At 42.4% G+C, this 129,596-nt stretch overlaps 5 protein-coding genes across 8 annotated transcripts; 1 reads left to right on the top strand and 4 right to left on the bottom strand.

The window, feature by feature from the left end:
* Positions 1 to 346: 346 nt before the first annotated feature.
* LOC121506607 (interferon regulatory factor 2-like) lies at positions 347 to 19,778 on the bottom strand (the record flags this gene model as incomplete). The annotated part of the gene is given in 6 exon segments (XM_041782412.1): positions 347 to 496; positions 2,229 to 2,275; positions 4,831 to 5,007; positions 6,203 to 6,302; positions 6,378 to 6,470; positions 19,454 to 19,778. Coding segments are annotated over 6 exon segments (618 nt in total), but the record flags the coding sequence as incomplete, so codon positions are not given.
* A 6,074-nt stretch (positions 19,779 to 25,852) lies between these two features.
* Positions 25,853 to 53,291, bottom strand: LOC121506610 (caspase-3-like). Of its 2 annotated transcripts, none has more exons than XM_041782418.1 (7): positions 53,209 to 53,291; positions 30,468 to 30,551; positions 28,981 to 29,147; positions 28,735 to 28,863; positions 27,944 to 28,119; positions 27,668 to 27,785; positions 25,853 to 26,088 (listed from the first exon to the last, which is right to left on the bottom strand). In XM_041782418.1, the coding sequence occupies exons 2-7, from the start codon at positions 30,542 to 30,544 to the stop codon at positions 25,853 to 25,855; spliced, it is 903 nt and encodes a 300-aa protein (XP_041638352.1). In that variant the 5' UTR covers positions 30,545 to 30,551; positions 53,209 to 53,291. The 2 variants fall into 2 exon arrangements, with proteins under 2 accessions (XP_041638352.1, XP_041638353.1); XM_041782419.1 differs by having other exon boundaries at positions 30,468 to 30,548; positions 53,209 to 53,275.
* Positions 53,292 to 56,109: 2,818 nt separating this feature from the next.
* Positions 56,110 to 74,708, bottom strand: cenpu (centromere protein U). 3 transcript variants are annotated; one of them, XM_041782417.1, is made up of 13 exons: positions 74,596 to 74,708; positions 69,809 to 69,854; positions 69,531 to 69,618; positions 63,463 to 63,664; positions 62,868 to 62,955; positions 61,762 to 61,845; positions 61,596 to 61,674; positions 60,249 to 60,375; positions 60,049 to 60,127; positions 59,757 to 59,804; positions 59,132 to 59,193; positions 57,215 to 57,371; positions 56,110 to 56,405 (listed from the first exon to the last, which is right to left on the bottom strand). In XM_041782417.1, the coding sequence occupies exons 1-13, from the start codon at positions 74,598 to 74,600 to the stop codon at positions 56,283 to 56,285; spliced, it is 1,188 nt and encodes a 395-aa protein (XP_041638351.1). In that variant the 5' UTR covers positions 74,601 to 74,708; the 3' UTR covers positions 56,110 to 56,282. The 3 variants fall into 3 exon arrangements, with proteins under 3 accessions (XP_041638351.1, XP_041638350.1, XP_041638349.1); XM_041782416.1 differs by having other exon boundaries at positions 61,762 to 61,848; positions 62,868 to 62,952; positions 74,596 to 74,707; XM_041782415.1 differs by having other exon boundaries at positions 61,762 to 61,848; positions 74,596 to 74,705.
* A 3,405-nt stretch (positions 74,709 to 78,113) lies between these two features.
* Positions 78,114 to 108,436, bottom strand: LOC121506608 (long-chain-fatty-acid--CoA ligase 1-like). Its single transcript, XM_041782413.1, has 21 exons — positions 108,307 to 108,436; positions 101,896 to 102,372; positions 100,954 to 101,068; positions 100,739 to 100,803; positions 100,444 to 100,545; positions 99,126 to 99,225; positions 92,358 to 92,533; positions 91,467 to 91,499; positions 91,310 to 91,361; positions 91,138 to 91,211; positions 84,510 to 84,587; positions 84,292 to 84,426; positions 84,075 to 84,209; positions 83,529 to 83,624; positions 83,361 to 83,433; positions 79,501 to 79,589; positions 79,310 to 79,426; positions 79,066 to 79,209; positions 78,852 to 78,956; positions 78,360 to 78,431; positions 78,114 to 78,254 (listed from the first exon to the last, which is right to left on the bottom strand). Exons 2-21 carry the CDS (start codon positions 102,088 to 102,090, stop codon positions 78,114 to 78,116), a joined length of 2,097 nt encoding a protein of 698 aa, XP_041638347.1. The 5' UTR covers positions 102,091 to 102,372; positions 108,307 to 108,436.
* LOC121506606 (autotransporter adhesin BpaC-like) lies at positions 104,908 to 107,023 on the top strand. Its single transcript, XM_041782411.1, has 2 exons — positions 104,908 to 104,952; positions 105,206 to 107,023. The coding sequence occupies exons 1-2, from the start codon at positions 104,908 to 104,910 to the stop codon at positions 107,021 to 107,023; spliced, it is 1,863 nt and encodes a 620-aa protein (XP_041638345.1).
* Positions 108,437 to 129,596: the final 21,160 nt, after the last annotated feature.

Genomic DNA, 129,596 nt, shown 5'->3' with positions numbered 1-129,596 from the left:
CCTGATTTCCTCTAACCTAACCGTTTACAGATAATAGAGGTAGCTCCTCGTTTAACAAACTCATCCTCCGTTTCATCGCCGCCTTCGGCCATGTTTGTTATGTTTCTGCACGGGAGTTATGAGTGCGGCGCAGTTGATGACGTATGTGTGCGCGACGATCGCAGACACATACGTCATCAACCGTAGTTTATCGTTATTATGGTTAAAGGACGTTTTCTCATCGTGGAAAGTTTTTTCGCGGTATATCCCAAACGATAGGATATCGCCCATTCCTAGTTATGAGATTACTGATCCACTCTCCCATCAGTTTGTTCAACCAACAAAAACTAACCCTGAAGATCTAAACCGAACCAAAACACTCCGAAGACAAAGATCAGTGGAGGATACCTGAGGCACTTCCTGTTACTGTTGGCTCCATGACTTCCTGTTTGATGGTTTCCTGTTTGGAGTAGTCGATAACTCCACCAGTGGAGGGAGTCCTGCCTGGAGAACCAGCCTGGGAGAGAAGGACACATTAATACTGACCTAGACCCGACCCCATAGAGGACTGAAGACCTGAGGACTCTCTATGAAGACATTAACATAGAGACTCTGAGTCCTAGACCCGACCCCCATAGAGGACTGAAGACCTGAGGACTCTCTATGAAGACATTAACATAGAGACTCTGAGTCCTAGACCCGACCCCATAGAGGACTGAAGACCTGAAGACTCTCTATGAAGACATTAACATAGAGACTCTGAGTCCTAGACCCGACCCCATAGAGGACTGAAGACCTGAGGACTCTCTATGAAGACATTAACATAGAGACTCTGAGTCCTAGACCCGACCCCATAGAGGACTGAAGACCTGAGGACTCTCTATGAAGACATTAACATAGAGACTCTGAGTCCTAGACCCGACCCCATAGAGGACTGAAGACCTGAGGACTCTCTATGAAGACATTAACATAGAGACTCTGAGTCCTAGACCCGACCCCATAGAGGACTGAAGACCTGAGGACTCTCTATGAAGACATTAACATAGAGACTCTGAGTCCTAGACCCGACCCCATAGAGGACTGAAGACCTGAGGACTCTCTATGAAGACATTAACATAGAGACTCTGAGTCCTAGACCCGACCCCATAGAGGACTAAAGACCTGAGGACTCTCTATGAAGACATTAACATAGAGACTCTGAGTCCTAGACCCGACCCCATAGAGGACTGAAGACCTGAGGACTCTCTATGAAGACATTAACATAGAGACTCTGAGTCCTAGACCCGACCCCATAGAGGACTAAAGACCTGAGGACTCTCTATGAAGACATTAACATAGAGACTCTGAGTCCTAGACCCGACCCCCATAGAGGACTGAAGACTCTCTGATGTAGTTAAAGCTTGTCTACGCAGCTAAAATAGTCACACTAATGTTTTTGACTGAAGCTCAAGGTTTTACATGATTGTAGACATGCTGCTCTCACTAACTTCATTATTAAAGGGTTGTTACGTGTATTTTACCTCCTGATTAAAGGGCTGTTACGTGTATTTTACCTCCTGATTAAAGGGCTGTTACGTGTATTTTACCTCCTGATTAAAGGGCTGTTACGTGTATTTCACCTCCTGATTAAAGGGCTGTTACGTGTATTTTACCTCCTGATTAAAGGGCTGTTACGTGTATTTTACCTCCTGATTAAAGGGCTGTTACGTGTATTTCACCTCCTGATTAAAGGGCTGTTACGTGTATTTTACCTCCTGATTAAAGGGCTGTTACGTGTATTTTACCTCCTGATTAAAGGGTTGTTACGTGTATTTTACCTCCTGATTAAAGGGTTGTTACGTGTATTTTACCTCCTGATTAAAGGGCTGTTACGTGTATTTTACCTCCTGATTAAAGGGCTGTTACGTGTATTTTACCTCCTGATTAAAGGGCTGTTACGTGTATTTTACCTCCTGATTAAAGGGCTGTTACGTGTATTTTACCTCCTGATTAAAGGGCTGTTACGTGTATTTTTACCTCCTGATTAAAGGGCTGTTACGTGTATTTTTACCTCCTAATTAAAAGGCTGTTACGTGTATTTTACCTCCTGATTAAAGGGTTGTTAGGTGTATTTTACCTCCTGATTAAAGGGCTGTTACGTGTATTTTACCTCCTGATTAAAGGGCTGTTACGTGTATTTTACCTCCTGATTAAAGGGCTGTTACGTGTATTTTACCTCCTGATTAAAGGGTTGTTAGGTGTATTTTTACCTCCTGGTTTCCCTTGGCCTTCCCCTCCTTGTCTGTCCTCTTCTTTCCTACATGGAATGAAAAACACAGATCCTTGAGGAATAGTTCCAGACTTAAGAGTATGTGAGTATGGATTTACTCCTGAGAGCATTCACATGGATGTGAGTCCTGGTCATTAGGTTTAGGTTTGAATCAGTTTCAGGATCCTGGTGTTTACATGCACAAATAGTAATTCCTGTAAAAGTGATTAAGACTAGTAACTCCAGTGTCTCATTGTTGTAGACTTCTGTTATGATGACCAGACGACCTGCAGCTTCTGTAAAATCTGAGGGAAATGAGAGCCCTGTGGGCGGAGCTCTATTAAACGCCAGTGTGGTGCTACAGACCGGAGAGAGCCACACTCAGATTAAACATGGGTTAGGACGTGCATCACTGCTGGGACAGGGTCTATTAATGCTTTCTTTACCTAAATATGAAATTCGAGTTTCTCTGATGCTCCAGACCTTCTCAGAGCTGCAGCCATCTTTGTTTTTCTGATTGGTCACCTGTGCAGGTATCATTAGCTGTGACTAAATAATTGAATATTACACATTTCACAACACATACTTTATATAAGGGATATATTTGCAAAAACAAAAAAAAAGAAGAAAATTTACATTGATGCCCGAGGGAGTGCGCGAACGCACGCGCTCGTGCCCAAACACAGCCTTTATTATTGACTCGATCATGTTCTGTCAGTGTGAAACAAACCCTACATGTTATTATGACATCCATTCACATAAACAACAAGGTGGACCATGCTCCCAAAATGTGCCAGACAGATAAAGTTTTACATTTATAATAACTGTAATTAAAATGACAGGATCAGTGACGGGATCAATGACGGGATCAATGACAGGATCAATGACAGGATCAATGACAGGATCAATGACAGGATCAGTGACGGGATCAATGACGGGATCAATGACAGGATCAATGACAGGATCAATGACATGATCAATGACGGGATCAATGACGGGATCAATGACGGGATCAATGACGGGATCAATGACGGGATCAATGACATGATCAATGACGGGATCAATGACGGGATCAATGACGGGATCAATGACGGGATCAATGACGGGATCAATGACAGGATCAATGACACGATCAATGACGGGATCAATGACGGGATCAATGACATGATCAATGACGGGATCAATGACGGGATCAATGACGGGATCAATGACATGATCAATGACACGATCAATGACGGGATCAGTGACGGGATCAATGACGGGATCAATGACGGGATCAATGACGGGATCAATGACAGGATCAATGACACGATCAATGACAGGATCAATGACAGGATCAATGACACGATCAATGACAGGATCAATGACACGATCAATGACAGGATCAATGACACGATCAATGACAGGATCAATGACATGATCAATGACACGATCAATGACAGGATCAATGACACGATTAATGACACGATCAATGACAGGATCAATGACACGATCAATGACAGGATCAATGACACGATCAATGACACGATCAATGACACGATCAATGACAGGATCAATGACATGATCAATGACACGATCAATGACACGATCAATGACAGGATCAATGACAGGATCAATGACAGGATCAATGACACGATCAATGACAGGATCAATGACACGATCAATGACACGATCAATGACACGATCAATGACAGGATCAATGACATGATCAATGACAGGATCAATGACACGATCAATGACACGATCAATGACAGGATCAATGACAGGATCCTCTGGTGCATGTGGTGCATCCGTGTCCCCCCTCCCCCTCCACCACCACACCCCTCAGGAGGGATTCCCCAGTGATCCCCGCCAGCTTGTCGTCTGTGGGGGTGAGCTCTGTGCCCTTTCCCCCTCCTGTCACACAGACACTCTTTCTATGAGAGCGATGCGCCTTTTCGCCTCCACTTTTATGTCGGATCATTTCTTTTTACTTCAGCCACAGTCCGACCCTCTGAGGAACGTTATTTACAGCATCAGCCACACGCTTCCACTCTTTAGCCTTTCTGGCGTTAGTGATGCCCAAACTGTGGCCACCCAATAAGACTCTGCGTGTGTCCACCTCTCCTATTAATATCGCGACCTCACATTGAGTGGAATTTCTTTTTTTCGTTCGTTTTCCGTCTTGGTCCATCGTGAAACGGATATCATTGAATATTCATCAAGGGCGTTCACCTGACCTTCTATAGGCACCATATGGGCGGGGCAAAGTGTTCCCTCACGTGCAACAACTTTAGAGTTGATAGTGATTTATAAATGGAAACAGGCGTAGGACGTGCGTGCGCACTCTGTTAAAAATCTGAAAGTTTTTGTGCACACGCATTTCCTGTGTTTCCGGCGTACGCCAGCTGTAGTGATCTTTCCTACGCACAGTTTTATAAACGAGGCTGCTGGTGAGGGCTTTAAACTTTTGTTTTAAACTGTGATATGATGCTGTCATGCCCAAACACTGATCAGGATTCTCAACCCCCGATCAGACCTGTTAAGTCCGTGTTAGAACCACGTAGTGGATCAGGTCAGGTGTTGAGGTTCTGACCACACGTCTGAGGATCGGCTGCACTCACCTTTCTTCATGCTCCTCTCTGAGGACGAGAGCATCTTATACACCCTGAAGGCATTGGTTCCCTTTTTGATGCTCTTGTCCTTCACCTCCTCGATATCTGGGAGGCTGTTCATGGCACAGCGGAAGTTCGCCTTCCATGTCTTTGGATCTGGGCGGTCTGCGCCAGGCTGGTATTTACCTACAGAGACAAACCCCAGAGTCTCAGCACAGGAACATCAGATATACATCACAGCATCAGAAACACTGTCGAGACTTAGACCTCAGCACTGACACCTGATAACAGTATCTGAACATCCCTACTACAGACTCTGATACCTGATAACAGTATCTGAACATCCCTACTACAGACACTGATACCTGATAACAGTATCTGAACATCCCTACTACAGACTCTGATACCTGATAACAGTATCTGAACATCCCTACTACAGACTCTGACACCTGATAACAGTACCTGAACATCCCTACTACAGACTCTGATACCTGATAACAGTATCTGAACATCCCTACTACAGTCACTGATACCTGATTACAGTATCTGAACATCCCTACTACAGACACTGATACCTGATTACAGTATCTGAACATCCCTACTACAGTCACTGATACCTGATAACAGTATCTGAACATCCCTACTACAGTCACTGATACCTGATAACAGTATCTGAACATCCCTACTACAGTCACTGATACCTGATAACAGTATCTGAACATCCCTACTACAGTCACTGATACCTGATAACAGTATCTGAACATCCCTACTACAGACACTGATACCTGATAACAGTATCTGAACATCCCAACTACAGTCACTGATACCTGATAACAGTACTGAACATCCCTACTACAGACTCTGATACCTGATAACAGTATCTGAACATCCCTACTACAGACTCTGATACCTGATAACAGTATCTGAACATCCCTACTACAGACTCTGATACCTGATAACAGTATCTGAACATCCCTACTACAGACTCTGATACCTGATAACAGTATCTGAACATCCCTACTACAGTCACTGATACCTGATAACAGTATCTGAACATCCCTACTACAGACACTGATACCTGATAACAGTATCTGAACATCCCTACTACAGACACTGATACCTGATAACAGTACTGAACATCCCTACTACAGACTCTGATACCTGATAACAGTATCTGAACATCCCTACTACAGACTCTGATACCTGATAACAGTATCTGAACATCCCTACTACAGACACTGATACCTGATAACAGTACTGAACATCCCTACTACAGACTCTGATACCTGATAACAGTATCTGAACATCCCTACTACAGACTCTGATACCTGATAACAGTACTGAACATCCCTACTACAGACTCTGTCTGTTCCTGTCTTACCAGTGTGGATGGCCCATCTCATGAACAGCGGAGCGTCCTTCTCCAGGTCCCAGCCGTGACGAGCAGCATGCATCCATGGGATCTGAAAGATCCTCTTCTCCTGCAGACACCAACATCTGTCAGCTCTGAACCATTAAAATTTGCAAGGGTGTATGTGGGAGTCTTAAACTCTTACTTTGTTGACCCATTTAAGGCCTGGGATTTGACACGAGTTGATCTGCTCCTCCAGCCATGGCCGCATCCTCATCCGTTCCACCGGCATCGTGTCCTGTGAGACACGTTGTTGGTGAGAAAGACCAGGGTCAAACTTGGAGAGACTCCTCACAGTCTGAGTCTCTCAACAGCAGCCTGCTAACAGGTTTTACATTTGATTAGAACAGATGATAAACTCACGATGGCAAAAATCAGAATCCCAATTACTTTGACTATTACGTCATGAAAATTAAACTGATTTGTTTTACAGCATGTAAATAACTGCATCACATTTACTGAAGTCACTCATCACCCTAACCCTCAGAAATAGCTCAAACCTACTTGTTTCTGCAAACAGCATTTAATGATGAGTGAATGTTTCAAGATGCTGACCAATCAGAGAGCAGGAAGCCTGCTAAGTTCTCCTGAGAATGGGCATATGTGGGCTGAATACTGGTTGGTTTGCAGTCATCTATCTCATGATACTGTTGTCTGGTATGTTAACAGTTCACTTTTTTAGCTGATATTTTACTTTAATGCATCTCTAATATAAACAGTCTCATCTTTGCCTCATATCTCATTTATAAATAAATCTATAACTTAATATGGATGTAGAAACTAGGGGTGGGCCCACGATATGATATTATCGTGATACTTGAGCGTAATATGCGATCTTAGACATTTTACAGTAGAGGAAGTATTGTGATACCATATATTGTGATATATTGTGGTCTATACCATTTTTCCAACTGTTAGCTGCTTCAGCGTTAGTCTTGCCCTCATGTCTGTCGTATTTCTGCGGTATCTTATTTGCTCGTAGCACTTCATGCTAACCTCATGTGTCATGTCCGTCTCATTCCTGCCCTGCTTGTATTCCTAATGTCCTTCCTCTGGTGCCGCCATGTTTGTTACTAACTTCCTCCTGCTCTCTGATCGTCACCTCTGCCGACCTCACTGGACAAACAACTGATTTTATTTTCCACTATCATAGACTTCAGGTCATATTAGCAATCAATTAGAAAAAATCAATACTTGGTGGAGGAGACGATACGATATATCACCAGACAAAATATGGCGACAGTATGCTGTATCGATGTTTTCTCCCACCCCCAGTAGAAATATTTATAAAGTATGTTATAAACTAGGGATGCACCAAAAATTCGGCCACAAAAGTGCATTTTTGGCCGAAAGACTTTTATCTCCGAAACAACAAGGCCGAAACACGACGCTGTGATGACGCAAGCAAAAACCGTGGCCAGCACGCGCTTGGATCAGCGGTTCTCAAATAGGGGTACACGTATGTGAAGGCACTCCAGGGGGTACGCAAGATTTTAAAATACATGCCGACTATTGAAGAAAAATAGCGCCTTTCTTTGCACGTCAGGAGAGACACGTGTGTATTACATTCTCAAATCACATTCGTGCTGCGAACGCCTGCGGTGTTTTCTCTGTCCTCTGACAAACACTGATGTTTATTGAAGCGGGAGATAAAAGGAGGTGTGTCCCTCTCTGTCCTTCACTCCTGTGTAACGCGGCACTCTTACACACAGCCAGGCTGTCAGTGCCTTTGGGTTTCACGGTTTCATTCACTGCCAGCCACGTTTGTAAGAGGAGGGACTGACTTTTCATTCATTCCATGTCAAATATGATCAATCAGAGTTATAATATCGCACAGCTGAGGCTGGCGGTGGGAGGAGTTAACTCTCCACAGACTGGCTCACCTGTTTGTGTTCCAGACTGGTCAGAGGAGTCATTTAGCTGGTTGATCTGGAGCTTTTATCAGCCGTATGTCTGAGGTCAGAGGAGACTGTGGTGGTAAATATTTCACTAAAGTCCCGTTAGTTTAGAAACAGCTCCAGCTGTGTGAGTTTCATGGTGGTGGTGGCGATTAATAAGGCAGACAGAGGAACAAAAACGTCCTCCTCTCCAACACCACCTGATGTTTGATACCTCCTCATATCTGTCTGTAGTCAGTTCTTGTGTTTTTGCCTCTTTTTTAGCCTGGTAGAGAGGGAGACAGGCAGCAGGAAGGCCCACATGTCTACATGAGCGCAAATGCGCTACTTAAATATCAGCAGCAATGTCGCGCTGCCAAATGCTGTTGCAGGTGAGGAAGCTTGCTTTGACTCGCTACAGATCAAATGTAAATATTTTGTGTGAATAATTTGTATGAAAAAATTGTGTATAGAGTGTAAGGACCTTAAGTTTATAAACTGGAGTTAATATTTTGTAGGCTCTTAAATGTAATGACCCTAAACCCCCTGAGTCTCCCCCATGGCAGGATGGTTTGACCCACACTGGAGCATGCCTGTTAATCACTGCATTCACAACCTCTCCATTCATAAAAATGTTTAGGATTTATTTTTGTGAAGAAATGCTGATCTATAACTAAGTTCATGATTTCAGTCTGAGGAGAGAGAAGTCATTTTTATAATTAGTTTATTATTTACAGGTTTTTAGTCCTTTCTAACTCAGTTTTTAAAGAAGATGTGCCATGACTTTAGTCATGCATTTTTAACATTTAAAATGTATGAAAAAAAATCTAATATTTGTAATTTGAAAGTGTTTATCAGTGACAAAGTCTGATAAATCAGAGGCTGCCTCAGCTCTTTAATGTCTTTCTTTTTGGCCAAAAAGCTTTGAGCTGTTCAGGGGGTTCATGACTGACAAAAGGCTGAGAACCACTGATTTAATGTAGACATGATTATGGTCAAGTTAAACATTTTATTTTGTATTTTATATTGTGTATTGTTGGAATGAGGTGCTTAATAAATATTTACATAATTCTGTAATTGATTTATTCTTTGAAGCATTAATGTTAATTTTTGCAATTGCAATTGATTTTAGTGAGGTTAGTACGCAGTCATAGCCATAAATGCAATGGCACTAATAACTGGCATAATAATTTCTTTCGGTGTTTCGGTTTTCGGCCCTGGTTTCCTCATTTTCGGTTTTCAGTTTCGGCCAAGAATTTTCATTTCGGTGCATCTCTATTATAAACTGGACACGTTCCCCAGCTGAGGGTCTGACGACTCTTTCTAAAGAGGTTCTTTGTATTAAAGTATTGCTCAGACTAGAAATGTGAATCAGAACTAAGGGGGTGTTCTCTGAGACTCAAGCTGATCTTTAAACTGACCCGTCCTGGACCAGGGCAGTTGGGAGGATGGATTTGGTCCTGGGCTGCAGAGATAAGAGTCTTTCTAGAAACGCTGTCGTTTAATAATGAATCATGTCCCACAGCCGCCGTGTGGTGTCCTCTGACCCAGTACCCGGGTTAATCCATGTAGGGATCAAACAGGACAGAGGTCGAGAGAGGAGGAAAAGGAAGGAGTTAAAGAACACAGTTTGTTCATTTAAAGGCAGAGAGAGCAATGTTCACCCACCCCACCCGTCTGATTTAAGAGCTGTCTGTGATATGATAAAAGTCTGCTGGACTGACACTCCCTGCTCACGCTGCAGCGAGCCAGCACGCCGCCTCCTGACTCCAGAACGAGCTCCCCAACAGGTCAAATGGGGTGACACGACGGCGGTACGTTTCCTCCTTCAGGGGCCACGGGGTCGGCGCTTCAGCCGTTTAGTCTGAGGACTACAGAGCAACATGACTCTGTCTCTATCAGGGCTGTCAGGAGACTCCTTTCTTTAATCAGGATTAACCTCACAACTTTCATGGTTGACTCTTGATTAATCACAGATTAATCACACCATATTTATCTGTTCTTAATGCGCCATACAGGAAAATCTCTCAAGATTTAAGTCCCCTTATCAACACCAGCAGACAAAAACGCTTTCCTTCTGTAAACAACCTAAAACAACAGACATGTTCAAAAATCCTCCATTAATCTCAAAGATCCTGAACGCTCCAAAAACCTGCTGAGAGTATAACCTGGTAAACTGAAGCCCAACAAGGACGGCAGATGGACCACACCACAGTGAAGAGTCTAACCTTCTAGAAGTTTCTTCCTCTGAGGTTCTCAGCAGCTGAACAGCAGATCCTCACACACAGAGAACATGGACGGTTTAAATGTCCTAGGATCCTTCCTGGACCACTCAGGGTTTCTCTGATAATACTGGCTCTCACAGGACGTTAACGAGCGCAGCCATTGGATGAGAATGATTTCCAGAAGATCCTCATCCTCCACGCTGTCTGAGCCTCTCCGTTGTAAACAACCCAGCATGGCCGGCCTTTGGCTAGGGGGCCGGCTCTCTGCAGCGGCGGTGTGCTCGGCTTTACTCGACTCTATGAACTCTGGGTAACTGAGTTCATGTCCACAGTAAGAGCAGATAACTAGGGCTGACAGCTTTAATTCGATTGGTCGATTAATTGGTCGAAAAGCTTTAGTTCGACCAAGATCACCCTGGTTGGCGAATCACCCCGCCGCCCCAAGACGTTGGTCTGGGGGCAAAAGCCTGTGAGCAGCTGACAGAGAGAGACGTGTTGCTGCGGACAGGAGCAACGCAGCTCTAGGAATTACAGGGAGAGAAGCACACAACGCTAGCAGAGCGGGATATTTTCTGATATTTTACAGTAACGCTCAGAAACAACACATCAACTCGTCACAAAGATGCAGGCTGTTTGTACTGAAGTGGCACTGCTGAGTGTCTCTGCTCTGCCCTCCCTCACTGCATCAGTTCCCACGACAGTTTAATTCACCTGTCAGAAAATAGGCTGCGTGGTATCATCTCTTTTTATAATCTCTTAAAGTGTTCACGTTAGCGTCAGCTTCTCTTACAGACACACAGAAAGGAGAGGCGACAAAAGGCCATGTCTGCTGGTCTTAAGTCCCGACGAGCGAACTTTTTTCCCCTCACCTCCGTAAATAAACGCTGCATGCTGCCTGCTTTATGCTCATAAATAACACAGCGCGGGCTGGATCAGGTGATCCTGTTAATAGTTACCCTTATAAATGGATGAAAACCATGATCTGAGGTTATTTTGTAGGCTGTATGAGTTTGAAGAGTTACCGCGCCGGGATCACGGAGATCAGAGGCAGGTGGGCGCCGATTGTCTCTCCATTAATTACATTATAGTCAGACTGAAAAGATACATTAATGCTTCAAAAGGCTTGTTACGTTCGTTTAGGGATCATTTAGAGTACCAGGCAGGTGCAGTGAGGAGCCTGGATGGACTGAATTAGTCCCCAAAGAGGTAATGATTTTTAATTAATGATTTTTTTTTTGCCTGAACAATTAATCGATTAATTAATTAATTGCCTGGGTGTGATTTTGGTCGGCCAAGTTTTTCTTTGGTTGACTACAGCCCTACAAATAACTTCAGTCTGATCTGAAAGCTGGACTTAACATGCACAAGTCTCTGTCCTTTATCCATCTCTGCTCGCTTCACCACAGCACGGCTTCCTGATCTCACAAACTACGGGATGGGTCGAGGGCCAATCATGTGTGCATTAAGCATGCCACGAAAAAATAGTGGTGTTAGGGCTGAACGATTCGAGAAAATAATCGAATTACAACCCCCCCCAATTATTCGATTTAATTCGCAATTATTCTAAGGTAAATCTTGTGTATTTTTCGACAAATTCAAGCGATGAATAATTCCATAAATAAGACCGTGTGTACTGAAAACAATGAAATTATTTCCAAATCACTGAATCCATAGAAGCATGAATCTGAAAATAGGGTGCAACAAGGTTTAGTCTATAAAGGAGGAGGCTGGGGTGGAGGAGGTGAAGCTGGTTTAACTTTAGTTTAAGATAGTTTAGTTTAGTTGTTGATAGAGTCAGCTAGTGTCAGATTAACCCGGTTTAACTTTAGTTTAAGATAGTTTAGTTTAGTTGTTGATAGAGTCAGCTAGTGTCAGATTAACCCGAGTTAACTTTAGTTTAAGATAGTTTAGTTTAGTTGTTGATCGAGTCAGCTAGTGTCAGATTAACGCGAGTTAACTTTAGTTTAAGATAGTTTAGTTTAGTTGTTGATAGAGTCAGCTAATGTCAGATTAACCCAAGTTAACTTTAGTTTAAGATAGTTTAGTTTAGTTGTTGATAGAGTCAGCTAGTGTCAGATTAATCCAGTTTAACTTTAGTTTAGGATAGTTTAGTTTAGTTGTTGATCGAGTCAGCTAGTGTCAGATTAACCCGAGTTAACTTTAGTTTAAGATAGTTTAGTTTAGTTGTTGATAGAGTCAGTGTCAGATTAACCCGGTTTAAATTTAGTTTAAGATAGTTTAGTTTAGTTGTTGATAGAGTCAGCTAGTGTAAGATTAACCCGGGTTAACTTAAGCTTAAGATAGTTTAGTTTAGTTGTAGATAGAGTCAGCTAGTGTCAGATTAACCTGGGTTAACTTTAGTTTAAGATAGTTTAGTTTAGTTGTTGATAGAGTCAGCTAGTGTCAGATTAACCCAGTTTAACCTTAGTTCAAGATAGTTTAGTTTAGTTGTTGATCGAGTCAGCTAGTGTCAGATTAACCTGGGTTAACTTTAGTTTAAGATAGTTTAGTTTAGTTGTTGATCGAGTCAGCTAGTGTCAGATTAACCAGGGTTAACTTTAGTTTAAGATAGTTTAGTTTAGTTGTTGATAGAGTCAGCTAGTGTCAGATTAACCTGGGTTAACTTAAGTTTAAGATAGTTTAGTTTAGTTGTTGATAGAGTCAGCTAGTGTCAGATTAACCCAGTTTAACCTTAGTTCAAGATAGTTTAGTTTAGTTGTTGATAGAGTCAGCTAGTGTCAGATTAACCCGAGTTAACTTTAGTTTAAGATAGTTTAGTTTAGTTGTTGATAGAGTCAGCTAGTGTCAGATTAACCCGGTTTAACTTTAGTTTAAGATAGTTTAGTTTAGTTGTAGATAGAGTCAGCTAGTGTCAGATTAACCCGGGTTAACTTTAGTTTAAGATAGTTTAGTTTAGTTGTAGATAGAGTCAGCTAGTGTCAGATTAACCTGGGTTAACTTTAGTTTAAGATAGTTTAGTTTAGTTGTTGATAGAGTCAGTGTCAGATTAACCCGGTTTAACTTTAGTTTAAGATAGTTTAGTTTAGTTGTTGATAGAGTCAGTGTCAGATTAACCCGGGTTAACTTTAGTTTAAGATAGTTTAGTTTAGCTGTTGATCGAGTCAGCTAGTGTCAGATTAACCTGGGTTAACTTTAGTTTAAGATAGTTTAGTTTAGATGTAGATAGAGTCAGCTAGTGTCAGATTAACCCGGTTTAACTTTAGTTTAAGATAGTTTAGTTTAGTTGTTGATAGAGTCAGCTAGTGTCAGATTAACCCAATTTAACCTTAGTTCAAGATAGTTTAGTTTAGTTGTTGATCGAGTCAGCTAGTGTCAGATTAACCTGGGTTAACTTTAGTTTAAGATAGTTAAGTTTAGTTGTTGATCGAGTCCGCTAGTGTCAGATTAACCCGGGTTAACTTTAGTTTAAGATAGTTTAATTTAGTTGTTGATCGAGTCAGCTAGTGTCAGATTAACCTGGGTTAACTTAAATTTAAGATAGTTTAGTTTAGTTGTTGATAGAGTCAGCTAGTGTCAGATTAACCCAGTTTAACCTTAGTTCAAGATAGTTTAGTTTAGTTGTTGATCGAGTCAGCTAGTGTCAGATTAACCCGAGTTAACTTTAGTTTAAGATAGTTTAGTTTAGATGTAGACAGAGTCAGCTAGTGTCAGATTAACCCGGTTTAACTTTAGTTTAAGATAGTTTAGTTTAGTTGTTGATAGAGTCAGCTAGTGTCAGATTAACCCAATTTAACCTTAGTTCAAGATAGTTTAGTTTAGTTGTTGATCGAGTCAGCTAGTGTCAGATTAACCTGGGTTAACTTTAGTTTAAGATAGTTAAGTTTAGTTGTTGATCGAGTCCGCTAGTGTCAGATTAACCCGGGTTAACTTTAGTTTAAGATAGTTTAATTTAGTTGTTGATCGAGTCAGCTAGTGTCAGATTAACCTGGGTTAACTTAAGTTTAAGATAGTTTAGTTTAGTTGTTGATAGAGTCAGCTAGTGTCAGATTAACCCAGTTTAACCTTAGTTCAAGATAGTTTAGTTTAGTTGTTGATCGAGTCAGCTAGTGTCAGATTAACCTGGGTTAACTTTAGTTTAAGATAGTTTAGTTAAGTTGTAGATAGAGTCAGCTAGTGTCAGATTAACCCGGGTTAACTTTAGTTTAAGATAGTTTAGTTTAGTTGTAGATAGAGTCCGCTAGTGTCAGATTAACCCGGGTTAACTTTAGTTTAAGATAGTTTAGTTTAGTTGTTGATCGAGTCAGCTAGTGTCAGATTAACCCGGGTTAACTTTAGTTTAAGATAGTTTAGTTTAGTTGTAGATAGAGTCAGCTAGTGTCAGATTAACCCGGGTTAACTTTAGTTTAAGATAGTTTAGTTTAGTTGTAGATAGAGTCAGCTAGTGTCAGATTAACCTGGGTTAACTTTAGTTTAAGATAGTTTAGTTTAGTTGTAGATAGAGTCAGCTAGTGTCAGATTTACCCGGGTTAACTTTAGTTCAAGATAGTTTAGTTTAGTTGTTGATAGAGTCAGTGTCAGATTAACCCGGTTTAACTTTAGTTTAAGATAGTTTAGTTTAGTTGTTGATAGAGTCAGCTAGTGTCAAATTAACTGTGTTAACTTTAGTTTAAGATAGTTTAGTTTAGTTGTTGATAGAGTCAGCTAGTGTCAGATTAACCCGGTTTAACTTTAGTTTAAGATAGTTTAGTTAAGTTGTTGATAGAGTCAGTGTCAGATTAACCTGGGTTAACTTTAGTTTAAGAAAGTTTAATTTAGTTGTTGACAGAGTCAGTGTCAGATTAACCTGGGTTAACTTTAGTTTAAGATAGTTTAGTTTAGTTGTAGATAGAGTCAGCTAGTGTCAGATTAACCTGGGTTAACTTTAGTTTAAGATAGTTTAGTTTAGTTGTTGATAGAGTCAGTGTCAGATTAACCCGGTTTAACTTTAGTTTAAGATAGTTTAGTTTAGTTGTTGATAGAGTCAGTGTCAGATTAACCCGGGTTAACTTTAGTTTAAGATAGTTTAGTTTAGTTGTAGATAGAGTCAGCTAGTGTCAGATTAACCTGGGTTAACTTTAGTTTAAGATAGTTTAGTTTAGTTGTAGATAGAGTCAGCTAGTGTCAGATTAACCTGGGTTAACTTTAGTTTAAGATAGTTTAGTTTAGTTGTAGATAGAGTCAGCTAGTGTCAGATTAACCCGGGTTAACTTTAGTTCAAGATAGTTTAGTTTAGTTGTTGATAGAGTCAGTGTCAGATTAACCTGGGTTAACTTTAGTTTAAGATAGTTTAGTTTAGTTGTTGATCGAGTCAGCTAGTGTCAGATTAACCAGGGTTAACTTTAGTTTAAGATAGTTTAGTTTAGTTGTTGATAGAGTCAGCTAGTGTCAAATTAACTGTGTTAACTTAAGCTTAAGATAGTTTAGTTTAGTTGTTGATCGAGTCAGCTAGTGTCAGATTAACCCGGGTTAACTTTAGTTTAAGATAGTTTAGTTTAGTTGTTGATCGAGTCAGCTAGTGTCAGATTAACCCGGGTTAACTTTAGTTTAAGATAGTTTAGTTTAGTTGTTGATAGAGTCAGCTAGTGTCAGATTAACCTGGGTTAACTTTAGTTTAAGATAGTTTAGTTTAGTTGTTGATAGAGTCAGTGTCAGATTAACCCGGGTTAACTTTAGTTTAAGATAGTTTAGTTTAGTTGTTGATAGAGTCAGTGTCAGATTAACCCGGGTTAACTTTAGTTTAAGATAGTTTAGTTTAGTTGTAGATAGAGTCAGCTAGTGTCAGATTAACCTGGGTTAACTTTAGTTTAAGATAGTTTAGTTTAGTTGTAGATAGAGTCAGCTAGTGTCAGATTAACCTGGGTTAACTTTAGTTTAAGATAGTTTAGTTTAGTTGTAGATAGAGTCAGCTAGTGTCAGATTAACCCGGGTTAACTTTAGTTCAAGATAGTTTAGTTTAGTTGTTGATAGAGTCAGTGTCAGATTAACCCGGTTTAACTTTAGTTTAAGATAGTTTAGTTTAGTTGTTGATAGAGTCAGCTAGTGTCAAATTAACTGTGTTAACTTTAGTTTAAGATAGTTTAGTTTAGTTGTTGATCGAGTCAGCTAGTGTCAGATTAACCCGGTTTAACTTTAGTTTAAGATAGTTTAGTTTAGTTGTTGATCGAGTCAGTGTCAGATTAACCTGGGTTAACTTTAGTTTAAGAAAGTTTAATTTAGTTGTTGACAGAGTCAGTGTCAGATTAACCTGGGTTAACTTTAGTTTAAGATAGTTTAGTTTAGTTGTAGATAGAGTCAGCTAGTGTCAGATTAACCTGGGTTAACTTTAGTTTAAGATAGTTTAGTTTAGTTGTTGATAGAGTCAGTGTCAGATTAACCCGGTTTAACTTTAGTTTAAGATAGTTTAGTTTAGTTGTTGATAGAGTCAGTGTCAGATTAACCCGGGTTAACTTTAGTTTAAGATAGTTAAGTTTAGTTTTTGATCGAGTCCGCTAGTGTCAGATTAACCCGGGTTAACTTTAGTTTAAGATAGTTTAATTTAGTTGTTGATAGAGTCAGTGTCAGATTAACCCGGTTTAACTTTAGTTTAAGATAGTTTAGTTTAGTTGTAGATAGAGTCAGCTAGTGTCAGATTAACCCGGGTTAACTTTAGTTCAAGATAGTTTAGTTTAGTTGTTGATAGAGTCAGTGTCAGATTAACCCGGTTTAACTTTAGTTTAAGATAGTTTAGTTTAGTTGTTGATAGAGTCAGTGTCAGATTAACCCGGGTTAACTTTAGTTTAAGATAGTTTAGTTTAGTTGTAGATAGAGTCAGCTAGTGTCAGATTAACCTGGGTTAACTTTAGTTTAAGATAGTTTAGTTTAGTTGTAGATAGAGTCAGCTAGTGTCAGATTAACCTGGGTTAACTTTAGTTTAAGATAGTTTAGTTTAGTTGTAGATAGAGTCAGCTAGTGTCAGATTAACCCGGGTTAACTTTAGTTCAAGATAGTTTAGTTTAGTTGTAGATAGAGTCCGCTAGTGTCAGATTAACCCGGGTTAACTTTAGTTTAAGATAGTTTAATTTAGTTGTTGATAGAGTCAGCTAGTGTCAGATTAACCTGGGTTAACTTAAGTTTAAGATAGTTTAGTTTAGTTGTTGATAGAGTCAGTGTCAGATTAACCCGGGTTAACTTTAGTTTAAGATAGTTTAGTTTAGTTGTAGATAGAGTCAGCTAGTGTCAGATTAACCTGGGTTAACTTTAGTTTAAGATAGTTTAGTTTAGTTGTTGATAGAGTCAGTGTCAGATTAACCCGGTTTAACTTTAGTTTAAGATAGTTTAGTTTAGTTGTAGATAGAGTCAGCTAGTGTCAGATTAACCCGGGTTAACTTTAGTTCAAGATAGTTTAGTTTAGTTGTAGATAGAGTCCGCTAGTGTCAGATTAACCCGGGTTAACTTTAGTTTAAGATAGTTTAATTTAGTTGTTGATAGAGTCAGCAGTGTCAGATTAACCGGTTTAACTTTAGTTTAAGATAGTTTAGTTTAGTTGTTGATAGAGTCAGCTAGTGTCAGATTAACCCAGTTTAACCTTAGTTCAAGATAGTTTAGTTTAGTTGTTGATCGAGTCAGCTAGTGTCAGATTAACCTGGGTTAACTTTAGTTTAAGATAGTTTAGTTTAGTTGTTGATAGAGTCAGTGTCAGATTAACCCGGTTTAACTTTAGTTTAAGATAGTTTAGTTTAGTTGTTGATAGAGTCAGTGTCAGATTAACCCGGGTTAACTTTAGTTTAAGATAGTTAAGTTTAGTTTTTGATCGAGTCCGCTAGTGTCAGATTAACCCGGGTTAACTTTAGTTTAAGATAGTTTAATTTAGTTGTTGATAGAGTCAGTGTCAGATTAACCCGGTTTAACTTTAGTTTAAGATAGTTTAGTTTAGTTGTAGATAGAGTCAGCTAGTGTCAGATTAACCGGGTTAACTTTAGTTTCAAGATAGTTTAGTTTAGTTGTTGATGAGTCAGAGTTAGTGTCAGATTAACCCGGGTTAACTTTAGTTTAAGATAGTTTAGTTTAGTTGTAGATAGAGTCAGCTAGTGTCAGATTAACCTGGGTTAACTTTAGTTTAAGATAGTTTAGTTAAGTTGTAGATAGAGTCAGCTAGTGTCAGATTAAACCGGGTTAACTTTAGTTTAAGATAGTTTAGTTTAGTTGTAGATAGAGTCAGCTAGTGTCAGATTAACCTGGGTTAACTTTAGTTTAAGATAGTTTAGTTAAGTTGTAGATAGAGTCAGCTAGTGTCAGATTAAACCGGGTTAACTTTAGTTTAAGATAGTTTAGTTTAGTTGTAGATAGAGTCCGCTAGTGTCAGATTAACCCGGGTTAACTTTAGTTTAAGATAGTTTAGTTTAGTTGTTGATCGAGTCAGCTAGTGTCAGATTAACCCGGGTTAACTTTAGTTTAAGATAGTTTAGTTTAGTTGTAGATAGAGTCAGCTAGTGTCAGATTAACCTGGGTTAACTTTAGTTTAAGATAGTTTAGTTTAGTTGTTGATAGAGTCAGTGTCAGATTAACCCGGTTTAACTTTAGTTTAAGATAGTTTAGTTTAGTTGTTGATAGAGTCAGTGTCAGATTAACCCGGGTTAACTTTAGTTTAAGATAGTTTAGTTTAGTTGTAGATAGAGTCAGCTAGTGTCAGATTAACCTGGGTTAACTTTAGTTTAAGATAGTTTAGTTGTAGATAGAGTCAGCTAGTGTCAGATTAACCCGGGTTAACTTTAGTTTAAGATAGTTTAGTTTAGTTGTTGATAGAGTCAGTGTCAGATTAACCCGGGTTAACTTTAGTTTAAGATAGTTTAGTTTAGTTGTAGATAGAGTCAGCTAGTGTCAGATTAACCTGGGTTAACTTTAGTTTAAGATAGTTTAGTTGTAGATAGAGTCAGCTAGTGTCAGATTAACCCGGGTTAACTTTAGTTTAAGATAGTTTAGTTTAGTTGTAGATAGAGTCAGCTAGCGTCAGATTAACCCGGGTTAACTTTAGTCTTGAACTAGTTAAATCTAGCTCAGTAGTTGAAGTCACTCCTCCACAACCCCACCGAGTGAAAAGTGAAAATAATCCCTACAGTCGTCGTAAATCCACTTTCACTTACTCCTCGGTCTGTAGTTCTGGGGGGCTGAGAGTCTGTAGTCCTGGCCGTCATGTCGTCCCGGAGTCAACAGCGTTAAATGCGGAAATCAACCGTTACCTGTTAGTCCGGATCCTGGAGCTCCTCAGTCCGACCGTCACATCAACAGAAGCGGCCTCAGTCTTGTCCGATGACCGTGTTTAAAGATTTAGGAGGAAAAAGGAAAGTGAATCCGTCTTTTTTTCTGTTTCTGGGTCCAGACCGAAAGAGAAACAACGACTGGTCGGGAAGTGGGGGCTCGCGCTGGAAATCCCCCTCCTGATCTCGCGCTCTCGCTCCGGCTCGGGCTCGAGCGGCGTCGCGGAAGTTTCTACTGGCCGCGTGCGCGCTCCCGCGGAGGAAAGACGTCATGAGGAGGTCTCACTCTGACTAATTTTTTGGAGCGCGCGCACACACACACACACCCACACCCCTACACACATACACACACCCCCACACCCCCCCCCCCCCCCACACACACACACACAAAACAAACAAACAAAAAAAAAACAAAAAACAAAAAACACAACAACAGTATAACAACGACAACAACAGCATATTATAATTATTATTAGTAGCAGTAGTAGTAGATTTATCATAATAATAACAACAATAATAATACAATATTAATAATAATCATAAGTTCTTTCTCCAACTGTTTTTGATGGCACAAAAAATCCACGACAACCAACAACAACATAATAATAATAATAATAACAATTATAAATGATAATAATAATGATAATAATTTCTCAATCCAACTTGTTTGGGAGCATGTAAAAACCCACAACAGCAGCATAACAATAAGAACAACCATAATAATGATCGTATTTAAAGATGGCTCCACAGTGACTTATTTACTTTAATTCTATAATGATTTACAAAGTAATCCAAAAATGGGAAGTTAATGAAAACAAAACTATCTTTTTTTAAATTGCATGTTTTATCTTTCATATCTCAAAACATGCCCCAGTTTATTTTTTTACTCGGTCTTTTTCTTAACACTTAAAAACATGTACATTTAAAAAGAGCAGAATGAATGGTGTTTCTTTATTCTGGAGTTTTCTACCATTTTTAAATGAATGAATGAATTATTCTCTGCAGCCTAACATGGAACAAATTCACATATCTGCACCATTTCTGGTAAGCTTTTAAAACCCTGCTGTGGTATTTTGTCCTGTTATAATTATTTCAGGGGGGCTCTGGTCCTCCTGAGGAGGCTCTAGAACCGCCTGTGGTTGGATTGTTTCTGTCTAGAGGAACACACTGACAGTGTTTAATGAAGAGATTCACATTAACCTGGTACCTGAGCGTCTGTGGACTGTATTTTTAGTTTCTCCCTCCTATCTGGGATCAGGACCTGAGAAGTTCAGCTCAACTTTGCCTCGAACAGGAAGTAGTTTTTAGATGATAACGGTCCCGTTTCTGCAGAAAATACAACCCTGGACAGGTTTTTGAGTGCATCTTTGGCTGTCAGCCAGTTTGTTAAAAGTATTCTATAAAAAGTTCCTCTTTTAATATTCTTAAATGTTTCAGTGGGACTTCCATAAAGCTGGACCCTTCCAGCTATTTCTTTCCCAAAGATCCATGTAAAGGCCAGAAATACTTCATCTTATTCCCCATAAATCTATTAACAAATTCCCAAAAACTGCAACTGCATTCCTCAAAATTTTATGAAAACGATGAAGATTTACCTCAAACATCCATAAGAACATTCCCGAAACTCCCATTAGAAAAATTCACAGAACCCCCAAATTCCCATCAAAATGCCAAAAATTTAAATCCTCCCCAAAACTGCAGAGTAGCTCTCCAAAATCTGCAAACATTCCTCCATTTTTTTAGCAAATTCCCCCAAATATCCAAACCAAATTTTCACAGCACATTCTCACAACATTTTAGCAAACTAACTTTAACAGACAATCGGCACAATTATCCCTAAAACTCTAACAGGATAAATCTGACCACGCCGTAGGAAAGTCCTCTCACCTGCATGAAGGGTCTGAGGAGGAAATCAGCAGTGAAGTTTGGACAGCTCAGTAGTAACCAGAAAAACAGATGAATCGACTCCTGTTAGAGAATAGACGATCTTTGAGGCCGATTTCATTTTCACTTCCTCCACCAGCCCCAGCCCCCCCCCCCCCAAACTCCCCCTTCTGCTCGGTTTTAGCTGGAAACGAAACCAGAAACTCAAACAGAGAAACTGAAGAGGACAGGGCTGGTCTGAGTTCACCCCAGAGAACCTTTGGACTCCTTTAGACTCCCTAGACTTCTTAGACTCCCTTAGACTCCCTCAGACCCCCTTAGACCCCCTTAGACTCCCTCAGACCCCCTCAGACCCTCAGAACCAGAGCAGTCCTCTAAGATGCTGGTGCAGGGCTCAGATAAAGGGCCTTTCTGCTGTCTGAACGTGACCTCCATCCTCCTCCACCTCTCATTTATCAGGATAGCTGCCTTTAAACTTCATCACACTAAGAGCTCTCACTCTGACAGAAATTCTCTGATCTAAATCTTTGGTTTTTCATCCTTAAACTAAATCAGCAGCGTAGATTTTGAATCAGTGCAGAGATGGTGAAGATCTACTGTGAACCAATGACCGCCCTCTCTGCTGATGTTTACTGTTTTCATATTTTCCTCTCCATCATCAGATTTCTGATATTTTTCCTCCTCTGATTTGATTTATGTCTGAGCTGTGACTAAAGGTCTTTAAACCTGCCTCAGACCCTGACCCTGACTCTGACCCTGAGTCTGCGTCCTCAGAGGTGAGGAGTTCTCCTGGGGGGTGTGTCAGTAAAGTCTGGACTCTCATTGGTCCTACAGGTCCTACATTGGTTCCTCTAACAGTGACTAGAGCAGGTGAACACCAAGAACTCAGGAACGTCCATCCCTGGAAGCTGAATACTGATGCTGGTCCTTCTCCATGGTCTACATGGTTGGACTTTCATCAAAGCCTGGGGTCTCAGGTGGTCCTGAAAAACCTTCATCTAAAGGTCTAAGCAGCCCTCGACTCAAGAGAACTGGGAAACCCTGTAGCTGACAAGACAGGCAAAACCAAGGCCTAGGGCTAGCATCAGGGCTAGCATCAGGGCTAACATCAGGGCTAACATCAGGGCTAGCATCAGGGCTAACATCAGGGCTAGCATCAGGGCTAGCATCAGGGCTAGCATCAGGGCTAACATCAGGGCTAACATCAGGGCTAACATCAGGGCTAGCATCAGGGCTAACATCAGGGCTAGCATCAGGGCTAACATCAGGGCTAACATCAGGGCTAGCATCAGGGCTAACATCAGGGCTAGCATCAGGGCTAACATCAGGGCTAACATCAGGGCTAGCATCAGGGCTAACATCAGGGCTAGCATCAGGGCTAACATCAGGGCTAGCATCAGGGCTAACATCAGGGCTAACATCAGGGCTAACATCAGGGCTAGCATCAGGGCTAGCATCAGGGCTAGCATCAGGGCTAACATCAGGGCTAACATCAGGCTAACATCAGGCAGCATCAGGCTAACATCAGGCTAGCATCAGGCTAGCATCAGGCCAACATCAGGGCTGGCATCAGGCTAACATCAGGCCAGCATCAGGCTAACATCAGGCTAACATCAGGCCAGCATCAGGCTAACATCAGGCTAGCATCAGGCTAGCATCAGGCTAGCATCAGGCCAACATCAGGGCTAACATCAGGGCTAGCATCAGGGCTAACATCAGGGCTAGCATCAGGGCTAGCATCAGGGCTAGCATCAGGGCTAACATCAGGGCTAACATCAGGGCTAACATCAGGGCTAGCATCAGGGCTAACATCAGGGCTAGCATCAGGGCTAGCATCAGGGCTAGCATCAGGGCAAGGAGCCCAGCTGAGCTCTAATGTGGCCCCAGCTGAGCTCTAATGTGGCCCCAGCTGAGCTCTAATGTGGCCCCAGCTGAACTCTAATGTGGCCCCAGCTGAGCTCTAATGTGGCCCCAGCTGAGCTCTAATGTGGCCCCAGCTGAACTCTAATGTGGCCCCAGCTGAACTCTAATGTGGCCCCAGACTGTAGTCCTGGACTAAAAGCCTGTGTTGTGAAGGGCCTGGTGTGAAGTGTAAGGGTTAAATTTAGTCAGAGTGTATTTCCTGGAAGTTTATCTGGAGCTGCTGATTCATCCATGGCCCTCATGATAACACTGAACTAGCCTCTGGCGCCCTCTACTGGTTAAATGTGGTACTACTGCTGAAGCTCACAGGGGTCTTCCAGACCAGCAGGGCTCCATGCCATCCCGTTCCTGAACCTAATTTTGAACCGGCCAGCGCTCTCAAACCATAATAGAAGAAAAAGCCTGTCAGTAAGTTGATAATACTAATAATTATACTACTACTACTATTATTAATAACAATGATAATAATAATAGTGATAATTATAATGATAAAAAATAAAATAATGAATTAATAATAACTTTTATTTGTATTTCACTTTTAAAAACAAGGATTTACAAAGAGCTGAGATGAGCAGAAGCACAAAGCAGCAGAACCCGAGAAAAAGAACCCAGGAATCTCACAAACATCAGTAAAGGAATCATGATCCAGAAATGTGGACCTTGTGGTAATGTCTGCTCATTTATCTCTCAGTGCTTGGTCTGAGCTCCTTTCTCATGAATTCTTGCGTCTCTGCTCGTGTTAAAAGGAGATCAGGATCTCCAAGAGTAAAGACCCCCGACCTTACCTTTGGACCGAACAGACACCTTTCAGGTTCTTTACAGCTCCTGTATCACATTCAGACGCTCCTCTCAACAGTGAACACAGTTACTGCTCATCACATTCTCCTCGTGTCCTGCAGGCTACAGAAAAAAACTCTAAAAAAATTCAATCATGATGACTCAGGTGTTAACTGCATTAACGTCTATGCTGATTGGTCAGACAGGAGGTTCCCTCTGAGACGCTCAGATCTGCTTCAACGTCTCCAGAGAAGACCTGATGTCAGAACCCTGACCCTGCTCAGTAGGACATAAACCCTGACCCTGCTCTGTAGGACATAAACCCTGACCCTGCTCAGTAGGACATAAACCCTGACCCTGCTCTGTAGGACATAAACCCTGACCCTGCTCTGTAGGACATAAACCCTGACCCTGCTCTGTAGGACATAAACCCTGACCCTGCTCAGTAGGACATAAACCCTGACCCTGCTCAGTAGGACATAAACCCTGACCCTGCTCAGTAGGACATAAACCCTGACCCTGCTCAGTAGGACATAAACCCTGACCCTGCTCTGTAGGACATAAACCCTGACCCTGCTCAGTAGGACATAAACCCTGACCCTGCTCAGTAGGACATAAACCCTGACCCTGCTCTGTAGGACATAAACCCTGACCCTGCTCTGTAGGACATAAACCCTGACCCTGCTCTGTAGGACATAAACCCTGACCCTGCTCAGTAGTACATAAACCCTGACCCTGCTCTGTAGGACATAAACCCTGACCCTGCTCAGTAGGACATAAACCCTGACCCTGCTCTGTAGGACATAAACCCTGACCCTGCTCTGTAGGACATAAACCCTGACCCTGCTCTGTAGGACATAAACCCTGACCCTGCTCTGTAGGACATAAACCCTGACCCTGCTCTGTAGGACATAAACCCTGACCCTGCTCAGTAGGACATAAACCCTGACCCTGCTCTGTAGGACATAAACCCTGACCCTGCTCAGTAGGACATAAACCCTGACCCTGCTCAGTAGGACATAAACCCTGACCCTGCTCAGTAGGACATAAACCCTGACCCTGCTCTGTAGGACATAAACCCTGACCCTGCTCTGTAGGACATAAACCCTGACCCTGCTCAGTAGGACATAAACCCTGACCCTGCTCTGTAGGACATAAACCCTGACCCTAGGAGATAACAGCCTGAACTTCACTGCTGTGGGTCTCTTTGCAGGGCTGACCACCATCCATCATCCATCCATCCATCACTCATCCATCCATCGATCATCCATCATCCATCCATCCATCCCTCCATCACTCATCCATCATCCGTCCATCTATCCCTCCATCATCCATCCATCATCCATCCATCATTGTAATCTCTGGAGCATCCACACAGGTGAATCACATTTCCTCTACCAGCATGTTTGGGACTCAGTGAGAGAAAGGTCTAAAGAGGCCCGACCCCCCTCTAATTCATTATCTTTCACTAGTAGTACCAGCAGCTTCACTGCACAAAGCATGCTGGGATACTTGCAGGAGGAGCTGGGAGCCTGTCAGCATAGATGTTAATGCAGGGGTCTAAACAGGGTCAGAAGTTTCTTTTTAATGCTGACAGTGCATTAGGCTCTGCCTGTGGTCTCCTTTAACATCCTGTTGGACCTGGTTCCTGTTTTAGACCGAGCCCTCTGATTAAAACCTTTAAGGGTCAGACTCTCAGCGTTAATATTTGACAGGAAAGAAGAAGTCTTTGGTCAGCATGGAGACGATGCAGGGGATCTGTTTCTTCCCACTGAATCCAGGAAGGTTGGAGGCAGACTCAAAGTTTGTGGCCACCCTGCGGTTGACTCTGGTCATGATCTGCATCAGCTCCAGCTCCCCACTGTATCGCTGCAACATCTCACACAGCGCCTGCATGAACCAGGAGCCGTTGGTGGTGTTTCTCCAGGAGTAGTACCCTGAAAGGAACCAGACATGGTTAGATTCTGGATTAATCCAGGGGAAAAAGTCCAACACCTGGTTCAGATCGTGGACCTCATCAAGGATCAGCCTGGACCCTCATCATGGACCAGTCTGGACCCTCATCATGGACCAGCCTGGACCCTCATCATAGACCAGCATGTACTCTCATCATGGACCAGCTTGTACCCTCATCAAGGACCGACCTGTACCCTCAATCATAGACCAGCCTGGACCTTCATCATGGACCAGCCTGTACCCTCAATCATAGACCAGCCTGGACCATCATCATAGACCAGCCTGGACCCTCATCATGGACCAGCCTGGACCCCCATCATGGACCAGGCTAGACCCCCATTATGGACCAGCCTGGACACCCATCATAGACCAGCCTGAACCCTCATAACAGACCAGCCTGGACCCTCATCATAGAACAGCCTGAATCCTCATCATAGACCAGCCTGGACCCTCATCATAGACCAGCCTGAATCCTCATCATAGACCAGCCTGGACCCTCATCATGGACCAGCCTGAATCCTCATCATAGACCAGCCTGGACCCTCATCATAGAACAGCCTGGACCCTCATCATAGACCAGCCTGGACCCTCAATCATAGACCAGCCTGCACCATCATCATAGACCAGCCTGGACCCTCATCATAGACCAGCCTGAATCCTCATCATAGACCAGCCTGGACCCTCATCATAGAACAGCCTGGACCCTCATCATAGAACAGCCTGGACCCTCATCATAGACCAGCCTGAATCCTCATCATAGACCAGCCTGGACCCTCAATCATAGACCAGCCTGCACCATCATCATAGACCAGCCTGAATCCTCATCATAGACCAGCCTGGACCCTCATCATAGAACAGCCTGGACCCTCATCATAGAACAGCCTGGACCCTCATCATAGAACAGCCTGGACCCCCATCATAGAACAGCCTGGACCCTCATCATAGACCAGCCGTACCGCTCTCTGCTGAAGTATCCATGATGGTTCGAGTTCTCCTCCAAAAATTATCCAAAACCTCTTAGATCTTAGACCTGACAGAAGGGATCTTAGACCTGACAGAAGGGATCTTAGACCTGACAGAAGGGATCTTAGACCTGACAGAAGGGATCTTAGGCCTGACAGAAGGGATCTTAGACCTGACAGAAGGGATCTTAGACCTGACAGAACTGATCTTAGACCTGACAGAACTGATCTTAGACCTGACAGAAGGGATCTTAGACCTGACAGAAGGGATCTTAGAGCTAACAGAACTGATCTTAGACCTGACAGAACTGATATTAGACCTGACAGAACTGAAGAAGAGTCGGGGTTTCCTTTCCTCTTCAGTTCCACACATTTTTCTAGAACTTGCCAACTGTGTTCTACTATTGTAGGGAATGGAGGAATGAAGGCCCCAACATCCCCAGCTTCACCAACAGTCCATCCTTGTGTTTTAAGCTGACGTTGTCTTTTGAAGCTTGTAAAACTCTAACCAGACTCCTCACTGGTCTAAGTTAGTTAAAAAAAAAGGCTGAAGTCGTAGACCCCTTTTCCAGACCAGTGGACCTCCACCCTGACTTACCTGGAGCAGTTGAATAAGCGTAAAGGAAATCCGCCTCCACAGGAATCCTCTCTATTTGCTCTGCTCTGCTGTCGGTCTCAACCATAGCCCCACCGTCCAGATCTGAGCCCCGACACGCCTAAAAGAGACCAGACCCAGACCCAGAGCTGTATTAGCTTGGAGACTCTACGGGGCTTCAGGTCTGAGCCCCTACATGTGTAAAGGAGCACTGAAGTGCTAATTCAGGATGAACAGGTGTGTTAGAATTATCATGTGTACCTGCTGAGGGACACTGACCTGGATGAAGAACAGCTTGGGTTTCCCCACCAGAGTGCTGCAGCGATCTCCTTTGAAGTATCTGGTGAAGTTTTCTATCTTTTCAAATCCGTCAGTGCCGTATATCCCCCCTTCTTCTCCGTGACTGAGCAGCACACAGGCGAATGAGGCGCTCTGGCTGTGGTCCTCCTGGGATACTGGACACACCAAAGAGAGAGATGGAACCATGGTTACTGGTCCACATGCTCCAGTCTGACAGCTGAGCCCACTGGGAACAGTGGTAACCAGTGGTCCGTCCTGTAAATGAGTCCCCCATCCCTGACTCAAAGACTGAAGACCCCCAACAACACTCAGCCTAAACAGCTCTAAAATGGATCCAGGTCTGGATCTTCTGCAGATTCAGGGCCTTCAGGAGATTTGTGAACATCATATCCGGTCTAAACTACTTCCTGTTGACAGCTTAAATGATCCGGTCCGACTGATCCCAAAGAGGAGAGAAACTAAGAATGTATTCAGACTAAAGCTCAGCTCTCAGGAGGATAAAAAGTAGGTAAAATAACAGAAACTCTCATTTCTGCTGAATAAGCAGGTAGAAGACTGATGTAGTCCTGCATGTGTAGACCTCAGTCTGACCTAGACCAGCTCACCTGGAGGAACCAACGTCAGACAGGGGCAGACCTGATCCTGGCCTCTCAATATAAACTGAGACAGGAACAGTAGTCCAGGACAGACCCTAAACCCTGACTGTAGCTTTTCTTTGCTGTGCATGCAAACGTATTGAGCGTTACCATAGAAACAGTAAAGTGTATTACCTTGGAACATCAGCTGATGTATCTGGTCCACGGTCTGATCGTTGGTAAACCTTATCTTATAGCCCAGACCAGAGAAGATCTTTATGGCGTTGGCCCCGTCCACATCTGTCCCGTTACGAGTGTTCATATCTGGAGAGGGAACACGGAGAGGTCATGGTAGGGAAATGCTTCTAGCTGAGTCAGCAGATCTGTGCTGGACCTGGTGTGAAAATCAGGCTGGGGTTCTTATTGAACGGGAGTGTGTACTTGTAGAGCGGTGGAAGTTCTTGTTGTTGATGATCAGACAGGTTCCCAGGCTGGGGTAGTCCATGTTGTAGCGGTAGGGGTCTGAGTCTGCAGTCTTAGTGCTGCTGAGGGGCAGAGAGTCTATCTCCTCTGAAGTCTTGGTTCCGTCTGCAGACCCTCCATCCGCTCTGAAAATAGCCACAGGAAAGCAGACTCTGTAAGGACAGGAACCATGTCGCTGAGACTCTGAGAGCTGGGTTAGTCTTCACTCCAGACGACTGTAAAAACGGTCTGAGGACCAGGACAGGAAGCATGGCGGTATTAGGACATGGGTTTGTAGTGGTTCTCAACCCTGCCCCATCAAACCCTGGAGAGAACACCTCTGAGCTAGTTTAATGGTTCCTGTATCTACAGTGAACCTGGGTCATTGTCAGGGTCAGAAAACTGCTTCAGACCAGATCGAACATTCTGATCAGAGCACACAGAGATGGTTTAACTCTCACAGCCAGCATTTATGCTCAGTTTAAAGAGTTCCTTTAAAATCCTAACACAGTTGTCCCTAAAACTGCTGTAAAAATAAAGAGCTGAGACAAAGATTCTACACATTTTTAAAAAAGGAATATTTCCTGGCAAAGTTGAGCTTTGTTCATTCAACACAGCCAAAACTCTTTAAATAAAAAAACTGAAGGGGACAAAATGTGAGGACGCTAGATGATTCTCACTGTCAGCACAGTCTGATCATAGTTATGTTTGTTTTTTCAATAAATGCATTATCCTCTGTTCATTTTATCCTGCTTATTTACTAAAATACCAGCTGATCTTTACATACTAATAACTAATTTATTTAAAGGTTTTAGTTTAATAGGATAAATATTAAAGAGAAAGTTAGAAAATCACAAAATTCAGAGATAATATATTTAAAAATACTTTAAGTTCAAATAATTTATATTATGATAAACTGTTATTTCTGAATACCAGTGTTAGTCTGAAAACTTTACCCTCATCTTTGATTAAATAAATTAAATCTAAATAAATTTCAGTGTGTCTGACAGAGTGACAATAATCAGGATATGATCATCAGAAGTCAGAATTTAGAGAGAAAAATGTTGAATGAAAAGTCTTTTCACGTCTGCTGGTTAGACGTCAGCCATGTAAATCTCCTCTTTACTGAGGTAAAACAGAAGAACAAAGTTCTGAGCCTGTTTGTCCCTCTCCTCTAGAACCAGTGGTTTTTATCGGTCCTGTTCTCGTTCACATATCTGATGGAATACAGGCAGAAATAAAGGCTGACAGCCAAACCTGGCATCAGGAACAAACGGCTGATGGGACTATCAATAAATCACTCTAGGGTCCAGATTTCACCTCTATGGGGAATGATTTCTACAATAAGGCTAAAAGGATCCTCACCTTGAGTATCTCTGCTCTGAATGAGGGGTCTGTTAAAGCCTGAGCAGCTCCGACCTCTGAGAGTATTGATCAACCCTCAGGCACAAACAGGAAACACTAACCTCTTTGAAAAGAACTTCAGGGCATCCACGGTGTCTCCACTGCCCTGAACGTCAGCGCCACCATCAGGCTGGGCCATGTTTCTACTGGTATGAGAGAGAAAGAAGAAAACAGAGCTGACAGCTGAGGAGAGCATGATCTCAGAAAACTCTAGATTTATCCACTTAAGGGGCTTAGAGCAGGGCTGGACAGCATCTCTGATCCATCAGACAATATTTCACTGATCAATAAAGCTCTGATGATGATGCTCAGAAGTGGTTGACAGGAGGAACCATTACAGCACAGGATTACTGATCACGAGAAAACCAATAAAACATGTCCAGGCAGGACCAGCAAAGATCATTCTAGTGATTGTATTCAGAATTATTAATGACTACAAATAAGCAAGAGATTAACTGTTGTATTGAACTAGTCCTTAACTGTTCTAGTGAACTAGTCCTTAACTGTTGTAGTGAACTAGTCCTTTAACTGTTGTAGTGAACTAGTCCTTTAACTGTTGTAGTGAACTAGTCCTTAACTCTTGTAGTGAACTAGTCCTTAACTGTTGTAGTGAACTAGTCCTTAACTGTTGTAGTGAACTAGTCCTTAACTGTTGTAGTGAACAAGTCCTTAACTGTTGTAGTGAACTAGTTTTTAACTGTTGTAGTGAACTAGTCCTTTAACTGTTGTAGTGAACTAGTCCTTAACTGTTGTAGTGAACTAGTCCTTAACTGTTGTAGTGAACTAGTCCTTAACTGTTGTAGTGAACTAGTCCTTTAACTGTTGTAGTGAACTAGTCCTTAACTGTTGTAGTGAACTAGTCCTTTAACTGTTGTAGTGAACTAGTCCTTAACTGTTGTAGTGAACTAGTCTTTAACTTTTGTAGTGAACTAGTCCTTAACTGTTGTAGTGAACTAGTCCTTTAACTGTTGTAGTGAACTAGTCTTTAACTGTTGTAGTGAACTAGTCCCCTTACTGTTGTAGTGAACTAGTCCTTAACTGTTGTAGTGAACTAGTCTTTAACTGTTGTAGTGAACTAGTCCTTAACTGTTGTAGTGAACTAGTCCTTAACTGTTGTAGTGAACTAGTCCTTAACTGTTGTAGTGAACTAGTCCTTTACAGTTGTAGTGAACTAGTCCTTAACTGTTGTAGTGAACTAGTCTTTAACTGTTGTAGTGAACTAGTCCTTTAACTGTTGTAGTGAACTAGTCTTTAACTGTTGTAGTGAACTAGTCCTTTAACTGTTGTAGTGAACTAGTCTTTAACTGTTGTAGTGAACTAGTCCTTTACAGTTGTAGTGAACTAGTCCTTAACTGTTGTAGTGAACTAGTCTTTAACTGTTGTAGTGAACTAGTCCTTTAACTGTTGTAGTGAACTAGTCCTTTAACTGTTGTAGTGAACTAGTCCTTAACTGTTGTATTGAACAAGTCCTTAACTGTTGTATTGAACAAGTCCTTAACTGTTGTATTGAACAAGTCCTTAACTGTTGTAGTGAACTAGTCTTTAACTGTTGTAGTGAACTAGTCCTTAACTGTTGTAGTGAACTAGTCCTTAACTGTTGTATTGAACAAGTCCTTAACTGTTGTAGTGAACTAGTCTTTAACTGTTGTAGTGAACTAGTCCTTAACTGTTGTAGTGAACTAGTCCTTAACTGTTGTAGTGAACTAGTCTTTAACTGTTGTAGTGAACTAGTCCTTAACTGTTGTATTGAACTAGTCCTTAACTGTTGTAGTGAACTAGTCCTTAACTGTTGTATTGAACAAGTCCTTAACTGTTGTATTGAACAAGTCCTTAACTGTTGTAGTGAACTAGTCTTTAACTGTTGTAGTGAACTAGTCCTTAACTGTTGTAGTGAACTAGTCCTTAACTGTTGTAGTGAACTAGTCTTTAACTGTTGTAGTGAACTAGTCCTTTAACTGTTGTAGTGAAATAGTCCTTAACTGTTGTAGTGAACTAGTCTTTAACTGTTGTAGTGAACTAGTCCTTAACTGTTGTAGTGAACTAGTCCTTTAACTGTTGTAGTGAACTAGTCCTTAACTGTTGTAGTGAACTAGTCCTTTACAGTTGTAGTGAACTAGTCCTTAACTGTTGTAGTGAACTAGTCTTTAACTGTTGTAGTGAACTAGTCCTTTAACTGTTGTAGTGAACTAGTCCTTAACTGTTGTAGTGAACTAGTCCTTAACTGTTGTAGTGAACTAGTCCTTTAACTGTTGTAGTGAACTAGTCTTTAACTGTTGTAGTGAACTAGTCCCCTTACTGTTGTAGTGAACTAGTCCTCTAACTGTTGTAGTGAACTAGTCCTTAACTGTTGTAGTGAACTAGTCCTTTAACTGTTGTAGTGAACTAGTCCTTTAACTGTTGTAGTGAACTAGTCCTGAACTGTTGTAGTGAACTAGTCCTTTAACTGTTGTAGTGAACTAGTCCTTAACTGTTGTAGTGAACTAGTCCTTAACTGTTGTAGTGAACTAGTCTTTAACTGTTGTAGTGAACTAGTCCTTTAACTGTTGTAGTGAACTAGACCTTAACTGTTGTAGTGAACTAGTCCTTTAACTGTTGTAGTGAACTAGTCTTTAACTGTTGTAGTGAACTAGTCCTTTAACTGTTGTAGTGAACTAGTCTTTAACTGTTGTAGTGAACTAGTCCTCTAACTGCTGTAGTGAACTAGTCCTTTAACTGTTGTAGTGAACTAGTCCTTTAACTGTTGTAGTGAACTAGACCTTAACTGTTGTAGTGAACTAGTCCTTTAACTGTTGTAGTGAACTAGACCTTAACTGTTGTAGTGAACTAGTCTTTAACTGTTGTAGTGAACTAGTCCTTTAACTGTTGTAGTGAACTAGACCTTAACTGTTGTAGTGAACTAGTCCTTAACTGTTGTAGTGAACTAGTCTTTAACTGTTGTAGTGAACTAGTCCTCTAACTGCTGTAGTGAACTAGTCCTTTAACTGTTGTAGTGAACTAGTCTTTAACTGTTGTAGTGAACTAGTCCTTTAACTGTTGTAGTGAACTAGTCCTTTAACTGTTGTAGTGAACTAGTCCTTAACTGTTGTAGTGAACTAGTCCTCTAACTGTTGTAGTGAACTAGTCCTTAACTGTTGTAGTGAACTAGTCCTCTAACTGTTGTAGTGAACTAGTCCTTTAACTGTTGTAGTGAACTAGTCCTTAACTGTTGTAGTGAACTAGTCCTCTAACTGTTGTAGTGAACTAGTCCTTAACTGTTGTAGTGAACTAGTCCTTAACTGTTGTAGTGAACTAGTCCTTAACTGTTGTAGTGAACTAGTCCTTAACTGTTGTAGTGAACTAGTCCTTAACTGTTGTAGTGAACTAGTCCTCTAACTGTTGTAGTGAACTAGTCCTTAACTGCTGTAGTGAACTAGTCCTTAACTGTTGTAGTGAACTAGTCCTTTAACTGTTGTAGTGAACTAGTCCTTAACTGTTGTAGTGAACTAGTCCTCTAACTGTTGTAGTGAACTAGTCCTTAACTGTTGTAGTGAACTAGTCCTTTAACTGTTGTAGTGAACTAGTCCTTAACTGCTGTAGTGAACTAGTCCTTAACTGCTGTAGTGAACTAGTCCTTAACTGTTGTAGTGAACTAGTCCTTAACTGTTGTAGTGAACTAGTCCTTAACTGTTGTAGTGAACTAGTCCTTCAACTGTTGTAGTGAACTAGTCCTTAACTGTTGTAGTGAACTAGTCCTTTAACTGTTGTAGTGAACTAGTCCTTAACTGTTGTAGTGAACTAGTCCTCTAACTGTTGTAGTGAACTAGTCCTTAACTGTTGTAGTGAACTAGTCCTTAACTGTTGTAGTGAACTAGTCCTTTAACTGTTGTAGTGAACTAGTCCTTAACTGTTGTAGTGAACTAGTCCTCTAACTGTTGTAGTGAACTAGTCCTTAACTGTTGTAGTGAACTAGTCCTCTAACTGTTGTAGTGAACTAGTCCCTGTTGTAGTGAACTAGTCCTTAACTGTTGTAGTGAACTAGTCCTCTAACTGTTGTAGTGAACTAGTCCTTAACTGCTGTAGTGAACTAGTCCTTAACTGTTGTAGTGAACTAGTCCTTTAACTGTTGTAGTGAACTAGTCCTTAACTGTTGTAGTGAACTAGTCCTCTAACTGTTGTAGTGAACTAGTCCTTAACTGTTGTAGTGAACTAGTCCTTTAACTGTTGTAGTGAACTAGTCCTTAACTGCTGTAGTGAACTAGTCCTTAACTGTTGTAGTGAACTAGTCCTCTAACTGTTGTAGTGAACTAGTCCTTAACTGTTGTAGTGAACTAGTCCTTTAACTGTTGTAGTGAACTAGTCCTTAACTGTTGTAGTGAACTAGTCCTCTAACTGTTGTAGTGAACTAGTCCTTAACTGTTGTAGTGAACTAGTCCTTTAACTGTTGTAGTGAACTAGTCCTTAACTGCTGTAGTGAACTAGTCCTTAACTGCTGTAGTGAACTAGTCCTTAACTGTTGTAGTGAACTAGTCCTCTAACTGTTGTAGTGAACTAGTCCTTAACTGTTGTAGTGAACTAGTCCTTTAACTGTTGTAGTGAACTAGTCCTTAACTGTTGTAGTGAACTAGTCCTTTAACTGTTGTAGTGAACTAGTCCTTTAACTGTTGTAGTGAACTAGTCCTCTAACTGTTGTAGTGAACTAGTCCTTAACTGTTGTAGTGAACTAGTCCTCTAACTGTTGTAGTGAACTAGTCCTTAACTGCTGTAGTGAACTAGTCCTTAACTGTTGTAGTGAACTAGTCCTCTAACTGTTGTAGTGAACTAGTCCTTAACTGTTGTAGTGAACTAGTCCTTAACTGTTGTAGTGAACTAGTCCTTAACTGTTGTAGTGAACTAGTCCTTAACTGTTGTAGTGAACTAGTCCTCTAACTGTTGTAGTGAACTAGTCCTTAACTGCTGTAGTGAACTAGTCCTTAACTGTTGTAGTGAACTAGTCCTTTAACTGTTGTAGTGAACTAGTCCTTAACTGTTGTAGTGAACTAGTCCTCTAACTGTTGTAGTGAACTAGTCCTTAACTGTTGTAGTGAACTAGTCCTTTAACTGTTGTAGTGAACTAGTCCTTAACTGCTGTAGTGAACTAGTCCTTAACTGCTGTAGTGAACTAGTCCTTAACTGTTGTAGTGAACTAGTCCTCTAACTGTTGTAGTGAACTAGTCCTTAACTGTTGTAGTGAACTAGTCCTTTAACTGTTGTAGTGAACTAGTCCTTAACTGTTGTAGTGAACTAGTCCTCTAACTGTTGTAGTGAACTAGTCGTTAACTGTTGTAGTGAACTAGTCCTTTAACTGTTGTAGTGAACTAGTCCTTTAACTGTTGTAGTGAACTAGTCCTTTAACTGTTGTAGTGAACTAGTCCTTAACTGTTGTATTGAACAAGTCCTTAACTGTTGTATTGAACAAGTCCTTAACTGTTGTAGTGAACTAGTCCTCTAACTGCTGTAGTGAACTAGTCCTTTAACTGTTGTAGTGAACTAGTCCTTAACTGTTGTAGTGAACTAGTCCTTTAACTGCTGTAGTGAACTAGTCCTTTAACTTTTGTAGTGAACTAGTCCTTAACTGTTGTAGTGAACTAGTCCTCTAACTGTTGTAGTGAACTAGTCCTCTAACTGTTGTTGTGAACTAGTCCTTAACTGTTGTAGTGAACTAGTCCTTTAACTGTTGTAGTGAACTAGTCCTCTAACTGTTGTAGTGAACTAGTCCTTTAACTGTTGTAGTGAACTAGTCCTTAACTGTTGTAGTGAAGTAGTCCTCTAACTGCTGTAGTGAACTAGTCCTTTAACTGCTGTAGTGAACTAGTCCTTAACTGTTGTAGTGAACTAGTCCTTAACTGTTGTAGTGAACTAGTCCTCTAACTGTCGTAGTGAACTAGTCCTTTAACTGTTGTAGTGAACTAGTCCTTAACTGTTGTAGTGAACTAGTCCTCATCTGTTGTAGTGAACTAGTCCTCTAACTGCTGTAGTGAACTAGTCCTCTAACTTTTGTAGTGAACTAGTCCTTAACTGTTGTAGTGAACTAGTCCTCTAACTGTTGTAGTGAACTAGTCCTCTAACTGTTGTAGTGAACTAGTCCTTAACTGTTGTAGTGAACTAGTCCTTTAACTGTTGTAGTGAACTAGTCCTTTAACTGTTGTAGTGAACTAGTCCTTTAACTGTTGTAGTGAACTAGTCTTTAACTTTTGTAGTGAACTAGTCCTTGACTGTTGTAGTGAACTAGTCCTTTAACTGTTGTAGTGAACTAGTCCTTAACTGTTGTAGTGAACTAGTCCTTTAACTGTTGTAGTGAACTAGTCCTTTAACTGTTGTAGTGAACTAGTCCTTAACTGTTGTAGTGAACTAGTCCTTTAACTGTTGTAGTGAACTAGTCCTTAACTGTTGTAGTGAACTAGTCCTTTAACTGTTGTAGTGAACTAGTCCTTAACTGTTGTAGTGAACTAGTCTTTAACTTTTGTAGTGAACTAGTCCTTAACTGTTGTAGTGAACTAGTCCTTTAACTGTTGTAGTGAACTAGTCTTTAACTGTTGTAGTGAACTAGTCCCCTTACTGTTGTAGTGAACTAGTCCTTAACTGTTGTAGTGAACTAGTCTTTAACTGTTGTAGTGAACTAGTCCTTAACTGTTGTAGTGAACTAGTCCTTAACTGTTGTAGTGAACTAGTCTTTAACTGTTGTAGTGAACTAGTCCTTTACAGTTGTAGTGAACTAGTCCTTAACTGTTGTAGTGAACTAGTCTTTAACTGTTGTAGTGAACTAGTCCTTTAACTGTTGTAGTGAACTAGTCTTTAACTGTTGTAGTGAACTAGTCCTTTAACTGTTGTAGTGAACTAGTCTTTAACTGTTGTAGTGAACTAGTCCTTTACAGTTGTAGTGAACTAGTCCTTAACTGTTGTAGTGAACTAGTCTTTAACTGTTGTAGTGAACTAGTCCTTTAACTGTTGTAGTGAACTAGTCCTTAACTGTTGTAGTGAACTAGTCCTTAACTGTTGTAGTGAACTAGTCCTTTAACTGTTGTAGTGAACTAGTCTTTAACTGTTGTAGTGAACTAGTCCCCTTACTGTTGTAGTGAACTAGTCCTCTAACTGTTGTAGTGAACTAGTCCTTAACTGTTGTAGTGAACTAGTCCTTTAACTGTTGTAGTGAACTAGTCCTTTAACTGTTGTAGTGAACTAGTCCTGAACTGTTGTAGTGAACTAGTCCTTTAACTGTTGTAGTGAACTAGTCCTTAACTGTTGTAGTGAACTAGTCCTTAACTGTTGTAGTGAACTAGTCTTTAACTGTTGTAGTGAACTAGTCCTTTAACTGTTGTAGTGAACTAGACCTTAACTGTTGTAGTGAACTAGTCCTTTAACTGTTGTAGTGAACTAGTCCTCTAACTGTTGTAGTGAACTAGTCCTTTAACTGTTGTAGTGAACTAGTCCTTAACTGTTGTAGTGAACTAGTCCTTTAACTGTTGTAGTGAACTAGACCTTAACTGTTGTAGTGAACTAGTCCTTTAACTGTTGTAGTGAACTAGTCTTTAACTGTTGTAGTGAACTAGTCCTCTAACTGCTGTAGTGAACTAGTCCTTTAACTGTTGTAGTGAACTAGTCCTTTAACTGTTGTAGTGAACTAGACCTTAACTGTTGTAGTGAACTAGTCCTTTAACTGTTGTAGTGAACTAGACCTTAACTGTTGTAATGAACTAGTCTTTAACTGTTGTAGTGAACTAGTCCTTTAACTGTTGTAGTGAACTAGACCTTAACTGTTGTAGTGAACTAGTCCTTTAACTGTTGTAGTGAACTAGTCTTTAACTGTTGTAGTGAACTAGTCCTCTAACTGCTGTAGTGAACTAGTCCTTTAACTGTTGTAGTGAACTAGTCTTTAACTGTTGTAGTGAACTAGTCCTTTAACTGTTGTAGTGAACTAGTCCTTTAACTGTTGTAGTGAACTAGTCCTTAACTGTTGTAGTGAACTAGTCCTCTAACTGTTGTAGTGAACTAGTCCTTAACTGTTGTAGTGAACTAGTCCTCTAACTGTTGTAGTGAACTAGTCCTTTAACTGTTGTAGTGAACTAGTCCTTAACTGTTGTAGTGAACTAGTCCTCTAACTGTTGTAGTGAACTAGTCCTTAACTGTTGTAGTGAACTAGTCCTTAACTGTTGTAGTGAACTAGTCCTTAACTGTTGTAGTGAACTAGTCCTTAACTGTTGTAGTGAACTAGTCCTTAACTGTTGTAGTGAACTAGTCCTCTAACTGTTGTAGTGAACTAGTCCTTAACTGTAGTGAACTAGTCCTTAACTGTTGTAGTGAACTAGTCCTTTAACTGTTGTAGTGAACTAGTCTCTAACTGTTGTAGTGAACTAGTCCTCTAAATGTTGTAGTGAAATAGTCATTAACTGTTGTAGTGAACTAGTCCTTTAACTGTTGTAGTGAACTAGTCCTTAACTGCTGTAGTGAACTAGTCCTTAACTGCTGTAGTGAACTAGTCCTTAACTGTTGTAGTGAACTAGTCCTCTAACTGTTGTAGTGAACTAGTCCTTAACTGTTGTAGTGAACTAGTCCTTTAACTGTTGTAGTGAACTAGTCCTTAACTGTTGTAGTGAACTAGTCCTTTAACTGTTGTAGTGAACTAGTCCTTAACTGTTGTAGTGAACTAGTCCTCTAACTGTTGTAGTGAACTAGTCCTTAACTGTTGTAGTGAACTAGTCCTCTAACTGTTGTAGTGAACTAGTCCTTTAACTGTTGTAGTGAACTAGTCCTTAACTGTTGTAGTGAACTAGTCCTGTAAGTGTTTTTGTGAACTAGTCCTTAACTGTTGTAGTGAACTAGTCCTTAACTGTTGTAGTGAACTAGTCCTTAACTGTTGTAGTGAACTAGTCCTTAACTGTTGTAGTGAACTAGTCCTCTAACTGTTGTAGTGAACTAGTCCTTAACTGCTGTAGTGAACTAGTCCTTAACTGCTGTAGTGAACTAGTCCTTTAACTGTTGTAGTGAACTAGTCCTTTAACTGTTGTAGTGAACTAGTCCTTAACTGTTGTAGTGAACTAGTCCTCTAACTGTTGTAGTGAACTAGTCCTTAACTGTTGTAGTGAACTAGTCCTTTAACTGTTGTAGTGAACTAGTCCTTAACTGCTGTAGTGAACTAGTCCTTAACTGCTGTAGTGAACTAGTCCTTAACTGTTGTAGTGAACTAGTCCTCTAACTGTTGTAGTGAACTAGTCCTTAACTGTTGTAGTGAACTAGTCCTTTAACTGTTGTAGTGAACTAGTCCTTAACTGTTGTAGTGAACTAGTCCTCTAACTGTTGTAGTGAACTAGTCCTTAACTGTTGTAGTGAACTAGTCCTTAACTGTTGTAGTGAACTAGTCCTTAACTGTTGTAGTGAACTAGTCCTTAACTGTTGTAGTGAACTAGTCCTTAACTGTTGTAGTGAACTAGTCCTCTAACTGTTGTAGTGAACTAGTCCTTAACTGCTGTAGTGAACTAGTCCTTAACTGTTGTAGTGAACTAGTCCTTTAACTGTTGTAGTGAACTAGTCCTTAACTGTTGTAGTGAACTAGTCCTCTAACTGTTGTAGTGAACTAGTCCTTAACTGTTGTAGTGAACTAGTCCTTTAACTGTTGTAGTGAACTAGTCCTTAACTGTTGTAGTGAACTAGTCCTTAACTGCTGTAGTGAACTAGTCCTTAACTGTTGTAGTGAACTAGTCCTCTAACTGTTGTAGTGAACTAGTCCTTAACTGTTGTAGTGAACTAGTCCTTTAACTGTTGTAGTGAACTAGTCCTTAACTGTTGTAGTGAACTAGTCCTTTAACTGTTGTAGTGAACTAGTCCTTAACTGTTGTAGTGAACTAGTCCTCTAACTGTTGTAGTGAACTAGTCCTTAACTGTTGTAGTGAACTAGTCCTCTAACTGTTGTAGTGAACTAGTCCTTTAACTGTTGTAGTGAACTAGTCCTTAACTGTTGTAGTGAACTAGTCCTCTAACTGTTGTAGTGAACTAGTCCTTAACTGTTGTAGTGAACTAGTCCTTAACTGTTGTAGTGAACTAGTCCTTAACTGTTGTAGTGAACTAGTCCTTAACTGTTGTAGTGAACTAGTCCTCTAACTGTTGTAGTGAACTAGTCCTTAACTGCTGTAGTGAACTAGTCCTTAACTGTTGTAGTGAACTAGTCCTTTAACTGTTGTAGTGAACTAGTCCTTAACTGTTGTAGTGAACTAGTCCTCTAACTGTTGTAGTGAACTAGTCCTTAACTGTTGTAGTGAACTAGTCCTTTAACTGTTGTAGTGAACTAGTCCTTAACTGCTGTAGTGAACTAGTCCTTAACTGCTGTAGTGAACTAGTCCTTAACTGTTGTAGTGAACTAGTCCTCTAACTGTTGTAGTGAACTAGTCCTTAACTGTTGTAGTGAACTAGTCCTTAACTGTTGTAGTGAACTAGTCCTTAACTGTTGTAGTGAACTAGTCCTCTAACTGTTGTAGTGAACTAGTCCTTAACTGTTGTAGTGAACTAGTCCTTTAACTGTTGTAGTGAACTAGTCCTTTAACTGTTGTAGTGAACTAGTCCTTAACTGTTGTAGTGAACTAGTCCTTAACTGTTGTATTGAACAAGTCCTTAACTGTTGTATTGAACAAGTCCTTAACTGTTGTAGTGAACTAGTCCTCTAACTGCTGTAGTGAACTAGTCCTTTAACTGTTGTAGTGAACTAGTCCTTAACTGTTGTAGTGAACTAGTCCTTTAACTGCTGTAGTGAACTAGTCCTTTAACTTTTGTAGTGAACTAGTCCTTAACTGTTGTAGTGAACTAGTCCTCTAACTGTTGTAGTGAACTAGTCCTCTAACTGTTGTAGTGAACTAGTCCTCTAACTGTTGTTGTGAACTAGTCCTTAACTGTTGTAGTGAACTAGTCCTTTAACTGTTGTAGTGAACTAGTCCTCTAACTGTTGTAGTGAACTAGTCCTCTAACTGTTGTAGTGAACTAGTCCTCTAACTGTTGTAGTGAACTAGTCCTCTAACTGTTGTTGTGAACTAGTCCTTAACTGTTGTAGTGAACTAGTCCTTTAACTGTTGTAGTGAACTAGTCCTTAACTGTTGTAGTGAACTAGTCCTTAACTGTTGTAGTGAACTAGTCCTCTAACTGCTGTAGTGAACTAGTCCTTTAACTGTTGTAGTGAACTAGTCCTTAACTGTTGTAGTGAACTAGTCCTCTAACTGCTGTAGTGAACTAGTCCTTTAACTGTTGTAGTGAACTAGTCCTTAACTGTTGTAGTGAACTAGTCCTTAACTGTTGTAGTGAACTAGTCCTCTAACTGTTGTAGTGAACTAGTCCTTTAACTGTTGTAGTGAACTAGTCCTTTAACTGTTGTAGTGAACTAGTCCTTAACTGTTGTAGTGAACTAGTCCTCTAACTGCTGTAGTGAACTAGTCCTTTAACTGTTGTAGTGAACTAGTCCTTAACTGTTGTAGTGAACTAGTCCTCTAACTGCTGTAGTGAACTAGTCCTTTAACTGTTGTAGTGAACTAGTCCTCATCTGTTGTAGTGAACTAGTCCTTAACTGTTGTAGTGAACTAGTCCTCTAACTGTTGTAGTGAACTAGTCCTTTAACTGTTGTAGTGAACTAGTCCTTAACTGTTGTAGTGAACTAGTCCTCATCTGTTGTAGTGAACTAGTCCTCTAACTGCTGTAGTGAACTAGTCCTTTAACTTTTGTAGTGAACTAGTCCTTAACTGTTGTAGTGAACTAGTCCTCTAACTGTTGTAGTGAACTAGTCCTCTAACTGTTGTAGTGAACTAGTCCTCTAACTGTTGTTGTGAACTAGTCCTTAACTGTTGTAGTGAACTAGTCCTTTAACTGTTGTAGTGAACTAGTCCTCTAACTGTTGTAGTGAACTAGTCCTCTAACTGTTGTTGTGAACTAGTCCTCTAACTGTTGTAGTGAACTAGTCCTTTAACTGTTGTAGTGAAGTAGTCCTCTAACTGTTGTTGTGAACTAGTCCTTAACTGTTGTAGTGAACTAGTCCTCTAACTGTTGTAGTGAACTAGTCCTCTAACTGTTGTTGTGAACTAGTCCTTAACTGTTGTAGTGAACTAGTCCTCTAACTGTTGTAGTGAACTAGTCCTCTAACTGTTGTTGTGAACTAGTCCTCTAACTGTTGTAGTGAACTAGTCCTCTAACTGTTGTAGTGAACTAGTCCTTTAACTGTTGTAGTGAACTAGTCCTCTAACTGTTGTAGTGAACTAGTCCTCTAACTGTTGTAGTGAACTAGTCCTCTAACTGTTGTTGTGAACTAGTCCTTAACTGTTGTAGTGAACTAGTCCTTTAACTGTTGTAGTGAACTAGTCCTTAACTGTTGTAGTGAACTAGTCCTTAACTGTTGTAGTGAACTAGTCCTTAACTGTTGTAGTGAACTAGTCCTTAACTGTTGTAGTGAACTAGTCCTTTAACTTTTGTAGTGAACTAGTCCTTTAACTGTTGTAGTGAACTAGTCCTCTAACTGTTGTAGTGAACTAGTCCTTAACTGTTGTAGTGAACTAGTCCTTAACTGTTGTAGTGAACTAGTCCTCTAACTGCTGTAGTGAACTAGTCCTTTAACTGTTGTAGTGAACTAGTCCTTAACTGTTGTAGTGAACTAGTCCTCTAACTGCTGTAGTGAACTAGTCCTTTAAATGTTGTAGTGAACTAGTCCTTAACTGTTGTAGTGAACTAGTCCTTAACTGTTGTAGTGAACTAGTCCTCTAACTGTTGTAGTGAACTAGTCCTTTAACTGTTGTAGTGAACTAGTCCTTTAACTGTTGTAGTGAACTAGTCCTTAACTGTTGTAGTGAACTAGTCCTCTAACTGCTGTAGTGAACTAGTCCTTTAACTGTTGTAGTGAACTAGTCCTTAACTGTTGTAGTGAACTAGTCCTCTAAGTGCTGTAGTGAACTAGTCCTTTAACTGTTGTAGTGAACTAGTCCTTAACTGTTGTAGTGAACTAGTCCTTAACTGTTGTAGTGAACTAGTCCTTAACTGTTGTAGTGAACTTGTCCTCTAACTGTTGTAGTGAACTAGTCCTTAACTGTTGTAGTGAACTAGTCCTTTACAGTTGTAGTGAACTAGTCCTTAACTGTTGTAGTGAACTAGTCTTTAACTGTTGTAGTGAACTAGTCCTTTAACTGTTGTAGTGAACTAGTCCTTAACTGTTGTAGTGAACTAGTCCTTAACTGTTGTAGTGAACTAGTCCTTTAACTGTTGTAGTGAACTAGTCTTTAACTGTTGTAGTGAACTAGTCCCCTTACTGTTGTAGTGAACTAGTCCTCTAACTGTTGTAGTGAACTAGTCCTTAACTGTTGTAGTGAACTAGTCCTTTAACTGTTGTAGTGAACTAGTCCTTTAACTGTTGTAGTGAACTAGTCCTGAACTGTTGTAGTGAACTAGTCCTTTAACTGTTGTAGTGAACTAGTCCTTAACTGTTGTAGTGAACTAGTCCTTAACTGTTGTAGTGAACTAGTCTTTAACTGTTGTAGTGAACTAGTCCTTTAACTGTTGTAGTGAACTAGACCTTAACTGTTGTAGTGAACTAGTCCTTTAACTGTTGTAGTGAACTAGTCTTTAACTGTTGTAGTGAACTAGTCCTTTAACTGTTGTAGTGAACTAGTCCTTAACTGTTGTAGTGAACTAGTCCTTTAACTGTTGTAGTGAACTAGACCTTAACTGTTGTAGTGAACTAGTCCTTTAACTGTTGTAGTGAACTAGTCTTTAACTGTTGTAGTGAACTAGTCCTCTAACTGCTGTAGTGAACTAGTCCTTTAACTGTTGTAGTGAACTAGTCCTTTAACTGTTGTAGTGAACTAGACCTTAACTGTTGTAGTGAACTAGTCCTTTAACTGTTGTAGTGAACTAGACCTTAACTGTTGTAGTGAATTAGTCCTTAACTGTTGTAGTGAACTAGTCCTTTAACTGTTGTAGTGAACTAGACCTTAACTGTTGTAGTGAACTAGTCCTTTAACTGTTGTAGTGAACTAGTCTTTAACTGTTGTAGTGAACTAGTCCTCTAACTGCTGTAGTGAACTAGTCCTTTAACTGTTGTAGTGAACTAGTCTTTAACTGTTGTAGTGAACTAGTCCTTTAACTGTTGTAGTGAACTAGTCCTTTAACTGTTGTAGTGAACTAGTCCTTAACTGTTGTAGTGAACTAGTCCTCTAACTGTTGTAGTGAACTAGTCCTTAACTGTTGTAGTGAACTAGTCCTCTAACTGTTGTAGTGAACTAGTCCTTTAACTGTTGTAGTGAACTAGTCCTTAACTGTTGTAGTGAACTAGTCCTCTAACTGTTGTAGTGAACTAGTCCTTAACTGTTGTAGTGAACTAGTCCTTAACTGTTGTAGTGAACTAGTCCTTAACTGTTGTAGTGAACTAGTCCTTAACTGTTGTAGTGAACTAGTCCTCTAACTGTTGTAGTGAACTAGTCCTTAACTGCTGTAGTGAACTAGTCCTTAACTGTTGTAGTGAACTAGTCCTTTAACTGTTGTAGTGAACTAGTCCTTAACTGTTGTAGTGAACTAGTCCTCTAACTGTTGTAGTGAACTAGTCCTTAACTGTTGTAGTGAACTAGTCCTTTAACTGTTGTAGTGAACTAGTCCTTAACTGCTGTAGTGAACTAGTCCTTAACTGCTGTAGTGAACTAGTCCTTAACTGTTGTAGTGAACTAGTCCTCTAACTGTTGTAGTGAACTAGTCCTTAACTGTTGTAGTGAACTAGTCCTTTAACTGTTGTAGTGAACTAGTCCTTAACTGTTGTAGTGAACTAGTCCTTTAACTGTTGTAGTGAACTAGTCCTTAACTGTTGTAGTGAACTAGTCCTCTAACTGTTGTAGTGAACTAGTCCTTAACTGTTGTAGTGAACTAGTCCTCTAACTGTTGTAGTGAACTAGTCCTTTAACTGTTGTAGTGAACTAGTCCTTAACTGTTGTAGTGAACTAGTCCTCTAACTGTTGTAGTGAACTAGTCCTTAACTGTTGTAGTGAACTAGTCCTTAACTGTTGTAGTGAACTAGTCCTTAACTGTTGTAGTGAACTAGTCCTTAACTGTTGTAGTGAACTAGTCCTCTAACTGTTGTAGTGAACTAGTCCTTAACTGCTGTAGTGAACTAGTCCTTAACTGCTGTAGTGAACTAGTCCTTTAACTGTTGTAGTGAACTAGTCCTTTAACTGTTGTAGTGAACTAGTCCTTAACTGTTGTAGTGAACTAGTCCTCTAACTGTTGTAGTGAACTAGTCCTTAACTGTTGTAGTGAACTAGTCCTTTAACTGTTGTAGTGAACTAGTCCTTAACTGCTGTAGTGAACTAGTCCTTAACTGCTGTAGTGAACTAGTCCTTAACTGTTGTAGTGAACTAGTCCTCTAACTGTTGTAGTGAACTAGTCCTTAACTGTTGTAGTGAACTAGTCCTTTAACTGTTGTAGTGAACTAGTCCTTAACTGTTGTAGTGAACTAGTCCTCTAACTGTTGTAGTGAACTAGTCCTTAACTGTTGTAGTGAACTAGTCCTTAACTGTTGTAGTGAACTAGTCCTTAACTGTTGTAGTGAACTAGTCCTTAACTGTTGTAGTGAACTAGTCCTCTAACTGTTGTAGTGAACTAGTCCTTAACTGCTGTAGTGAACTAGTCCTTAACTGTTGTAGTGAACTAGTCCTTTAACTGTTGTAGTGAACTAGTCCTGTTGTAGTGAACTAGTCCTCTAACTGTTGTAGTGAACTAGTCCTAACTGTTGTAGTGAACTAGTCCTTTAACTGTTGTAGTGAACTAGTCCTTAACTGCTGTAGTGAACTAGTCCTTAACTGTAGTGAACTAGTCTTTAACTGTTGTAGTGAACTAGTCCTCTAACTGTTGTAGTGAACTAGTCCTTAACTGTTGTAGTGAACTAGTCCTTTAACTGTTGTAGTGAACTAGTCCTTAACTGTTGTAGTGAACTAGTCCTTTAACTGTTGTAGTGAACTAGTCCTTAACTGTTGTAGTGAACTAGTCCTCTAACTGTTGTAGTGAACTAGTCCTTAACTGTTGTAGTGAACTAGTCCTCTAACTGTTGTAGTGAACTAGTCCTTTAACTGTTGTAGTGAACTAGTCCTTAACTGTTGTAGTGAACTAGTCCTCTAACTGTTGTAGTGAACTAGTCCTTAACTGTTGTAGTGAACTAGTCCTTAACTGTTGTAGTGAACTAGTCCTTAACTGTTGTAGTGAACTAGTCCTTAACTGTTGTAGTGAACTAGTCCTCTAACTGTTGTAGTGAACTAGTCCTTAACTGCTGTAGTGAACTAGTCCTTAACTGTTGTAGTGAACTAGTCCTTTAACTGTTGTAGTGAACTAGTCCTTAACTGTTGTAGTGAACTAGTCCTCTAACTGTTGTAGTGAACTAGTCCTTAACTGTTGTAGTGAACTAGTCCTTTAACTGTTGTAGTGAACTAGTCCTTAACTGCTGTAGTGAACTAGTCCTTAACTGCTGTAGTGAACTAGTCCTTAACTGTTGTAGTGAACTAGTCCTCTAACTGTTGTAGTGAACTAGTCCTTAACTGTTGTAGTGAACTAGTCCTTAACTGTTGTAGTGAACTAGTCCTTAACTGTTGTAGTGAACTAGTCCTCTAACTGTTGTAGTGAACTAGTCCTTAACTGTTGTAGTGAACTAGTCCTTTAACTGTTGTAGTGAACTAGTCCTTTAACTGTTGTAGTGAACTAGTCCTTAACTGTTGTAGTGAACTAGTCCTGTAACTGTTGTAGTGAAATAGTCCTTAACTGTTGTATTTAACTAGTCCTTAACTGTTTTAGTGAACTATTCCTCTAACTGCTGTAGTGAACTAGTCCTTTAACTGTTGTAGTGAACTAGTCCTTAACTGTTGTAGTGAACTAGTCCTTTAACTGCTGTAGTGAACTAGTCCTTTAACTTTTGTAGTGAACTAGTCCTTAACTGTTGTAGTGAACTAGTCCTCTAACTGTTGTAGTGAACTAGTCCTTTAAATGTTGTAGTGAACTAGTCCTCTAACTGTTGTTGTGAACTAGTCCTTAACTGTTGTAGTGAACTAGTCCTTTAACTGTTGTAGTGAACTAGTCCTCTAACTGTTGTAGTGAACTAGTCCTCTAACTGTTGTAGTGAACTAGTCCTCTAACTGTTGTAGTGAACTTGTCCTCTAACTGTTGTAGTGAACTAGTCCTTAACTGTTGTAGTGAACTAGTCCTTTAACTGTTGTAGTGAACTAGTCCTTAACTGTTGTAGTGAACTAGTCCTTAACTGTTGTAGTGAACTAGTCCTCTAACTGCTGTAGTGAACTAGTCCTTTAACTGTTGTAGTGAACTAGTCCTTAACTGTTGTAGTGAACTAGTCCTCTAACTGTTGTAGTGAACTAGTCCTTTAACTGTTGTAGTGAACTAGTCCTTAACTGTTGTAGTGAACTAGTCCTTAACTGTTGTAGTGAACTAGTCCTCTAACTGTTGTAGTGAACTAGTCCTTTAACTGTTGTAGTGAACTAGTCCTTTAACTGTTGTAGTGAACTAGTCCTTAACTGTTGTAGTGAACTAGTCCTCTAACTGCTGTAGTGAACTAGTCCTTTAACTGTTGTAGTGAACTAGTCCTTAACTGTTGTAGTGAACTAGTCCTCTAACTGCTGTAGTGAACTAGTCCTTTAACTGTTGTAGTGAACTAGTCCTCATCTGTTGTAGTGAACTAGTCCTTAACTGTTGTAGTGAACTAGTCCTCTAACTGTTGTAGTGAACTAGTCCTTTAACTGTTGTAGTGAACTAGTCCTTAACTGTTGTAGTGAACTAGTCCTCATCTGTTGTAGTGAACTAGTCCTCTAACTGCTGTAGTGAACTAGTCCTTTAACTTTTGTAGTGAACTAGTCCTTAACTGTTGTAGTGAACTAGTCCTCTAACTGTTGTCGTGAACTAGTCCTCTAACTGTTGTAGTGAACTAGTCCTCTACCTGTTGTAGTTAACTAGGCCTTAACTGTTGTAGTGAACTAGTCCTTTAACTGTTGTAGTGAACTAGTCCTCTAACTGTTGTAGTGAACTAGTCCTCTAACTGTTGTAGAGAACTAGACCTATAACTGTTGTATTGAACTAGTCATTTAACTGTTGTAGTGAAGTAGACCTGTAACTGTTTTTGTGAACTAGTCCTTAACTGTTGTAGTGAACTAGTCCTCTAACTGTTGTAGTGAACTAGTCCTCTAACTGTTGTTGTGAACTAGTCCTTAACTGTTGTAGTGAACTAGTCCTCTAACTGTTGTAGTGAACTAGTCCTCTAACTGTTGTAGTGAACTAGTCCTCTAACTGTTGTAGTGAACTAGTCCTCTAACTGTTGTAGTGAACTAGTCCTTTAACTGTTGTAGTGAACTAGTCCTCTAACTGTTGTAGTGAACTAGTCCTCTAACTGTTGTAGTGAACTAGTCCTCTAACTGTTGTTGTGAACTAGTCCTTAACTGTTGTAGTGAACTAGTCCTTTAACTGTTGTAGTGAACTAGTCCTTAACTGTTGTAGTGAACTAGTCCTTAACTGTTGTAGTGAACTAGTCCTTAACTGTTGTAGTGAACTAGTCCTTAACTGTTGTAGTGAACTAGTCCTTTACCTTTTGTAGTGAACTATTCCTTTAACTGTTGTAGTGAACTAGTCCTCTAACTGTTGTCGTGCACTAGACGTTAACGGTTGTAGTGAACTAGTCCCTGGTGTAGTGAACTAGTCCTCTAACTGCTGTAGTGAACTAGTCCTTTAACTGTTGTAGTGAACTAGTCCTTAACTGTTGTAGTGAACTAGTCCTCTAACTGCTGTAGTGAACTAGTCCTTTAAATGTTGTAGTGAACTAGTCCTTAACTGTTGTAGTGAACTAGTCCTTAACTGTTGTAGTGAACTAGTCCTCTAACTGTTGTAGTGAACTAGTCCTTTAACTGTTGTAGTGAACTAGTCCTTTAACTGTTGTAGTGAACTAGTCCTTAACTGTTGTAGTGAACTAGTCCTCTAACTGCTGTAGTGAACTAGTCCTTTAACTGTTGTAGTGAACTAGTCCTTAACTGTTGTAGTGAACTAGTCCTCTAAGTGCTGTAGTGAACTAGTCATTTAACTGTTGTAGTGAACTAGTCCTTAACTGTTGTAGTGAACTAGTCCTTAACTGTTGTAGTGAACTAGTCCTTAACTGTTGTAGTGAACTTGTCCTCTAACTGTTGTAGTGAACTAGTCCTTTAACTGTTGTAGTGAACTAGTCCTTAACTGTTGTAGTGAACTAGTCCTTAACTGTTGTAGTGAACTAGTCCTCTAACTGTTGTAGTGAACTAGTCCTTTAACTGTTGTAGTGAACTAGTCCTCTAACTGTTGTAGTGAACTAGTCCTCATCTGTTGTAGTGAACTAGTCCTTATCTGTTGTAGTGAACTAGTCCTTATCTGTTGTAGTGAACTAGTACTTAACTGCTGGAGTAAACTAGACTTTAACTGAGCTGTAGTATAATCACCTACCTGTCCAGGTGAGACTGACTCACTGTGAGGTGACTCATTAGGGGATTTCTTTCCTCTGTAGTTCAGGTGAACTGCTCCTATCATAGTTCTATTGTTCATCAATGAAAACTTTAAATCTAAACCAAAGAAATCCAGAAATTCACAATCATGATTTCAGACATTAGTCCAGGTGGAGGAGGATGTTTGGGGGGAGTGTTACTGAAATATACCTTCATATTTGATCTTCTTGTCCCATGGGATTCATGTTTCATTTTATAATTATTCCTGTTTAGTTCATTCTTAACTGTATTATTGAGGTCAGTGTCAAAGGTGAAGGTGTGTTTATAGCCATCAGGACTCATATTGAAACTGATAGACACAGAGGAGCATGGAGTCTTTGGTAACCACTGTGTAGTCATGAATGTTTAACATAGTCAGGGTTATAATAACAATGTTTAACATAGTCAGGGTTATAATAACAATGTTTAACATAGTCAGGGTTATAATAACAATGTTTAACATAGTCAGGGTTATAATAACAATGTTTAACATAGTCAGGGTTATAATAGTAATGTTTAACATAGTCAGGGTTATAATAGTAATGTTTAACATAGTCAGGGTTATAATAATAATGTTTAACATAGTCAGGGTTATAATAATAATGTTTAACATAGTCAGGGTTATAATAGTAATGTTTAACATAGTCAGGGTTATAATAGTAATGTTTAACATAGTCAGGGTTATAATAATAATGTTTAACATAGTCAGGGTTATAATAGTAATGTTTAACATAGTCAGGGTTATAATAATAATGTTTAACATAGTCAGGGTTATAATAATAATGTTTAACATAGTCAGGGTTATAATAACAATGTTTAACATAGTCAGGGTTATAATAGTAATGTTTAACATAGTCAGGGTTATAATAACAATGTTTAACATAGTCAGGGTTATAATAGTAATGTTTAACATAGTCAGGGTTATAATAGTAATGTTTAACATAGTCAGGGTTATAATAATAATGTTTAACATAGTCAGGGTTATAATAACAATGTTTAACATAGTCAGGGTTATAATAGTAATGTTTAACATAGTCAGGGTTATAATAATAATGTTTAACATAGTCAGGGTTATAATAATAATGTTTAACATAGTCAGGGTTATAATAGTAATGTTTAACATAGTCAGGGTTATAATAATAATGTTTAACATAGTCAGGGTTATAATAATAATGTTTAACATAGTCAGGGTTATAATAATAATGTTTAACATAGTCAGGGTTATAATAATAATGTTAAACATAGTCAGGGTTATAATAATAATGTTTAACATAGTCAGGGTTATAATAACAATGTTTAACATAGTCAGGGTTATAATAATAATGTTTAACATAGTCAGGGTTATAATAACAATGTTTAACATAGTCAGGGTTATAATAATAATGTTTAACATAGTCAGGGTTATAATAGTAATGTTTAACATAGTCAGGGTTATAATAATAATGTTTAACATAGTCAGGGTTATAATAACAATGTTTAACATAGTCAGGGTTATAATAATAATGTTAAACATAGTCAGGGTTATAATAGTAATGTTTAACATAGTCAGGGTTATAATAGTAATGTTTAACATAGTCAGGGTTATAATAATAATGTTTAACATAGTCAGGGTTATAATAGTAATGTTTAACATAGTCAGGGTTATAATAACAATGTTTAACATAGTCAGGGTTATAATAACAATGTTTAACATAGTCAGGGTTATAATAACAATGTTTAACATAGTCAGGGTTATAATAGTAATGTTTAACATAGTCAGGGTTATAATAATAATGTTAAACATAGTCAGGGTTATAATAGTAATGTTTAACATAGTCAGGGTTATAATAATAATGTTTAACATAGTCAGGGTTATAATAGTAATGTTTAACATAGTCAGGGTTATAATAATAATGTTAAACATAGTCAGGGTTATAATAGTAATGTTTAACATAGTCAGGGTTATAATAGTAATGTTTAACATAGTCAGGGTTATAATAATAATGTTTAACATAGTCAGGGTTATAATAATAATGTTTAACATAGTCAGGGTTATAATAATAATGTTTAACATAGTCAGGGTTATAATAGTAATGTTTAACATAGTCAGGGTTATAATAGTAATGTTTAACATAGTCAGGGTTATAAGAATAAAGTTAAACATAGTCAGGGTTATAATAGTAATGTTTAACATAGTCAGGGTTATAATAGTAATGTTAATCATAGTCAGGGTTATAATAGTAATGTTTAACATAGTCAGGGTTATAATAGTAATGTTTAACATAGTCAGGGTTATAATAATAATGTTAAACATAGTCAGGGTTATAATAGTAATGTTTAACATAGTCAGGGTTATAATAGTAATGTTTAACATAGTCAGGGTTATAATAGTAATGTTAAACATAGTCAGGGTTATAATAGTAATGTTAAACATAGTCAGGGTTATAATAGTAATGTTTAACATAGTCAGGGTTATAATAATAATGTTAAACATAGTCAGGGTTATAATAGTAATGTTTAACATAGTCAGGGTTATAATAGTAATGTTTAACATAGTCAGGGTTATAATAGTAATGTTAAACATAGTCAGGGTTATAATAGTAATGTTTAACATAGTCAGGGTTATAATAATAATGTTTAACATAGTCAGGGTTATAATAGTAATGTTTAACATAGTCAGGGTTATAATAATAATGTTAAACATAGTCAGGGTTATAATAGTAATGTTTAACATAGTCAGGGTTATAATAGTAATGTTTAACATAGTCAGGGTTATAATAGTAATGTTTAACATAGTCAGGGTTATAATAATAATGTTTAACATAGTCAGGGTTATAATAGTAATGTTTAACATAGTCAGGGTTATAATAGTAATGTTTAACATAGTCAGGGTTATAATAGTAATGTTTAACATAGTCAGGGTTATAATAGTAATGTTTAACAGGTTCAATATTTAATCTCTAACGGTGATTTGGCTAAATGTGGTTTAAACAGATTCTCATATCAGTCAGTTTACCGACATTCATTTAAACCTGTTATACTGTCACTTTAAATCCCTCAGGTAAGATATTAGGCCAGTAAAACTCATAAATGATTTAATAAAAAAAGAAATGAAGAATTTAAACAGGTTTAGTTCGTCCGCTAACTTTAGCTTGGTAATTCACAGACGCCCATTAACAGCTTTAACGTTCACAGACACCTGAAAACTCGTTATTCCGGTTAAATCACTAAAATGAAGTCGTGCTAATCCTCCCAACAGAGTCAGATTTCCTCCAGCCACCGTTCCTAATGACTGAATAAACATGTAAAATAAACGTACCTTTTTTATACAGACGTTGGTGGATAAATCCTTAGTTAGCAGGTCTCTTCCTTCTTCACTTCTCTACATAACGACGTAGTTATGTTGTACAGCCTGGAGACTCTTAGCCAATCAGGACCGCTGCTTGCTTTTGGGCGGGAACACGGCAACACGTCAGCACTCAAAACTGGGAGAAACCGTGAGATCCATAGGGCCGATCCCACGGCGAGTCAATACATGTTTAAGAGTGACGGGAAATTCGGCTCTTTTTAGTGATCCGGATCATTTGGCACCTAGAAGAGTCGGATCTTTGACCTCCCTAACGGCTCTTCATTTAGGTACAACTTAGGCTTTACCTGCGACATTTAGCTTTTCTGGCTTATTATTGATCTCTGTGCTGCTGTCTTACTCCAGTTATACTTAATTATTTCAATTACCAAAAATATGTTTCATAATGTCCTGACAGTAAATCGTGGGTCAGCTGAGATCTCCTCACTGGCTGGGCTGTATGACCCACCTAATTAACAATGGTAATAATAATAATTACTATCATTACTATCATTCTAAGAAGAAGAAGAAGAAGAACATAAAATGGCCCTCAAACAGGATAGAGATCTAATCGTTCACCTAAAAGAGTCGACTCTTTGTACCGGCTCGTTCTTATAGACCACATCAGCAGTTCACAGTACTGGATCAGAGTTACAGGGTAGAGGCTCAGCTAAACCTTAACAGTTAAAGACGGACCTTTAGTGATTCCACGCTGAGATTATTGTTCATCCATTCTAGAAATGTTTGCTCATAAACGGTAAAAGTTATTTTTAGATTTATTCTAAATAAAGTCCTCTATTGTTGAGCTTTTCCAATCAGTCGTTACAATCCTGACATAAGGCATGAGAGGAATTACTGTTAGAAAATTAAGCACCTACTATGGTTACTGGTTAATTACTATAAATGCATTAATGTGGACATGCATGTTAAATATTAACATATTTTTACAAACTAAGGTATGAGGTTTTAAATTTTCTTCCATGTTTCTCTGTCCTCCAAGGCTGGCCACACTTTAGATGATTCTTTAATCTTAAAGAGTTTTAAAAACGTGGCCGACCACAGACAGAAGGACAGTTTCCATCTAATAATCCTCTGAGAGCACACACCGGCCCAGGGAGACCACAGACCTGCTGAGGACCTCACTGAAACCTGCGTGATCAAACATGACAAACAAACATGGAGGACCCCTGAAATCCTCTGCTGGAGTGTTACAGCTGCAGAAAAATACAAATAAGGAGAACCACGAGGGTGAAGCCCGGCTGAGATGTAGGTAGCGTTCATGTTTGTAAAAGTCAGAACATCTGGTTGGTGACATGACCCACGCTGCTCTCTCATTGGTTGTTCAGGCTTTACACCACTAGCTCGTGTCTCTCTTATAGAGCACATGAAGGTAAATTTCGTTACAGTAAATGGAAACTAAAGGAGGATTACACAGCTCTGGACAGTTTCACAAGAACCCTTACAGCAATAGTTCTCAACCTTTTCAGCCTGTGAAAATAAAGGCACCAGAAACCGGGGACCCCCAAAATAAAGGCACCAGAGACCGGGGACCCCCAAAACAAAGGCACCAGAGACCGGGGACCCCCAAAATAAAGGCACCAGAGACCGGGGACCCCCAAAACAAAGGCACCAGAGACCGGGGACCCCCAAAACAAAGGCACCAGAGACCGGGGACTCCCAAAATAAAGGCACCAGAGACCGGGGACCCCCAAAATAAAGGCAGCAGAGACCGGGGACCCCCAAAACAAAGGCACCAGAGACCGGGGACTCCCAAAATAAAGGCACCAGAGACCGGGGACCCCCAAAACAAAGGCACCAGAGACCAGGGACCCCCAAAATAAAGGCACCAGAAACCGGGGACCCCCAAAATAAAGGCACCAGAGACCGGGGACCCCCAAAACAAAGGCACCAGAGACCGGGGACCCCCAAAACAAAGGCACCAGAGACCGGGGACCCCCAAAACAAAGGCACCAGAGACCGGGGACCCCCAAAACAAAGGCACCAGAGACCGGGGACCCCCAAAATAAAGGCACCAGAGACCGGGGACCCCCAAAACAAAGGCACCAGAGACTGGGGACCCCCAAAATAAAGGCACCAGAGACCTGTTCTATTGTAAAGTTAAGCTGTGAAAACCGTATTTTATATTTAACCTGAATATCCACTCTTATCAAAGAAACAAATCTTTTTAAATCATTTATGTAGAATATAGCCTTCTTGAAAAAAAAGGGTTGAAAAAAAGGAGGTGAAATTGGCTCTTTAAAGTAGCAGAAACAGGTTAGAAGTGGCAAAAATGATAAAAGAACAGCAAAAAATTAACGAAAAAGGCAAAAATGGGCAGAAAATGGTGGTAAAAGGGAATTAAAAAGTGGCTATAAAGGCTTTAAATTGGCAAAAAGAAAGGTGGAAATCTGGTGAAATGGGAATAAAAATTAATATAAATTGGCAAAATAGTGCTGACTGAGAAGAAATAAATAGGCACATATTTACAGAAATTGGTCAAACTGGCATATCAGATAGTGAAATGTGGTTAAAATGGGAAATTGGGCATAAAAAGTGGTAAAATGGGTTTAATAGTGGCAATAATGGGTCAACATTAGGCTTATGTGGCAAGAGTTGGTTTAAAAGTGGCACAAATAACTGTTAAATGGCAAAAATGTGTTAAAATTTGTGGGAAAAATGATGAAAACTGGTTAAGATTTGGCAAAATTGGTCTAAAGTGATAACAGAGGAATTTCAAAGATATTGTTAGTTTTTTAGGGAATCTGGAGACCCCTCTGAGTGTCTCCCTACCCCCAAGGGGGTCCCAACCCCAAGGTTGAGAACCACTGCCTTAAATGACTTCATTCATCCCTCCCATCTAAAATACACCAACACTTCTATATTTAACATTTATTACACAGTTTTATATCTACAGTACTTAGGAATGATCCAGAATCAACAGAACACGTAGAGAACACGCTCTGAAACCATATCATCTGAGACTTTCTGCTCTGAGGCCGTGGGTCTGAGCTCTGAACAGCGCTGTGAGAGAGTGAGTCAGTGGAGCATCATTCTTGAGGCTCCTTCTCCCGTCTTTTTCCCTGTGGATTATTTTTGTCTTTACACTGATGTTCTGCTGCTTTTACGAGTTTTTTCTCCAACTGTAGGGCCGGCACGCTGGACGTCCCGTACTGGAGAGGAGAGGGAGAGGAGGGAGTTTGTTATCATGAGAGTTTTTACTCCACCAACACAGACATGAATACAGCTCTCAGAGTCTTCAGACCCCTCTCCCTTTTTCAGTTTCATGTTCCTTCCTGATGCTACACTCTTTAAAATTCATTTTCATTCTCATTCATCTCAACTCAGCACCCATCATGGCCTCCAGAATTCTCACATGAAGAAGTCTGGACCAACCAGGACTCCTCTAAAGCTGGTCACCATCGGAGGAGAGGGACCTTAGAGAGGAGACCAAGAACCTGATGGTCCCTCTGACTGAGCTCCAGAGATCCTGGAGGAGATGGGACAAAGTTCTAGGAGAACCATCACTGCAGCCTCCACTGATCTGGAGGAGAGGAGAGATGAAGACTCTCCTCAGAGAGAAACAGGAAACCCTGACTGGATTCTGACCTGATATCATTGTCAGCTGTGAGGCCTTCTATAGAGAGGGGCGGGGCTTTAGAATCATGGCCAATCAGGTTAATTTAGTACAGGTGGACTCCAGTCAAGGTGTAGAAATATCTCAGCAGAGACCAGAGACATGGAGGAACCTGAGCTACATTTACTAAAGACTCTGAATCCTGATGTCAGGGTGAGATTTAAGCTTTTATTTGAATATCTTTGCAAAAGTTTCTAAAATTCTGTTTTCTCTTCGTCATGATGGTACTGAGTGTAGATGAATCAGAATAAAAATCAATTTAAAGGACTGTAGCATCAGGATGAAACATAAATATCATGAACTGAAGAGAGCTGAGACATACAAAGTTACAGCATCTTTGCGTACCGTCTCTTTCTTCCTGGGGTGCTTGTGTCTGTAGTCCAGGTATCGCTGGTTTAGATCTCTGAGGTCACAGAGAAAGGCCTGACCTTGTCTGAGATCTGCCAGTCTGAGCTGGAGTTCATCTGTCTCCTTCTGATGCAGAAACAACTGTCTCTCTGCCCTGAGCAAACACACAGGAGGATGTTACAGGGTCAGAGTGGATGTAACAGAGGGTCAAAGTGGATGTTACAGAGGGTCAAAGTGGATGTTACAGAGGATCAGAGTGGATGTTACAGAGGGTCAGAGTGGATGTTACAGAGGGTCAAATTGGATGTTACAGCAGAGTCAGAGTGGATGTTACAGAGGATCAGAGTGGATGTTACAGAGGGTCAAATTGGATGTTACAGAGGGTCAAATTGGATGTTACAGCAGAGTCAGAGTGGATGTTACAGAGGATCAGAGTGGATGTTACAGAGGATCAGAGTGGATGTTACAGAGGATCAGAGTGGATGTTACAGCAGTATCAGAGTGGATGTTACAGCAGTGTCAGAGTGGATGTTAAAAGAAGGTCAGAGTGGATGTTACAGAGGGTCAAAGTGGATGTTACAACAGGGTCAGAGTGGATGTTACAGAGGGTCAAAGTGGATGTTACAGCAGGGTCAGAGCCGATGTTAAAAGAAGGTCAGAATGGATGTTACATAGGGTCAGAGTGGATGTTACATAGGGTCAGAGTGGATGTTACAGAGGGTCCAAGTGGATGTTACAGAGGGTCAAAGTGGATGTTACAGCAGGGTCAGAGTGGATGTTACAGAGGGTCAGAGTGGATGTTACAGAGGGTCAGAGTGGATGTTACAGAGGGTCAGAGTGGATGTTACAGAGGATCAGTGTGGATGTTAAAAGAAGGTCAGAGTGGATGTTAGAGAGGATCAGAGTGGATGTTACAGCAGTGTCAGAGTGGATGTTAAAAGAAGTTCAGAGTGGATGTTACAGAGGATCAGTGTGGATGTTAAAAGAAGGTCAGAGTGGATGTTACAGAGGGTCAGAGTGGATGTTACAGCAGGGTCAGAGTGGATGTTACAGAGGGTCAGAGTGGATGTTACAGAGGGTCAGAGTGGATGTTACAAAGGATCAGAGTGGATGTTACAGCAGTGTCAGAGTGGATGTTACAGAGGGTCAGAGTGGATGTTACAGAGGGTCAAAGTGGATGTTACAGAGGGTCAGAGTGGATGTTACAGAGGGTCAGAGTGGATGTTACAGAGGGTCCAAGTGGATGTTACAGAGGGTCAGTGTAGATGTTACAGCAGGGTCAGAGTGGATGTTACAGAGGGTCAGAGTGGATGTTACAGAGGGTCAGAGTTGATGTTACAGAGGGTCAGAGTGGATGTTACAGAGGGTCAGAGTTGATGTTACAGAGGGTCAGAGTGGATGTTACAGAGGGTCAGAGTGGATGCTACAGAGTTGTTACTACCTTGACATCACACTACATATGTCACCTTTTAAGCTATATTTTTAGGGTTTAATTTCTCTATTTATGCCATTGTGAATTCAAAAATTTTATATTTATATTCCAGTTTATCACACATTATTTATTTCAGATAAACAAACAATAAACAGCGTGCCTGGCAGGTCAGTTCTACTGTTATTGTCCCGGGCTTGCATGGGTCAGTGAAAACACAGAGAGGACTTTCATGTTCTTTTTTATTACATTTAAAAAAGTCCTTGAATATTTTATTCCAACCAACATACCGTGATGCCACCACAGTAAAACTATAAAATTCTGATCAATAAAACCTTGATAAAAATTCTAAACTCTGATGACTGTTAAATATGAAGGTCAAGGAATGATCTTAGTCAAAATGAAAATAGAATTAACTCACACTAACCAAAAACAGTCAAAGAAGACTGAGGAGTTAAAATAACTAACAGACCATGAAGACTCACCTCATCATCTCATGTTTGGCGTCCAACAGTCTCTGCATCTTTTTACGGATCATAGAACCAACCTGATAGCAGAGAAGGAGAGATTTAAATGCAGACAGTATGGTTTATTATTATTATTATTATCATTATTATGAGCTTTAAATGCAATATGGTTTAATAATAATCATCACTCATCATTCTGGGGACTTTCTGCTTTTAACTGATCAGGTAAGGGGAGAGAGAGTAAGGACTGGGATCAGGACTTCATCCTCTGTAAACCAACTGAGCCAAACCAGATCCTCAATCTGACTGTTTTCAGTCTCTGGTTCTTCACAGGTCTGGACCTCCCACAAACTCTCATCATAACTCTAAAATCTTATCTTTAAGTCATGACTAAATGTTTTGCTGAAAGTGGGGCGGTTTGGACGGATGGAGCAAGCGTGACAGAACAAAGATCCTTCAAAATAAAAGCATGCTATTAACTGTTTGCCACATTTTTGAGGCACCACTGAAAATGGCTTTGTGACCCACTTTTGGGACCTGAGCCACCATTTGAGAACCTCTCCCTGATGGCAGACGTGAGTCTGGACGAGCTGTCAGCTTTAGAAGGTCAGTAAAATTCATCAGGATGGGCCGGGACAGTTACCTGGACGTTTCCTCTCTTCAGTCCTCGGAGCTCTTTCTGAGCAGAGATCTGAAATAGAGCAGAGAACACGGCAGTAGTCTGATGTTACACTCATGTTTACTTTGACCACAGGGCTCCTGTCTACATACTAATATGTGACACTAACTCCGGTGTAGCACTAGAGAGCCAAACCGTTATAGTCTGCTGAGTCTGACCTCAGGCCTGTTGAGGGGCCTGACAGATCTGTAGAGTCTAGTCTAGTCTAAAGGTCAGGTTTTATCTCTGTATCAGAATGAAGGAGGTGAACTCTGACCTTTTCCATGAGCTGATGTTTAACATTGGTGGAGAATGAATCGATGGACTGTTTGACAGCTTTAGACTCCACAGACTCTCTGAAAAATAAACACAAGGAACCCTCTGAGAAAGATCACTGTTAAAAAACTAAAAGTGGACTGAGGGCAGGCTTAGATAAGGTCCAGACATGGAGGAACACCTGGAGACGGGTTATTTTACCTGTACTGCTCACAGAAATCACTGAAGGCGTCCAACACAACCTCCAGCTCCGTTCCTCTCTGACCTCCTCGGTTCTTCCTCCTCCGTTTGTCCGTGTCAGCCTCGTCTGATTCACCAGAGGAGCGTCCTTCAGGGAAAGTCACGGTTTTAGTCCTCAGAGGACAGGTGCTTCTCTAAAAGTCTAAATATCATGGAAAGATGACTTTATCCTGTGACAGAATTCAAACTCTGACTTGTTCTAGAAATAACTAAAGAGTAACTAAAGCCCAGAGCTTCAGCTGAGGGATCGTCTAGCCTGGAATTTAAGAAGATGTCTTCAGACTGTCTGGGACGGGGCTGGGAGGGAGGGAGGGGGATAAGACGAGCCCACATCGCTCCACTTCCTGTCTAATTCTGATTAATCATCAGATCCTGATCTTAACAAAGTTCCTCGGACGTCCTCCCTCTAATCGTGACTCCTGATCCACTCTGACAATGATCTCCACCTCTCATCCCCCGCTCTGGCTACAGGATGAAGGTCCTGGACTCTGAGACCAGCTCTTCTATCTGTCCTTTCTGGACTGTTTCAGGAGGGTCATGTGGAGCAGCAGACTCTCTCAGAGCCCACAGTTCTCGTCTTGTCTACATTTGTTAGTTTTACTCTTGATATCTACACCTGTTTGAGATTTGTTGCTGCCTTTAAATTCAAAACGAGCTCATATTTTTTATGAAATGGTAAAATGTCTGAGTTCCTACCTCTGATTCATTGTTCATGCTCTGTTGTGAATAAAATATTGGTTTGATAATTACTGACTTCTGTTTTTATTTACAGTTTACACCACGTCCCACCTTTTTTGGAACTGGGGTTGTGCTCTTTATGAATTTTATATGTTAAAAATTCCCAGGACTGAAAAAACAGCCTGAAGATTTAATTTAGGGTCGCCTTTTTCCTCACAGAACTGGTGTGACAGTTTAACTGGTGTTGGATTAAATGATGACTCAGCCAAACATTGACCACACACTTCCTGGTTCTAAGACTACCCGTGCTGAGGGGAACATCACAGCTGCTCTGAAAGACTCTGTGGATTCCTACACGTGCATTTAGGCTGATGAATGTTAGAAAGGACCAGGAGGAGACTCCTCAGCTTTCTGATCATAGAGGCTGGTGGATTATTAACGGTCTCAGGGACTCCACAAACTCTGGTACTGGCGCAGGATTACAGCCAGGGAGCACAAAGACACTTCTAAAGATATTTCTTATAGGCTGGACTCTCATGTTAGGGTTTTTGGAGGGTTTGGGTCGGTCCCACAAGATTCTCAGGTTTAAAGGCTGGTCTCCAGGGATCATGAGCCTGTTTCTGCTCTTACCTGATGCAGACACTCTCCTAGATGAAGACTTCCTGGTTCCTCCTAAACCAGAGCCCCTGGTCTTCTTAGGACTTGGTTCCTGGATAAATGACGGAGAAAAGAGACGAGAAGGTTACAGCGTGAGCCTCTATGATGTGGGCTCTAGACTCTTGGAGAGACTTCATACCCAGCTGGTGCCTTCATCAGCCACCTCCTCATCAGATGACAGGACAGGCCTCTGTGGTCCTAAGACGGGATCCACGTCAGAGTCCTCCTTAAACAAAATAAAGGAGCATTCAGTAATGAGGTTGAATCAGTGGCTCTAAACAGATGGGTCAGGACTCAGAAGTCCTGGAGCTGAACTCAGTGGGTCACAGACTCAGGCCTGAAAAGTCTGAAACTCTTAAAGCATGCCTGTTCTGTCCTCTTGTTCTTGTTCTGTCCTCTTGTTCTTGTTCTGTCCTCTTGTTCTTGTTCTGTTCTCTTGTGTTTGTTCTGTCCTCTTGTGTTTGTTCTGTCCTCTTGTGTTTGTTCTGTCCTCTTGTGTTTGTTCTGTCCTCTTGTGTTTGTTCTGTCCTCTTGTTCTTGTTCTGTCCTCTTGTGTTTGTTCTGTCCTCTTGTGTTTGTTCTGTCCTCTTGTGTTTGTTCTGTCCTCTTGTTCTTGTTCTGTCCTCTTGTGTTTGTTCTGTCCTCTTGTGTTTGTTCTGTCCTCTTGTTCTTGTTCTGTCCTCTTGTTCTTGTTCTGTCCTCTTGTGTTTGTTCTGTCCTCTTGTGTTTGTTCTGTCCTCTTGTGTTTGTTCTGTCCTCTTGTGTTTGTTCTGTCCTCTTGTGTTTGTTCTGTCCTCTTGTGTTTGTTCTGTCCTCTTGTTCTTGTTCTGTCCTCTTGTGTTTGTTCTGTCCTCTTGTGTTTGTTCTGTCCTCTTGTGTTTGTTCTGTCCTCTTGTGTTTGTTCTGTCCTCTTGTTCTTGTTCTGTCCTCTTGTTCTTGTTCTGTCCTCTTGTTCTTGTTCTGTCCTCTTGTGTTTGTTCTGTCCTCTTGTTCTTGTTCTGTCCTCTTGTTCTTGTTCTGTCCTCTTGTGTTCGTTCTGTCCTCTTGTTCTTGTTCTGTCCTCTTTACATTGTACAGATTCTCCCTGAAGAGTTGAAGTTGGATCCTGAGGCAGGACTTAGACTGAATCATAGCCATATAAACAGCTATAAACCAGTATTTACAGAGACCTGCCTTCAGACATCCTCACTGAGACTCACTCTGGTTGGATAATCTTCATTCTTACTACACTAATATTCTTGTTACCTGTGGCTCAGGGGCTCTGGACTTCTCTTGTCCTGGCTGACGCTCTGTCTTCTGGCTCTGTTTCACCTGCTGGTTGTTAATTTTCCTTCTGGTACAGAGAGAGAGTGAATGTGTGAAGATGAGAGGAACCATTTAATACATCATTGCACAAACACATAAAGACCAGGACAGACTTGCTGTAATGGTACTCCTGTATCACCGCGTCCTTAGACTTCACCCACACTGACCTTATAAGGGCTGCAGAAACTACAGGTGCATGTGAAATTTGAATATTGTGGAAAAGTTCATTTAGTTTCTGAACCCACAAAGTGAAACATTCTAGATTCTTTACACCTGCAGAGAAATATATTAGAGCCTTTGACTCTGGACCTGATGACTGAATAACACTGTAGTAACAACGTAACAACAACACTAGATCAATCTTAGAATAACGTAACACCATCAATGAGTACCCACATTCATTGATTATTATCTGTGGAGTGAGTCCTCTCTAAGGACTAGAATAAAGATACAGCGTAGTTTTCCTCTACAGGCCACTGTCATCTGACATTCTTAGTGGAAGAGTAAACGGAGGAAACAGCATCTGTGGTCTTACCTCGCTGTGACTTTCCTTCCACTGCTTCTCCTCCTCTTCTTCTTTGTCATCTCTTCTTCCTCCCCGTCTCTCTCCGTCTCCTTCCTCTTTCCTTTGTCCAGAGTTTTGGACGTCTTTAGGACATCTTTTCTCCCAGCTGTCTCCTTCTGCTCCTCTGTGACTCCTAATTCCTCTTCAACAGCGGTGCTGTGCAGAGGGCTTCCTACACAACAGGATTTATGTGTCTCTGTTAAATCACAGCTTCATAAAGAACAGCAACAGTCCATAAAACATCCAACATTTCACCTGGAGACACTAATCGGATTGACACCGAGAGCTATGAGCGTTAAAATCCCCTCACCACCTAAAACACATCAGCAGTGATTGATGTATGACCTCCATGCAACATTTTAATAGTTTTCTGATAACCTCCGACCTGACAGAGCTTTGGTTTCACTGCAGGATGTTGTTATTACAGCAGATTTATTCAGTAAACATGAGAAATCACATTTAAGCCAGTTTAATTTCCAGACTCATACAGCTGAAGTGAGCCAGAGGAAAGCTGCTGTTGAACTGAAACTCTGATGTAATAGACCAAGAACTGATAGATCCACTCTGAAGGTCAGAGACCACATGGATCCACTCTGAAGGTCAGAGACCACATGGATCCACTCTGAAGGTCAGAGACCACATGGATCCACTCTGAAGGTCAGAGACCACATGGATCCACTCTGGAGGTGAGACACCACATGGATCCACTCTGGAGGTCAGGCACCACATGGATCCACTCTGAAGGTCAGAGACCACATGGATCCACCCTGCAGGTCAGAGACCACATGGATACACTCTGCAGGTCAGAGACCACATGGATACACTCTGCAGGTCAGAGACCACATGGATACACTCTGTGGTCTCTGCAGGTCAGAGACCACATGGATCAACTCTGCAGGTCAGAGACCACATGGATCCACTCTGCAGGTCAGAGACCACATGGATCCACTCTGAAGGTCAGGCACCACATGGATCCACCCTGGAGGTCAGAGACCACATGGATACACTCTGCAGGTCAGAGACCACATGGATCCACTCTGCAGGTCAGAGACCACATGGATCCACTCTGAAGGTCAGGCACCACATGGATCCACCCTGGAGGTCAGAGACCACATGGATACACTCTGCAGGTCAGAGACCACATGGATCAACTCTGGAGGTCAGAGACCACATGGATCCACTCTGCAGGTCAGAGACCACATGGATACACTCTGGAGGTGAGACACCACATGGATCCACTCTGGAGGTCAGGCACCACATGGATCCACCCTGGAGGTCAGAGACCACATGGATCCACTCTGCAGGTCAGAGACCACATGGATACACTCTGCAGGTCAGAGACCACATGGATACACTCTGCAGGTCAGAGACCACATGGATCCACTCTGCAGGTCAGAGACCACATGGATACACTCTGTGGTCTCTGCAGGTCAGAGACCACATGGATCCACTTTGGAGGTCAGAGACCACATAGATCCACTCTGGAGGTGAGACACCACATGGATCCACTCTGGAGGTCAGAGACCACATAGATCCACTCTGCAGGTCAGAGACCACATGGATCCACTCTGCAGGTCAGAGACCACATGGATCCACTCTGCAGGTCAGAGACCACATGGATACACTCTGTGGTCTCTGCAGGTCAGAGACCACATGGATCAACTCTGCAGGTCAGAGACCACATGGATACACTCTGCAGGTCAGAGACCACATGGATACACTCTGTGGTCTCTGCAGGTCAGAGACCACATGGATCAACTCTGCAGGTCAGAGACCACATGGATACACTCTGCAGGTCAGAGACCACATGGATCACTCTGCCCACATGGATACACTCTGCAGGTCAGAGACCACATGGATCCACTCTGCAGGTCAGAGACCACATGGATCCACTCTGAAGGTCAGGCACCACATGGATCCACCCTGGAGGTCAGAGACCACATGGATACACTCTGCAGGTCAGAGACCACATGGATCAACTCTGGAGGTCAGAGACCACATGGATCCACTCTGCAGGTCAGAGACCACATGGATACACTCTGGAGGTGAGACACCACATGGATCCACTCTGGAGGTCAGGCACCACATGGATCCACCCTGGAGGTCAGAGACCACATGGATCCACTCTGCAGGTCAGAGACCACATGGATACACTCTGCAGGTCAGAGACCACATGGATACACTCTGCAGGTCAGAGACCACATGGATCCACTCTGCAGGTCAGAGACCACATGGATACACTCTGTGGTCTCTGCAGGTCAGAGACCACATGGATCCACTTTGGAGGTCAGAGACCACATAGATCCACTCTGGAGGTGAGACACCACATGGATCCACTCTGGAGGTCAGAGACCACATAGATCCACTCTGCAGGTCAGAGACCACATGGATCCACTCTGCAGGTCAGAGACCACATGGATCCACTCTGCAGGTCAGAGACCACATGGATACACTCTGTGGTCTCTGCAGGTCAGAGACCACATGGATCAACTCTGCAGGTCAGAGACCACATGGATACACTCTGCAGGTCAGAGACCACATGGATACACTCTGTGGTCTCTGCAGGTCAGAGACCACATGGATCAACTCTGCAGGTCAGAGACCACATGGATCCACTCTGCAGGTCAGAGACCACATGGATCCACTCTGCAGGTCAGAGACCACATGGATCCACTCTGCAGGTCAGAGACCACATGGATCCACTCTGCAGGTCAGAGACCACATGGATACACTCTGGAGGTGAGACACCACATGGATCCACTCTGGAGGTCAGAGACCACATGGATACACTCTGCAGGTCAGAGACCACATGGATACACTCTGCAGGTCAGAGACCACATGGATACACTCTGCAGGTCAGAGACCACATGGATACACTCTGCAGGTCAGAGACCACATGGATACACTCTGTGGTCTCTGCAGGTCAGAGACCACATGGATCAACTCTGCAGGTCAGAGACCACATGGATCCACTCTGAAGGTCAGAGACCACATGGATCCACTCTGCAGGTCAGAGACCACATGGATCCACTCTGAAGGTCAGAGACCACATGGATCCACTCTGCAGGTCAGAGACCACATGGATCCACTCTGCAGGTCAGAGACCACATGGATCCACTCTGGAGGTCAGAGACCACATGGATACACTCTGAAGGTCAGGCACCACATGGATCCACCCTGGAGGTCAGAGACCACATGGATCCACTCTGCAGGTCAGAGACCACATGGATCCACTTTGGAGGTCAGAGACCACATAGATCCACTCTGGAGGTCAGACACCACATGGATCCACTCTGGAGGTCAGACACCACATGGATCCACTCTGAAGGTCAGAGACCACATGGATCCACTCTGCAGGTCAGAGACCACATGGATCCACTCTGCAGGTCAGAGACCACATGGATCCACTCTGCAGGTCAGAGACCACATGGATCCACTTTGGAGGTCAGAGACCACATGGATACACTCTGTGGTCTCTGCAGGTCAGAGACCACATGGATCCACTCTGAAGGTCAGAGACCACATGGATCCACTCTGAAGGTCAGAGACCACATGGATCCACTCTGCAGGTCAGAGACCACATGGATCCACTCTGCAGGTCAGAGACCACATGGATACACTCTGTGGTCTCTGCAAGTCAGAGACCACATGGATCAACTCTGCAGGTCAGAGACCACATGGATACACTCTGCAGGTCAGAGACCACATGGATCAACTCTGCAGGTCAGAGACCACATGGATCCACTCTGCAGGTCAGAGACCACATGGATCCACTCTGCAGGTCAGAGACCACATGGATACACTCTGCAGGTCAGAGACCACATGGACCCACTCTGCAGGTCAGAGACCACATGGATCCACTCTGCAGGTCAGAGACCACATGGATCCACTCTGCAGGTCAGAGACCACATGGATACACTCTGGAGGTCAGGCACCACATGGATCCACCCTGGAGGTCAGAGACCACATTGATCCACTCTGCAGGTCAGAGATCACATGGATCCACCCTGGAGGTCAGAGACCACATGGATCCACTCTGGAGGTCAGAGACCACATGGATACACTCTGGAGGTCAGAGACCACATGGATCCACTCTGGAGGTGAGACACCACATGGATCCACTCTGGAGGTCAGAGACCACATGGATCCACCCTGGAGGTCAGAGACCACATGGATCCACTCTGGAGGTCAGAGACCACATGGATCCACTCTGGAGGTCAGAGACCACATGGATCCACTCTGAAGGTCAGGCACCACATGGATCCACCCTGGAGGTCAGAGACCACATGGATCCACTCTGCAGGTCAGAGACCACATGGATCCACTTTGGAGGTCAGAGACCACATGGATCCACTCTGGAGGTGAGACACCACATGGATCCACTCTGGAGGTCAGAGACCACATAGATCCACCCTGGAGGTGAGAGACCACACGGATCCACTCTGGAGGTCAGAGACCACATGGATCCACTCTGGAGGTCAGAGACCACATGGATCCACTCTGCAGATTTAGACACCGCATGGATCCACTCTGGAGGTCAGAGACCACATAGATCCACCCTGGAGGTGAGAGACCACATTGTTCCACTCTGGAGGTCAGAGACCACATGGATCCACTCTGGAGGTCAGAGACCACATGGATCCACTCTGCAGATTTAGACACCGCATGGATCCACTCTGGAGGTCAGAGACCACATGGATCCACCCTGGAGGTGAGAGACCACATTGTTCCACTCTCAAGGTCAGAGACCACATGGATCCACTTTGGAGGTCAGAGACCACACGGATCCACTCTGGAGGTCAGAGACCACATGGATCCACTCTGGAGGTCAGAGACCACATGGATCCACTCTGCAGGTCAGAGACCACATGGATACACTCTGCAGGTCAGAGACCACATGGATACACTCTGGAGGTGAGACACCACATGGATCCACTCTGGAGGTCAGAGACCACATGGATCCACCCTGGAGGTCAGAGACCACATGGATCCACTCTGGAGGTCAGAGACCACATGGATCCACTCTGGAGGTCAGAGACCACATGGATCCACTCTGAAGGTCAGGCACCACATGGATCCACCCTGGAGGTCAGAGACCACATGGATCCACTCTGCAGGTCAGAGACCACATGGATCCACTTTGGAGGTCAGAGACCACATAGATCCACTCTGGAGGTGAGACACCACATGGATCCACTCTGGAGGTCAGAGACCACATAGATCCACCCTGGAGGTGAGAGACCACATTGTTCCACTCTGGAGGTCAGAGACCACATGGATCCACTCTGGAGGTCAGAGACCACATGGATCCACTCTGCAGATTTAGACACCGCATGGATCCACTCTGGAGGTCAGAGACCACATAGATCCACCCTGGAGGTGAGAGACCACATTGTTCCACTCTGGAGGTCAGAGACCACATGGATCCACTCTGGAGGTCAGAGACCACATGGATCCACTCTGCAGATTTAGACACCGCATGGATCCACTCTGGAGGTCAGAGACCACATGGATCCACCCTGGAGGTGAGAGACCACATTGTTCCACTCTCAAGGTCAGAGACCACATGGATCCACTTTGGAGGTCAGAGACCACACGGATCCACTCTGGAGGTCAGAGACCACATGGATCCACTCTGGAGGTCAGAGACCACATGGATCCACTCTGCAGGTCAGAGACCACATGGATCCACTCTGGAGGTCAGAGACCACATGGATCCACTCTGGAGGTCAGAGACCACATGGATCCACTCTGCAGGTCAGAGACCACATGGATCCACTCTGGAGGTCAGAGACCACATGGATCCACTCTGGAGGTCAGACACCACATGGAGAAATAAACCTGGCCTGAGATGATGGAGAACTTCCCCTTATGGAGGTATTTAACATCCGAGACCATGAACACATGAGGAACAGACGACAGACAATCATGAGTCCATTATTCATGTTACCAATTCTCCCTATTCAAGACTTCAGAACAGCGGTCCAGGACTCATCCTGGCTGCTGCTTCCACTCCTCAGTCTAAAATGAAGACTTACCAAAGTTCCTCTGCAGATCCTCCATGAAGCTGGCTCTCTCTATGGCAGACAGGTTGGGAGACTCCATATGGTCCACAGCTGAACCTTTCTGAGTTCAGGAATGAACAACAGGAAATACCACTTTGCTTAAGAACAACACATTAAAGGTACAGTTAGAACATTTAAAAACCACCTAGCTGGTTCTAGAAGGACCTCTAGGGACCACTTCTCTCCAGACATTAACTCCATTATAAGCAAATGAGGGATTAGAATAAGACTGGGACTGCAGATGGACTCACCTGATCCTGGTCTTTAACAGCTCTGGTGTTTCTGCCCTTTTTGGCCCTGCAAACACACGAGACACTATCAATATCATTATTGACCTCACCATGACCTTACATGCTGTAAACTTGTTTATCTCTGCTGTAAACATATTTATCTCTGCTGTAAACTTGTTTATCTCTGCTGTAAACTTGTTTAACTCTGCTGTAAACTTGTTTATCTTTGCTGTAAACTTGTTTATCTTTGCTGTTAACTTGTTTATCCCTGCTGTAAACTTGTTTATACCTGCTGTAAACTTGTTTATACCTGCTGTAAACTTGTTTATACCTGCTGTAAACTTCTTTATCTCTGCTGTTAACTTGTTTATCTTTGCTGTAAACTTGTTTATCCCTGCTGTAAACTTGTTTATCTCTGCTGTAAACTTGTTTATCTCTTCTGTAAACTTGTTTATCTCTGCTGTAAACTTCTTTATCTCTGCTGTTAACTTGTTTATCTTTGCTGTAAACTTGTTTATCCCTGCTGTAAACTTGTTTATCTCTGCTGTAAACATGTTTATCTTTGCTGTAAACTTGTTTATCTCTGCTGTAAACTTGTTTATCTCTGCTGTAAACATGTTTATCTTTGCTGTAAACATATTTATCTCTGCTGTAAACTTGTTTATCTCTGCTGTAAACTTGTTTATCTTTGCTGTAAACTTGTTTATCTCTGTTGAAAACTTGTTTATCTCTGCTGTAAACTTGTTTATCTCTTCTGTAAACATGTTTATCTCTGCTGTAAACTTGTTTATCTCTGCTGTAAACATGTTTATCTCTGCTGTAAACATATTTATCTCTGCTGTAAACTTGTTTATCTCTGCTGTAAACATGTTTATCTTTGCTGTAAACTTGTTAATCCCTGTTGTAAACTTGTTTATCATTACTGTATACGTTTATCTCCGCTGTAAACATGTTTATCTCTGCTGTAAACATGTTTATCTTTGCTGTAAACTTGTTTATCAGTGCTGTAAACATGTTTATCTCTGCTGTAAACTTGTCTATCTCTACTGAAAACATGTTTATCTCTACTATAAACATGTTTATCTCTACTGTAAACTTGTTATCTCTACTGAAAACATGTTTATCTCTACTATAAACATGTTTATCTCTACTGTAAACTTGTTATCTCTACTGAAAACGTGTTTATCTCTACTGTAAACTTGTTAATCCCTGTTGTAAACATGTTTATCATTACTGTACACATTTATCCCTGCTGTAAACATGTTTATCTTTGCTGTAAACATGTTTATCTCTGCTGTAAAAATGTTTATCTCTGCTGTAAACTTGTTTATCTTTGCTGTAAACTTGTTTATCTCTGCTGTAAACTTGTTTATCTTTGCTGTAAACATATTTATCTTTGCTGTAAACTTGTTTATCTCTGCTGTAAACTTGTTTATCTTTGCTGTAAACTTGTTTATCTCTGCTGTAAACTTGTTTATCTTTGCTGTAAACATATTTATCTCTGCTGTAAACTTGTTTATCTCTGCTGTAAACATGTTTATCTTTGCTGTAAACTTGTTTATCTCTGCTGTAAACATGTTTATCTCTGCTGTAAACACGTTTATCTCTGCTGTAAACTTGTTTATCTCTGCTGTTAACTTGTTTATCTTTGCTGTAAACTTGTTTATCCCTGCTGTAAACTTGTTTATCTCTGCTGTAAACTTGTTTATCTCTGCTGTAAACTTGTTTATCTTTGCTGTAAACATGTTTATCTTTGCTGTAAACTTGTTTATCCCTGCTGTAAACCTGTTTATCTCTGCTGTAAACTTGTTTATCTCTGCTGTAAACATGTTTATCTTTGCTGTAAACTTGTTTATCTCTGCTGTAAACTTGTTTATCTCTGCTGTAAACATGTTTATCTTTGCTGTAAACATATATATCTCTGCTGTAAACTTGTTTATCTCTGCTGTAAACATGTTCATCTCTGCTGTAAACTTGTTAATCCCTGTTGTAAACTTGTTTATCCCTGCTGTAAACTTGTTTATCCCTGCTGTAAACTTGTTTATCTCTGCTATAAACATGTTTATCTTTGCTGTAAACTTCTTTATCTCTGCTGTAAACTTGTTTATCCCTGTTGTAAACTTGTTTATCTCTGCTGTAAACTTGTTTATCTCTTCTGTAAACATGTTTATCTCTGCTGTAAACATGTTTATCTTTGCTGTAAACATATTTATCTCTGCTGTAAACTTGTTTATCTCTGCTGTAAACATGTTTATCTTTGCTGTAAACTTGTTAATCCCTGTTGTAAACTTGTTTATCATTACTGTACACGTTTATCTCTGCTGTAAACATGTTTATCTCTGCTGTAAACATGTTTATCTTTCCTGTAAACTTGTTTATCTCTGCTGTAAACATGTTTATCTTTGCTGTAAACTTGTTTATCTCTGCTGTAAACATGTTTATCTCTGCTGTAAACTTGTTTATCTCTACTGAAAACATGTTTATCTCTACTATAAACATGTTTATCTCTACTGTAAACTTGTTAATCCCTGTTGTAAACATGTTTATCATTACTGTACACGTTTATCTCTGCTGAAAACATGTTTATCTTTGCTGTAAACTTGTTTATCTCTGCTGTAAACTTGTTTATCTCTGCTGTAAACATGTTTATCTCTGCTGTAAACTTGTTTATCTCTGCTGTAAACTTGTTTATCTCTGCTGTAAACTTGTTTATCTCTGCCTAAACATGTTTATCTTTGCTGTAAACACGTTTATCTCTGCTGTAAACTTGTTTATCTCTGCTGTAAACACGTTTATCTCTGCTGTAAACTTGTTTATCTCTGCTGTAAACTTGTTTATCTCTGCTGTAAACATGTTCCTCTCTGCTGTAAACTTGTTTATCTCTGCTGTAAACACGTTTATCTCTGCTGTAAACTTGTTTATCTCTGCTGTAAACATGTTCATCTCTGCTGTAAACTTGTTTATCTCTGCTGTAAACTTGTTTATCTCTGCTGTAAACACGTTTATCTCTGCTGTAAACTTGTTTATCTCTGCTGTAAACTTGTTTATCTCTGCTGTAAACTTGTTTATCTCTGCTGTAAACACGTTTATCTCTGCTGTAAACTTGTTCCTCTCTGCTGTAAACTTGTTTATCTCTGCTGTAAACACGTTTATCTCTGCTGTAAACTTTTTTATCTCTGCTGTAAACATGTTCATCTCTGCTGTTAACATGTTTATCTCTGCTGTAAACTTGTTTATCTCTGCTGTAAACTTGTTTATCTCTGCTGTAAACTTGTTTATCTCTGCTGTAAACATGTTCATCTCTGCTGTAAACTTGTTTATCTCTGCTGTAAACACGTTTATCTCTGCTGTAAACTTATCTCTGCTGTAAACATGTTTATCTCTGCTGTAAACTTGTTTATCTCTGCTGTAAACACGTTTATCTCTGCTGTAAACTTGTTTATCTCTGCTGTAAACACGTTTATCTCTGCTGTAAACTTGTTTATCTCTGCTGTAAACTTGTTTATCTCTGCTGTAAACATGTTCCTCTCTGCTGTAAACTTGTTTATCTCTGCTGTAAACACGTTTATCTCTGCTGTAAACTTGTTTATCTCTGCTGTAAACACGTTTATCTCTGCTGTAAACTTGTTTATCTCTGCTGTAAACTTGTTCATCTCTGCTGTAAACTTGTTTATCTCTGCTGTAAACTTGTTTATCTCTGCTGTAAACACGTTTATCTCTGCTGTAAACTTGTTTATCTCTGCTGTTAACATGTTTATCTCTGCTGTAAACTTGTTTATCTCTGCTGTAAACACGTTTATCTCTGCTGTAAACTTGTTTATCTCTGCTGTAAACTTGTTCATCTCTGCTGTAAACTTGTTTATCTCTGCTGTAAACACGTTTATCTCTGCTGTAAACTTGTTTATCTCTGCTGTAAACTTGTTCATCTCTGCTGTAAACTTGTTTATCTCTGCTGTAAACACGTTTATCTCTGCTGTAAACTTGTTCATCTCTGCTGTAAACTTGTTTATCTCTGCTGTAAACACGTTTATCTCTGCTGTAAACTTGTTTATCTCTGCTGTAAACTTGTTTATCTCTGCTGTAAACACGTTTATCTCTGCTGTAAACTTGTTTATCTCTGCTGTTAACATGTTTATCTCTGCTGTAAACTTGTTTATCTCTGCTGTAAACACGTTTATCTCTGCTGTAAACTTGTTTATCTCTGCTGTAAACTTGTTCATCTCTGCTGTAAACTTGTTTATCTCTGCTGTAAACACGTTTATCTCTGCTGTAAACTTGTTTATCTCTGCTGTAAACATGTTTATCTGTATTGTAAACTTGGTAAAGTCCACTGAGACCCAGGTGCTGCCATGCAGTAATAGAGGTTTATAGAAACTTTTTTAAACAATAACTCACCTGTAATATCAAAGGATAATATTATTTTCCATGCTGACATGAATATTTTAATGACCGATTAGATGGACATAAGCTGATGGCTTGAATGAACAGTCCTGGTTATGTTCAATAAAACATCTCTTGATGTTAAAGAGTGCTGACATAATCTATGATGCCTAAATGTGAAACTGTCAGAGAATATCCAGCTCATAGCCACGGATAATAAGAATGTGCTTTAACATGTTTTATGTTAACTTCTTCTTATTTCAGACTGTTGAACAGGATCAGATCTCTGCTCCATGACCCTGATGTTTACTTCTGTCTTTTTTTAAATCCTTCTTTAAAACTAAAGCTCAGTTCACTAAGACAGCCGGTAAATCATCATTATAAATACATAAACACCCGGTAAATTAACGTAAATCTGCGTTTCTCACCTCATTCTGAAGACTCTCCGTGAACAAGGTTTAACGACAACTGAAACTAGAGTTCCCGCACAACGCCTCAAGTTCCGGACTGAACCACTGCAGACAAGCGGGGGTGGACGGCGGACGTTAATCCACAGCAGAGACTTCAGACCCTAGAGGTAGTTTGATTCTTAAATTAAAGAACAATATTTAAGACTTTATATTAATCTGCTGAATAAGAGTGTCTCTCACTGACAGTAAATATATGAGCTGAACATTTTCTAAGAGTCTAAACCCCCCGAAGTAATGCACTTCCTTTACCGACCTACGGCGACTGGGAGGGTTCATTTGATCCCGGATTTCAAAAAAGGAGAATTAAAACGTAAATTGAAGACAACTTTTCACAATATTAGGTACACCTAAAGATTCAGAGTATAGACATTTTCTATTTTATATCTGCAGAGGTTTTAATGGTGAAATAGAGAATAAACGTCATTAATAATTACCTTCACTAAAATTACTATCAAAAATGTAATCTTTCATTTTACTGTGCTGTTATTTTCTGAGTACATCATCATAATCAGCCATATTTCTTTACTGATGTTTATTATTCTGTTTACACAAACAGGAAATGAGCAGGCTTTTATTTTGAAGGATTTTAATGAAAATCTTAAAATAAATCTGAGAAACAAAAACAATCATTTCAAGACCAGCGTCTAAAGAAGAGTCATTAATGTCAAACTCTTCTTCACTGCTAAACTAAAACCATTTATGATCCATAAATCTCTTCCCTTCATAAATAAATTAAAACATATTTCGTACTTCCTGAAGAAGGTGGTCACCTGCAGACGGATTTGTTTAGAGCAGAGGTTCTCAGCCGGACCCTCTAGACCCACCTGAGGACTTAAAAACCTCTTCACAGCTCAGATTAAAGAGTTAAAGTCTGATCCGACAGAGACAGGACAAAACAGGGGCAAGCATGCACGCCTTTCATTCTACTTCCTTTTCCCAAAATAGTTGGGACATTCCGGTTGTTTCCTGAGCAATAAGCTTCTTTTCTCGGGTCCTGACCCGGCCCTGGAGAACCCCTGCTCTAGACCGTCCTGGGTCCCAGAGTCCTCAGCTGCACACTGGAATTATAAAGTCAATCACATCTCAGTTCATCTCTACGGCTGATCACCTTCATTGATCGAGCTCAGCTCTTCCTCCATTTTACTTAAAGGTCAAAGGTCAGCGCTGATAGAGGTATTGTGATTCCTGAGTAATACGACGTTGATATTCCCTTTAAATAATCTTCATAGATCATTTTAAAATCATTAAGATCAACAACAAACAGATTCTTACAGTACAGAGAAAACGCCAAACCAAAACATTAGAGATCATTTACGAGGACCCAGACCTGGACCCTCAGAGGTCTCTGTCACAGACAGGACCGTGGTTTTATTCAGAATCTATAACTCCATCCCCATGATCCTGCCGGCTCCTCGCATCTTCAGGCCATCAGGTTAACAGCTCTGTATTCATTCTAAAAAACAGTTCTTGTTTCAGTTTTAGCTGAGATGGAGGCGGGGTTTCTTCTCCATGGTCACCAGCAGAAGAGCAGAACTTAACCACGGTTTAGTCTGCTACTCAGAGAGAGAAACAGAGGACGAGTTCACGTCTGCTCCCCTCTCTCTGCTCTCACAGTCGCTCCGTGGTGGAGGATGCAGGTGCCACCAAGTCTGAACCAGGTACCATGTTTCCCCTCGTGGTGGGCCATGAGCCTCTTCAACCACACCCTCTTCTGCTTCTGATCATGCAGAAGAAAACTGTCCAGTATTTAAACCCTGATTAAACCAAATACAGCCTGTTCTTCATGATTTAACACCAGAGCTCTAAATCTGACCACCTGAAGATACGCAGACCCCAGGACTCCTCTGGTACCGGTCCTGAGGACTCAGCAGGATGATGGTCCTTCTGATCCCAGAGGACTTCATCTGTTCCCTTCATGTGGTTTAAACCCATCTTCATCCCTTTAGCTTCTCTCCTCTCCTTTCCTCCTCCTCTCCTCTCTCCTCCCCTCTCCTCTCCTCTCTCCTCTCCTCTCCTCTCCCTCTCTCCTCCCCTCTCCTCTCCTCTCCTCTCCTCTCCTCTCCTCTCTCCTCTCCTCTCCTCTCCTCTCCTCTCCTCTCTCCTCCCCTCTCCTCCCCTCTCTCCTCTCCTCTCCCTCTCTCCTCTCCTCTCCTCTCCTCTCCTCTCCTCTCTCCTCCTCTCTCCTCCTCTCCTCTCCTCTCCTCTCCTCTCACCTCTCCTCCTCTCTCCTCCCCTCTCCTCCCCTCTCCCCGCCTCTCCTCGCCTCTCCTCTCCTCTCTCCTCCCCCCCTCTCCTCTCCTCGCCTCTCCTCTCCCTCTCTCCTTTCCTCTCCTCTCTCCTCTCCTCTCCTCTCCTCTCCACCCCCCCCTCCCCTCTCCTCTCCTCTCCTCTCCTCCTCCCTCTCTCCTCTCCTCTCCTCTCCTCCTCCCTCTCTCCTCTCCTCTCCTCTCCTCTCCTCCTCTCCTCTCCTCTCTCCTCTCCTCTCTCCTCTCCTCTCCTCTCTCCTCCTCTCCTCTCCTCCCCTCTCCTCTCCTCTCTCCTTTCTCCTCTCCTCTCCTCTCCCTCTCTCTCCTCCCCTCTCTTCTCCTCTCTCTTCCTCTCTCCTCCTCTCTCCTCCCCTCTCCTCCCCTCTCTCCTCCTCTCTCTTCCTCTCCTCTCCTCTCCTCCTCTCCTCTTCTCTCCTCTCCTCTCTCCTCTCCTCCCCTCTCTCCCCTCTCTCCCCTCCTCCTCTCCTCTCTCCTCCTCTCCTCTCCTCTTTCCTCTCCTCTCCTCCTCTCCTCTTCTCTCCTCTCCTCTCTCTCCTCCTCTCCTCTCCTCCTCCCTCTCTCCTCTCCTCTCTCCTCTCCTCTCCTCTCCTCTCTCCTCTCCTCTCCTCTCCTCTCCTCTCCTCTCCTCTCCTCTCTCCTCTCTCCTCTCCTCGCCTCGCCTCTCCCTCTCTCTCCTCCTCTCTCTCCTCTCCCTCTCTCTCCTCTCCTCTCCTCATCTCTCCTCTCCTCACCTCCTATCTCCTCTCCTCTCCTCTCCTCCTATCTCCTCTCCTCTCCCTCCTCCTCTCCTCTCCTCTCTCTCCTCCTCTCTCTCCTCTCCCTCTCTCTCCTCCTCTCTCTCCTCTCCCTCTCTCCTCTCTCCTCTCCTCTCCCTCTCTCCTCTCCTCTCCTCTCCTCTCCTCCTCCCTCTCTCCTCTCCTCCCCTCTCCTCCCCCTCTCACTCCTCCTCCCTCTCCTCTCCCCCTCTCTCCTCCTCTCTCCTCCCCTCTCTCTTCCTCTCTCCTCCCCTCTCTCCTCCTCTCTCCTCCTCTCTCCTCCCCTCTCTCCTCCTCTCTCTTCCTCTCTCCTACTCTCTCCTCCCCTCTCTTCTCCTCTCTCTTCCTCTCTCTCCTCCTCTCTCTCCTCTCCCCCTCTCTCCTCTCTCTCTCTCCTCTCCTCTCTCCTCTCCTCTCCTCTCCTCTCTCCTCTCCTCTCCTCTCTCCTCTCCTCCTACATGTCGATTCCTTGGTACAGCTCCTCTATCTGGGCTTTGAAGAACTGTCGGAGTTCGTTCCTCTTGGCCTTCAGTGTGGGAGTGAGGAGACCATTCTCGATGGAGAACATCTCATCGTGGATGCAGATGGCCTTCACCTGGAGACGCAGACGTTGGCAGATTGTGAGACAGAGGATGATGAGCAGCATGTCTAGAGGAGAACACAGCGCCACCTAGTGGTGTGGTTACAGACAAAGATGTACCTGCTCAAAGGACTTGAGGCCGCCCTCCTTGCCCAGTCGGACCATGTCCTCCAAAATGGCTTTCTTCACTTCCTGTAGGGAACACAAGACATGATCTCACTTCCTGTTTCAGTTAACACAGGGAGGGATCAGCTAGGTAATGTGACCTCCATGTGACCTCCATGTAACCATCATGTGACCATCATGTGACCTCCATGTGACCTCCATGTGACTATCATGTGACCTCCATGTGACCTTCAGAGAAGACAAACTTAAAGACAGGACTCCTTCTGTGGGAGGAACAGGGATTAGGAATGACCCGGTGATTTCAGACACAGCCCTACTACTGGGCTTGATAGTGAACTGATTAGACTTTAGGAGGTCAAAGGTCAAGGGTGTGCAGGTTTAGCTTCTGTGAAGCTGATGGACAGAAGATGTGGATCTTTGAACAGATGATCCAGACCCTGCTGCAGAAGAGACTCACACATGAACCTAGGAACAGGAGGGTCTTACCGCCTTGTTACAGAGGTCCTGGTAGCTGCCCTCCAGTCCCAGGGTCCTCTTGGTCCAGCCAGAGAAGAAGTCGGGGTCAGGAACCACCACAGCTACCAGACAAGCCTGGAGATAAACCCAGTATGGACATGAAGAAGCAGAAGAAGACCAGGATGGTAGGCTCAGTGGTTTAATGATGAAGAAGTCAGGAGGACTTTGTGGCTCCTGGTCTCACCTGCAGACTGTCTCCATGAACAAAGACCTGAGCCACAGCGTCGCTCCTCGAGTAGATGTTCTCGATCTTCTCTGGGGCGATGTACTCTCCCTGGGCCAGCTTAAAGATGTGCTTCTTCCTGTCCACGATCTTCAGAGTGCCGTTCTGTTCACAGGAAGAACGTCAGAGTTAGAGAAGCTCTCAGAGAGACGCTCAAGACATGTTAAAGATCTAGCTGTTAGAGCTGAACCACAGGTGGACCTACAGGGAGCCACTTCCCAATGTCTCCAGTATGAAGCCATCCATCAGCATCGATGGCCTCCTCCGTCTTCTCGGGGTCTTTGAGATAACCCTGGAACACGTTAGGGCCCTTCACACAGACCTGGACTCAGAGAGACAGACACGTTAGAGTCAAATCCTTCCTCTGAGGTGATCCTGCTAGTCTGTGACAGTCACCTCTCCCTCTCCGTTTGACGCCAGGTAGTTCATCTCTGACACGTCCACCAGTTTGATGGCATTACAGGGCAGAGGAGCGCCGACGTGACCTGTGGACAGGACGCCATGGTTAGAGACGGTCCAGACAGTCAATACAAGTGATTCAGCTGTGTACAGTAGAGGAACGCTGCTATTTACTCTTAGAAGAAGCTCCGTACAGACACAGGGCACAAACAGAACTCTGAATCATGGGAACCAAAAACCCTGGGACACAAGGTTAAACATCCCTGACTGAGTAAAAACGGCTGTGAGGGTGGAGGCTGCAGAACGAGCACAGGTGAGAGCATGTCAGGTGTGCTGTGAGTGAACAAGACATTTCGAACAACAGTTCAGTGAAGCTGTAGATGTTTCAGTAAAAATGTCCAGGAGGAGTCAGAGCTGCTGAAACTCTCTGGTTCCTCTAAAAACTGAACCACGTCTACAGGGAAAGGAAATTCCCAAAGACAAGGCCCAAAAATTCTAAAAAACTCCCCAAACGTTTTATAATTACCTCATTATTTTCATAAATGACCTCATTATTTTTATTAATTTCCTATTTTAATAAATGACCTCATTATATTATTAATGACCTCATTATATTATTAATGACCTCATTATATAAATAAAGACCTCATTGGTTTAATAAATGACCTCATTATTTTCATTAATAACCTCATTATATTATTAATGACCTCATTAGTTTAATAAATGACCTAATTTTTTTTATTAATGACCTCATTATTTTAATTACCTCATTATTTTCATGTATGACCTCATTATTTTTATTAATTTCCTATTTTAATAAATGACCTCATTATATTATAAATGACCTCATTAGTTTAATAAATGACCTCATTATTTTAATTAATTACCTCATCATTTTTATAAATTTCCTCATTATTTTAATAAATGACCTCATTATTTTAATAAATGACCTCATTGTTTTTATAATTGACCTCATTATTTTAATAAATGACCTCATTGTTTTATTAATGACCTCATTATTTTAATTAATTACCTCATCATTTTTATAAATTTCCTCATTAGTTTAATAAATGACCTCATTATTTTAATAAATGACCTCATTGTTTTTATAATTGACCTCATTATTTTAATAAATGACCTCATTGTTTTTATTAATGACCTCATTATTTTAATTAATTACCTCATCATTTTTATAAATTTCCTCATTATTTTAATAAATGACCTCATTGTTTTTATTAATGACCTCATTATTTTAATAAATGACCTCATTGTTTTAATAAATGACCTCATTGTTTTTATTAATGACCTCATTATTTTAATAAATGACCTCATTATTTTAATAAATGACCTCATTGTTTTTATTAATGACCTCATTATTTTAATTAATTACCTCATCATTTTTATAAATTTCCTCATTATTTTAATAAATTACCTCATTATTTTCATAAATGACCTCATTATTTTTATTAATTTCCTATTTTAATAAATGACCTCATTATTTTGATAAATGACCTCATTATTTTCATAAATGACCTCATTATTTTTATTAATTTCCTATTTTAATAAATGACCTCATTATTTTAATAAATGACCTCATTATTTTCATAAATGACCTCATTATTTTCATAAATGACCTCATTATTTTAATAAATGACCTCATTGTTTTTATTAATGACCTCATTATTTTAATTAATTACCTCATCATTTTTATAAATTTCCTCATTATTTTAATAAATGACCTCATTATTTTCATTTATTACCTCATTATTTTCACTAATTAACTCATTATTTTCATTAATTACCTCATTATTTTCATCAATTACCTAATTATTTTCATAATTACCTAATTATTTTCGTAAATGACCTCATTATTATTATTAATTACCTTATTATTTTTATTAATTACCTAATTATTTTCATTAATTAACTCATTATTTTCATTAATTACCTCATTATTTTAATATATGACCTCATTATTTTCATAAATGACCTCATTATTTTCATAATTACCTAATTATTTTAATAAATGACCTCATTATTATTATTAATTATCTTATTATTTTTATTAATTACCTAATTATTTTCATAAATTAACTCATTATTTTCATTAATTACCTCATTATTTTAATAGATTACCTCATTATTTTCATAAATTACCTCATTATTTTCATAATTACCTAATTATTTTAATAAATGACCTCATTATTATTATTAATGACCTCATATATTCATTAACTCGTTATTTTAATAAATTTTCTCATTATTTTTATTAATGACCTCATTATTTTCATTAATTACCTAATTATTTTCATAATTACCTAATTATTTTCGTAAATGACCTCATTATTATTATTAATTACCTTATTATTTTTATTAATTACCTAATTATTTTCATTAATTAACTCATTATTTTCATTAATTACCTCATTATTTTAATATATGACCTCATTATTTTCATAAATGACCTCATTATTTTCATAATTACCTAATTATTTTAATAAATGACCTCATTATTATTATTAATTATCTTATTATTTTTATTAATTACCTAATTATTTTCATTAATTAACTCATTATTTTCATTAATTACCTCATTATTTTAATAGATGACCTCATTATTTTCATAATTACCTAATTATTTTAATAAATGACCTCATTTTTATTATTAATGACCTCATATATTCATTTACTCGTTATTTTAATAAATTTCCTCATTATTTTTATTAATGACCTCATTATTTTAATAAATGTCCTCATTATTTTCATTAATTTCCTCATTATTTTCATTAATTACCTCATTATTTTAATAAATGACCTCATTATTTTAATAAATGCCCTCATTATTTTAATAAATGACCTCATTATTTTCATTAATTACCTCATTATTTTCATTAATTACCTCATTATTTTAATAAATGACCTCACTATTTTAATAAATGACCTCATTATTTTAATAAATGACCTCATTATTTTAATAAATGACCTCATTATTTTTATTTATTATCTCATTATTTTCATTAATTGCCTCATCATTTTAATAAATGACCTCATTATTTTAATAAATGACCTCATTATTTTAATAAATGACCTCATTATTTTTATTTATTATCTCATTATTTTCATTAATTGCCTCATCATTTTAATAAATGACCTCATTATTTTAATAAATGACCTCATTATTTTAATAAATGACCTCATTATTTTTATTTATTATCTCATTATTTTCATTAATTGCCTCATCATTTTAATAAATGACCTCATTATTTTAATAAATGCCCTCATTATTTTAATAAATGACCTCATTATTTTAATAAATGACCTCATTATTTTTATTTATTATCTCATTATTTTCATTAATTGCCTCATTATTTTCATTAATTACCTCATTATTTTAATAAATGCCCTCATTATTTTAATAAATGACCTCATTATTTTAATAAATGACCTCATTATTTTTATTTATTATCTCATTATTTTCATTAATTGCCTCATCATTTTCATTAATTACCTCATTATTTTAATAAATGACCTCATTATTTTCATTAATTTCCTCATTATTTTCATTAATTACCTCATTATTTTAATAAATGACCTCACGATTTTAATAAATGACCTCATTATTTTAATAAATGACCTCATTATTTTTATTTATTATCTCATTATTTTCATTAATTGCCTCATCATTCTAATAAATGACCTCATTATTAACATAATTTACAGAGAAAATCTCTGAGTTTGGGTAAATTTACAGTGATTTTGTTGAAGGCCATTCTCTGCTGTAAGCCCTGCCACCCTCTTCTGGGCCCTGACCCACCAGTTGAGCACCACTGATCTAGACAGGTGTAGCTCTTTGTTACCTGCGGTCCAGTCTCCAGGTAAGGTGATGCTACATCCTGCTGTACACTCCGTCTGCCCATAGCCTTCATAGAACTGAGGAAAGGGTTAAATACTCGGATTACTGCCATGATCGCAAACGTTATTCTGTTTACTACTGAGAACACATGGAGAGGACAGGTGAGGTCTACCTGACAGCCCACCGCCGCTCTGAGGAAGGACAGGACCGCCGGAGAGATGGGAGCAGCTCCTGTTAACATCAGACGCACGCGTCCGCCCAGACTGGCCTGTAGGGGGCAGCACACAGTTACCTCCAACAGTCAGCTCGTCTGTCACTGGGCGGATATCTCTAAAGCTTCAAGCTGATTGGCTTGTTCCAGGTCAGACAGTGACTGGACCAATCAGCAGCATTAGAGGAGGAAGAGGCGGGGTTTAGTGGCAGTGACTGCTGTCCTGTGAATCAGGGGTTAATAAACTCTCACTGATCATAGATTTATCCGTGATTATTTTGTCTTCCTGGTTTTTCTACTCTTTCTTTCATAGAGAAACGTGGTCCAGTTCTGATTACACTGCAGCAGCTATGGCTAAGCCCCGCCCATAACCACCGCCTCGTTCTCCTTAAATGAAGCTTATTGGTTGGAACAGCGCTTGGTTCAGCACAAAAAGGAGCTGTCTAAAGGAGCTTTTCAGTGTGAGCCTGAGGACAGAGGACGATTCTGGTGAAGGTGAGCGCATACCTGGACTTTTCTAAAGATGAGCCGGTCCCAGATGCTGTCTCTCCTCACGATTCCTCTCATTAGCTCCGCCTCCTTCCTCCTGTAAGCAAAGCCCAGCAGCCAGCGCTTCAGAGAGGAGTTAGCCTGCCCGTGGATCTGCAGAGGAGAACATGAAGGACCCATGGTTATAAAGGGGTGGTGCCCATAGCCCCGATCAATCATCACGCCCCTGATCTACCTTATCGTACATCCTGTTGAGGAGTCGGGGGACCACCGGGAACACGGTGGGCCTGAGCGCGGTAAGGTCATCTGACAGCAGACGGATGTCTCCCTGGAAGAAGCCGATGCTGGCTCCGTGTACGATCATCACTCCCTGTCGGCATTTAGAGAGAGACAGGAGGTTAGAGGACCTGAGGACCTCAGTGAGGACACTTTAACTAAGGGACCATACTCTACCTGGACTACTCTCTCAAACATGTGAGCCAGGGGAAGGAAGGAAATATGGACGTCACTGGGAGACATGGGACAGCTGACCTAAGACAAACACAGAGACAGGAGAGTCTGAGTACCTCCGCCACCCGCTCCAGCATGTGGGCCAGAGGGAGGAAGGACAGCAGGACGTCCTCTGAGGAGGTCTGAGCCCGGGACTGGAGGAACAGGTCAGAGGTCAGAGGTCAGAGGAGAGGTTAGAGCAGTCCTCTAACATTCCGACCAATGAAGAGGCCTGCAGACATTCTCACAGAGCCACGTTAGAACATCCACACCTGACACCTCTGCTGCAAACAAACATTCTGACCAGAAGAACCAGCGGATGTTTCTAAACTCCATGACAACCTGAGAGACGGCAGACGTGGTAAACAGTGTCTCCATGACAACCTGAGAGACGGCAGACGTGGTAAACAGTGTCTCCATGACAACCTGAGAGACAGCAGATGTGGTAAACAGTGTCTCCATGACAACCTGAGAGACGGCGGACGTGGCAAACAGTGTCTCCATGACAACCTGAGAGACAGCAGACGTGGTAAACAATGTCTGATCTACATGAAAACCTGAGAGACGGCAGACGTGGTAAACAGTGTCTCCATGACAACCTGAGAGACAGCAGATGTGGTAAACAGTGTCTCCATGACAACCTGAGAGACGGCGGACGTGGCAAACAGTGTCTCCATGACAACCTGAGAGACAGCAGACGTGGTAAACAATGTCTGATCTACATGACAACCTGAGAGACGGCAGACGTGGTAAACAGTGTCTCCATGACAACCTGAGAGACGGCAGACGTGGTAAACAGTGTCTCCATGACAACCTGATAGACAGCAGATGTGGTAAACAGTGTCTCCATGACAACCTGAGAGACGGCGGACGTGGCAAACAGTGTCTCCATGACAACCTGAGAGACAGCAGACGTGGTAAACAGTGTCTCCATGACAACCTGAGAGACAGCAGACTTGGTAAACAGCGCGATCTCCATGACAACCTGAGAGACGGCAGACGTGGTAAACAGTGTCTCCATGACAACCTGAGAGACGGCAGACGTGGTAAACAGTGTCTCCATGACAACCTGAGAGACAGCAGATGTGGTAAACAGTGTCTCCATGACAACCTGAGAGACGGCGGACGTGGCAAACAGTGTCTCCATGACAACCTGAGAGACAGCAGACGTGGTAAACAATGTCTGATCTACTTGACAACCTGAGAGACGGCAGACGTGGTAAACAGTGTCTCCATGACAACCTGAGAGACAGCAGATGTGGTAAACAGTGTCTCCATGACAACCTGAGAGACAGCAGACGTGGTAAACAGTGTCTGATCTACATGACAACCTGAGAGACAGCAGACGTGGTAAACAGTGTCTGATCTACATGACAACCTGAGAGACAGCAGACGTGGTAAACAGTGTCTGTTCTCCATGACAACTTGAGAGACAGCAGAAGTGGTAAACAGTGTCTCCATGACAATCTGAGAGACAGCAGATGTGGTCAACAGTGTCTCCATGACAACCTGAGAGACAGCAGATGTGGTCAACAGTGTCTCCATGACAACCTGAGAGACAGCAGATGTGGTAAACAGTGTCTCCATGACAACCTGAGAGACGGCGGACGTGGCAAACAGTGTCTCCATGACAACCTGAGAGACAGCAGACGTGGTAAACAGTGTCTGATCTACATGACAACCTGAGAGACAGCAGACATGGTAAACAGTGTCTGATCTCCATGACAACTCGAGAGACAGCAGAAGTGGTAAACAGTGTCTCCATGACAACCTGAGAGACGGCAGACGTAGTAAACAGTGTCTCCATGACAACCTGAGAGACAGCAGACTTGGTAAACAGCGTCTGATCTCCATGACAACCTGAGAGACGGCAGACGTGGTAAACAGTGTCTCCATGACAACCTGAGAGACAGCAGATGTGGTAAACAGTGTCTCCATGACAACCTGAGAGACGGCGGACGTGGCAAACAGTGTCTCCATGACAACCTGAGAGACAGCAGACTTGGTGGACAGTGTCTGATCTACATGACAACCTGAGAGACAGCAGACGTGGTAAACAGTGTCTGATCTCCATGACAACTTGAGAGACAGCAGAAGTGGTAAACAGTGTCTCCATGACAACCTGAGAGACAGCAGATGTGGTAAACAGTGTCTCCATGACAACCTGAGAGACGGCGGACGTGGCAAACAGTGTCTCCATGACAACCTGAGAGACAGCAGACGTGGTAAACAATGTCTGATCTACATGACAACCTGAGAGACGGCAGACGTGGTAAACAGTGTCTCCATGACAACCTGAGAGACAGCAGATGTGGTAAACAGTGTCTCCATGACAACCTGAGAGACGGCGGACGTGGCAAACAGTGTCTCCATGACAACCTGAGAGACAGCAGACGTGGTAAACAATGTCTGATCTACATGACAACCTGAGAGACGGCAGACGTGGTAAACAGTGTCTCCATGACAACCTGAGAGACGGCAGACGTGGTAAACAGTGTCTCCATGACAACCTGAGAGACAGCAGATGTGGTAAACAGTGTCTCCATGACAACCTGAGAGACGGCGGACGTGGCAAACAGTGTCTCCATGACAACCTGAGAGACAGCAGACGTGGTAAACAGTGTCTCCATGACAACCTGAGAGACAGCAGACTTGGTAAACAGCGTCTGATCTCCATGACAACCTGAGAGACGGCAGACGTGGTAAACAGTGTCTCCATGACAACCTGAGAGACGGCAGACGTGGTAAACAGTGTCTCCATGACAACCTGAGAGACAGCAGATGTGGTAAACAGTGTCTCCATGACAACCTGAGAGACGGCGGACGTGGCAAACAGTGTCTCCATGACAACCTGAGAGACAGCAGACGTGGTAAACAATGTCTGATCTACTTGACAACCTGAGAGACGGCAGACGTGGTAAACAGTGTCTCCATGACAACCTGAGAGACAGCAGATGTGGTAAACAGTGTCTCCATGACAACCTGAGAGACAGCAGACGTGGTAAACAGTGTCTGATCTACATGACAACCTGAGAGACAGCAGACGTGGTAAACAGTGTCTGATCTACATGACAACCTGAGAGACAGCAGACGTGGTAAACAGTGTCTGATCTCCATGACAACTTGAGAGACAGCAGAAGTGGTAAACAGTGTCTCCATGACAATCTGAGAGACAGCAGATGTGGTCAACAGTGTCTCCATGACAACCTGAGAGACAGCAGATGTGGTCAACAGTGTCTCCATGACAACCTGAGAGACAGCAGATGTGGTAAACAGTGTCTCCATGACAACCTGAGAGACGGCGGACGTGGCAAACAGTGTCTCCATGACAACCTGAGAGACAGCAGACGTGGTAAACAGTGTCTGATCTACATGACAACCTGAGAGACAGCAGACATGGTAAACAGTGTCTGATCTCCATGACAACTCGAGAGACAGCAGAAGTGGTAAACAGTGTCTCCATGACAACCTGAGAGACGGCAGACGTAGTAAACAGTGTCTCCATGACAACCTGAGAGACAGCAGACTTGGTAAACAGCGTCTGATCTCCATGACAACCTGAGAGACGGCAGACGTGGTAAACAGTGTCTCCATGACAACCTGAGAGACAGCAGATGTGGTAAACAGTGTCTCCATGACAACCTGAGAGACGGCGGACGTGGCAAACAGTGTCTCCATGACAACCTGAGAGACAGCAGACTTGGTGGACAGTGTCTGATCTACATGACAACCTGAGAGACAGCAGACGTGGTAAACAGTGTCTGATCTCCATGACAACTTGAGAGACAGCAGAAGTGGTAAACAGTGTCTCCATGACAACCTGAGATACAGCAGACTTGGTAAACAGCGTCTGATCTCCATGACAACCTGAGAGACGGCAGACTTGGTAAACAGTGTCTCCATGACAACCTGAGAGATGGCAGACGTGGTAAACAGTGTCTCCATGACAACCTGAGAGACAGCAGATGTGGTAAACAGTGTCTCCATGACAACCTGAGAGACGGCGGACGTGGCAAACAGTGTCTCCATGACAACCTGAGAGACAGCAGACGTGGTAAACAGTGTCTGATCTCCATGACAACTTGAGAGACAGCAGAAGTGGTAAACAGTGTCTGATCTCCATGACAACCTGAGAGACAGCAGACATGGTAAACAATGTCTGATCTCCATGACAACTCGAGAGACAGCAGAAGTGGTAAACAGTGTCTCCATGACAACCTGAGAGACGGCAGACGTGGTAAACAGTGTCTCCATGACAACCTGAGAGACAGCAGACTTGGTAAACAGCGTCTGATCTCCATGACAACCTGAGAGACAGCAGACGTGGTAAACAGTGTCTCCATGACAACCTGAGAGACGGCAGACGTGGTAAACAGTGTCTCCATGACAACCTGAGAGACGGCGGACGTGGCAAACAGTGTCTCCATGACAACCTGAGAGACAGCAGACGTGGTAAACAGTGTCTGATCTCCATGACAACTTGAGAGACAGCAGAAGTGGTAAACAGTGTCTGATCTCCATGACAACCTGAGAGACAGCAGACTTGGTAAACAGCGTCTGATCTCCATGACAACCTGAGAGACGGCAGACGTGGTAAACAGTGTCTCCATGACAACCTGAGAGACGGCAGACGTGGTAAACAGTGTCTCCATGACAACCTGAGAGACAGCAGATGTGGTAAACAGTGTCTCCATGACAACCTGAGAGACGATGGACGTGGCAAACAGTGTCTCCATGACAACCTGAGAGACAGCAGACGTGGTAAACAGTGTCTGATCTCCATGACAACCTGAGAGACAGCAGACGTGGTAAACAGTGTCTGATCTCCATGACAACTTGAGAGACAGCAGAAGTGGTAAACAGTGTCTCCATGACAACCTGAGAGACAGCAGATGTGGTAAACAGTGTCTCCATGACAACCTGAGTGACAGTAGACGTGGTAAACAGTGTCTGATCTCCATGACAACTTGAGAGACAGCAGACATGGTAAACAATGTCTGATCTCCATGACAACCTGAGAGACAGCAGACGTGGTAAACAGTGTCTGATCTCCATGACAACCTGAGAGACAGCAGATGTGGTAAACAGTGTCTCCATGACAACCTGAGAGACGGCAGACGTGGTAAACAGTGTCTCCATGACAACCTGAGAGACGGCAGATGTGGTAAACAGTGAAAGACTAGCGATATCTTTGATCATGGAGCGTAGAGACTGAAGGAGGACAGCAGCACTCTGTCTCTAATTCTGTGATTCCTATTTTTACCTCCTCCAGGGAGGTCATGTGATCGGGAGGGTTTGTTTGTTTGTTTGTTAGCAACATAACTCAAAAAGTCATGGACTGATAGTCATGAAATTTTCAGGAAATATCAGAAATGGCATAAGAAAGAACTGTTTAGAATTTGGGACTGATTTGGATCACCGTCTGGATCCAGGAATTTTTTGAAGGGTTCTTCACTACTGGGAGATAGGACTAATGGCGGAGGTCTGTGCTCTCCGAGTGCTTTTCCAGTTATAAATGTGAACGTGGGGGGAGCAGGTGGCCTAGTGGTTAAAGGCGCTCCCCATTTACGCGGGCGGCCCGAGTTCGAATCCGGCCTGAGGCCCCCCACCGCACGTCTCTCCCCGACTCCTGACCCTGTTTCCGACTCTATCCACTGTCCTCTTCTATCTAATAAAGGCACAAAAATGCCCAAAAATAAATCTTAATAGAATAAATGTGAACATGGGCTTGGCAGTGAAACTGATGCTGTCCATGTTTGAGGACACTGAAAGAGTCGGAGAGATCGTGGCTGCTGCCCGCCACCCTTCTCTAGACTGACGTTTGTTTTCAGTCAAACTGAGCTCCGTGTCCTGATGATCCATCAGGCTTTTCTACCACACAGGGATCATTTCTGAGCTCGTCGCTAAAACTGAACTTTGAGTGTTTTTTGTTTGTTTTTTCAGATGTTTGGTGATTTTTCTTCAGGAAATTTTCTGGTATTTTTATCATAATTTGGGAAATGTATTTGCAACTTTTGGGACGTTTTTTCTTAATGTTTTGGGGGAATTTACTTCAAAATCTTCAGGTATTTATTTTTTTTCTAATTTTGTAAATTTGATTTGGAACGGGGAGACAGGGTGTCCTTTGAAATATCTAGAATTTGATGGAATTTCATGGGATCTTAGGAAACATATTTGTTCATTTTGGGAGTTTGCTTTGAGATTTTGGTGAATTTTTTCACAATTTTCAGGAATCAACATGGAATTTTGGAGAAACTTCACTCGAGTTAAGGCTTTATGGTAGTTTCACTAAAACATCTGAAGAATATTTGAGGAAATCTGGGGTACGTTTTTTGGGATTTAAGGTAGGTTTAAACTGTTCAGGTTTATCATCCAGAGAAAAACTAAAAATGCTCTAAACAGGCGCTCAGGTCTCTGGAGGCTGAATGTTGACCCCCCTTTATGTCTTTAAGACGGTCCTTTTTCAGATCCTGTAACCCCGGCGGTACCAGCTGATGCTGGAGCAAGGCGTCTCCGTTTAACATCAGCTGACATAAAGAAGCTTTTATTCTGTCTCTAAACAGCAGGGGGCGCTGGCAGCTGAACTTCTCACCTCTGAGACTTTAATGAAGGCGGAACAGTTGGACACGATGTTCCCATGAGTCAGCATGGCTCCCTTTGGGTTTCCTGAGAGAATCAAACACAAACATCTTCAGATTGAGCTCAGATTTTTCTAACAGGACTGTTTAGATCATCATTCTGTTATCAGTGAGCGACGGCGCCACCTGTTGTCCCGCTGGTAAAGCAGATGACGGCCATGTCCTCGGGTCGAGGAGGCTGGAGGGACGACAGAGACAGAGACTAAAAAAGAGCCGACAGCAGACGGAGGCAGCTCTGCTAGTTTAGGTAGAGAAGGGTGCAGAACAGGAAGTGTTTACTCACCACAGGGGGGCGATGGTTCTCCTTACCCAGAGCCTGGTCAACAAAAATTCAGTCAGTGAACCGACGACTCTAAAATCCTCATGGTGCTCACAGATACAGGGCGGGATTAACATTAAAGTCCTACAGGAAACAGGTTTTACCCCGAACTCCTGGTTTATTAACCCTAAAAAGATCTGAGGGAGTTTCTGTGACATCCAGTTTCTAATTTTCAAGCCATGTTAGCTGAGGTGAATAAATATAGCTCAGATTAGTCAGAGGATAAACATTTAAAAATGTAGAATCGTTGTCTCAGTTCCTGAAATTAGCCTAAAACTGCTAAGCTACACAAAAACCCACACATTTGCTCCTAAGGACCAAAAGTGTCCCCCTAAAAACAACATTTTGATCTGAACATAAACAAATGCATCATTCAGGTTCAGGTTCATTCTGGACGATCAGCTTTATATTTTCAGTCTTTATATTTGCCCACCAGATGGCGCTACTCTTCCCATTCAAGGAAAAGTTGACACTTTTCTACAAGCGGACCGTGCTGGTGGATAAGAGTGTGTGTGAAAAAAGTGTGTGTGTAAAAAAATGTGTGTACTTGATTTGAGTTTCTGTGATTTCGTTCTATTAAAACAGTGGAGTTGTGTGAACATGCTGGCCTTTAAAGGGTTAAAATCCCCAGAATATCATGAATATTTGATCTGAATATTTCAGTTTCTAAAGACTAAAGTGACAAAAATATGAATGTGTGATATCTGAGACATTTTTGTCCTCAGGGTCAGACGCGTTGGGATGTTAAAGGAACTCTTGGGGGTTAACGTTTTTCTCTGTTTCTCTCAGTGGATCATGTGACCGTCAGCGGACCCTTCCTGTGAGGGGACACGGCCCCCAAATCTGAACTCTGACCTCCATCTCCTCCATGCTGATGATGTGGATCCCAGCCTGCTGCCCCCTGCTGACCAGATCTGCTCCAGGGGTCTCCATCAGAACGATGGTCTTCACGGTATGATCCCGGTCCTTCACACAGTCCAGAACCAGGCTGACTTTGTCCGCCACGTCACAGACCACGGTGGAGATGGAGGCTGCAGAGGACAAGGAGAGATCAGAGACCAGCGGCCTCGTTTATAAAACTGTGCGTAGGAAAGATCACTACAGCTGGCGTACGCCGGAAACACAGGAAATGCATGCGCACAAAAACTTTCAGATTTTTAACAGAGTGCGCACGCACGTCCTACGCCTGTTTCCATTTATAAATCACTATCAACTCTAAAGTTGTTGCACGTGAGGGAACACTTTGCCCCGCCCATATGGTGCCTATAGAAGGTCAGGTGAACGCCCTTGATGAATATTCAATGATATCCGTTTCACGATGGACCAAGACGGAAAACGAACGAAAAAAAGAAATTCCACTCAATGTGAGGTCGCGATATTAATAGGAGAGGTGGACACACGCAGAGTCTTATTGGGTGGCCACAGTTTGGGCATCACTAACGCCAGAAAGGCTAAAGAGTGGAAGCGTGTGGCTGATGCTGTAAATAACGTTCCTCAGAGGGTCGGACTGTGGCTGAAGTAAAAAGAAATGATCCCACATAAAAGTGGAGGCGAAAAGGCGCATCGCTCTCATAGAAAGAGTGTCTGTGTGACAGGAGGGGGAAAGGGCACAGAGCTCACCCCCACAGACGACAAGCTGGCGGGGATCACTGGGGAATCCCTCCTGAGGGGTGTGGTGGTGGAGGGGGGGGGGGGGACACGGATGCACCACATGCACCAGAGGATCCTGTCATTGATCCTGTCATTGATCCTGTCATTGATCCTGTCATTGATCGTGTCATTGATCCTGTCATTGATCGTGTCATTGATCGTGTCATTGATCGTGTCATTGATCGTGTCATTGATCCTGTCATTGATCATGTCATTGATCCTGTCATTGATCATGTCATTGATCCTGTCATTGATCATGTCATTGATCCTGTCATTGATCGTGTCATTGATCGTGTCATTGATCCTGTCATTGATCCTGTCATTGATCATGTCATTGATCCTGTCATTGATCGTGTCATTGATCCTGTCATTGATCGTGTCATTGATCCTGTCATTGATCGTGTCATTGATCCTGTCATTGATCGTGTCATTGATCGTGTCATTGATCCTGTCATTGATCGTGTCATTGATCGTGTCATTGATCATGTCATTGATCCTGTCATTGATCGTGTCATTGATCGTGTCATTGATCCTGTCATTGATCCTGTCATTGATCCTGTCATTGATCCTGTCATTGATCGTGTCATTGATCCTGTCATTGATCGTGTCATTGATCCTGTCATTGATCATGTCATTGATCCTGTCATTGATCGTGTCATTGATCGTGTCATTGATCCTGTCATTGATCATGTCATTGATCCTGTCATTGATCGTGTCATTGATCCTGTCATTGATCGTGTCATTGATCCTGTCATTGATCGTGTCATTGATCGTGTCATTGATCCTGTCATTGATCGTGTCATTGATCCTGTCATTGATCGTGTCATTGATCGTGTCATTGATCGTGTCATTGATCCTGTCATTGATCGTGTCATTGATCCTGTCATTGATCCTGTCATTGATCGTGTCATTGATCGTGTCATTGATCCTGTCATTGATCGTGTCATTGATCCTGTCATTGATCCTGTCATTGATCGTGTCATTGATCCTGTCATTGATCGTGTCATTGATCCTGTCATTGATCGTGTCATTGATCCTGTCATTGATCCTGTCATTGATCGTGTCATTGATCGTGTCATTGATCATGTCATTGATCCTGTCATTGATCCTGTCATTGATCGTGTCATTGATCGTGTCATTGATCCTGTCATTGATCCTGTCATTGATCCTGTCATTGATCCTGTCATTGATCCTGTCATTGATCCTGTCATTGATCGTGTCATTGATCGTGTCATTGATCCTGTCATTGATCCTGTCATTGATCCTGTCATTGATCGTGTCATTGATCGTGTCATTGATCCTGTCATTGATCCTGTCATTGATCGTGTCATTGATCCTGTCATTGATCGTGTCATTGATCCTGTCATTGATCGTGTCATTGATCGTGTCATTGATCATGTCATTGATCCTGTCATTGATCCTGTCATTGATCGTGTCATTGATCGTGTCATTGATCATGTCATTGATCCTGTCATTGATCCTGTCATTGATCCTGTCATTGATCGTGTCATTGATCCTGTCATTGATCGTGTCATTGATCGTGTCATTGATCCTGTCATTGATCCTGTCATTGATCCTGTCATTGATCGTGTCATTGATCGTGTCATTGATCCTGTCATTGATCGTGTCATTGATCCTGTCATTGATCCTGTCATTGATCATGTCATTGATCCTGTCATTGATCGTGTCATTGATCCTGTCATTGATCCTGTCATTGATCATGTCATTGATCCTGTCATTGATCGTGTCATTGATCGTGTCATTGATCGTGTCATTGATCCTGTCATTGATCGTGTCATTGATCCTGTCATTGATCGTGTCATTGATCATGTCATTGATCCTGTCATTGATCCTGTCATTGATCGTGTCATTGATCGTGTCATTGATCGTGTCATTGATCCTGTCATTGATCCTGTCATTGATCGTGTCATTGATCCTGTCATTGATCCTGTCATTGATCGTGTCATTGATCGTGTCATTGATCCTGTCATTGATCCTGTCATTGATCAATTCATTGATCAATTCATTGATCCTGTCATTGATCCTGTCATTGATCGTGTCATTGATCCTGTCATTGATCGTGTCATTGATCCTGTCATTGATCCTGTCATTGATCGTGTCATTGATCCTGTCATTGATCCTGTCATTGATCCTGTCATTGATCGTGTCATTGATCGTGTCATTGATCCTGTCATTGATCCTGTCATTGATCCTGTCATTGATCGTGTCATTGATCCTGTCATTGATCCTGTCATTGATCGTGTCATTGATCATGTCATTGATCAATTCATTGATCCTGTCATTGATCCTGTCATTGATCGTGTCATTGATCAATTCATTGATCAATTCATTGATCCTGTCATTGATCCTGTCATTGATCGTGTCATTGATCCTGTCATTGATCGTGTCATTGATCGTGTCATTGATCCTGTCATTGATCCTGTCATTGATCCTGTCATTGATCGTGTCATTGATCCTGTCATTGATCCTGTCATTGATCCTGTCATTGATCGTGTCATTGATCATGTCATTGATCCTGTCATTGATCGTGTCATTGATCGTGTCATTGATCCTGTCATTGATCCTGTCATTGATCGTGTCAATGATCGTGTCATTGATCCTGTCATTGATCCTGTCATTGATCCTGTCATTGATCCTGTCATTGATCATGTCATTGATCATGTCATTGATCCTGTCATTGATCCTGTCATTGATCGTGTCATTGATCCTGTCATTGATCCTGTCATTGATCGTGTCATTGATCCTGTCATTGATCGTGTCATTGATCCTGTCATTGATCCTGTCATTGATCGTGTCATTGATCCTGTCATTGATCCTGTCATTGATCATGTCATTGATCATCATTGATCAATCATTGATCCTGTCATTGATCCTGTCATTGATCGTGTCATTGATCCTGTCATTGATCGTCATTGATCCTGTCATTGATCCTGTCATTGATCCTGTCTTGATCCTGTCATTGATCTGTCATTGTCTGGCACATTTTGATCCTGTCACGTTGACTGTCACCTTGTTGTTTATGTGAATGGATGTCATAATAACATGTAGGGTTTGTTTCACACTGACAGAACATGATCGAGTCAATAATAAAGGCTGTGTGTGTGGGCACGAGTGCGTGCGTGCGTTCACACACTCCCTCGGGCATCAATGTAAATTTTTCTTCTTTTTCCCGTTATTTCGAATATATCCCTCATATATGATATGTGTTATGAAATATGTAATGTTTGATTATTTCACACAAATGTATCAGTTTCACATCAGTCTTAATTTCATCCTTCTACTGTTGAGGTCAGTTTCACGTTTATCCAGGTTTTGTGCGTCCGGCAGGGTCAGAGCTGCTGTGGAGGTGCGCACATTTTCCCGTCAAGTTTGTTGTTTTTTTAAATCCCAAACGTTGCTTACAAGTGGTGTACGCTCTCTTTTGTGTGTACGCAGCGTTTATAAATGAGGCCCCAGGTCTTCAGCTCACTCTGGAGGTCTTTAGGTGAGCCGGTCTTCACTGATGGGACTCTGAGTAAAGCCAAAATGATTTTCTGAGTCTGATTTAACCCTTTAACTCCTGAACCTCTGGACACGTTCTTATTTTAACTATAAATGGCACAGAAAGTGTCTTGTAAGTGCTTTTGCCCATTATTCTAGAGTACTTAAATATCTGGCAGTTGTGTACAATGTACTGCATGTTTAAAAAGTGGGCCTGTGAGGACGTGCTTTTGCCCATTTATCCACAATACCAAGAACTTATATGGCAGTTATTTACCTATTACTGCATGTTAAGTGTTTTAACAGTTTAAATGAAGAAACACAAAAAACAGGGGAACTTTATGCTAGGATCTTAGTGGGAAAAGGGGAAATTACAGAAATAACTGCATGCTGGCTGTAAAGCACAGTTTCTTAGCTTTTAGAAACTGTTTGAATTTTTCTGATAGCACAAACGTTCATGCAATTATGGTCATGTAAAGTGTGCTTCAACAGCGCGTTGTCGACGACGCACTAGGAGTGAAAGTGTTTAAAACTAGTTCTACATCCAGTGGTCCAGACTGGAGATCAGGCTGCTGCACAACCATAACTGGATTTACAGCAGAAACCTGATGAAGCTTCTCTGCAGCATGTGAGTGAGCGAGCGAGTGAGCAGGAGAGAGAGAGAGCGAGCAAGAGAGCAGGAGAGAGAGAGATAGAGCAGGAGAAAGAGAGAGAGAGAAAGAGAGCAAGCAGGAGAGAGAGAGTGAATGAGAGAAGAGCAGGAGAGAGAGAGAGCAGGAGAGAAAGAGAGAGAGAGATAGAGAGCAAGTAGGAGAGAGAGAGTGAGCGAGAGAACAGGAGAGAGAGAGCAGGAGAGAAAGAGAGAGAGAGATAAAGCAGGAGAGAGAGAGAGAGAGAGATAGAGAGCAAGCAGGAGAGAGAGAGCGAGAAAGAGAGAGAGAGCGAGAGCAGGAGAGAGAGAGAGATAGAGAGCGAGCAGGAAAGAGAGAGAGAGAGCAGGAGAGAGAGAGAGAGATAGAGAGCAAGCAGGAGAGAGAGAGAGCAAGAGAGCAGGATTGAGAGAGAGAGAGAGAGCAGAATGAGAGAGAGAGAGATAGAGCAGGAGAGAGAGAGAGATAGAGAGCAAGAAGGAGAGAGAGAGTGAGCGAGAGAGCAGGAGAGAGAGAGAGCAGGATAGAGAGAGAGAGCGAGAGAGCAGGAGAGAAAGAGAGAGAGAGATAAAGCAGGAGAGAGAGAGAGAGAGAGATAGAGAGCAAGCAGGAGAGAGAGAGCGAGCAAGAGAGCAAGAGAGAGAGAGCGAGAGCAGGAGAGAGAGAGAGATAGAGAGCGAGCAGGAAAGAGAGAGAGAGAGAGCAGGAGAGAGAGAGAGAGCTAGAGAGCAAGCAGGAGAGAGAGAGAGCAAGAGAGCAGGATTGAGAGAGAGAGAGAGAGCAGAATGAGAGAGAGAGAGATAGAGCAGGAGAGAGAGAGAGAGATAGAGAGCAAGAAGGAGAGAGAGAGTGAGCGAGAGAGCAGGAGAGAGAGAGAGCAGGATAGAGAGAGAGAGCGAGAGAGCAGGAGAGAAAGAGAGAGAGAGATAAAGCAGGAGAGAGAGAGAGAGAGATAGAGAGCAAGCAGGAGAGAGAGAGCGAGCAGGAGAGCAAGAGAGAGAGAGCGAGAGCAGGAGAGAGAGAGAGATAGAGAGCGAGCAGGAAAGAGAGAGAGAGAGAGCAGGAGAGAGAGAGAGAGCTAGAGAGCAAGCAGGAGAGAGAGAGAGCAAGAGAGCAGGATTGAGAGAGAGAGAGAGAGAGAGAGCAGAATGAGAGAGAGATAGAGCAGGAGAGAGAGAGAGATAGATAGAGAGCAAGAAGGAGAGAGAGAGTGAGCAAGAGAGCAGGAGAAATAGAGAGCAGGATAGAGAGAGAGAGCGAGAGAGCAGGAGAGAGAGAGAGATAGAGCAGGAGAGAGAGTTAGAGCAGGAGAGAGAGAGATAGAGCAGGAGAGAGAGCGAGAGAGCAGGAGAGAGAGAGATAGAGCAGAAGAGAGAGAGAAATAGAGCAGGAGAGAGAGCTAGAGAGCAGGAGAGAGAGAGAGATAGAGCAGGAGAGAGAGAGAGAGGCCTGGCACATGCATTAATTGGTCACTGATGGCGTTGACCTCCACAGATCTCTTTAAGGTCGTTTCCTGATGTGATGCCTGGTAAAGTTTATGTCTGCTCTTTTTGAATATGACCACGATAAAACAATCATCCTGATTTGCAGAGAGACCCCCCCCCCCCCCGATGAGCAGACCCTGACCCTGGTCTGCATGTCAGGAGGGCGTGGCCTGTACATCTGTTCCTCTGATTCTGATCAGACTTATTGATCTATTCTACCATAGAGTAGTCCAACAGGTCCTGCTCCAGTCTGCAGGGTTGTACCGTACTACTGTGAGGCTGATATGAAGGAGGTCTGTGTTCTAGATGGATCAGATGGATCTGATGTTGGTGTTTACCTTTGTCGATGATGTAGGCGATGGCGTCTGTTCCCAGCGTATCGTAGAGAGGGACCGACACCAGAGAGTAGGTATAACAGGCCAGCTCAGTGATGGTCCACTACACAGAACCACAGAGACCATTAGAACTCAGAGAACCTCAGAACCAGACCAGAACCAGGTCATGACTAAAGTTACCTCAGGAGACTGTAGACGAGGGCAGCTCTAGACCCGACTAACCAGTTAGAATACAGATATTAATATTAGGGTATAATAAATTAATACTAAAATAAAGACTATACCCTGTTATAATAAAGTTAATAATTAATACTAAAATAAAGACTATACCCTATTATAATAAAGTTAATAATTAATACTATAATAAAGACTATACCCTATTATAATTAAGTTAATAATTAATACTATAATAAAGACTATACCCTATTATAATAAAGTTAATAATTAATACTATAATAAAGACTATACCCTATTATAATAAAGTTAATAATTAATACTATAATAAAGACTATACCCTATTATAATAAAGTTAATAATTAATACTATAATAAAGACTATACCCTATTATAATAAAGTTAATAATTAATACTATAATAAAGACTATACCCTATTATAATTAAGTTAATAATTTATACTATAATAAAGACTATACCCTATTATAATTAAGTTAATAATTAATACTATAATAAAGACTATACCCTGTTATAATAAAGTTAATAATTAATACTAAAATAAAGACTATACCCTGTTATAATAAAGTTAATAATTAATATTATAATAAAGACTATACCCTGTTATAATAAAGTTAGTAATTAATATTATAATACTGGCTTTGTTATCATAAAGATTGTCCCTCTAACAGGCGGGACTTTCTCTTCTCCTCCAATAGTAAAAAGGTTAAAACTCTGGTGTTTAATCCTCTGTCCTCTCTGTGGTAACACAAAGCTGAAAACAACAAACCCACAGGAGTCTGACAGCTCTGGTTTCAGGACTGACGGTTTTTACAGAGATGTTTTTATTATTCCCTTTAAGAAGAGTCCTCTAACTCCTCAGGGATGTTTGTTCTCACTGAAGCTGAGGAAAACCATGAAGAATGAAACATTAATGAAAATAAATCTGAAGTATTTAGGAGCAGTGATGAACTGAGATGTTGTTCCTTTAGGAGGAAACATCAGGATGGTTTATTTTAGACCAACAGTGCTGTAGGTGTGTGTCTCAGTACTCAGATCTGTCTCCTATCAGTCTCAGTGCTGGTCTGTAGCCTCTACCAACATGTTATTAAACCCAGTCATGAAGCACAGATCCAGAGAGCAGCGCCTACCTCAGGTCTGTTCTGAGAGAAGATGCCGATGTAGGACTCAGAGCTTTTGGAGTGTCCTTTATGAAGAAATGCAGAACCCAGGTTCTCTGTCCGCTCCTTCACCTGCACACAAACACACAAACACACACACAAACACAGATACACAGATACAGAGATTCCACCTTTACCAGGATTTAAACACTCTCACATGAACGATCTCTGAGGCAGAGCTCAGGATGAAATGATCACTCAGAGAGGACAGCAGATCTGTGAGTCCTCCATCCTTCATGGTTCCTGTTGATCCTCAGCATCTTACCTCTCTGTAGGACAGCCAATCATACGGCTGTTTGGGTTTCCTGGAGCCCAGACACGGACCGTTATCTGAGGAACAGAGACAGATTTATCATCCTGATCCCTGATCAGGTATTTCTGATCAGCTGTAGTCCTGATCAGTCACAGATCAATAACCTCAGTGACACCAGGAAACGTCTGAATGATGAGGATGGAAACAGAGCTGGAGCTCAGACTTACTGGACTCTCTGACCCCTCTGAGGAAGAACTCGTACATGGTCGTGGCGTCGGGGTAGTAGTGTGTCAGGTAGGCGTCTCCGTTCATCAGGACAGAGCGGCGTGCCAGCTCTCCACCCTGAACATCAAACAGAAGATGAGACCGCCTGTCCCCGCTACACCCTCTGAGGGTTTTAGAGCAACCAGAGCCCGTTTGATTCACTGAAACCATCTCTGAGCTCAGACCTGGACCTCCATCGGTCCTGGGCTGATTAATGATTATTGATCTGATTTAAACTTAAAGAGTTCCTGAGGAGACGTCCTCAGTCTCCAGACCCCCTGCTGTCTGAGACACGCCCACCGTTTCCTTCCTTCAGACCCCCAAACAATCATTCAGAATATCATGAAACAGTTCCCTTTCCCTGGATTTACTTCAGGAAGTTAGACTTCCAGAAACGCGACATTCATCCCAAACACGGTGGAACATTTCAGACTTTAAGTTTTAATCTCGATGATCCGGCTCACACAAACCTAAACTCCAGATTTAAGGTTCCCTGAGTCATTCTCTCTCTCTGGTTCGGTTCACACAACCACGACCATGGGAAAGACCGCTGGCTGGACTACTGGATTCATCAGGAGGTCCACATGTCTGGATTATTGATCCTTCATTGGTCTGATGTTTGTGACATTCTGATATTTAAAGATTTGAGTGAGCCGCCATCATCAGGATGAAAACTAAGAAGTCTGAAATATTTCACTTTCTAAGAGATTCATCTGGAACATGTGGGAGTTTCACTCTAGAGTTAATTATTGATATTCTAATGTTGTAGATGCAGCTGTGTGCTCAGTGTTACAGTAATGACTAGAACCGATCATTAGGTATTGATCACTGATCAGCCCTGCTCTAGCTCCGTCTACTCAGTAATCTCTTCAGGATCAGCTCTCTCAGATGGACTTCAGACTCACAGGAACCTCCATGGACTGCATGCTGAGGTCACAGACTGGAGGGAGGGGCTTGGGTCGCGTGACCAGGTAGTAGGTTGTAGCGGCCGCCACCGCCCCCATGCTGACTAACACGGGGGCGGAGACACTGCTGATGTACTCGCTCACATGGTCCAGGTCTGGAAACCTCAACTTCTGCAGGAACTCCTGACTCAGCATGATGCTGCCGGCTGTGTTTCTGTGGGGGGTGGGGTCAGAGAGAGGGGGCAGCAGTAGAGTGGTAGACGCTGAAGTGGGCGGGGTCAGAGAGAGGGGGCAGCAGTAGAGTGGTAGACGCTGAAGTGGGCGGGGTCAGAGAGAGGGGGCAGCAGTAGAGTGGTAGACGCTGAAGTGGGCGGGGTCAGAGAGAGGGGGCAGCAGTAGAGTGGTAGACGCTGAAGGGGGCGGGGTCAGCAGTAGAGTGGTAGAGGATGGAGTGTAAGGATGGAGGCCAGCAGGGACCTACAGAGAGAACAGACTGTTATTTTAAATAAAACAAGAATTTATTTGTTTCTGATTGATGACGTGAGTGGATCTAGGGCTGGGACCAAAACTGAACTCTCATTTTAATAACACACAAAGACTAGAGAGAGAAAAAGAGACTGATGGCCAGGAAACCACAGACAGAGGGAAGGACACTGATAGCAAACTTTTGTCATATATTGAACCTGTAATGACCTGCAATGACCCAGAGGTGGGAGAAAGTCCTTGTTTCGCAAGTCTCAAGTAAGTCTCAAGTGGTTAATCCCAAGTCCAAGTCAAGTCTCAAGTAAAGACAAGTCAAGTCCAAAGTCATAGGCTTGAAATTTCGAGTCCTTCCAAGTCATAAGCACTGTTTACCAAATAAAACGCCATTTTAACAACGTAACAATCTATTACATTTGACAAATACAATGAATGCATTTTGAATTGTTTTATTTTTTAAATAAAATCAGACCAGTGTGACAGAACTGAATCACACAGAAAAAGAGTGAAGGATAGGATATGATCAGTGCTAAGCGGTGCAACAACAAATGAACCTCTGAAGAAGCTGTACAGTCATTTTAACTCATCTAATGTGAGTGTGTGTGTGTGTGTGTGTGTGTGTGTGTGTGTGTACCTGTATAGGTGTGTGAGTGGATATATAGGGTTTGTGTGTGTTTGTAAGTGAACATGTTTGACAGGTCAACATTAGGTTTAAGGTGCTATAACCAGTTCTGAACCTCAAGTTATGTGTTCAGTTATAAGACCTCCAGTTCTGTGAACACAATGACTGCCTCCTAGTGAATAAACAAAAAACAGAGCTGGTGAATCATGGGTGTCTGTTTGGGTATTTATATTTCATATTTGGACATTTACTGTAGTTCTGTGACTCTGTTAACTTAAAGTTATGCTTTCTATTTTTCTCCTCTCATTATTATTGCTTTTAGCTGAGGGGGAGGGTCCCCATAGTGGTCTTTGCCCTGGGCCTCCAAATGGCTAAAACCGGCCCTGCCTCACACCTGCAGCTCCCCCTCACAGACCGTTCTGTCCTGTCAGTTTGTTGCTTTCATTTTTCTGTTTCTGCCCTTTGGACAGTATTTATCATTAATACATTTAAGATCAAATAAAACACCCACATTTGGACAAGTTTTACTCAATTTTACATTATTTCAAAATGTGATCCGTGTGTGTTTGGCTCATTGATGATGATACGCATCGTAAAAGTCATCATGAAATACGAGTATGGGAGGGCATCGGCAGGAAATGACTGAAGCAATGTGTGAAAACGAGGGCATTAGAAGCTCCACTGTGAACACAAGACAGCACACCTCTATGAATGAACTTAATGAAGACACGCCACCAGCGGACTTCCTCTGTCACTCTTCGCTCTTTCATGAACGTTCCTCTGTCCAGCGAGCATCCAACGATAATAATACACAAGTTTACATTTGAGTTTGGATGCTTAAGTCTGTCTTCTTTGTGTGGACTTAGAGTTATAGAGGATTTCAGGTTGAATATCACAGCGTTAGTTTGAATGGGGCACATTTTACTCAACACACTGAAAATCTCAAGTATTTTCAAGTCATCACACTAAAGTCCGAGTCAAGTCCCTAGTCATTGATGTCAAAGTCCAAGTTGAGTTGCAAGTCTTTGATGATATTGTCAAGTCCAGTCCAAAGTCATCAAAATTGTGACTTGAGTCTGACTCAAGTCCAAGTTGTGTGACATGAGTCCACACCTCTGCAATGACCAGCAGTGACCAGCAGTGACCTGCAGTTACCTGCAGTGACCTGCGGTGACCAGCAATGACCAGCAGTGACTTTGTTTTTGTTATGTCAGCTCTGATTCATCACAGCAGGATCAGACCGTCTCGGTGATTCTACCTGGACAGGTTGAGCAGGTGTGTTGGGTTTCAACGATGCTGAGGAGAAAAATCCGCACAGCTGAAACTAAATCTCGTGAGGTGATGACGACGAGTCTGTTTGATAGTAAACAGGAAGGAGATTAACCTCCAGCTGAACCCTGAGGATAAAAAAGACCATCAGCCCAGATCTGGTGTTACCAAAATAAACACCTCCTAGTCATTGATGTCAAAGTCCAAGTTGAGTTGCAAGTCTTTGATGATATTGTCAAGTCCAGTCCAAAGTCATCAAAATTGTGACTTGAGTCTGACTCAAGTCCAAGTCGTGTGACATGAGTCCACACCTCTGCAATGAACAGCAGTGACCAGCAGTGACCTGCAGTGACCTGCAATGACCAGCAGTGACCTGCAATGACCAGCAATGACCAGCAGTGACCTGCAATGACCAGCAGTTACCTGCAATGACCTGCAGTGACCTGCAATGACCTGCAGTGACCTGCAATGACCTGCAGTGACCTGCAATGACCTGCAGTGACCTACAATGACCAGCAGTGACCTACAATGACCTTCAGTGACTTTGTTTTTGTTATGTCAGCTCTGATTCATCACAGCAGGATCAGACCGTCTCGGTGATTCTACCTGGACAGGTTGAGCAGGTGTGTTGGGTTTCAACGATGCTGAGGAGAAAAATCCGCACAGCTGAAACCAAATCTCGTGAGGTGACGACGACGAGTCTGTTTGATAGTAAACTGGAAGGAGATTAACCTCCAGCTGAACCCTGAGGATGAAAAAGACCATCAGCCCAGATCTGATGTTACCAAAATAAACACCTCTGACCACAGCACCCCCCCCCCCCCAGGACACCAACAGAACCACATCATCTTCAACAAGCAGAGACAGAATACTGAAGTCCCCGAGTGAAAACCCTCCTCCCCCAGCTACACCTTGACATCCTGTCCATGAAAATCATAGTCAGAGAACCGGGGCCACCCTGGAGGAGGTCAACATGCACCAGGAACACAACTCTCACTTCAGTTACAAAAGAACCTGAGAGCTCGCCACAGCGGCCCCAGGACCACTACCAACGGGACAGACTCCACTACCAACGGGACAGACTCCACTACCAACGGGACGGACTCCACTACCAATGGGACAGACTCCACTACCAATGGGACAGACTCCACTACCAATGGGACAGACTCCACTACCAACGGGACAGACTCCACTACCAATGAGACAGACTCCACTAACAACAGGACGGACTCCACTACCAATGGGACGGAATCATCTACCAACGGGACAGACTCCACTACCAACGGGACAGACTCCACTACCAACGGGACAGACTCCACTACCAATGGGACAGACTCCACTACCAATGGGACAGACTCCACTACCAACGGGACAGACTCCACTACCAATGGGACAGACTCCACTAACAACGGGACGGACTCCACTACCAATGGGACGGAATCATCTACCAACAGGACAGACTCCACTACCAACGGGACAGACTCCACTACCAACGAGACAGACTCCACTACCAACGGGACAGACTCCACTACCAACGGGACAGACTCCACTACCAATGGGACAGACTCCACTACCAATGGGACAGACTCCACTACCAACGGGACAGACTCCACTACCAATGGGACAGACTCCACTAACAACGGGACGGACTCCACTACCAATGAGACAGACTCCACTACCAACCGGACAGACTCCACTACCAACGGGACAGACTCCACTACCAACGGGACGGAATCATCTACCAACGGGACAGACTCCACTACCAACGGGACAGACTCCACTACCAACGGGACAGACTCCACTACCAATGGGACAGACTCAACTACCAATGGGACAGACTCCACTACCAACGGGACAGACTCCACTACCAACGGGACAAACTCCACTACCAATGGGACAGACTCCACTACCAACGGGACAGACTCCACTACCAACGGGACAGACTCCACCACCAACGGGACAGACTCCACTACCAATGGGACGGAATCATCTACCAACGGGACGGACTCCACTACCAACGGGACGGAATCATCTACCAACGGGACGGACTCCACCACAAACGGGACAGACTCCACTACCAACGGGACAGACTCCACTACCAACGGGACAGACTCCACTACCAACGGGACGGAATCATCTACCAACGGGACAGACTCCAGTACCAACGGGACAGACTCCACTACCAACGGGACAGACTCCACTACCAATGGGAAAGACTCCACTACCAACGGGACAGACTCCACCACCAACGGGACAAACTCCACTACCAATGGGACAGACTCCACTACCAACGGGACAGACTCCACTACCAACGGGACGGACTCCACTACCAACGGGACAGACTCCACTACCAACGGGACGGAATCATCTACCAACGGGACGGACTCCACTACCAACGGGACGGAATCATCTACCAACGGGACGGACTCCACCACCAACGGGACAGACTCCACTACCAACGGGACAGACTCCACCACCAACGGGACAGACCTTCCTTACCAATGGGACAGACTCCACTACCAACGGGACAGACTCCACTACCAATGGGACAGACTCCACCACCAACGGGACGGACTTCACTACCAACGGGACGGACTCCACTACCAACGGGACAGACTCCACCACCAACGGGACGGACTCCACTACCAACGGGACAGAACCCCCTACCAACAGGACAGACTCCACTACCAATGGGACAGACTCCAGTACCAACGGGACAGACTCCACTACCAACGGGACAGACTCCACTACCAATGAGACAGACTCAACTACCAACGGGACAGACTCCACTACCAATGGGACAGACTCCACCACCAACGGGACGGACTTCACTACCAACGGGACGGACTCCACTACCAACGGGACAGACTCCACCACCAACGGGACGGACTCCACTACCAACGGGACAGAACCCCCTACCAACGGGACAGACTCCACTACCAATGGGACAGACTCCACTACCAACGGGACAGACTCCACTACCAATGGGACAGACTCCACTACCAATGAGACAGACTCCACTACCAACGGGACAGACTCCAGTACCAACGGGACAGACCTTCCTTTCCAACGGGACACCAGTACCTGTCTCTCTGCTCTTGAATAGAGCATTTTCTTTTTGTAGAAAAGTTTGTAAAAATGTTTTTTGGTTTTATCTGTGAACTTAGAGAGTTCTTCAGAATCAGCCCTGGTAGAACAACACATCAGTCACTCTGAAGTAGATGAACAGAATTATTTCAGTCATAAAGATTCAAGCATCTTTAGTTTTATCCAGTCATGCAGGTCTGGCCCACAGGAACGTTAATCTCTGTAGTATCTTGTTGGTTTGGTGCCTGATCGCCATCATTGGAGGAAATCTCAGAGAGAGATAAGGAGATAAGATTCTCCAACCAGCAATCCTACATCTCCTCAGTCTGGGACTGAACTCCATTCTCCATGATGGTGTAGCTGGACCCCACAGAGCGGGGTTTATCATAGACCACCTCCAGAATCTGGGAGTGGAGAGGATGGGATGTCCTGCCAGCAGTCCTGACCTCAACACTACTGAACTCTGGTGGATCAGCATGGGCTGCTGTCGGACTTCAATCATCCAAACAAGAGTCAGTGGTAGAATCAGCTGTTTGGACCAACCAACATCCTCAGCTCTGCTGCTCATCCCACAAACACATGCTCCTTACAGATGTGGCTCTATTTAATAATATTTCATAATAAACAGACTTTACTACAGGAGGAGGTTTACTGACGCGTTGATACAACAGAGAACTAACCTATCAAACTCTGGTTTACTGCCTCTCAGGGCTAGGTTTAGATAGATTCAGACGTCTGAGTGCTGTGTCTTTGGTACGCCTGTGCTGAGCTAATGATTGGTCAATAACAGAGCAGACACATAACCCTTGTTCCTCAGTCTGAGCTCAGAGAATAACTCTGAGTTCACTATTAACATTCCTCAGATGTCACCGACACAGCTCAATAAAAACTCAGAGCAGGAAAAACAAGGTCACCATGTTTCCTCCTCCATTCCTCTCTAACCCAGCACTCACCTGGGACACGGAGCGGACAGGCAAGACACGGCCAGGCGAGACACGGTGCTCCTTTAGCTGAACATCTGACGGCTTTGACCACAGAAACACTGTTGATCCTGCTGCTACAGCAACCACGACACTCTGCAGTAACCACGCTCTAATGCTGACACAGGTGATGTGTAACCACAGGTAATCTGCCAATCAAAGGTCAGGATGCACTCAGGGAGGGCTCTCATTGGTTTGTCATGGCAAGACGGTCTGACCGAATCAACAATCAATGAACTAATCCATGAAGACGCTCAGAGACCAGCACACAAACCCAGACTGACTCAGACCCAGGATAAAACTAGGACTGCTGGACCCGTGTTTGTTCTGGGACCCAGACTGGAAAACAACCCAAAAGTGGACCACAGGGCCCTTTCAGCAGGTCCAACATTTGTTTGTAGAAACCAGTATGGCACCAAAGGTCTCTGAACCTGATTTTTATTTATTTATCACACTGAAGCAGGGGCCGGCTGAACGCTTACACTCAGATCTCTGTCCTCAGTTAAACTCTACATTTTCATGAGGTCAGGCCCAAACGCTCCATCTACACTGTAATACAGCCTCCCACCACTAGTAGGCACTGTAGTTGTTCTGACTGACCTGCTGCCACCCTTTACTCTGACATGAAGGACCGTGGGCTGATAAAGCATTGACGGCCTCTATAGGAACAGTGAGGGTTAGCTGTCTGATCATCACACTGATAGAAATGTCCCAGATTAAACCTCTAACCCTGCCCTGACGAGATTCACCTCAGGAATGTGGACCTTCACCTGCAGAGACCAGCACAGGACGCTGGTGCTAGCAGTGCTAATGCTAAACCAACTTCATATCATTCTGCTATGATATTGTTGCATGGCTGCAGAGTGAAGTCGGTTAACCCTCTGAGTCCTCAGTTATCTTTAACCCTTTAGTCTCTCCTGGACTTTATGTCAAAAAACACCAGACTCTGAGGACCACATCATAGACTCTGAGGACCATCACAGACTCTGAGGACCACATCACAGACTCTGAGGACCATCACAGACTCTGAGGACCACATCACAGACTCTGAGGACCACATCACAGACTCTGAGGACCATCACAGACTCCTAGGACCATCACAGACTCGGAGGACTACATCACAGACTCCTAGGACCATCACAGACTCTGAGGACCATCACAGACTCCTAGGACCATCACAGTCTGAGGACCATCACAGACTCCTAGGACCATCACAGACTCGGAGGACTACATCACAGACTCTGAGGACCATCACAGACTCTGAGGACCATCACAGACTCCTAGGACCATCACAGACTCCGAGGACCATCACAGACTCCTAGGACCATCACAGACTCTGAGGACCATCACAGACTCTGAGGACCATCACAGACTCTGAGGACCATCACAGACTCCTAGGACCATCACAGACTCCGAGGACCACATCACAGACTCTGAGGACCACATCACAGACTCTGAGGACCATCACAGACTCTGAGGACCATCACAGACTCTGAGGACCACATCACAGACTCTGAGGACCATCACAGACTCTGAGGACCACATCACAGACTCTGAGGACCACATCACAGACTCTGAGGACCATCACAGACTCCTAGGACCATCACAGACTCGGAGGACCACATCACAGACTCTGAGGACCATCACAGACTCTGAGGACCACATCACAGACTCTGAGGACCATCACAGACTCCTAGGACCATCACAGACTCGGAGGACCACATCACAGACTCTGAGGACCACATCACAGACTCTGAGAACCATCACAGACTCCTAGGACCATCACAGACTCTGAGGACCACATCACAGACTCTGAGGACCATCACAGACTCTGAGGACCATCACAGACTCTGAGGACCACATCACAGACTCTGAGGACCATCACAGACTCTGAGGACCATCACAGACTCTGAGGACCATCACAGACTCTGAGGACCACATCACAGACTCTAAGGACCATCACAGACTCTGAGGACCATCACAGACTCCTAGGACCATCACAGACTCTGAGGACCATCACAGACTCCTAGGACCATCACAGACTCTGAGGACCATCACAGACTCTGAGGACCATCACAGACTCTGAGGACCATCACAGACTCCTAGGACCATCACAGACTCTGAGGACCATCACAGACTCTGAGGACCACATCACAGACTCTGAGGACCATCACAGACTCTGAGGACCATCACAGACTCTGAGGACCACATCACAGACTCTGAGGACCATCACAGACTCTGAGGACCACATCACAGACTCTGAGGACCACATCACAGACTCTGAGGACCATCACAGACTCTAAGGACCACATCACAGACTCTGAGGACCATCACAGACTCTGAGGACCATCACAGACTCTGAGGACCACATCACAGACTCTGAGGACCATCACAGACTCTGAGGACCATCACAGACTCCTAGGACCATCACAGACTCTGAGGACCATCACAGACTCCTAAGACCATCACAGACTCTGAGGACCATCACAGACTCTGAGGACCATCACAGACTCCTAGGACCATCACAGACTCTGAGGACCACATCACAGACTCTGAGGACCATCACAGACTCTGAGGACCATCACAGACTCTGAGGACCACATTACAGACTCTGAGGACCATCACAGACTCTGAGGACCATCACAGACTCTGAGGACCATCACAGACTCTGAGGACCACATTACAGACTCTGAGGACCATCACAGACTCTGAGGACCATCACAGACTCTGAGGACCACATCACAGACTCTGAGGACCATCACAGACTCTGAGGACCATCACAGACTCTGAGGACCATCACAGACTCTGAGGACCACATTACAGACTCTGAGGACCATCACAGACTCTGAGGACCATCACAGACTCTGAGGACCATCACAGACTCTGAGGACCACATTACAGACTCTGAGGACCATCACAGACTCTGAGGACCATCACAAACTCTGAGGACCACATCACAGACTCTGAGGACCACATCACAGACTCTGAGGACCATCACAGACTCTGAGGACCATCACAGACTCTGAGGACCACATCACAGACTCTGAGGACCATCACAGACTCTGAGGACCATCACAGACTCTGAGGACCACATCACAGACTCTGAGGACCATCACAGACTCTGAGGACCACATTACAGACTCTGAGGACCATCACAGACTCTGAGGACCATCACAGACTCTGAGGACCACATCACAGACTCTGAGGACCATCACAGACTCCTAGGACCATCACAGACTCTGAGGACCACATCACAGACTCTGAGGACCATCACAGACTCTGAGGACCATCACAGACTCTGAGGACCATCACAGACTCTGAGGACCACATTACAGACTCTGAGGACCATCACAGACTCTGAGGACCATCACAGACTCTGAGGACCACATCACAGACTCTGAGGACCATCACAGACTCTGAGGACCATCACAGACTGTGAGGACCATCACAGACTCTGAGGACCACATTACAGACTCTGAGGACCATCACAGACTCTGAGGACCATCACAGACTCTGAGGACCATCACAGACTCTGAGGACCACATCACAGACTCTGAGGACCATCACAGACTCTGAGGACCATCACAGACTCTGAGGACCATCACAGACTCTGAGGACCACATTACAGACTCTGAGGACCATCACAGACTCTGAGGACCATCACAGACTCTGAGGACCATCACAGACTCTGAGGACCACATCACAGACTCTGAGGACCATCACAGACTCTGAGGACCATCACAGACTCTGAGGACCATCACAGACTCTGAGGACCACATTACAGACTCTGAGGACCATCACAGACTCTGAGGACCATCACAGACTCTGAGGACCATCACAGACTCTGAGGACCACATCACAGACTCTGAGGACCATCACAGACTCTGAGGACCACATCACAGACTCTGAGGACCACATCACAGACTCTGAGGACCATCACAGACTCTAAGGACCACATCACAGACTCTGAGGACCATCACAGACTCTGAGGACCATCACAGACTCTGAGGACCACATCACAGACTCTGAGGACCATCACAGACTCTGAGGACCATCACAGACTCCTAGGACCATCACAGACTCTGAGGACCATCACAGACTCCTAAGACCATCACAGACTCTGAGGACCATCACAGACTCTGAGGACCATCACAGACTCCTAGGACCATCACAGACTCTGAGGACCACATCACAGACTCTGAGGACCATCACAGACTCTGAGGACCATCACAGACTCTGAGGACCACATTACAGACTCTGAGGACCATCACAGACTCTGAGGACCATCACAGACTCTGAGGACCATCACAGACTCTGAGGACCACATTACAGACTCTGAGGACCATCACAGACTCTGAGGACCATCACAGACTCTGAGGACCACATCACAGACTCTGAGGACCATCACAGACTCTGAGGACCATCACAGACTCTGAGGACCATCACAGACTCTGAGGACCACATTACAGACTCTGAGGACCATCACAGACTCTGAGGACCATCACAGACTCTGAGGACCATCACAGACTCTGAGGACCACATTACAGACTCTGAGGACCATCACAGACTCTGAGGACCATCACAAACTCTGAGGACCACATCACAGACTCTGAGGACCACATCACAGACTCTGAGGACCATCACAGACTCTGAGGACCATCACAGACTCTGAGGACCACATCACAGACTCTGAGGACCATCACAGACTCTGAGGACCATCACAGACTGTGAGGACCATCACAGACTCTGAGGACCACATTACAGACTCTGAGGACCATCACAGACTCTGAGGACCATCACAGACTCTGAGGACCATCACAGACTCTGAGGACCACATCACAGACTCTGAGGACCATCACAGACTCTGAGGACCATCACAGACTCTGAGGACCATCACAGACTCTGAGGACCACATTACAGACTCTGAGGACCATCACAGACTCTGAGGACCATCACAGACTCTGAGGACCATCACAGACTCTGAGGACCACATCACAGACTCTGAGGACCATCACAGACTCTGAGGACCATCACAGACTCTGAGGACCATCACAGACTCTGAGGACCACATTACAGACTCTGAGGACCATCACAGACTCTGAGGACCATCACAGACTCTGAGGACCATCACAGACTCTGAGGACCACATCACAGACTCTGAGGACCATCACAGACTCTGAGGACCACATCACAGACTCTGAGGACCACATCACAGACTCTGAGGACCATCACAGACTCTAAGGACCACATCACAGACTCTGAGGACCATCACAGACTCTGAGGACCATCACAGACTCTGAGGACCACATCACAGACTCTGAGGACCATCACAGACTCTGAGGACCATCACAGACTCCTAGGACCATCACAGACTCTGAGGACCATCACAGACTCCTAAGACCATCACAGACTCTGAGGACCATCACAGACTCTGAGGACCATCACAGACTCCTAGGACCATCACAGACTCTGAGGACCACATCACAGACTCTGAGGACCATCACAGACTCTGAGGACCATCACAGACTCTGAGGACCACATTACAGACTCTGAGGACCATCACAGACTCTGAGGACCATCACAGACTCTGAGGACCATCACAGACTCTGAGGACCACATTACAGACTCTGAGGACCATCACAGACTCTGAGGACCATCACAGACTCTGAGGACCACATCACAGACTCTGAGGACCATCACAGACTCTGAGGACCATCACAGACTCTGAGGACCATCACAGACTCTGAGGACCACATTACAGACTCTGAGGACCATCACAGACTCTGAGGACCATCACAGACTCTGAGGACCATCACAGACTCTGAGGACCACATTACAGACTCTGAGGACCATCACAGACTCTGAGGACCATCACAAACTCTGAGGACCACATCACAGACTCTGAGGACCACATCACAGACTCTGAGGACCATCACAGACTCTGAGGACCATCACAGACTCTGAGGACCACATCACAGACTCTGAGGACCATCACAGACTCTGAGGACCATCACAGACTCTGAGGACCATCACAGACTCTGAGGACCATCACAGACTCTGAGGACCACATCACAGACTCTGAGGACCATCACAGACTCTGAGGACCATCACAGACTCTGAGGACCACATCACAGACTCTGAGGACCATCACAGACTCTGAGGACCATCACAGACTCTGAGGACCATCACAGACTCTGAGGACCATCACAGACTCTGAGGACCATCACAGACTCTGAGGACCATCACAGACTCTGAGGACCATCACAGACTCTGAGGACCATCACAGACTCTGAGGACCATCACAGACTCTGAGGACCACATCACAGACTCTGAGGACCATCACAGACTCTGAGGACCATCACAGACTCTGAGGACCATCACAGACTCTGAGGACCACATTACAGACTCTGAGGACCATCACAGACTCTGAGGACCATCACAGACTCTGAGGACCATCACAGACTCTGAGGACCACATCACAGACTCTGAGGACCATCACAGACTCTGAGGACCATCACAGACTCTGAGGACCATCACAGACTCTGAGGACCACATTACAGACTCTGAGGACCATCACAGACTCTGAGGACCATCACAGACTCTGAGGACCATCACAGACTCTGAGGACCACATTACAGACTCTGAGGACCATCACAGACTCTGAATTATGTGAAATCTTCAGCTGCTGTGAAGAGTTTAAAATACTTTCTGGTATTTATTGTGATAAATTGAGTCTGTTTCTGTCTGTAATTCTGATGAAATTATAATCCTGATTATTTCGTTGGCGTTGACGTGAAGATTATTAAACTGTTAATTTCAGAACATCCGCCTCACACACACATGAACGTCAGCACACTTTAAAAGAAAGACATATAAATAAAAGAGTGAAAAACATGAATGAAGCAGAATAATGATAAATAATAATTCATAAAAAAGAATGACCTTTACCACCTGACCAACCCTAACAGGGTCATAATCCTATAATCTGGATTATTTTGTTTTCATGTCTGTCGGAGGTTAAACCTGGGATTAAATCTGTTTAAATGCCCGGCCCTAGATAAATTATACAGCCCTACTGTCATCTACACCATCTCTCTACAGCCTCAGGACTCTAAATGTCTTCATTCATCCACAGGTCCAAGCAGGAGTCCCCTCACCTTTCCCCTGGTGACCTTTGACCCGAGTGGTTGCTGAGATGAGTGGACAAGGAGATAAAGCCAATCAGAGATAAACGAGGAGAAAACAGGAAGATGTCCCTTTAACCTAAAGAGCTGGAACTATTGTGAAATAATCTCACAAGGATTTTATTCCCCAACATCATAATCTAATCTGTGATTATTTTAAATTATTCCTCTCATCCTACATGAAAGAATACAGAATTCTCTAGAATAGACTCAGACTGGACCGTTGGAAAATACCTGACTGTGATTATTCTGACTCATTACTAAGGAAATAGGATGTTTCTCTCATTACTCTAAAAACACTTGAATGAAGCCAGAAGTACTAAAGCATTAGCTCAGATTCTGATGTTGAACTTCAGGGTGAATAAATGACAAAATGATGATTAATAGAACAATAATCATTCAGATTTCATTTGGTTTCATTACCCAGCCCTAGTTATAACACAGGGTTGGTGTTTCCTCCTATAACTCCAGATCAGGTACTCTCTAAAACCCCAAAATACTTTTTAGTCTGGACCAACAGACCTGGATTAGCTCCAGTTTTTATCTTCAGACCAAGACTCTGAACCAGTCCTCAGTATTTAAGAACTGGACCAGGATCAGAGGCTGGAAATGCTGCCAGGACATCCCTGACTAAAATATAACTTTGATTTATTCAGGTCTCTCCTGTTTATGACGGGGGTTCAATAAAGTTTCTCTACAAAAAAAAAAAAAAAAAGAAATATTTCCTCACATCTGTGGAGCTGGAGCACGTGGTAAAACCCAGAACACAGCAGGGTTAACAATACACCAACGAGAGGAGAGGAGGGGCGGGCCTGTCTACAGAGGAACCAACGAGAGGAGAGGAGGGGCGGGCCTGTCTACAGAGGAACCAACGAGAGGAGAGGAGGGGCGAGCCTGTCTACAGAGGAACCAACGAGAGGAGAGGAGGGGCGGGCCTGTCTATAGAGGAACCAACGAGAGGAGAGGAGGGGCGGGCCTGTCTACAGAGGAACCAACGAGAGGAGAGGAGGGGCGGGCCTGTCTACAGAGGAACCAACGAGAGGAGAGGAGGTGCGGGCAGGTCTTCCAAGGAACCAACGCGAGGAGAGGAGGGGCGGGCCTGTCTTTAGAGGAACCAACGAGAGGAGAGGAGGGGCGGGCCTGTCTACAGAGGAACCAACGAGAGGAGAGGAGGGGCGGGCCTGTCTATAGAGGAACCAACGAGAGGAGAGGAGGGGCGAGCCTGTCTACAGAGGAACCAACGAGAGGAGAGGAGGGGCGGGCCTGTCTATAGAGGAACCAACGAGAGGAGAGGAGGGGCGAGCCTGTCTACAGAGGAACCAACGAGAGGAGAGGAGGGGCGAGCCTGTCTACAGAGGAACCAACGAGAGGAGAGGAGGGGCGGGCCTGTCTACAGAGGAACCAACGGGAGGAGAGGAGGGGCGGGCCTGTCTACAGAGGAACCGGTGAGAGTACAGTGGGTTCATGGAGGTCAGCCAATCAGGTGGGAGTAACCTTTCACCTGAAAACCTGTCTCCAGATCACCTTCGGTGTTTTCGAGGCCATGTGGCCTTCAGAGCTTGTACAGAGACCAGTGAGGGTAGACTCAGACCTGATCCCAGACCAGACACAGCCAAAAGAGTCCGTCTCTGCTCAGGAGTTTAAAGAATTATTATTTAAAAAAAGATACATATCTGCTGGTCCTTACACTAAAGTTTGCTTATGGAGAACACCTGAAAATAATCTGGCAATAATCTGACAATAATCTAACAATAATATGACAATACTGTGACAATAACCTCACAATAACCTGAAAATAATCTGCCAAAAATCTGCCAATAATCTGACAATAATCTGACAATAACCTGACAATAATATGACAATAATATGACAATAATCTGACAATAATCTGACAATAATATGACAATACTGTGACAATAACCTCACAATAACCTGAAAATAATCTGCCAAAAATCTGCCAATAATCTGACAGTAATCTGACAATAATCTGACAATAATATGACAATAACCTGACTGTAACATGACAGTAATCTGACAATAATCTGACAATAATCTGACAGTAATCTGACAATAATCTGACAATAATCTGGCAATAATATGGCAATAATCTGACAATAATCTGACAATAATCTGACAATAATTTAACAGTAATCTGACAATAATCCGACAATAATCTGGCAAAAATCTGACAATAATATGACAATAATCTTACAATAATATGATTATAATCTACCAAAAATCTGCCAATAATATGACAGTAATATGACAATAATCTGATAATAATCTGATAATAATCTGACAATAATCTGACAATGATATGATAATAATCTGACAATAATCCAACAATAATCTGACAATCATCTGACAGTAATCTGACAAAAACCTGACAGTAATCTGACAATAATATGACAATAGTCTGACAAAAACCTGAAAATAACCTGATAGTAATCTGACAATAATCTGACAATATTATGACAATAACCTGACAATAATCTGACAATAATCTGACAATAACCTGACAATAATCTGACAATAATAAGACAATAATCTGACAGTAATCTGACAATAATCTGACAGTAATCTGACAATAATCTGATAATAACCTGACAATAATATGACAGTAATCTGACAATAATCTGACAGTAATCTGACAATAATCTGACAATAATCTGACAGTAATCTGACAATTATATGATGATGATCTGCCAACAACCTGCCAATAATCTGACAGTAATCTGACAATAATCTGATAATAACCTGACATTAAACAATAATCTGACAATAATTTAACAGTAATCTGACAATAATCCGACAATAATCTGGCAAAAATCTGACAATAATATGACAATAATCTTACAATAATATGATTATAATCTACCAAAAATCTGCCAATAATATGACAGTAATATGACAATAATCTGATAATAATCTGATAATAATCTGACAATAATCTGACAATGATATGATAATAATCTGACAATAATCCAACAATAATCTGACAATCATCTGACAGTAATCTGACAAAAACCTGACAGTAATCTGACAATAATATGACAATAGTCTGACAAAAACCTGAAAATAACCTGATAGTAATCTGACAATAATCTGACAATATTATGACAATAACCTGACAATAATCTGACAATAATCTGACAATAACCTGACAATAATCTGACAATAATAAGACAATAATCTGACAGTAATCTGACAATAATCTGACAGTAATCTGACAATAATCTGATAATAACCTGACAATAATATGACAGTAATCTGACAATAATCTGACAGTAATCTGACAATAATCTGACAATAATCTGACAGTAATCTGACAATTATATGATGATGATCTGCCAACAACCTGCCAATAATCTGACAGTAATCTGACAATAATCTGATAATAACCTGACATTAATATGACAGTAATCTGACAATAATATGACAATAATATGACAATAATATGACAATAACCTGACTATAACATGACAGTAATCTGAAAATCATCTGACAGTAATCTGACAGTAATCTGACAATAATCTGATAATAATCTGACAATAATCTGGCAATAATCTGACAATAATCTGACAGTAATCTGACAATAATCCGACAACAACCTGCCAATAATATGACAGTAATCTGACAAAAACCTGACAATAATCTGACAATAGTCTGACCATAACCTGAAAATAACCTGATAATAATCTGACAATAATCTGACAATAATATGACAGTAATCTGACAATAACCTGACAGTAATCTGACAGTAATCTGACAATAATCTGATAATAACCTGACAATAATATGACAATAATCTGACAGTAATCTGACAATAATCTGACAGTAATCTGACAATAATCTGATAATAACCTGACAATAATATGACAGTAAAATGACAATAATCTGCCAATAATCTGACAGTAATCTGACAATAATATGACAGTAATCTGACAATAATCCGACCATAATCTGCCAATGATTTGACAATAATCTGACAATAATCTGACAATAACCTGACAATAATATGACAATAATATGACAATAATCGTACAATAATCTGACAATAACTTGATAATAATCTGACAATAATATGACAGTAATCTCACATTAATCTGACAATAATCTGACAATAATATGACAGTAATCTCACATTAATCTGACAATAATATGACAATAATATGACAGTAATAAGACAATAATCTGACAGTAATCTGACAATAACATGACAATAATCTGACAATAATCTGACAATAATCTGACAGTAATAAGACAATAATCTGACAATAATCTGACAATAGCCTGACAATAATCTGACAATAACTTGATAATAATCTGACAATAATATGACAGTAATCTCACATTAATCTGACAATTATCTGACAACAATATGACAATAATATGACAATAATCTGACAATAATATGATGATCATTTGCCAAAAATCTGCAGAGTATGACAGTAATAAGACAATAATCTGACAGTAATCTGACAATAATATGACAATAATCTGACAGTAATCTGACAATAATATGACAATAATCTGACAATAATCTGACAATAATATGATGATTATCTGCCAAAAATCTGCCAATAACATGCCAGTAATAAGACAATAATCTGACAGTAATCTGACAATAATATGACAATAATATGACAATAATCTGACAATAATATGATGATAATCTGCCAAAAATCTGCCAATAATATGACAGTAATCTGACAATAATCTGACAGTAATCTGACAATAATCTGACAATAATCTGACAATAATCTGACAGTAATCTGACAATAATATGACAGTAATTTGTCAATAATCTGGCTGTAATCTGCTCATTGACCTCATAATAATCTCATTTTTGTGAGTTTCCATGGCAGCACTGCCTCAGAGGGGTTGGTTTTTCTCTGACATCTATGTGAGATCGGGGTGTAGCAGATATAGTTTCTGCTGATATCGACGTGCTTTAATCTAAAAACTTGTCTCAGCTGATCCTGATATTTTCTCACTTTTATTTCAGTAAAACTTCCAGGTGTCTGTCAGAGAGGCTGAGCCAATCAGAGCTGAGCCAGGAAGTAGACAGTCTGGTAGCAGTTTAGGGGTTTTATTCTACATGTTCAGGGCTCAGCGGGGCCCCTGGAGTCAGCGGGCTCCTGGAGTCAGCGGGCTCCTGGAGTCAGCGGGGCCCCTGGAGTCAGCGGGCTCCTGGAGTCAGCGGGCTCCTGGAGTCAGCGGGCTCCTGGAGTCAGCGGGGCCCCTGGAGTCAGCGGGCTCCTGGAGTCAGCGGGCTCCTGGAGTCAGTGGGGCCCCTGGAGTCAGCGGGGCCCCTGGAGTCAGCGGGCTCCTGGAGTCAGCGGGCTCCTGGAGTCAGCGGGCTCCTGGAGTCAGTGGGGCCCTACACATCCACCCCTACCTGATGGTGTCTAAGGCTGATTAGAAATCTAATCTATCAGCTGTAATTAATCACTGATTAATCTGACTTTAACGAGCTGAAGCCTCGTTAAGACTTTAAAGAATCAAACATGGCCGAATATGATCCAGGACAGTCAGAGGATTAACATTCTTATCAGGATTACTCTCAGGACTTCTGTAGTTAATCGCAATGATCGCACCCCTTCTATCTAAAATTCCCCGATTTTCCATTTCAAACTGTTCTTGTGTCATTTTAGTTTTTCTACCTTTCTAAACTGAGATTAAATGACTTCCTGTTTCCCCACAGACCTGCTTTCATTGGTTTGAAGATTTTAGCGTGAATTTAACCACAGAAAAGGAAAGACGTGCACAGTAAGAAGGTGAATGATATCGAAGGTTCAGATGACCTTTGACCTCTGAGCTGTCTGAGCTTAAAGGTAAATGTTTGATATCAAAGGTTCAGATGACCTTTGACCTCTGAGCGGTCTGAGATTAAAGGTAAGGGAGGCTGATTTTTATCACTGAGGCGCTGACAAGGACTAACCAAAGTTTGTTGAAGTTAAAAATAAAGCATGCGATTAATTGCAATTAAAAAAAAATATTAGTGCACTAATTGTCTACTGTCAATTAATGTGATTAATCTTGGTAGCCCTAATATTATTATGAGAAATTAATCAATCAATAATGATAAATCAACTTTGTATTGAGGCATGTGGCTAAAATAAATAATAAATAATGAAACATTTACCTCACACCACCACACACCCTAACACTAAGATAATAATAATAAAATCAATAATAATAATGATAAAAGTAATAATAATAATAATGATAATAATAAAAAATTAATAATGATACTAATGATAAAAGTACTGATAATAATAATAATAATGTTGGTAATAACAATAATAATAGTAATAATACAGTCTTCATGGCTCGTCTCCATAGGAAACATGTATTTTTGGTCCATGTTCCCAGCCCTACGCAGACCTGCTGGGCTGACTTTAACTTAAAGGGCACCATTTTCAAAGGGTAGCAGATACTGACATGACACCAGCCAAGAACCTGCATGTGTGTGCAGATCTGTCCGTTAATCTACATCTAACGTTAGACTTCAGACTCGACCTCAGCTGAAAGGGGGACCGGACTGGACTTTGAAAAGGACTCTGCAGACAGTCCTCAGACTTAAACTCAGCGATCATTATAAGGTCTCAGATACAAATGTGTAACTGTTAGTGAATATAAGAGCAGAAAAGGCAGAGGAAACTCCGCCCACCCATGCAGGACTGAACTAGAGTCTATTTACTCTGGTTATGAGAGGTAGATCAAAGTGGAGCCTTTCTCATAAACTCCTCTGAGACTAGAGCTCAGTCTGCTGGCAGCTCATATACTACTGCCGTTAACCCGGGTTAAACAGTCAGCTCATATACTACTGCCGTTAACCCGGGTTAAACAGTCAGCTCATATACTACTGCCGTTAACCCGGGTTAAACAGTCAGCTCATATACTACTGCCGTTAACCCGGGTTAAACAGTCAGCTCATACTACTGCCGTTAACCCGGGTTAAACAGTCAGCTCATATACTACTGCCGTTAACCCGGGTTAAACAGTCAGCTCATATACTACTGCCGTTAACTCGGGTTAAACAGTCAGCTCATATACTACTGCCGTTAACCCGGGTTAAACAGTCAGCTCATATACTACTGCCGTTAACCCGGGTTAAACAGTCAGCTCATATACTACTGCCGTTAACCCGGGTTAAACAGTCAGCTCATATACTACTGCCGTTAACCCGGGTTAAACAGTCAGCTCATATACTACTGCCGTTAACCCGGGTTAAACAGTCAGCTCATATACTACTGCCGTTAACCCGGGTTAAACAGTCAGCTCATATACTACAGACGTAAACCCGGGTTAAACAGTCAGCTCATATACTACTGCGTTAACCCCGTTAAGCAGTCCGCTCATATACCACTGACGTTAGCCCGCCGTAACCAGTCAGCTCATATACTACTGCCGTTAACCCGGGTTAAACAGTCAGCTCATATACTACTGCCGTTAACCGGGTTAAACAGTCAGCTCATATACTACTGCCGTTAACCCGGGTTAAACAGTCAGCTCATATACTACTGCCGTTAACCCGGGTTAAACAGTCAGCTCATATACTACTGCCGTTAACCCGGGTTAAACAGTCAGCTCATATACTACTGCCGTTAACTCGGGTTAAACAGTCAGCTCATATACTACTGCCGTTAACCCGGGTTAAACAGTCAGCTCATATACTGCCGTTAACCCGGGTTAAACAGTCAGCTCATATACTACTGCCGTTAACTCTGGTTAAACAGTCAGCTCATACTACTGCCGCTAACCCGGTTAAACAGTCAGCTCATATACTACTGCCGTTAACCCGGGTTAAACAGTCAGCTCACATACTACTGCCGTTAACCCGGGTTAAACAGTCAGCTCATATACTACTGCCGTTAACCCGGGTTAAACAGTCAGCTCACATACTACTGCCGTTAACCCGGGTTAAACAGTCAGCTCATATACTACTGCCGTTAACCCGGGTTAAACAGTCAGCTCATATACTACTGCCGTTAACCCGGGTTAAACAGTCAGCTCACATACTACTGCCGTTAACCCGGGTTAAACAGTCAGCTCACATACTACTGCCGTTAACCCGGGTTAAACAGTCAGCTCACATACTACTGCCGTTAACCCGGGTTAAACAGTCAGCTCATATACTACTGCCGTTAACCCGGGTTAAACAGTCAGCTCATATACTACTGCCGTTAACCCGGGTTAAACAGTCAGCTCATATACTACTGCCGTTAACCCGGGTTAAACAGTCAGCTCATATACTACTGCCGTTAACCCGGGTTAAACAGTCAGCTCATATACTACTGCCGTTAACCCGGGTTAAACAGTCAGCTCACATACTACTGCCGTTAACACGGGTTAAACAGTCAGCTCACATACTACTGCCGTTAACCCGGGTTAAACAGTCAGCTCACATACTACTGCCGTTAACCCGGGTTAAACAGTCAGCTCACATACTACTGCCGTTAACCCGGGTTAAACAGTCAGCTCACATACTACTGCCGTTAACTCGGGTTAAACAGTCAGCTCACATACTACTGCCGTTAACCCGGGTTAAACAGTCAGCTCACATACTACTGCCGTTAACTCGGGTTAAACAGTCAGCTCATATACTACTACCGTTAACCCGGGTTAAACAGTCAGCTCATATATTACTACAGTTAACCCGGGTTAAACAGTCAGCTCATATACTACTACCGGTAACCCGGGTTAAACAGTCAGCTCATAAATTACTACAGTTAACCCGGGTTAAACAGTCAGCTCACATACTACTGCCGTTAACCCGGGTTAAACAGTCAGCTCACATACTACTGCCGTTAACCCGGGTTAAACAGTCAGCTCACATACTACTGCCGTTAACCCGGGTTAAACAGTCAGCTCACATACTACTGCCGTTAACCCGGGTTAAACAGTCAGCTCACATACTACTGCCGTTAACTCGGGTTAAACAGTCAGCTCATATACTACTACCATTAACCCGGGTTAAACAGTCAGCTCATATACTACTGCCGTTAACCCGGGTTAAACAGTCAGCTCACATACTACTGCCGTTAACCCGGGTTAAACAGTCAGCTCACATACTACTGCCGTTAACCCGGGTTAAACAGTCAGCTCACATACTACTGCCGTTAACCCGGGTTAAACAGTCAGCTCACATACTACTGCCGTTAACACGGGTTAAACAGTCAGCTCAGATACTACTGCCGCGTTAACTCGGGTTAAACAGTCAGCTCACATACTACTGCCGTTAACCCGGGTTAAACAGTCAGCTCACATACTACTGCCGTTAACCCGGGTTAAACAGTCAGCTCACATACTACTGCCGTTAACCCGGGTTAAACAGTCAGCTCACATACTACTGCCGTTAACCCGGGTTAAACAGTCAGCTCACATACTACTGCCGTTAACCCGGGTTAAACAGTCAGCTCACATACTACTGCCGTTAACCCGGGTTAAACAGTCAGCTCACATACTACTGCCGTTAACTCAGGTTAAACAGTCAGCTCACATACTACTGCCGTTAACCCGGGTTAAACAGTCAGCTCACATACTACTGCCGTTAACTCGGGTTAAACAGTCAGCTCATATACTACTACCGTTAACCCGGGTTAAACAGTCAGCTCATATATTACTACAGTTAACCCGGGTTAAACAGTCAGCTCATATACTACTACCGGTAACCCGGGTTAAACAGTCAGCTCATAAATTACTACAGTTAACCCGGGTTAAACATGTCACTAAAGTCAGGTGAAATAACTGACTAAAGCTCTTCCCGCCCTCAGACCCTCTGGTTTTACTCCTGTCTGTCAGTTCTGAGCTCTAAAACCTCCAAACCCCCTTCAGTCCGGTATTCCAGACTCTGGAGAACTCACCTATGAAGCTGCAGGTCTCCCGGCTCCTCGTTTGTGACCACGCGCACCAAATGTCAAGGAAAATCAACTTCCGATCACGTTTTTCAAAATAAAACTCGTGCGGAAAACACTACTGGTAAAAATATTTTATTCCTGGACGTCATGTCTCTAAAAATTAAAGTGAATAAATTTAACCCTAGCATGGTTCCTGGCTCCAGGAGGATAAAGACTAATGACAGACGGTGGGGGAGGGGAGGAAGGAGGGTGTACCTATTTTTAGGAGAAACAAGGGGTGGGTGGTGGGGGGGGGGTCTAATATGTCACGTAACTTCATGTCAGCATTCAAACACCTCCATGCATGATGAACCAGAGGAATTACTAGAAGCTTCTACAGGTGCAAAAAAATTTAACACTATTTAAATCAATAAGTTAAACTTCCATGAATACTACATTTATCTCATACAAAATGAAATATTTCAGAGTTTTAATCTTGATAATTACAGATTACAGCTCACTAAAATCTAAATTCCACTCTCTAAATATAAGAATATCACAAACATCAGTCAAAAAAGGATCAATAATGCCGAAAAAATTGACCTGTTAGTCTCTGCTCATTCATCCCCCAGTTCTTGATCTGAGCTCCTTTTTATGAAAATACTCTGATGCTCGTGTTATAAAGCCCATCAGCCTGTGGTCCAGCTGTTAGGAACCACCGGCTGCTCTGAGAACAGCCTGACCTTCGGCAGCGACCTTCTGTGTCTTACCCTCCTCAATATCTCTGATACAGCCTCTGAGAACAGCCCGACCTTCGGCAGCGACCTTCTGTGTCTTACCCTCCTCAATATCTCTGATACAGCCTCTGAGAACAGCCCGACCTTCGGCAGCGACCTTCAGTGTCTTACCCTCCTCAATATCTCTGATACAGCCTCTGAGAACAGCCCGACCTTCGGCAGCGACCTTCTGTGGCTTACCCTCCTCAATATCTCTGATACAGCCTCTGAGAACAGCCCGACCTTCGGCAGCGACCTTCTGTGTCTTACCCTCCTCAATATCTCTGATACAGCCTCTGAGAACAGCCCGACCTTCGGCAGCGACCTTCTGTGGCTTACCCTCCTCAATATCTCTGATACAGCCTCTGAGAACAGCCCGACCTTCGGCAGCGACCTTCTGTGGCTTACCCTCCTCAATATCTCTGATACAGCCTCTGAGAACAGCCCGACCTTCGGCAGCGACCTTCTGTGTCTTACCCTCCTCAATATCTCTGATACAGCCTCTGAGAACAGCCCGACCTTCGGCAGCGACCTTCTGTGTCTTACCCTTATGGAGGGTTTCAGTCATCGTCTTCTGCTCAGTAGTCCAGTCAGCAGTCTTCCCTGTGATCGTGGTTGTGAGAACTGAACCAGACTGAGAGGAAGACTCAGGGATGCTCTGAGGATTAGACTTTTCCTCTTCTATAGCTGAAGCGGGTTTACTCTCTGGTTTTCTGGCTGTCTAGGATCCTCAGCCTCAGACTCTGGGTTTCTCCAGCTGTCTGCCTGCTGTGGTTTGGTCAGTGTATCTGGATGGTTGATCCTCTGAGCTGATGGACAGGACAGCTCAGCAAACCTCTGCCTGTTGAGGTTAGACTCCTCCTCTTCTGCTGACAGGACATTTATTTATTTGGAGGTCAGGATGACCTAAAACTTTCTGACCAATAGCAGCGCTGACTCATGATCAGCCACCAGTAGAGTCACAGCCGGGACACCGAACTAAAGAAATACACCAACATTTATTATGAACAGAATTAAACCCCTCACTGAGCCACTATAACAGTGTTTGATTTATTTAGATTTGAACACAGTCAAACAGTCCAATAAATTGTCAATAGTGAAATATAAAAATATCATAATACAGAAAGCGTCATCAAACACATCAGTAGTTTTTAAACAGCTGTCATTTCCTGTTTCACAGATTTTATCAGACGTGGTGATTCAGAGTCCACTAAACAAACCTTCCTCTGTTTTCTGATAATTCTACCCCGTTATTAGTCCTGGTCCTGGTCAGGAGGGAACGCTTCTGAGCCATGCATGAACACTGACAGGGGAACCAGCTGGTACTGAGCTCAAATAATATAATAAATAAAATAATTAAATACATTCTGAGGCATTCATGAACAACAGCAGAGTTATGATGTTTGATTTTCCACAGATCCGCTGTTTGGAGCTTTAATAAGCCACATCTGTAAAACCAGAGTTCATGTGAATCTGAAGACAAACCTCAACCGATACAACAAAACACAAATAAACACTGTATTGTTTAAAAATCTTTTATGATTTAGAGTCATCTCTGCTTATAAATACTTCAGGACATCACAAAACTACTTTTCTGGCTCACAGTTATCTGTATTATCAAATATAGATTCAGATCCTCCAGCGTTAATGTGAATAAATGTGCTTTTAGTGCTACGATGAAGAGTCAAAGTCACAGTGAGGACTAACCTGACAGAGCAGCCGAGCTGTTATTAGGACCAACTTTAACATGCATTCATAATATAAAGTTAAAATAACCAAACATAGTGAAAGGGGTGCCTTTAGCTGGTTAACAAAGTCTGTTAAAGGACAGGGACTCATGCTTTAGATCACTGGTTCTAAACTGGTTCTAAACTGGTTCTAAACTGGTGGGTTGGGGCCAAAAAAACAGGTCACAAAGCCATTTTCAGTGCCTGAAAAAAAAGGGTTTTTATTTTAAAGAATCTCCATTTCTGCACTGCATCACATCTTTTGTTCCATCTAAAGGCCAAACTGTCTCAGTTTTTATGAAAACTCTTGATGATGACTAAAGAAAAGTGGGTGGTCTCCCTCAGGGAGGAGTGGACGGTGAGACGGTTCCAGCAGCAGAGTTATAGAAAGGATGAGTGACAGAAATCAGTAGGAATAAGCAGTAAACAGCTTTATTTCAGCTGAAAGTGCTTTTTAAAAAAATAACTACATCTTAATGATAACAGCTGTCAGTACAGATCCTCAGCTGATGAATACGTGAACAGAGACGGTTTGAGTCGTAACGCTGCGTTAATATGTGAATATATCTAGTCTAGAACAGTTTATACCACAAAACATGAAAGTTTAGAGCTGTACTGTGAGAACTCACTGCATTAAAAATAAAGTTAAAGTTCAGCTGGTGTTAAAATCAAGCTAGATTAAGTCAGAAATCCGGGGTGTGCTGATCTCGTTTAAAAATAGTCTGCAGCCTGAAGTTTTACGAGCCCGTTCAACAACCACAGAGCGATGTTTTCACAGGTTAGCTAACGTAAGACGTAGATTAATAACTAGTTAGAGAGGAGAATGAACCGTTCTAAGGCTTTGTATTCACAAAACTTCAGCATTTATTTAGTTTCTCATCCATCACTGATGGATCAGGCTGATGGGAGCTTTTGGGCTCTGCTTTGTGTTCTTAAAATCATCCAGATTAACGTCAGGGAACTGGATTTGTGGACAGATACCAACATCCACAGACTAGGAAACAGTCTGGATTAGGGGTGAGTATTGGCAAGAACCTCATGATACGATAAGCATCACGATACTTGGGTCACTATACGATAGTATCACTATAGATCAGGCTATCATGATATTGTGATACATTGCGATATTCTACACAGTTAACTAAGAAAAATATAGAGATGATGTATATGTAAATCACACAATATGTTGTTGGTGTTCCTGCTATATTTCACAGCAGCAAGACAGAGCTTGCAAACTGCATTTCCTTTCTTTAACTCGCTGTTTGTGCTCACACAAACATGTGAGCAAATCGTATTTTACTAACAACTCAGCTAAAATATGAGTTTTTATTTTTTACCAAAAAAATCGATATTACGAGTTGAAGTATCGATATTGTATCGGATGTCAAAGTATCGCGATATATTGCGGTATCGATATTTTTTCACAGCTCTAGTCTGGATCTCCATTGAGTCCAAATATTTCCCATTTAGGCAGATATTGGTCCATTTTTCTCCCGTTTTCGCCCGCTTCTCACAGCAGACTTCCATCTTTGAAGCCCGGAGGCGAGCAGCTGAGTCAAAGCTGATGTGACGTCAGTGCAGCCCCTATTGTTGTGTGTAGCTCCACCCTTTTGGTACGGGTAGGTAAGATTGGCACCCCTACAGAAGGGTGCTGAAAAATGGGACGGTACGGGTCAGTTTTTTGGGACCCTTTCTCTATGGAAACACTGAAAAAAGTGTGCTGTCCCACAC

The sequence above is a fragment of the Cheilinus undulatus genome, unplaced genomic scaffold (genome assembly GCF_018320785.1).
Source record: "Cheilinus undulatus unplaced genomic scaffold, ASM1832078v1 Contig10, whole genome shotgun sequence".
Lineage (NCBI taxonomy): Eukaryota > Metazoa > Chordata > Actinopteri > Labriformes > Labridae > Cheilinus > Cheilinus undulatus.
The sequence above is the reverse complement of the archived record's forward strand: the minus strand, read 5'-3'. Positions and strand labels throughout refer to the sequence as shown.

Excerpts from the sequence above, each read along its gene's own strand:
- LOC121506610 (XM_041782418.1), bottom strand. The coding sequence starts at position 30,544 with ATGGCCCAGCCTGATGGTGGCGCTGACGTTCAGGGCAGTGGAGACACC. Across the intron at positions 29,148-30,467 it reads CTGAAGTTCTTTTCAAAGAG|AGCGGATGGAGGGTCTGCAG; the intron begins GTTAGTGTTTCC and ends GGCTATTTTCAG. Across the intron at positions 28,120-28,734 it reads ACATCAGCTGATGTTCCAAG|TATCCCAGGAGGACCACAGC; the intron begins GTAATACACTTT and ends TGGTGTGTCCAG.
- cenpu (XM_041782415.1), bottom strand. Across the intron at positions 62,956-63,462 it reads GGAAGGAAAGTCACAGCGAG|AAGGAAAATTAACAACCAGC; the intron begins GTAAGACCACAG and ends TCTCTGTACCAG. Across the intron at positions 59,194-59,756 it reads TGAAGAGAGGAAACGTCCAG|GTTGGTTCTATGATCCGTAA; the intron begins GTAACTGTCCCG and ends CTCTGCTATCAG.
- LOC121506608 (XM_041782413.1), bottom strand. The coding sequence starts at position 102,090 with ATGCTGAGTCAGGAGTTCCTGCAGAAGTTGAGGTTTCCAGACCTGGAC. Across the intron at positions 101,069-101,895 it reads TGCAGTCCATGGAGGTTCCT|GGTGGAGAGCTGGCACGCCG; the intron begins GTGAGTCTGAAG and ends TTTGATGTTCAG. Across the intron at positions 100,546-100,738 it reads ATTGGCTGTCCTACAGAGAG|GTGAAGGAGCGGACAGAGAA; the intron begins GTAAGATGCTGA and ends GTTTGTGTGCAG.
- LOC121506606 (XM_041782411.1), top strand. The coding sequence starts at position 104,908 with ATGCTGAGGAGAAAAATCCGCACAGCTGAAACCAAATCTCGTGAG. Across the intron at positions 104,953-105,205 it reads CTGAAACCAAATCTCGTGAG|TCAGAGAACCGGGGCCACCC; the intron begins GTGACGACGACG and ends TGAAAATCATAG.